This window comes from Centruroides vittatus, unplaced genomic scaffold (assembly GCF_030686945.1).
Source record: "Centruroides vittatus isolate TY-2023 unplaced genomic scaffold, ASM3068694v2 scaffold_576, whole genome shotgun sequence".
In the NCBI taxonomy this organism is placed as follows: domain Eukaryota; kingdom Metazoa; phylum Arthropoda; class Arachnida; order Scorpiones; family Buthidae; genus Centruroides; species Centruroides vittatus.
This window is the reverse complement of record NW_027122713.1, coordinates 528,332-650,227: the sequence shown is the minus strand read 5'-3', so window position 1 is coordinate 650,227 and position 121,896 is coordinate 528,332. Positions and strand designations below refer to the sequence as shown.

Genomic DNA, 121,896 nt, shown 5'->3' with positions numbered 1-121,896 from the left:
AGTTAAATGGAACACTCACTTCGATGAAGCGAAGTTTCTAGAATTTTAGAAGGAACCGAAAGAATAAAACTGCAAGAAATTACACGTAGTTATAAAAAGTTAATAATAAATTTTCATTTTTAACTATTAATAAATAAAAATTAATGCAAACTTTAGATAATGAAATTTATCTAGATAATGTCGATTTTAAAATCAAACGATCAAACCCCGACATCTAGCGTTCGTATTTATAACTAATTTTAAAAAATGAAAAAAGTTATTTTTACAGTTTTTTTAAATGTTTAAAACATACCGAAAGCTCAATATATTTTTTAATTATTTAAATATTATTTTGCTTAAAAATAATGCTTATGTGTAAATAATGCGTGCCTAAAATGTTTATTTTATGCACGCATTATTTTAAAAATAAAATAATGCGTGCATAAAATAAACATTTTTATTTAAAAACGCGGAAAAACGAATTATTAAGGATACACATTTTAAATTATTAACATCACGTTTCAAAAAAATTAAGACTGAAAGGAAGTTGTTTTATTTTAGGCGCCATTATTTCTGTATTTTTCTCGTATACCGTAATATCATCCTTTTTTTCTTATTAAATGTAATTATCAGATGACGTAAAAGTCGTCCTTGAGTTCTATCCGCAAGGGGGAGCATTCGTGATAGGTATGGCATATCGTCCGTTTTCTAGGCTTAGCTACTTTAATGGATATTTATACATAAATAAAACGAAAAATAAATATAATTCAGTTTTAAAGTTGTTTAGAAAAGTTTCTTCGTCTACGAATATGCCGAGTAATACGTCGACGTTTTTCTTTAGACAGGTAAAATCAAATTTAGACAACTCTGAGAGCTGTCGTATGTCAAGTTGCGTAGTTGTGTTAGCTGTAAAAGTCACATAAATTCTGTAAAATTAATTGCATTTTTTGCACTCTCATTACACTGCAATTTAAAAAAATAATAATCATTATTTGTTAAATATTTTCATGATTGACAGGGTGAAGTGGAGAAGCAAGTACTTTTTCTCTTCACCTATGTTGTATGGATCCAAGAACAATTTCTCCAATATACACCCTTTAATTAATCAAAGGTGCAATTACACCTGTAATTAGATGGTTGAAAACTTACCGGAGTTGTAAAGCAAAAATGACCCTTTGTTAGATATGGCTCCCAATATCAGTCTACTTCCAGGTTGCAGGTGGTTGGGAGTTGCATCACTCCACTGAGACTGTCACATTTAATTGTTTAGCCCATGCGACTCTTCATAGAGTACTTACGTTATATATAGTTTTAGGTGGTTTGGAACTCTTGCTGAGGTGTGCGACTACGTGTGGAGTGTTGGTTGAGGTGAGTAGTGTGGAGCGTGGAGGATAGGCAGTAGTACTGGTACGTGGTAAAAACCGCCCTTTCGAGGAGAATATCTTGCAAAGGGTCACATGTGTTGGTATGGTTCCTTTTGACTTTTTTGCTGGTACAGGGGGGGGGAACATCTGAGTTCACATCTTATCTTAATCAAGTTTTTGTTCTCTTCTCTATCTCCCATTTCTAGACTTGATAACCAATCATTCTGTGCAATATATCCATCCTTTGCATTGTGATCTGCATTATAGGTGCAAAACAAAAATCAAAAAAAGAAAATGAAAATGCTATCATGTATAATTTGATTTACAAGTAAAACATTTCCAAAGCTTTTTGTTCTGCTTCGCTTCTGATGTGGGGCTGTAAAAAGTTTGGTGTGGGACCTAGAAGTAGAACCAGTAGCATAGCCAAGGGAGTAATCCATTTTGGGCTGAAAAAATTGTAAAAATTGAGCTATAAATTTCCACTGTTGCTGTCTGTCCTTCCTTAATCTCGAGAACAGAGTTAGATAGACGTTAGTTTAGACCAGTTATGGTGAACTTGGGGGCAGGAGGCCCTATTTACATGAACTTCTGATGCAAACTGGAAGTCGTGGTTTCAATTCAAAAATATTTTCCCCAAAAGGTATTAGTTAGAAGATCGGCACAACTCTAAAGGAAAAGTCTGATATAGAGGGGCACTACTAATTTGAGATGGAGAGCATATATTTTAAATTAAATAAATTAAAAATATGATTAAAAATTGCAGCCCGGCATTGTGATGATGTCGCAATAAATAATTGCTTGTTTCTTTTGTGTTTTTGTTTATTTATAATAGACAAAGTATCTAAAACTTTGCTGATAATTTCATAATATATTTAAATATCCTTAGAAACTTTCTAAATTAAAATTTAGGCTAAATTTTTTTGGGAAGTGGACTAAAATAGGTTATCCCAGGGTACCTCTTGATTTTGACTATTAAATTTTTAGCACCAAAACTACATTCTATTGAATTTAATTTTTAAGCTAAGATTTTTTCATATTTAAACAATTCACTTATTTTAGTTGTTAAAACATTACTATTATCTGCTTGTTTTTTTAATCTTCTGTTTTCTTTTCATTTCTTTGATATTTTTTAACCAGCATATGCAATTAATTTAATTTGAAGTAGAATTATGACAAAAATGAAAGCTATGAAAAAGAAGTTGGATGTTGTATAGATTATTCCCCATGGAATTTCGGGACTTTGAGTATATATTTGAACTCGGGACCTAGATGAGTTCAACGGTACCCTACTTTTGGACCAGAGATGAAAAATAAGAAATTTATCATTTTTATGATTACTTGCCTTTCACAATGCATTCTACACGATTTTAGAGTTAGTCTTCCACTAGGTGGCATTCAACTGTTTGTGCTCTCAATGGATTCCTCCCAGAGGGGAGCCGCTGGTAGGCCGTCCAGTGTTTAACGTCACTAGTTATTGATTCACGGTAGTTCTTGAACAAAAGAAAAAAAAAGGAAACATACTGAACTACAAGCAGCGCCACCTAGTGGAAAACTCTAAAATGGCATAGAATGCATTGTGAAATGCAAGAAATTGTAAATATGATAACTTTCTTATTTTTTGTTTCCAGTCCAAAAGTAGGGTATTGTTGAACTCATCTCGGTCCCCTAAGTTTAGATATATACCCGAAACTCCATGGGGAGTAATCTATACAACATCCAAGAAGTCGACAGTATTTAATCATTGTCCTGTTGTTATCAAATTCTGCCCAAATTTTCATCAATGTGTTGCAAATGGTTTGACATGGGACTACATGAAAGAAGTGTCCAAAAGAAAAAAAGTGATTTGTTAAACATAAATGAATGTCTGCAGTTCAAATCTGCATCTCATTTGAAGGAAGTGCACAAGAAAAATACTCAAGTTTACATTGAGTGCTTGGCAAAATTCAAATTTACACACATGAAGCTCTGCCATTCATTACCAAAGATCTTGAATTTGGGAAGGTGAAGTTACTGGAAATAATTTCAAAAGTAAAGAATTCATTGACAAAAGATACAGAGAAATTCAAGTCAAAGGTTTATATAATGGCAAAACTGGAGAAATTATTGGGTTTCCTGCAAAGTTGAAATCTCTACCTCTTGATCTGCCATCAGTTATGACAAGCGCTAATCCACCACTGACATACTCAAACATTGTCATTGAGTACTGTGACGTCAAATTTGAAATTAAATTGACAAATGTTCGATTGGAAAATTTAAATTTAAATGAAAAGCGGTGTATGGGCAGACCTAGTTATGGTGTTCATTTAAATATGTTGATTTAAATACTGCCTGATTTTTAGCTAAGATTTAAAAAAAAATGCTTAATTGTATTTATATTTATGCTATCCTCAATCAAATGATGTGAAAATCTTTTATACATCTGTAAATACTGTATTTCATTTGATGTTAAACTGCTACAATAATTAATACTTTACCTGTTATATTCAAATTTATATACACTTGTATGTTTTAACCTTGAAGTGTTGGAAAAATTTTATGGAAATTAGTCAAAATCAGGTCTTAAATTTTATCATTTCAAAATTATAATTAATATTTTTTTTCATTGCTCTTAAACTATGAATAAACAGGTACACAGGTTTACATATATGTTAGGGATGGCAAACTTTTTGAATTTGCATGCCATGTAGTATACATAATTATATTTCAAATTATTTATTTGCGCTGAAGTTTTAGACATAGAACAACTATTTTTAAAGAAATGAAGTGATTATACTTTAATTAGCATAAATTTAAAAAAGCTGATTGAAAAAAGGATGATGATATATTGAGTTGAAAATAAAACCATAATAAAAAGCTTAAGACAATTTTTTAAATTTATCAGTAAAAAGTAAACAAAATCCTGTATGTTGTGTACCAGATATTTTTTCCTGACATGCCATTTTGAACACTCATGCCATCCCTGCTAAGTTTTATTTAGTGTATTGATACAATATAATATTTTGTTTATATTTTTCTAAGGTTTAAAATTATAGCTTTATTAATAAAAAAAGTTTACTGCTACTACTAATTCATGTATTTTGTGTGTAATGTTTTTCTTAAAGATAAATGACTTTTTGAAATTTTTTAAACAATAACAAAATAAAATAGTATTTTATACAATAGACCAGTGATTCTCAAAGTGGGGGTTGCTGAAAAATTGATGCCAGATCAATTTTTTTCAAATATTTTATAAATTTACTATGGATTCATGTTTAGAAATAATAGAAATAAAAAATATATAAAATAATTTTTACTTAAATAAATTGCACATACAAATAATAAAAATAATATAAATATTTAAATACGAGCCTAACCCCCTCCCTCTGGGATGTTTTTCGACACATACTCATTCTTCGGGGGTCCTTTGAAATTTTTACGTGCAGAAGGGGGGTCGCGGTCCAAAAAGTTTGAGAAACACTGCAATAGACTATTAAGTCTTTTTTCTGTTGCTTATCATTTCATTTTATTATATATTTTCCTTTTATTGTTTATAATAAATGAATTTTTTGGAGTTGTATGATTTTAATACATTTTTCTTTTGTTACAGTTATTTGATGGTACCAGTTACACCTATACATATTTATTAGCAGATAAAAACACAAAAGAAGCAATTTTAATAGATCCAGTGTTAGAACAAGCAAATCGAGATGTTAAGTTAGTGAAGGAATTAGGATTTGATCTAATTTATGCAGGTAAATATTACTTCTAATCATTTGTGTATTAAATTCATTAATTAAATACAGAAATAATAATTTCATTATAATCTTATACAAATTAATTTAAAAAATATATTTTTAGGTTACATCTTTATTGCTTTTTAGGAGTATCCTAATTACATATAAACTTCTTAAATATTTTCAGGCTGACAAGCTCATTATGTGGCTCCAAATGTATTTCATAAAATTTACAAAATTTAGAACCTGAATTTAGACCATATCTGATTTTCATGGTTTTAGAATTTAAAATGTTTGATTTGTTCTGATTTGATTGCAGAATATTTTCAGAACCCAAAATTTCTAGAGAACATAAATTTTATAAACAAAATTTCTCCAAAAATTGTTGCACCTAGCATGCAAAAAAAAATATTTTATGAACAAATTAATAATATTTACTGTGTAGTTTGAAATATTCTAATTAGATAGGCTTATTGTATAATTTGCTGTGCAACACTAAATTGATAAATGTTTAGTGTTCTTTTCATTAAAAAATTATTACATGTATTTATCATCATAGGATAGCATGCAGAATTATAAACTTGATATAATAGGCCTATGTTGATTAATAGAAGTAAAATTGAATTTGAATGCAGATGGATGACCTATTTTTAGCACGAGGTACTAATTGGCAGATTTTTAATGTCCAAACAGAAAATTTCTTTGACTACTATAATTTTCCCCAAATCCTGTTTATGCAATTGCCCAATCCTAAGACTATTGAAATCAGATATGGTCTATATTCTAAATTTTTAAGTTTTATGAAATATGTTTGTAGTCTCCAACGATGGGCTTATTGGTCCAAATGTTTGTGTGTAATTAGGATACTACTAAAAAGCAATAAAGTTGTAATTTATTAATTTATGAAGGAGTGATTTCTTATAATTCATGTAAATTAATTTTTAAAAATTTATAAGTAATGCATTCAGCAAAAATTTGAAAAGTCTGTTTTTTGTTTACATAAAAGCTAAAATACACAATAAATACAATTACTAATATTCAAAGATTTTTTTTGCATTTCAAACTCAATTTTTTAAAATTAAAATATTAATTTTCCTGTTTATATCTTTCTGATTCAGGGACAAATCAGATTAGACTGCATATCTTATACTTTAAATAATATTTCAGTGAAGGTAAATGAATTACTTTAGTTAATGTTATGAGAAAAGAGTTGGAACTGTAACACATGCCTTGATAGTTTTGTTTGCCAATATAATTGAAATTCTTATTGTTATTAACTTATATTTAAAGTTTTTTTTAATATAATGATAAAATATTCAATAGAGTAACAGTTGTTCATGTGCACAATGAACCTTTTAGGTCAAGGTGCATTTGGCCTGCTGGGCCCTCTCCAGTACAATATACAATAAATCACAATTCACAAAATGCAGGATAATTTGTAATAGTAATTATTATATTTAAATTTTCAGATGATGATAATTTGAGAATTAAGTAATAAAAAGATGTTTTGGCATAATAGGTTACAATTGATAAATTTTATTTATAATTTTATGTAAGCTAACATTAGTTTATAATGTAACATCATTTGCATATTTTGTATAAATTAAAATTGAGAGGGAATAAAGGTAGAATAATGTATATTTTAAAATTTTATACTATTCTTTTAAAAAATTACACTAATTTTACATTACTATAATTTAAGAATTTTATCTAAATATATTTTTCTTAAATTGTGTATATAAAAAATTTCATTGTTATGAGAATATTCCTTTGTAATTCTCGAAAGAAGTATTTAATGATTAAATCACTAGCTGCAAGAAAATAAAATTCTAATTTATGACTTAAGAATTGACATTTTTATTGAATTTACTAGTGCATATAATATTCATATATAAAAAGTTTCTGATTTTATAAATAAAGCAGAATTTAAAAAAAAAAAAAAAAAAAATACTTTTAGGTGTAAGTTTCCCGCTTCTGTATTTATAAAGGAGCAGGAAATCATTACAAAATAAAATAATGATGCTATCCAAATGATTCAAAATTATGAAGACTAGACAAGTTAGATAGTTTTGCAAGCTAAACTAGGGTATAACTTATGTAGATTTTAAAATATTTAATGATTTTACAATTAATAACACAAAAGAATTTAGTTACATAAAACTTTTTGGATTTTTTCCTATATTTACATTAAATCTAGAAATGTTCTTTTTTCCTCAATGGTGTGGGTTTGTGTTTGACCACTAGGTTGGCCATGTGAAGTTTTATTCATGTGTGTACAGTCCTTCCAACAATAATAGAACATAGTTTTTTCCTAGAAACTCTCTATTTTCATGTACTAGAAAATTTCATTAAAGTTACATTTTATAGTAAGATATCAACAATTATTGCACAAGTTTGGAGAAAAATGATTAATAAACAAACAAGCTAGATACTATTAGCAAAAATAGAATGTCCAACATTAATAGAACATTTTGACTTATTTAAATTAAAATTAGTAGCTGATTTTGCTACTATTTTTGAAAACAAGCTAAAAAAAATACAATTAGACATTGAATTAATCAAAGATTGCAGTCGTTCTTGTGGAATATTTTCCCATGCCTCAATGAGAGCAGCCTTTAATTCAATAAGGGTCTTGTATTGCTTTCCACTGCTATACATTTGGAAAACCAAGTCACCCAAAAGATTTTCAATTGGGTTTAAATCTGCACTGAGGGGTGGCCAGTTCAGAAGTTGGATGTTCTTGCTCTGAAAAAAGGATAATGTTGATTTTGATACATGGAAGCTTGCATTATGCTGTGTAAATTCAAAAGTCCTGTCCAACAATTTTCTGTTCATAAGTTTGGACTGCTTCCAGACAAGCTCCTGATAAGTTTGAGAGTTATTTCAGTTTTCAATAAATACCAGATCTGTCTTCCTATTCCATCTAATTCCTGCCCAAGCCATGAGTGTACCACCACCAGCTACTCTCTTTGAGTACTGCTTTTGATCTAGTCTTTTGTCTGCCCAATAATACTTAAAACCATCAGATCTGTTGAGATTCCACTTTTTCTCGTCCGAGAAAATTACTTTATGCCATTCTTTCCCTCTTTCAATGTTGTTTCTGGCAAACTGTAATCGAAGTTGTTTGTTTTTCTCCTTTAGCTGGTAGCCTGTCTTTATTTTGATGAAAGAAACATTGTCTGTTGATCTCAAAACATTGTGTACTGTTGATTTACTGCAGCTCGGTTTCAATTCATTCATTTTTGATTTTTTTGAACATATGTGTTTTCTTGCAGTACATGTCAAACAATTGCATGTCGTTCTCTAGGTGTTGTTGAAATCTTTGTGCCCACTGTTTCATTTTCCTGTTTGTTGCTCCTTATTATTGAGATACTTTGAGATTGTTGAATGAGGTCTTCCCAAATTTTTAGCAATCCAAGTTACTTTTCTTCCTTTGAAATACATCAATTTTGATCTCTCCTCTACAGTTAAGTCCTTCCCATGTCCCATTTTTAATAGTAAAGTACTATGCAATTTACTAAATGTTTCTTTCCACTTGTTGATTGTATTTTTATGCAAATTTTATGGATTCCAATCATTACTGTAAAGTACTTTTTTTTTAGTATCTTAGGAAACCGACTATAATTATGGTCGGTGAAACTTCCGTATCTTCATTTTTCATTACTAACAAGAGAGTGGTGGGGAACCTTCGTACTAAATAAACATAAACCCCAAACAAAAGATAATAAAACGGAAAAATAATAATAAAATAAAAATAACGTTCGGACTCAGTTCCTTACATTACTTTCTTTGTAATTAATTTTAATCATTACATGTTCTATTAATGCTGGATATGCATTTTGATTATAATATCTAACTTTTGTTTATTAATCATTTTTCTCCAAACTTGTGCTGTAATTGTTGATATCTTACTATAAAATGTACTAGAAAATTTCATTAAAGTTACATGAAAATAGTTTTTTCCTAGAAACTCTCTATTATGTTCTATTATTGTTGGAAGGATTGTAATACCTAAATAAGAGCCAGTCTTCCTGAGAGCTGTCCCCGTGCATCAACATTAATCCAATCCTTTTTGTTGAATGTAATACTACAATGGACAATAATACACTATATAACAATAACTTATAAGTTGCTCATATTCATGCTATTAGTGCCTTAGCTTCTTACAGTACCTAAACAATATCATCATATTGTATTACTGTATTTTGGTACACATGTGTAAGTAACATTGATTATAAAAGAACATACTTGTATTTGGGATTATATTGGTTTGTGTAGCATTGGGAATCTCATTCCTTTATTGCAATTATTTATTATGCTTGACTGTAACAGGGAGTTGACTGTCAGTTCTAACTTGAACTACTGATATTTGACATAAATGACTTTCTTATTCAACTTTGAGTCTTCAAAAAATAGTAATTTCTGAAGTAAGAGATGAGTATTGCTGTACTAAGCTCTAATAAATTGTCTTATGAAATATCTCCGAAATATACAAACATATCTTGTAATATTTTTTAAACATATTTGATAGATGAATTTATTTCTTAAATTTATAATTTAGAATATGTACTATATGTATGCAGTGAAGTCAAAAATCTGGACTACTGAACATACCACAAAAAACCTAAGTTGCATCTTAGGTTGTTTTTGTGGTGTGTTCAGTGTCACAGTTCAGTTGTGGAAGATAAAACCCTTTGTTTTAAATCTGGACTAATTGGGGCTAGACCTCATCCAGATTTTCAAAGATATGTGTGGATTAATATCCATTTTTTTAATGGCTGAATCCTAATTTTCAATACTTCACTATATCTCAAACATGCTTGATCTTTTTGACAAATTAAGTTGCGGAATTAATTAAATTTAAACTTCTTCAGAACTTAAGCTTAATGCTAAAAAAAACATTGAAAATATATTATCTAAATTTTATTTATCAATTTTATCTAAAAAGTAAACAAACAACAGATTGTCTAATTTGATAAATATTTGAAAATAATTTTAGCTAATACTCATGTTCATGCTGACCATGTAACTGGAACTGGAAAAATTAAAACATTATTACCAAAATGTAAAAGTGTCATTTCAAAGGCATCGGGAGCAAAAGCTGATAAACTTACAGTGCCTGGTGATGTTCTGAAAATTGGAAACTATGAACTTGAAATTCGCAGTACTCCTGGACATACTGATGGTATTTATTTATTTATTTATTTCCATTTTATATAAGAACATAATAATGCATAATATATAATGAAGTTAAAAATAGTCTTAAAATATTGCTTTTTTTCCCGTTAGGTTGTGTGACTTATGTTCTCCATGATCAGAAAGTAGCTTTCACTGGTGATGCATTATTAATCAGAGGCTGTGGAAGAACAGATTTTCAGCAAGGTAAAAGTATTAAATTTTTTAATCAAAGAAAAACACAACAAAATTCTTCTTAGTATCATTTTTCTGTAGGTGTATAATCAAATGAATTTAAAATAAATATGAATGACTCAAAATTTAAAAGTAACAGATGATTAAAAAATTTGAAGATTTCAATTTTCTAGAAATTTTAACAGATACACTGTATACACTATGTAGTAATATTGTACACCTGCATACAGTAGTGACTAAAAGTAGAGTTACCCTTGACATACGTTTTAAAAATGCAACCTCTATTTTGTTTACCACCTATTACGTAGTCGTATTTATATTTTATTGTATACTAGCTGACCCGGCCACGCGTTGTTGTGGCTCAAAATGTATATATTATAAATGTATAACATTTCCCCCGTGGGGTAAATTTCAAAAAATCCCTTCTTAGTGTACAGTACTGTACATTCTCTTGACATACCCTATTAAAACGCAATCAAAAACGTGTCTAAAATAGTATAATAAAAGCAGAGTTCTTCACAGTAAGCCTTAATCCCGTCCATCTCCCCCAGTAGGGGGAATTTCGACATGTATATTACATAAAAACATGTGCGTATTCGAATGCAACGTTGTGTCAAAATTTCAAAGGAATCGGTAGGAACAAACAAACGTTATATTTTATTTATATAGATAGATAGAAAATGATCTGCTTTAGTCCATTCTCACAGAAAAGCATAATGCCTCACAGAAAAGCAAACTTAAGTCGTCGGAAGTTAGCGCCATCTGTTGGACATGAAAGCCTTAATCCATATATAAATATATTTTTGAAAGGGAGGAAATGGTGGTCTTCACATATGCCACAAACCTTCGCGGGAGTGTATTAAACAACTTCCCGAAGTTTCATGGCAATCGGATAAATGGTGTGGTAATGCATGAAGGACAAACACACACACAAGCAGACATACATTCGTTTTTATATATATAGATTAAATATTAATTTTTTCACAAAGTAAAACTTTGCTTTTGTTCTTCCATCATTTTCACCATCAGCAGTCCATCAAAATTTACAAAGATACGGAGATGACCTTCCTTTTGAGGCTACTGCCTCTGCAATAAAATATTTTACCGAAATGTATTATGACAGTGGCAAGAGCACCAGAGGACGCTTTACCATATTTTGCATATTTTATTGCGGAGGCAATAGCCTCAAGAAAGATTGTGCTGATGGTGAAAAATGATGGAAGAAGAACAAAAGCAAAGGTTTACTTTGTAAAAATTTATATTTTATTATATAATAAATGTAAATAATTGTCAGCCATGTTTTTTTACTATTTTACGTAATTAATATTGTGATAGTTGACTCTTTTCTTGTGCTCTTTTTCAAAATACTCAATTAACTCAGATTTTACAAAAGTAAAAACAAAGTTTTTATATTTTACACTGTGACAAAAATAAAGCTACCAAAGGAAGTATGCAGATTTGTCCAGTATTTTTGGACAAAATATTAGTATTTTGTGGTATAACCAGAGCTTCTGATCACTGCATCACATCTATGTTCCATTGAATCAACTAAGTTGTCTGGAGGAATACAATTATCAAATGATATCAAACAAAGAATGGTAGATATGCATTTTCGGTAAAGGTCTTTTTTTCTTCAATTGGCAAAATCTTTAATGTGCATAAAACTGTTGTCGCAAAAGTGGTGAAGTGTTTTCAAATATATGGGACCATTGTTCCAAAAAGTCAGGTAGACCACAAAAGACAACCCCACAGTTGGATCATTTGATCAGGTGTATGAGTGCAGCCAACCCTTGTTTGACTGCTTCACATATTAAACATGAAGTGGGTAACCCAGATATAAGCTTAAGGACTGTACGAAGATGTTTGACTAATTTTGGATTACGTGGGAGATGACCAGCAAAGAAACCACTCATCTCTGCAAAAAACAAAAAGTTCAGATTAAAGTTTGCATATGAACAAATCACTTTGACCAAACAAAAATGGTCCAAGGTGTTTTGGAGTGATGAATCTAAATTCAATGTCTTCTCTAGTGATGGTATACGATATGTCAGATGACCAGTGAACATGAGATATGACCCAAAATACATAGTTCTTATAATAAAGCATGGTGGTGGCTGTATAATGGCATGGGGATGGTCCATTTCATAGAATTAATGGAATAATGGATCAAACCGTTTATCAGGACATATTGCAGAATCAAATGCTTCCTCATGCATGTTGTTCAATGCCAAAGAAATGGATCTTCCAACAGGACAATGACCCAAAACACACAGCAAATTTGGTAAAGCAATGGTTTTAACAGAAAAGGGTGAATCTTATGACATGGCCATCCCAATTGCCAGACCTAAACCTCCATAGAGAATTTTTGGAATGAAGTTAAGCACTGTATAACCAGTGTACATATTTGAATCTGGATGAATTGTGATCTACCATTCAAAAAGCATAGTATGAGACTCCCAAATCACTGCTTGACAACTTAGTTGATTCAATGGAATGTAATGTGATGCAGTGATCAGAAGCTCTGGTTATTCCACAAAATACTAATATTTTGTCCTAAAAATACTGGACAAATCTGAATAGAGTAGAGCATCAATTATCTGAACACTGATTGACTGAAAGCGTTCCAGTCGGACTGTGTCAGGATGTGTGTCGTGCTGAATCGAACATTTTTGATATTAAAAAAAATTATACTTGAAAAATATAAAAACAGATTAATTTCTAAATATATTTATTTTGTTTGTACAAAATAAAGAAATAATTTTTAACAATACAATAGCCACAATTATTATAAAAATTTTCATTAGGCTTAACATTGACAAAAATTCAACGTGAAATGACATGCAACGGAGAAAAATTTCAACATGGGATATACTAATATACTATATTAATAATGTATTTTTTCGTACATAATTGGTTATCCAAAAATCGATTTTACAAACAACCCCAGTCCCCAATTGATTTGGATAATTGATGCTCTACTGGACTTCCAATGGTAGTTCTACTTTTGTCACAGTGTAAAATATAAAAACAGATTTTATTTTAAATCTGATTTACAATAGTAAAAATGAAGAGTTATTTGAGTATTTTGACTCTAATATTGTGATAGTTTTTTTGTGCTCTTTTCAACTATGTACTAGGTGGTGAACAAAATAGAGGTTGCATTTTTAAAACGTATGTCAAGGGTAGCTTTGGCCACTACTGTATAAGCTTTTTTAATTTTCTATTTATATAAATGTTTTATGTTTAAAAAAGAAATCAAACAAAACATTAAAAGCAAGAATTACAGTGTCTATACTATTTTTTTTTAAATCAAGAGTCTGAAATTTGAACTTCAAGAAATCCACATGATCTGAGGATCTAGGCTTTTTAAAACTCCTGTGAATTTCATGCATATTTAAAAGAAGTTTCATATGTTCTTTGCTTGTGAGATTGTTTCTTAAATCTTGCAAGCAAAAAATCTGTAAAAATTCTAAGTGTTCCATCTACAAGATAATGCATCACAAAGCCATCAAAATGAAAGAATAATTTCTTTTAGTGTTGTTTTAGTAAAATGCTTCTTTAATGAATGATTTCCATAAATTTGTACTGTAATATACTGTAGTGATTTGTTTATTTTCTTTTTCTTCATTTCTCTTCAAACTTGAATATTAAAATTATCAGAGCATCTAGAAATTTTGGACTGCCCCAAATAAATTCTCACATTATGACTTGTTAATTATAATTCATTTTTTTTATTTAATGCGTAAGAGTTATATAAGATTAATACTAAATTATTAAATACAAATTTACAAAAAACATAGAACAACACATCAGACTTATTATATACTCATAGCAAATTTAATTCTTTCCAAATTAATATAATTAAATTTGCTGTTTGAATATAATAGTTAACTAGAACCAATGAATCAGGCCTATTTTTTGTAAATTGGTAATATAGCCAAGAAGCTTTTTTAATATATTAAAAACAAAAATTGTCAATTGATATAGATGAAGGTATTTTCTAATTAGTTTTTCAGGGCTATTTTGTATTGTAAATGAGTTATATTTACTTGTCTTAATTAAGTGTATTGGAAAACAAATAATTTATTTTTAAATAAAGATCTGATAGAATTACACATAATCTTAAGATATCTTTTCACATAGCTAACCAAATACTAATTAAACTCAGCCAAACAATTAGTGGCACTATATATTTATTTAATGCAGTTTTGTTTCTGAGTAATCTGCATTCTTACTTTCAAGTTTCTGAAACCAAAAGTAAAAACGTGTGCTTTTGATTTAAGTTTTATTAACTACATAATTATTTAGTCAAAATTTAATAATAGGGCCTGAAGAAAATTTTCAATGCTATCTTATCATTAGTATATTTATGACTTAAAAGGCATTAATTGAAATTCCATTCATAGGTTCTTCAGAGAAGTTATATAATTCAGTACATACACAAATTCTTTCATTGCCTGATGATTATACATTATTTCCTGCACATGATTATAATGGTGAGTTGTAAAATAATTGATTAACTTTCTATATAAATTGTTCTTAAATTCAAATTATTAATTCATTTTATTGTACGTATGATATTAGGTTTAACGTCAACTACAGTTAAAGAAGAAAAACAGTGGAATCCTCGAATGAACAAAAACAAAGAAGAATTTGTTGAATTAATGAAAAACTTGAATCTTGCATATCCAAAAATGATTGGTAAGATTATTTGCATTTATCAAAACAACAGATTTTTAACATGTTTAATTATCTCTACAATTGTTACTGAGTAAAGTCCATACCAGATCTTGACTTTAGAAATTAAGAAAATTTCAATGAACAATAAAAATGTTCACATCATGACGAAAAGTTCTACAATTGACAGTCTCTTCTCACAACAGATTCTTCCCTGTAGGCTACTGTTGGAGCCAGAGCTTTATCTTCTTCTTCAGAACGTATTCTTAATTTCTGTTGAAATTCAGATTATGAGCTCAGTAGAATATATTAACAATTCACCCATCAAGTTAATGTGATATTTATCTATAATTTTGCAACAATAATTTAATTCTTATACAGTTAATGAACACTCCCATATAGCTGTAAAAATGTCCATTAACTAATGGTGTCTGTACTACTAGTTAATGGACATTTTTCTATCCTCAGTCCCTTCAAATAGCATCTACTGTTCACAGGTAAATACAATAGATGTCCTATCATAACCAACCTTACAAAAATACAATGTACTGCGTTCAAAATATTTCAAACAAAAAATCAGTTCAAATACTCTTTCAGATGACGAATTTTGTCTGTAGGTGTTGAAAATAGGAGCAGGGGAGGACAGGTTGTAAAAAGCCAAACTGTTAAGAAGACTAATATGTATGATGATAAGTGGTAATCAGCAGCTTAACCAGATTCAAATTATTAAACTTCGGTGTTGTTGTTGGAATTATGCTTATTGAACCAAGAAGCCATAACCCTTTCCTTAGTTATCCATTCATCAAGAACTGTAGTACAATAGTAATGAAAAGAAACTTAAAATGGCTGGCAAATCATCCTTGTAATATGACCTTTAATTAATTAAACTTTCACCACATAAATGCTGTTGTCATAACCATTTTAAGGTGTGGAAGATGTTCTGTATTCTTGCATTTGTGACGGCTTAGATTTAATCTAAGCCATCATAAATGAGGCCATTTGACCAATTGCTACAAAACTTAGAAGTATGTGAAGGTAACTGCCAACTTAAATAATATCACCCACTTTTGCTGGCACAAGAAGTAGTCAATCTGATTACGATATTCTTCATTGGGAGAAGTCCATGTATACAATTGCTATCTTGGCAGTTTAAACCACATATTCATCACGGTGATCTGCTGTTCTTGGAAGAACTGAATCAGTCATTCACCTGACTTGTTTCGTTCTCAAAGACCAAATTTTCCTACAATGCATGATCCTTCCATTTCACCTACTTTTACACCGAAATCTCTAATGACATAGACAACATCTTTTCTTGGTGTCTGATGCAGTGTTTCTTGTAGTTCATTGTAGAAAGCCTCAGTTACTTCTTCTGAATCAGCAGTGGGTGCATAAACCTGCAGGATTGTAAAATTGCGAGGTTTCCCTTTGATACGGATTGCTATAATTCTGTCGTCAATTGTTTGAAAGCTTTCTATGGTGCGACTGATCTTGTGCAGAATGAAACCTACTCTTCTTTGCCAGATGGTATCATTTCCAGAGTAGTAGATGATGTAATCATTGGAATTAAAGAATCTGCTTTCAGTCCAGTGAACTTCACCAATGCCTAGATCTATCTTCAACCAATTCATTTCATTTTTGATGATGATCAACTTTCCTACGTGTAACCTGTTCATGTTCCAAGTTCCAATTTTAAGCACTTTAGTACAGCGCAGGGTTCTCTTTTCACTACGAGCTACATCACCAGTCAGGTGTCCATTAGGATTCAGCCTGATTGCATCATCAATGCTCCTGCTACTAATAACAACTCGTTGCTCGATTGGTACCTTCTGGCCAAAGGATTTCACAAGTCAGTATCATATTTGAAACTGTATTTGTAAATTGATCCATAGGGTATATTGGCAAAATACTGGAGTAGGTTGCCAAGTCTTTCTCTGGGTATCTAAATAATTTGCTACTTATGTTAAAACGGTTTTGAACTCGAACCTTCTGAAATCACTCTTGCAATACATAATACAAAATACACACACTATATCATTGTTGACACATATTGTGACAGGTAGCATATAGCATTTGCCAGTGTGGAATGAAAAGTATTTAATTTTCTACGTCTAACAACTTGGGTTTTTTTGTTTCTGAAAGGTACTTTCTTAATTCTAATAAGTGCCCTCCACTAGCCGAGTGGATAAAACCTTTGAACACTGATAGTTGTGGGTTTGGGCATTGCCAACAGGCTTCTTCATTAGTAACACCTAAATAGCGACTGGCTTCACATAAGTCTTTCTAGGATGTGTTGCCGTAACCAAATAAACCAAAGTAATTCTAATAATTTTTCTATAAATGCAATATTTATGAGAACATACATACTTCCCACATTAACACTTTATTATCAATCTGTTGCAAAAATATAATTTATACACACAATTAAATAAATAATTTTATAAGTCACTTAGGAACTTTGATCGCATGCTATCACAACTTATCCAACATGGATCACTTTTCAAATATTGACAGTAGACCAGTATAAATTAGTCATTGAGCATCTTTTCTTCTGGGAGGAGGTTAACAACAACTTTTTGTTGATTTACTTTGACCCATTCTGCAACAATCCCTTGTTTCTATCAGACCAGTGATATGGTGGCATTCAAATAGGAAAATTACATAATACAAGGTTATCCGTGAGCACAAAATAAGGTGGTTTTCGAGGGTACCAAGTTTAAATACTTGGTCCATTTTTTTGCAAAATTTGATTGGTTGGCAGATTACCATTCGACGTTTGGCTGTAAATGGTAGTTTCTTAGAGGTTACCTTAGGAATTGAAAATACAAAACATTAGGAAAAAAGTACCATATCTGAAAAAATTTGTCTACTTGACCATTGAAAGTGTGCCATTTTGTACCATGCGAGTATTGCAAATAAACACGACAATGATATTAAAATAAACCATAGAGTTTGGTTATTTTAGCTGTTTATTATATATTATATAGCCTTACATAAGATTGTAGTTATATAAATCAACTACTATAAGGGTTTGTCAAACTGAGTGATGAATAAAGAATTTAAATGTGTTAGTTTTATCACACAGAATGACCAATCTATAATTTAATAGAAGGATTAGAATAATGAAATAATTGATTTTTGTTGTTATTTTTGCCCAGGCAATGCTGGGCTTATCTGCTAGCTTTTAATAAATCATAATTTTTTAGACATTTTTCAGTAGATATTTAGTTGATAACTACAAAGCAGACAAATCACTATATTGACTTGTATTTTTGCATTTAATATGTAAGCAACTAATAAATTTCCCACGCCTTTGAACTCTTAACATGTACCACACAGTTTTGAAAATTGCAAGAGCCATGCTGAAAATATTCCCACATTCTCTCCACTTCGGCCTCAGAAGTCAGAGGTCCGCCAGACAAATTTACCCTTACAAAAACAGCCTGTTTGCCGGAATTGATTATACCACATTCAACTAGAATTCTTTGCCAGTACAAGGAACATTCAAAAAGTAAGTTGCAAATTTGGGGGAAAATGAAATATCGACCATGTATGGGCCACACGCAATGTTGTCAGGTGATTTCGTAAAGAACATTCAAAAAAGTAAGCTATAAAGCTTACTTTTTTGAATGTTCTTTACACATTGCACATTCAACACTGACCTATGAACTGAAACTGCTTTTTCCTCTCCACTGCCAGGTGGCAGGCAGACAATCCTGAAGTTTGACTACTGGTAATATTGTATTCCTGATGGAATGTTATTTTGAAATGTGCTGTATGATTGCATGATTTGTTCAGAAAATTTCAAACTTTGTTTAAGCACCATAATTCAGTTTTGAGTGTTGTAGGAAGATACACCCCTTTCCTACAATTCATTTTACTGTGGTTTTTGTAGATTGCACAGGTAATTTTCTCAAATTTAAGTTATAATCTAAGAAAAATTATATAAGGAAGTAAGGGAACATACCATAAATGCACTAGTAAAGCAGAGAAATTTGTGCAAATGTTAACCACAAGAGGAAGATGTCATGTTTTGCAATTAATTGCCTAGATTTCCATGAAACTATTTACTGATACATATAGGTGTACTGTAAATAAAAAACAGTCCACAATATTTATTTGACAAGTATGCTTTTTTTGAACTTGAATTGTTCCTTGGCATGACATTTGTCGTTTTAGATAAAATTCTGTAACCAAAGAACCATCATTTGTAACTTAGTTCTTCTGGTAGGAATTTTGAAATCAAATTTGTTACAGTAAAACCAAAAATTTTCTTTTTCAGACGTAGCAGTTCCGGCCAATATGATATGCGGAATACAAGAAGTGGGTGAAAAGAAATCATGAAAAGGATCCTCCTCAAGAGTTAGTCTTCCTATTTTCTAAATAATTAATTTGTGATAAACCATTTCTAAGATATTCATTCCAACTACAGTCTTTGCAGAAACACTAATGTTGAGTGTTTATTTTTTAAAAAAATCTTGTCAAATTCTGAGATCAAATCTTCAAATAAAAACATCACGCAATGATTTTTTTTACTCCAAAATATAGAAAAAGTGTCTGGTTCAGAGATGCAATACTCTAGTAAATTGAGTTTTGTTTTATACTCCATATACAGGGATCTTACCCATTTTGTAACCACTTTATAATTCCAATTGAAACATTTTTTTTGGTTTTATCAACAAAAGTAAATTTACTGTGAATATATTCTGTTTGAGTGAACTAACATGCTATTTATATTGATTTTTTAAAATAATCTTTAATATGTTGTCATTATAAAAATGGCATTTTTTACTTCACACCTCAACACATACTTTGAAGTGGCATTCTCCCTTAATGGAAATTGCACTGCCAAAGCTTGTTTGTCATTAGAGTCAAGCATTATTTGAGAAAATTCAAAGGAAATGGTAACATGGCAGGCAATCATAGTGGCACTAGTTATGTTTGATTTACTCTGTTGATCACTGTTTGTTTATTTAATAAATACAAGACTAAGGGAATATATAACAGTTCAACCTCGTCCAAATTTATCGTGCTTCCGTTTCTGTGGGCAGAAGAAATTTTCCTAATAACTCGCCACCAGAGAACCTCTGGCAGTGCCAGTGGAAAAATTTCTGGGCATAATAATGCATATTTGGGCACATGATTACTACTGTATTTCTTGTGAAGCCAGCTGACAATGCGGGCGCACCTCAAGAAAATGTGTCAAGGAGGTTTGTGGCTCACCGTGCCCGAAGTCCAGTAGGCGAAAGTTTCAAAATTAAATTCTTCCACGTGTCCTGAAAGATTCAGTCAAATAGGGGGAACTTTCCTTGCGATTACCACGATTATTATATATCCAATCAACAGAAAATCAAAATAAATCACTCACGACCCAAATGAATAATAATAATTCTAGTTCCTAAGTGGGCAATTATTTTGACTGTTTAACCAAGAATTTTTTAACCCCAGAAAAATCTTTAATTTTTTTACAAATTTTCCTGTACTAAAAAGCTATTGTAGGTTATCCACTCAAAATCCAAATAGTTAAAATTAGACCACTGATTAAAAATTAATTCTCAAATCTTAAATTTGATAAATCCAGCCCAAACAGCAAATGAAAACTGCTTTGCTTCCATTAGATCAAATCTATTAAGTTTGAAACACCAGAAGCTCAATTGCTTAATCAACCAATACAGTGAACTTGTGTTAATATAAAAAGCTAATGGTTCACGTTGTTTGCAAAAACACTGCGATAAAACAAATATTTCAAGGGTAAGTAAATTATCAGTTTTTGTGATTCAACAATCACAAATAGCAGAGTCCACTCAGAGTGCGCTCGTCTTCTGAATAAACAGTTGACATTACGCGCAATGCAAACGCATGAATTCTGGCTTTAATTTTAATGTCGCAAAGAAAATTTAGAAAGTAATTTGTAAAGAATATTAATCGCATAAAATTACTCACCTTTATAGTTTGTTTGTACGTTCTTACCAGTCTGAGTTTCAGAACGTTAAGATTTCCCATGTTAGAAACCCTGGCACGTAAGTTGACGACTACGCCATGGTTATTAAATTTGTGGGTGCGACACACGAGACATAAGTAAAATCAAAATCTACAAAATTAAACCAGCATACATTTATTCCAATATGTTTAATAGAAATGAGCATGTGAAGAACATTACTCACTATGTTCGCATCTCTTTAACATGAATATACGTTCCGAAAATTATGCCTCGTAAAATCCGTCGGAATAATTGGCAAAATATCTATATCGTAAATCTATGCTGAGATCACTCTTTCGGTAAGCGAGCCTATCTTGGCGATTCTGAAAAGGCAGCGTGTCCAAATATGAAAGTATGGTATTTTTTCACAACGAATCAACTCTCTTTTTTTTCTTTTTAGAGATCAAAAATATATATAGTGGATAAAGTGCTAATCTTATAAATTTATAAAAAATCTACATTTTGTCGAATATAGTCTGCGTAGTATACGGTTTGATTACGGCTTTGGGCTGACCGACCGCGACGTCGACCCCGTGCCTCTCGGAGTTTATCAACAACGTAACAAAACAATTCTAAGAAGAAAATAATGACGAACGGTCTCTCTCTCGCTATGTTAACGATAAAACACAAACCGACTCCCGTGCGTACTAGGATTTATGCGTTAGTCCCGTAGCTTTTTCCTCGAATTTCGAGGATCGATTAAAAGGTGCGACAACGTTTCAGTCTGCACTCCTCGATCGGAGGTGGTCCCAAGGAGAACTTGCATTTAAGTTTCTTTTAAAGATTCTTAACATTATAAATCGATCGTCTAGAAAGTTCAAATGCTCTATTAACTCTCGGAGATTTGAATATGTAAAAATTATTCTATAGAATAACAGGATGTAACAACCGAGTCTGTACATATGTACAACGTCAGAGACATCAGGAGTCCGATTTTCCGTCGATCGACTGGGAGGACGCTCCCAGAGCCGTGACTTCGACGGTCGAAAATGGCACTATGGTGTTTTGAATTTTCTCCAGCTTCTTCTGTTCGCTCTCCATCACCAGTCTGTTCAGTTCCGCTGCGTCGTATCCCAACAGACTCTTCAAGTCGCAAACAAATTTATATACAAATCTTTTCCCATGAACCTGTCAATGAATTTTTATTAATAATTGATATTCACGAAGTTAGGGTCAAGCAGAAAACGTTTCAAATTGTAAAGAAATTTGAGCGAGACACGCACCTTGGCAATCATGTCTCCGTCGTAATAATACCTCAACGCTCTGCTCAGCTTTTCATAGTTCATGGTAGGTTTATTCTTCCGTTGACCCCAGAGATGGGCCACCATTTCGGGATTGTTCAGTTTGAATTCGCCGTCATCTCCGACCCACTGAATGTACTCGCGCTGATCCTTGTCCGTCAACAACTCGAGCAGGAACTGCCAAAGTTGGATTTGACCATTGTTTCCTTTATTATAAAAAAAATTTATTAGTCACAAGTTTTAATTTTTTAAAAGAAAGTTTTAAATATGGGGGGGTGTTCAAAAAGTTCTCAGAAAATGAAAAATAATTGAATTTTGCAACCTGTTTTATTTAAACACTGGTATAAATCTACTCTGATTCTAGCCATTGCACTACAAAATGTTTCATTTGGCATTTGCTGGCAGTCAGTGTCTCTTTTCCCCATTCCCAAATTTTAAAGAAGACCTTCATCTGATAGAGCTACAGAGGACTACAGAGGGTGTGGTAAAATCTCCCATCAGTATTGGGACTATTATCTTGGTAGATTTTGCAGAATGCATTTCATATTTAACAGAATTCACGTTTGCAGATGCAAGGTAATTTCAGACTGATATAACATCACGTACGAGTATTGTACAGCACTGTTGCAAACATCTGATAAAACAAATCTCAACAAGTTTATGCTAGCATCAATTAATCATAAATATCCACATAGCATTCTGTTTATGAATAATAAATCACTTTCTGGGAACTCTTCAACACCCTTCATATACATCTTTTTAAAAAGTCAAAATCACTCAAGTCAACTTGCTTCATATAAAACTTCCTAATCAATAAAAAAAACCTTTTTGGATATATAATAGTGCACAGTCAAAATTTCTGATTGCATAATTTTTAGGAATTTATCAATGACTTATTTTATTTGATGATCATTTTTAAGTCATGGCAACTAATTTTTAAATCTCAAAAATTAAAAATCTACATTAGAAAATTTTTGATACAGGTTTGAAACTGATACACGCAATAGTAATAACACAATGATGTCATCCAGCAACATCTCACCAGAACTGCCAGGATTTGAGTCCGAGAATATTGTGCAGTTTGAAGCGGCAAAGCTAATTTAAAGTTGCCGTTAAAGGTGGGTTTTGTGCAAAATGGCGTTACGAGGAACTAGTATAAGGCAAAGGCAATAATGTTCTCCCGCATTAAATGGTTTAACGGTGGCAAAAGTACCTTTAAAGTGGAATATGTTGAACGGCAGGGTGGGTGGGCATTCATTGACAAAAAATAATTTCTGATTTGTAGTCACTGTGCCGTGCCTTGCCTAGAGTATGATAGTTATGGAGCCATGTTAATTTAACAGCAAAGACTAATCTTACTGTCTACTTTGAAAGAGTGTGGTGAACCAAAATCTCCCACGTATTTTTGGAGAAAAACTATTGTTGCCACAAGAAGATTGTCCCGGATATCAAACAAGCGATTGAAGGCCTAAGTTACATGAATAAGGAATTTTACTGACTGAAAATGGTGTTAAGATAACGAACAGTCTCCATCCGCAACCCACTCTACGTTTCTTCTGAGGCAATTAGGAAATAGAAAGTTTCAAACTTAAAACAGAAAACATACATCACAAATAAAAATAAAACTCACCCGTACGATTACCGGGACAACCTTCGTACGCCACTCTAGGAGCACCTATCTTAGGAGATCGAAGTCTGTTCTTCATGTTGATTCCCTTGGAGATCGCAAATCCCTGGTTAAAAGGCTGAACGAAGGTGGGCTGTTGAATCACGGCTAAAAGTAAAAGTAAGAAACTTTAATTCTCTAATTATTTCTCAAAATGCAGCACTTCATAAACTTATCATTCTGTAAAATTTAGAAATAAACAGACCTGGAAGTTAATATTTCTAAAAAATTCCTAAAATATTAATAAGAGTTATATGTTCTACTCTCATTATAAAAGCCTAGAATTACTTTGAATTTGTTAATACTATAATCAACTAATTAAATCTAATATTTTTTCCAGTACTAAACAGCCTAATTTCAATGTATGTATAATATTTTTGAACAAAACAAAAATTCAAACAGTATGTATGAAATAAAGTGACTGGCAAATAAATTTTGCAAGGCACAAGTATATGCATCATGCAATGAATCTAAGTTGTAAATGATTGCAAACATTTGCAGGTAAAAGATAAAAGTGATTGATCATAAAAATAATAATTGAGTGCCACTGTATACATATTATTAGCATTACTTTAAATGATGGACCTTCTTAATATTGTTGATTATACTGAACCTCTCCTTTACAAATCTTTGTAGTATTATAGAGAGAGTAGCATACTGTCAAGTTAAGTTAATGGTGTATTTATACAAGACCTTCAAAATAAGCACCCGCCGCTATACACGTCTACTGTCAGTCTTGTCCGTTTTGCAGTATCTCCTCAAATGCAATTGTTGCAAGTGTCTTTTTGCCCCGTTGTGGCATTCTTTGGTGCAAAAGGCCCAGTGCATTATGAGTCTGTTTTGTGGTAGACTGGTTAACGAGGTGTCCTATATTGGTACTCTCGATCTCCTCTGACAAAGTAAGACAAAAATGACTTAGTCTCCAGCAAGCAAAAAGTCACATTCTCTGTCACGACACCACGACTCTGTTTCGTAGCGAATATCTGGCAAAACACCAAATACCCATACTTCTGAGATCTCGGTACTCGCTGGATCTTCCTTTCACGTTTCTCAAAGTAAAAGTTCTGCATATTTGAATCTGCAACTCTGCAGTAGAAGCAAAGATACTATGATGACCAAACCAAAGAAGTAATCCAGAATGGGTGCATGCAGCAGGACTGTTAACAGGTGGTACAAATGTTGGCAGCAGATGTTTATTCTAAATATGGTCTTCTTTAAATACATGCACTAATTAATGCAATAAAAGCTTGGCAAGTCTTTTGCAGTTTGACTTGTATTTTGAAAAATTACAATACTGATGCTTCAACAAGCTATTATCTTCTACACAATCAAATTGGAACAAATATCTTGCTTTTTCAGAGAACACCAAATGAAGATCTTCTGATTGACAGAATTGTCAAAAGAGCAACATTAAGATGGGGAAATTAAATAAAAATTAAAGGTAATTTGTGTCTGAATCAAAGAAAGAAATTATGAAGAAAAATGCTTCCAAAATTCTTGAACATATGACGTATTATACAGAGGTTGCGATACACATTGTTATTAAATCCAAAGGGTCAAAGGGTCTTCACAGAACAACTTTTGGCTAAACTCTTGCATATGCTATCTGTATTAGCCATACTGGTGGAAATCCTTTCCTTCCTTTTTGAAGCTGAAATTGCTTCTAATTTAATTAATTTTGCAATTCAACATTAAGTGAAGTAGAAGACAACGAAAAACACGCAATTTTCCATTTTGTTTTTACTCGGGTGAGAACTCCCAGCCACATACGTAAATAATTGCCAATTTTTTCCTTTTGCTCATTTATGGTCATGGCAAATACCTGACCACAATAATTAATTATTTTGAAACACCAAGAACCTTCGATGCGACCATCACAAATTATTTCACAAAAAGAATGTGGCCATTTCCAATCACTCACTAAAGGAAACTAGCTATCCTTAAACAACCTCACAGCCTATCATAGAATAATTGTTTTGTTTTGTGTTTTAACCAATTAAAAATGCTCATGAACTACATCAAATTAAGTTTAAAACAAGATGACAATTATGGAGGTTACGGGGAATCAATCGTGCAAAAAAGCATTTGATGGATTTTAATTTATCTCGTGGCACGTTGCTCTCGGCGTGCCACAGTATACCGAATCAAGAACCACCAACCTAACTTAATAAAGGAGGCAAAGACAATCTGATCTTCGCTGTATTCAAAGATTCTAAAGTCCAAATAGCACAACTGACAACTTTTACTTATTGTGAAGGTCTTTTGGATTTGAGTCTCTCTCTTAAAATTTTATAAATTACTTAAGATTAAGTAATTTATTAATGTTGGCAAAAATAGTGGCTTAACCTTTGGTACAGATTACATAATTTAATCAGTTAAAAATTAGCCCGTTTTCTCAAGCTCTAATTAAACTAAGATTTCTTGTTTGCTTATACGGGGTGTTTGAAAAGTCTCGCAGTGGGGATTGTAGGTTTTAGGCCATACTTGTACATCAGGTGGCACTGTGTCGACTCCACTATTTCACAGCCATACATACGTGGTCTACTGTGTTTTTGCATGCACGATACCTCGGTTTGGCGTGTCTGCGTTAGTTGCACGGAAAGATGTGAACTGTCGACGAGTGTACATTTCTTGGCCGAGGACAACACAAACAACTTTTAACGTAATTATGTGAGTGAATTATTGATTTCCATTTAAGCGCATCCTAAAATACTCACCGTAGAGACATTTCAAATACTCTATAGATCATGGCAGATTGGTTTTTTAAACACATCTTTTGCATAGCCAAGAGATGATTATAATTGTGTTTTGGTTAGCTTACACAACAAGCAATTGTATAATCATTTCTATTTCATTCCTTATTACTTATTGCCAAATCAAGAGCAATAGAAAACAGAACAGGAAAATACACTTCCCCATAAAAGGAAACATCAAATCACAACTTCTCATTGATGTAAATTATTTGTAAATTTTATAAAGACAGACAGTTTTTAAATGATAGTTAATTTCCACTCATAATATTATAGATTGATGGCAGTTCTCACTAGTAAAAATGGACATTCACAAACATTAATTTCTATTAAAGACTATTTTGACAATCTATGTTAATATGAAATTTATTAGTTTATTATATAAAGCTTTTTACAAGATGAATTTATATCTGATATATATATATATATATATATATATATATAATTAGTGATATTTAGCTATGTAATTTTTAGGATGCCTGATAATTTTCTCAAAGCAACTGGCTAAACATTGTACTATAAATTTTAAACAATAAACTTATCCCTTAAAAAAATTACAGAAATAAACTTTGGAACTTATTTTCAACAGAGAAAAACTATTCAAGAAAGAAACGTAATGGGCTATGGTTTTAACTTATTTTTGTTAAATTAACAACTTTTGGCGCACACATTCTTATAGTAAGCTCGTTTGGCATTTATGTTTCTGCCAGTCTATACCATTTAGGACTGTCAGGTATGCCAGCAAAATTTTTCCCTTTTTTGATCCCCCATCACAACCATGCATTGGGAATCAAGGTACCACCCTCTCGCGTTGTTGTCATGCCAGAAATTAAAATCATTCGCAAATACATACAAATTATTTTCAGATAAGGGAGAAGAATAAACAACAGATACAATCTTATATCAAAGACCTTCCCTTCTCACCCCGTCGTCAGTGACCATCCAATAAAAATGTATTCCCTTAACAGCCGATATAATACTCTAATGGTTCCATATTGAAGTATTTTTTGTGATGTCTATAATGGCTTTTGTTGCTACAGCTTCCATTTTGCTACTTAGAAGTCGAAGATATGCAGATTCTTATAAGTTTATGGAAAGTCTGCAAGGGCAAAAATGAGAGTGAGGAGAGCGATAAAGCTCCATTATGCCTTTCTAGGCCGAAATTTGCCGACCAAAAATGACCGACAAAAGCAACGGCTACTAGAGCCATTAAAGACATCATAAAAAATGACTTCCAAGACTGCTTTGACAATTGTACATATGGACATTAGGAGTGTTTATTTTTAAGATGTCTGTGATAACTTTTACTATTAACTTGATGACTGTAATATTAAAAGTTCCTTTTATTTTTGACTCTACCACATACAATTAAGAGTCAATCTTTCATCTAATTCTTGGAATGGAATATCCAAAAATCGTAGATATAATAGTTTACCAAATTCAGACAAATTACTAGAAGACAATTTCAGAATACATTCTAATAGATGTTCTATTACTAATATAATTTTGAGGATCCAACAAAGCGCAAGATAAAGGATGAAACAAGCCAATTGGACACCCCCACAAATTTTTTCTGAAAAGTAATATTTTGTACTTTTTTTCTCCGTATCGTAAATATTATAAAAGATAATTTGAAGATAGCATTAAGCTTCTCTAAACATGTGGGAATAGAGTCCGACAACAAAATTATCTTCTGTTTTTTATTTAAAGCTACACTAAACAAACGAAAACGACCGAGCCGCATTTGAACTTATTGGAAAATTACTGGTTAGCTATGTCTAATGTGGAGGCAAATTCTATTGTCTAATAAAATTATTAATTGGATAATGAAGAACTAATTATTAACTTAGAAATAACTAAAAAATCTACACATACATGAATTTGACACTCAAAAAATATGAAAACATGCTACTATTTGTGCCAAGAAATTTGTACTTTGAACAGAATGATCCTATCTTACAGTCAACATAAATGTCTAAAAAAGAACCACTTACAATAATAAGAGCTTTTATAAACAATTAGAATACATTAAGAATTGAAAGTCATATCACATTAAAAGTGGATATGTAGAATAACTACTAAATTAAAGATTGTATTTAAAAATAATTTATTTTTCATTGAATATCGATAGCAATTTTGACTAAATTCTTGAATAAGTCAAAAATATATCGACAACTTAATTCTCCAGAAAATTCTTTTAATGACAGATGCTAGTGTTTTTGGATATTTTCAATGTCCATCTTTGTGAGATCTCAAATAAAATGAACGGTCCATTAGTTTAAATTTAAACATTCCAAAGCTTAAAAATAACATTATGAAAGTATTGAATAAATAAGATCAACAGAACAAGAATTGAAGGATATCAAATAAAAAATATCATTTCATTTCACTGATACATGATTAAATAAATAAACAAACAAACAAACAAAAGATATGGGCCAAGTATCTCAATGTTAAACTTACTGCAATCAAGTAAAATGTAATAATACTGAATCTTTTATACTACTTTTGAGATAAGATTGAAAGCTTTAATATAAATATATATATATATGAGGTGGACCCAAAAGATAGGAATTCTGGATGGCAGGGTCCTAGTACAAGTTTCCCATGCTAGGTGAGTGTTCAATGAACCCATCTGCATCAGTTTACCAGATGGTGGTGGGTGTGAGAGGAATCTTTTTTGAGACTTTTCAACACATCTTCCTATCTATTTCTTTGATGTGAGTGGAATTGTGCATTTGGAATTTGTTCCTCCGGGTCAAATGATTAATCATAAGGTCTTTTTTTCTAGATGTTTGGAGACGGTTTTATCGAGATTTGTGGAAGAAATGTCCAGAGTTATGACAAACCACAGCAATGCTCCTTATGTCACTCAGAGTGTTTGGCAATTTTTGGCCAAAAACAGTATGATCCCCCCCCATGTTTCATCCAATCTCACCCAGTATGACTTTTCTGTTTCTCCACACGAAAAAGATTTTTCAACATGAGAGGTGAAACGAAAAACAGATGATTCACCCGTGCTTGAAAAGGCATCAAAATTGACCAATTCAAAAACTTTCGAGCAGTGGAAAAAATGTTTCGATAAGTGCATTGCATCAGAGTACAGTAGAGTCGTTTATCCGAATCAATTGGGGACTGGGGTTGTTCGGATAACCGATTATGTATGAAAAAATATAATAACCTGTCCGATGTTGAAATTTTTCTCCGTTGCGTGTTGCTTTGTGTCGAATTTCTATCGATTTTGAGCCCAACGAAAATTTTTATAATAATAATCGAGGCTATTGTATCGTTAAAATATTATTTCTTTATTTTGTACAAACAAAATAAATATATTGAAAAATATAAAAACAAAAAAATTATACTTTAGATGTAAATCTAGTATCAAAAAAGCTCGATTCAGCATGACACAGTCCAACTGAAAATTGTTCGGATAACTGGTGTTCGGATAAACAACTCTCTACCGTACTTTGAAAGTGACTAAAATTCAAACAAAAATAAATATGATTCTTTTTATAAATAAATTCCGTTTTTTTTTTATTCTCTTGTATATCAACATCAGAAACTACCTTCATAGGCAAAATAATATATTTTTGAAAGATTACATTGTTAACTATTCCTTTGGATTTAATTATATACAGTCAAACCTGTTTTTATGCGGGGGATAGGGACCGCATTAGAAAAAAAATCTCACGAAACTTCACGAATGGCTGTAAATAATAGTTTTCGCAACACAATTAAAAAATATTTTTTTTTTTATGCGGTCAACAGGGACCGCATAAAAAAAGTCTCACATAGAAAATAACTCAAAACCGTACGAAATAGAATTTATTGACAACAGATGTCAGCACTTGACTGCATCGTCTGGTCTATCGTCTGTTTTACATATTTTTGTCCAGGTGGTGTTTTGTTGAGTTAAAAAGTAAATTATTTCATTTTTCGCATATTCATGCAATAATATTACTATAATAGTGCATTTATGCTATAATAAGTTTATTTAGCTATAATAAGTCAACGTAAGACATGACGAATCGCACGAGACTAGTCGCCAACTATACCGCACAAATTAAAAATTCGCATTAAAAAAATCGCACAAATAAAAATGCACATAAAAAGAGCGCATAAAAACAGGTTTGACTGTAATTATGATTCGGGAACAAATATTTATTGAATTCGTATCTTTGCAGTTAAAAGTACTGAATTAAATTCAACTTTGGCTAATTTTTCTACATTGACAATGGAACTTCATAATGAAAAACGAAAAGCACTTGTTCAATCTTAAATTTGCAAAAACTGAAGGCTTTAGTAATATGGCAATTTCTACCCACACTGTTATAATTTCATTTGTTGCTAGTAGTTATGCATTTTTATTTTAAATTACTTATATTTTAAATCAAAGAATATACTTTAACTAAATCTAGTTATAAATCCATATATATGCAATTGCACGATCCTGCTAACAAACACAAAATAAGAATAAGGGAACAGATTAATGAACAATGCATCAAATCATTTCTAATGAATTTCAGCTATTTACTTACGTAATATACCCAACTGGAGTGTTGAGTGTATTATGTAAGTTTACAAAAGCAGTACAATAGTAATATTTTAAAATATTCAGCTATTAACTCCTATCGTATTTAAAATCAGCTGTAGAAAATAATAGCTACAATTGAAATATAAAGTCTTTAAACAGATTTGACTTTTGAACAGAAAGAATTAAGGAACTGTAATATGCTGAGAGAAATGAAATCCTTTTGTAATATATATGGCACATTTGGAAACTTTACTGCTTGTTGGGATTGTTAAAGAGATTGAAAATCTAATTTTACCAAGCAGCAACAATGTATTTCCCTCTCTTACATCAATGTACTCCTGCCATTTATGACTGATGTGGTTAAGAAAAATGATACTTTTTGACTGCCACACTGTGTGTGCTACTTTGGTGATAGCATCATTGAAAATGTTTTATCCCTTTCAACTGGCTTTTCATAGAGGAAAATGAACGAAAATTTGTTGGTGCCAGATCAGCAATACGGAAAGTGTTCCGAAAGTTTGAAGCTGCACTCGAGAATTATTTGCAAAGACCAACATAGTGTATGGCACGAAAATGACTCCTCCTTTCCGAGGCATTTTACCTCTGGCATTTCACAATTGCCAGATTGAGTCACAGTAGCAATTAGAATTGACGGTCCTTCCTTTATTCAAATCATCATTCAACAGCATATACTGCAAATCCCAGAAAACAAAAACTGACCTTCCTGCATTCTGAACTTTTTTGGAAGAATAGTATCCTTGTGATTATACTGTTGATTAAAGCAAATGCAATTCTGCTAGATTTTTGTAACCAACTTGCTGATTCATTCCACATGCCCAGCAGTACACGAATGATTGAATGCACTTGTTCCGGTAATACAGGAAATTCTTGTTAGTTCCGAAATTCAAGGGATGAAATAATCGTGACTTTGAATTTTCTGAGATTTACATATTTCTGTACAATATGCCATGTAACTGATGTAATTTACTTAAGCAAACAGAATATGGTCATGAATACAGAATGCTATTTTCATTAATAATTATTAATAATAATAATATAAATAAACTGCAAGTAAACAGTATGTGTTCTGTGAGAACCTCACAGGTTGCCAGATAAGTTTTATAAAAAGTAAAGCAGAATTCCTCTAATGTAGTCCAAATAGTAGTAAAATTACACAAATTTAGTAGCCTAAAGCCCTGCAAATATCTCCATCCGCTACTTGTAGCCCTATCTTGCAATCCTGAAAATCATCATATTTTATGAGATAGGAGGAAAAAAAGGGGTAGTCCATGGGTAAGGTGACACCCGAAAATGTGTTACTGTAAAAGCAAAGTCATATTAACCAGATTATAAGAGAACAGTAGACCAAGAACAACTCTAGTGTAGAATCACTTCAATCTAAACCAGAAATGGGCAACCTGCAGCCTGTGTCACACAAAATATTAATAAATATATCAATTTCCTAACTTAAGAAAGTATTCAGCAAAAACTCCATTGTCATTCTCTACAAGCTAGTAAAAATTTAGTAAAAAGTAAAACAAGAAATCAGTTAACAGACACATCAAAACTAATTTAAAACTAGCAGTGATTCAACCAAATATTAGCTACAAACTAGCAGATATTCAACCAAATATTTCAGATATATTACGTTCACATCAGTGACAGAAGCTGAATTAAGTATACTTATGTTAATTTATAATCATATATGAATAAATAATTGCAATTTACTTGCATTTTTTTCTTTTTTAAATCTTGTGTGGCCTGCATCAGTTCAAAAGCTTTAAATGTGGCCCTTATGTAGAAAAAGGTTGTCCATCCCTGATCTAAACTGAACAAGTTAACATACGCATATCACAGTTCGGACAGAATTTTAACTTCAAATTTTGAACTAACTGAATTCCTTAACATGTAAATCTCTATATTTCCAGCCGGAACAAAAGTACAGTTATTACAAACTAATGGAAAATTCGAATTATCCAAGTTTGAATTAACAAGGATTTCCTGCATCCTCATGTTCCTTCAATGAATCTCACTGTTACTTAATGGTCCTAAAGGACAACAGAAATGCCCTTGGCTTTTTTATAAATGCTTATCATTCTTGGTTGTCAAGAACACAGTTCTTGGCATTTGAACTCCACTACCCACCACTCACTCCACCATTGTGTAACTTGGGATGCCATCTTCTGGTAATTATGTTTTATTGATGTGGATCTCCTTTGCCAATGATCTCTTCTGGAAGAAGTAATGAATGACAGCATGCTATGAAAGATGTTCCTCATAGGGTGCATTCTTTTATTCCTCTGCGTAACTCTGCACGAGCGGCATCTGTTTAAAAATTCCTGTGGAACGCATTCCTATATTCCAGCTGAAGTGTGTGCCGTTGGACAGCAAAAATGGCTGCTTGTAGTAGTAGTTTACGGTGGAAAGCAACACGGCGTCCTCCATGGCTCAAATAGTTTTGTTTAAGAATCCATTATGTGGTTTTATGAATGAAAATTTAGAAGTTGTGAAAGCGCAAGTTAGTGCACGTAATTATGTAAGTGTGTCCTCAAATTTTTTCAGTGGTAGTTGGCATTCTAATTTTATTCGTGGCTACTTTGAATGCTCTGTAGGCAAAATAATTCATTTTATGGTTAAATTTTACAATTGATACCCTTCTTTTGTCTCTAAAATATTTTAAAAATCATAAGATTCTTCTTTAACGATACTATTGATAGTATGGGTGCCACCATCTTTTCCTTTCACCATTGTTCCTAAATGTCTACAAACAACAGCGCACTCCTGTAGTAGTGGAGACGCAGAGTGACCGCTATTAACAAACACCCATATATGCACTTGACACCTTTAACAGATCAGGAAGTCTATTTCCCATTACTATCTGCCAGAGAACAGTAATGGAAGTACTGGGGTTGTATTCTGGTCATCATCTCTCATCTGTTGTCTCTCACAAGCTGATCACTGATTGGCTAATCATTTGTTTACATCTCGAGAGATAATCACGTCTCTCTAAATGCAATTCCGGACAACTTTTTCTCTTTTCGCTTCTCTCGTTTATCAGAGATGAGCGGATAGTTGTCTTTCGACCAGTCTATCGTCTTTTGCCTTGATTTTGTTATATCCAATATGGACGACTCGATGCTACTCGTGCTGTATGATCGCATTACAAAACGTTCCCTATCTTGGGAAAGAATATTTCGAGAGAGAAAATGTTTCTGATTTTTTTCCCGTGCCTACTTGGAAACACCACTGATTCCATTTTTTTTTTAATTATCTTACATCAATTACTGAACCATCGAATATGATGTTAACCTTACTTAGATAGTTAAGGAGAAATTAGATATTTTTTCGAAATAATACCATCTAAGTACACATTCTTTTCTAACTTAGGTTATTAAAATTTTTATTTGTTAAGAGACAAATTGACATTACAATCTGTAAAAAAGTTATAAAACAAAAAACATAACTTTGAAGAAATTACATGCTTTATTTGAACACGTGCTTTCCTTGCCACGTGATAAATGATTACGTACTCTGTATTTTTGAAAATTTTACAATTTCATTGGTTAAAATTCTATACAGTGTTGCACGCGCAGATAACCCGAACATGTATAATCAACCTAGTAGTATTGTGACGTCATTGATGAAGACGAGATTGTTAGAAATGGCCAGAATTGCCACTGTGTCTGAGAGATGAATTTCGTCTCTTGCTTTGACGTCATTGGTCGGTGAAAGAAGAGACGAGAGATAAGTGACCAGAATATGGCCCCTGTACATCTCCCAATGAAAATTAGCAGGAAGTACAGTGACAAAGAATACTATCAATTACTAAATTCTGTTGTCCTGGAATTTCACCTTCATATTTAGGCCAAAAACTTTTCAAAAATGCCTCAAATATCAAATTTCTATAAACTTTCTGGGAAGAGTTCATTATTCACAAGAAAGAGCAATGAAAGAATTGTGAAGACTGCCAAAGGTAAAAAAAACTCAAAGGAAAAATATGTTGGAAGATTCAAAAGCAGATGGACAAAGTTGAGAAATTGGTACTTCTAGAGAGAATAGGTAAATAGTCTGAAGTTGGTAATAGCAAGTACCAAGTTTAAGAAAATTTGTATACTGTACTGAATTTTTGTATTAGAAAATTTGTATACTGAAAAGAAAATACTGTAAAAATTTCAAAATAAACTACAGCAAGGACTTAACAAATCAGTTAAAAATTCAGAATCTGTTATCATTCATTAGGATTTAAAATAATAGCAATATCAATGAAGGAAAACAATTTAATATAGCAGGAACTGTCAACATCAAAGCAGAAATAATGATGTAACAACTGTTTCATTATCTGCTTCATATGACCTGTTTGCAGTTTGCATAACTACTTGTCATTTACAAAGTTAATAAAATAACAAACCAGTAATTGTTGATCTCATTCACTATGCATAATCTAAATACTTGACCATTATTACAAATGAGCCAACGATTAAGGAAGAAACGAAATTATTCTAATATTCTGTATTACTGTAAGTGTAACATATCTTCAAGTATATAAAATCTGTTAATCTTGAATTTCAGTATGTAAATATTCAAATTTATAAAATAAAGGTTGCAAACTGTTTATAAAGCTCAGATATATCAAAAGTTGATTATGAAATACATTTAAAACCATTTAGTTTATTCACTTACACACATGATTAAATGATTAGAATGTTTATATTTTTTTTGTTCATAAATAAGCTTTATATTTAAGTAATTAAATCGGGCATTTAATATGTATGCAAATTTATTTCTCCAAATTCCTCAAACTTGTACAGCTATATACTTTTTTGTAAACCAAAATGTAAAGACTTTTTGTTAAACCTTCTTAGTACTTCCAGGCTTTCCGGTCCATCCTCACAGGTATTGACAAAATAGCAACAGAAAATAACTCAAATTCAATATGAGGTGTTAGAATGTAAGACATGCTTTTTGTTGCTATTGTGTTGATAGCCAAGAGGATAGGCTGGAAAACCCAAAGTACTGAGGTTTAACAAAAATGTTTCCATCTTGATACAAAAAGAGGCAGATACTGTACAGGGTCGTCTAATACAAATGCTACCATTTTAAATTATTGTAATTATGTTAATTATTACCCAAGAACATTGTAACGCACATTAAAACATTGGAGAATTGTCCAACTTTCACAAGTTCTCAATGCGTGCACCTAGTGTCATGTAGCACATATCCAATCGATACTCAAATTCCTCCTAGGCTTGCTACGGTATATTCATTGAGACTCCTCCCATGGCAGCACATTTCTTCAGCTACTGCAGATTACTCTATGAGTGATTTGACTTTCTGGGATAGGTTTTTCACTTTCACAAAATGCCTTCTCTATTGCAGAGCACCATTTTCATCTACAGTACTTCCCACAGCTGGTAGATGACAAGATGTTTGAACGAAGATGAGAGATGAAACTCAGACAGTTAATTGGTGTACATTACACACTTCTTGGACAACAGTAAACATAATTACAGTAATTTAAAGTGGTAGCATTCTTACTGGACAACTGTATGTGTGAGATATTCAATATTAGATGAGAAAATTTGGTTTAATAGTCAAATTAACCAATCAATTGTCAGATTATTATTCATTGGTAATTAATTCTGTGAATTTGCAAATAATTTGAGCTTTCATTTATACTTGTTAAGTGTAATACTCTAACACTACAACTTAAGCTACGTCATCTTATTTGTTATATAATGGTGCAAATAATTTTAATTTAAAATAATTCCCATTTATTTTAAATTAAATTATAAAATAATTTTTCTTATAATGATGCATTGGTAGATTAAACACTCACCGACAAATTTACATTTGCGAAGTAATTCAAGATGGGTCCAAAAGAAATCACCTGGATCGTAAGGCACCTTTTTAACAAAATCAGCGTGACTTAATTCGGACAATTCTTTCCCGGTAATATTCCACGAGTCCATATTGACCCCTTGCAGGTTGAACTGTTGAACAGCCCACTTAATCCAATGCTGTACATGATCTTGCGTCCAATTCAACGGTTCTAAAATAACGATTTCGAAGAATTGTGATCTCTTTCTATAATCTATAATTAGCTTTCTTACACTCATGACCGAACATAAACAGCAAATACAATTTATTTGGCATGCTATCAAATGATTTCAATATTCAAATGAGTCAAAAATTTACAGTTTATTTGGAATTAAAATAAAGAAAAAAAAACTAAAATTGCCACATCAATTTATAATTAAGTAAACTAATATAACTAATAAAAAATTAATAAATTGTATGGTTATCTAATAATTAATTAAAATAAAATTTTCTTATTATTTTAAACATTCAATTATATTTTTAATTAAATACAGATTAATAGCACTTGAGACTAGACATAACTGCTGCAAATAGAATAATGCTCGAGTATACACTAAGTTGCATATTAAAAAATACTAGGATCATGCCAAAATTCCAAACTAACACCAGCTTTAAAGATTCACAAATCACAACTTGACACGCAACTTTGAGTTATATGTCCCTAGATTATGATTTGAGAGTCTAAGACAGGCTGATAAATAATCCTGGAATGCTCCCAATAATTCTTTAAAACAACAACTTAATATCAAACATATGATATTAAATGAACATTCAATAATTAATGAAATTTAAATATGCTGTTCACATTTTTTTATGGTCCCTTCATTGGTTATAGAATGTAAAAGGTGTTTTCTACATGTACTGTACTGTTTCATAGTAAATATTTTAACAAAGACAAAAAAATATATATTTATTTTTTAGATCTAGGGCCAGGTAATGGTAAAATAATGAATAAAAAGCATAAGTATAAACAAATATACAGAACAGTTATTAAATCAAATCAAAATAAAAACGACTTCCTACTGCAGTTCACAATAAATTTAGATATATTAATTTTTTGCTACCTTTTTTCTGTTTCAACTTATTTGAACTATTTTAAAGTAGATATATACCAAAATTATGTATTAAATTAGCCTTATTATAGCCCAATATTTCAACAGATTGTTTGGCAATACCAAAATTATATAAATTAAAAAGTTTTGAGTTACTAAAGCAAACTATCAATATAGGACAACTGTCTTTCTTTATGACAATGTGTAAAGTAGAAACCTAAGTAACATTTTTTAAAATTAACAAACAAATTGTCAGCTATATAATTACATTTAATTACTTAAGCCAACAACTAGAAAGCCTTAAAAAAATTACACACACACATTTGATAAAAGAGTGTCTATATTATTTTTTGTAGCTAATATTGATAATTTATTTATTATGTATTATATGTTTTTATTGTTATATTACTATATATATACAAATATTTGCAGTTCACTAGATAAAACAGAAATTTAGATTTCCAAATGTAATGAAAAGTGAAAATTGTACTGACTTATTGACACTGCATACATTAAGAACATTATCACATACAAACATTAACCTTACTACCAGCACACTTCAATTCACTCTTAAAAAATGTTTTCAAAGTGTGCTGGTGTTAAATTAAGATTAATGTTTGTATGTAAACAATTCATGCAGCTTTTATGAATAATAAGAACAATATCCTCAATCGAATTACAGTTTTTCTAGTAACGTAACTAAACCATAAAATGGCCACACTCAGAATAGCAGTCAATTTATAAAGACTCATTCTTGAAAATATATTCGAATGAAGACTGAAGCCAGACAATTTTACCAAATTCCTCACATATAGAGAGTTTTTTACTTTTATAATTAACACAATTAATAAATAAATTGTTAATTATATAGTTCTATTTAGTTATATAAGCTAAAAATTTTCAAATTTTTATTACAAAGCCTAAAATGATTATATATACATATATTTGCTAATATCTACCATATATCATATTATTATTATTTATATTAATCATAAAATCTGCAAAACCATATAATATATCTTTTGTATTCTTCTGTATATATATCTCCAAGAAAATAATTTTGATAATAACAAAAATTTGAAATCTTCAAGTCAAAATCAACAAAATTATCAACAAACACATCTCCAAACCAATTTGGTTTAGAGATGTGTCTAATAATGCAAAATAACAACACAAAGAAAGCTCTTTAACAAGGATAAAAAGAAAATTGTCAGAAAATAAATGTAAAATTTAAAAAATTCAATAGATCTTCAGATATATTTTATGCTTCCCACATTATGAACTATACATTACCAAACTGTTCTAAAAGGAACAAGAAAAGATTTATCATTACTGCCATCATACAAAAACTAAAATTTACTTGTCTATAATTTTGAAACAATCAATTTTATAACAAAAAATTAAATTAAAAAAAAAGTTTTTTTAAAAAGAATATATTTCATGAAAAAATTAGGAAGAAACTACAGATAGAATCTATGATCAAAGGTTTCAGCCAATGGTATTATAAACAATGAAATTCATATTGATAAAAAGCTTTATAAAAATAAACATTTTTCAATAATAAATAAGTTTTTATCTTTACATATTAATGGTTTTAATTTTTCTTTTTTATATGTGTATACTTTACTAAGTAGTTTGAGTTTTTTGGTTTGTCTGTAGAAATATAATACAGTGCAAACATAAATTCACTATGCAGAGGGTCATGCCTATGTGGCTCGGCAGAGTGTTGACATCATAACTTGTCAATGTCATTTCACCTTTGCAGAGAAGGTTAGTCAGATATGGTGCTATCACGATGTAGTGGAGAATAAACGTGGGAAATTTTTAAAGAATTTTCCCATGCGTTTGTCTCGTTTCTGTTTCAGAAAAATTTTTTAAAATAGTTACGTCTAGAAAAGAAAAAAAATCTTTGTCACACAATTCCTTTTTATGTGAATTTTTTTTCGAGTAAATTTTGGCTAAAATATTTTTGCGGATATAGATGCCGCTCTCCAGTGCCACGTGATCATCCTTGATGGGTATATCCGTCGATCACTGCAGAGTGGTTAACAGACAATCCAATGCCATGAACATTGATCTCTGCGTGATGCTGTGTAGTTTCTCATCATACTCACCATTGATTGAACAAAGTGTTTTTCTCAAGCAGAAGAGTCCTGTTGTGTTTTGAAAATGGAAGCTGTTTTTCAGGCACCTCATGCAATAAAATGAAAGATGAATTTCTCGTGTGTGATTTACTGTATGAGGGAAAACTGTTTCAGAGCGATATCCCAAAAGAGGGTGCTCATCAAATGGGAGTTTATTAAAATTATGGTTTGCATTTGATGTCGTTACTTTGTTCCTGGGAGCTCCTCCCATTTCCCTGCCCACTGCAAAGCAACTTTTGATCACACTGTATACACATCATGTAATTTATATATTAGAACATTAGTTTATGCAAATGATTTTATACAATTATTTTAATTTATAAATTTTAAAAAAAGTTTTAAAAACCAACCTGATGGAATTTTTAACCTTTCCTGTTCTTGACGATATTCGGTTGATAGAACCCAACGAGTAATTTGTTCACTTTCTTCCGTAACCGGTATAACAACTTTTTTAACGACTGGACCTTCTCCCACTTTATCACCTATGATATGTAAATATTTCATATTTAAAAAATTATTAATTTCAATAGAATCATGCATATTCGACCAGAAATATTAGAATGTATAATTTCTAAAAAAAACGAGTAAAGTATGTTGAAATTTGATGTCATATTTACAAATACACAAATCTAATTTATAAAGTTTTATTTGAATAATTAGTAAAATGCATTTTATATTTTTTCACTATGCTACTGAAGTAATATTTTCAAAACAGTAAACAGAAATTAAAATTTTACCTTGTGTCGTATCAGGGGTAACAACGATTTCTTCAGCAGGTTTTAGTACATCCACAATATTAATTTTTTTTGTATCTAAACATAAGTAAAAAAATTTTTTTTTCAATCAAGTTAATGATTTATAACAATAGTTTTCATGATTGTTTAGACACTAGTGAAATTTAATTTAATAATTTAAAAATATATCACAGACAAGCATACTGCTTTCTGATACATTCTTAGAAAAATAATTTGTGATGAAATTCATGCAATTTCATCAGTCTTATGATACACAGGTATGCTTAAGAACAGTAATTATGATATAACACATTAGCTTTTGTTATTCACTGTTACAAATATTGCAATCTTTTTCTTGTCAAATCATATTTTAAAATTTATTCAAATGAATTATTATTATTGTAAGCATTCACAATGTTACCTTTGTTTGTAATTTCAACATTTATCTGCACTAAACCTTCTCCTTGAACACATTGATTAACAAGATTTTTACTGGCATCCAGCTGTAAAATTGACATTAATTTATACATCCATTAGAGTTATTATCCTGGTTTTATTTACATAATATTTCTTAAAATATAAAAATTAGTAAAGAAAAATTCAGTAAATTGCTAAATAAAGCCAGTAGTAGTAGTAGTAATAAAAAATTCTAAAAGAAAAATTTAAGTTATATGTTCAATTTAAATCTCAAATCAAAATATTTATAGTTATACAGGTTAATGTATTAAACAAATTTATATTGCAAAATATTTTAAAATTTATATTAAAAAAATATATAAAATAAATTTCTGGAATCATAAACATTTTAGTCAAAAACAAGAATATAACAAATGCAAGTCTTTCTAAATATATTTTGTAAAAATACACAAAAGATGCTACAAATTATAGTAATATATATGTTATTTGTTTTAACAGAGTTTAATAAAAAAAAACATTTACCGATCGTTTCATGTATCTTGATCAGGTAATGCACGGTATTCAGTTGGAGTTCTGAAAGTTTAAGTTCAAGAGCTCCTTTTTTGGTAATGCACAGTGACCTCGTCACATATTCAACAATATGTTCCCTTCACTAATAGACCCTGTCCTTGCTACTGTACATTTTTACAACTATCGATATTCATGAAACAAGCTGTAAATCAAGTTCTAGTGCCTTCAGACTACATCCATCTCAGCATGTAAACAGAGGATTAAACTCCATTAAAATAAATACTTTTCTACTTTTTTTGAACTTTCCCATTATCTCAGAAAAAGATAGCTGGGAACTTCTGCATACTAAAATGGCACTTTCAACAGTTTTATTAATCAAATCTCCACTCAATCTTTATTTTTTAATTAATAACCTTTAAACAAGATGATGGCTCAATTATTTATGTTTATGTGAAATTATAATCTTTTTCTAATAGTGGCATTCCTACTTCATTATCAATGTACAATTATTGGGCTTTTTGCACTTTCAGTAATACACTTAAGTGTTATGGCACTACTCAACACCATTTTGTGGCATCCGTGAAGTGTTATTGCAGAAAATTATGGTGTTAAAGCACCCCAGTCAAAAATCATCAAATTAACTAAAATAGCCTTAATATAGTTTAAGCCTAATTTGGTGGTTTGACTTTATATTTAACAACAAAAAACACAAATTTCAATTCATTTAAAATTACCTCTTGTGTATCTTGTAAATAAAACTGATAATCTTCTAATGATGTGTTAATACGCTGCTCCAGTAAACAACGCAATGTCGTAAGAGGTTCGGTGATATCCATTTGTTGACAGAAAAAAACGTCTCCTGTCAACCTGAAAAAATTTATATCATCATCTTTTATTAAGCTTGTGTTTTGAATGTATTTTAATTACTAATAAATTTAGACAAATCTACAGCCATTACCAGAAACCAAATTACTGGATTAAGCTGCAATAAATTGCTTGCATTTGCTAAATAATTTGACTAGATCTAACTTCTTATTTTAATGAATGGAAATGAAATTTTCATTCATTTATTTTATGATAATTTAAAAGTTTTTCTCCATTACTTCAAGCAAACTTAAAACCCCCCCCTCAATCATCATGAAGGTAAAGAATAGATACGACTGGATTCTTCAATATATTTTCTACAAAATAAATACATCTTATATTGAATAATTGCCATAAAATTAAATTTTGGAACTTCTCTACTTAAATTCTCATTTTGGATATTATTTTTTTTTTTTTATGGAAGAGATACAAATATATATTTCTATCCAAGCCATAAATAATAGCTATGTTGGTTCTATTTCAAGTTATATCTGTAAAAAACTGTTAATATGAGAAAAGTTTTGAATACATTTAAAATTTCAAATTGCAAACATGATTTTTTTAAATCGATTGTGAACAATTTTATTTTAATTTCAAAGTAAAATGGTTGATGGTATATTTCACAATTTAAAATACGAAAGAAATTAAGTTGTTTTTGCTGGTGATTGGACAAGACGGAAGAGTGAAGACGACTTGGTCTCTTTCATATTTTAAATTTTATTCTAAATTTAGAAAAAACCATTTAAGATAATTAAAACCTAGTAAAAAGAGAACAAAATTTTACAATTAAAAAATATCAGGTAAACAACCTTTTGCATTAGCTGTCTATGGTTGTTCTTTGTGTTGAGAGAGAGAGAGAGAGAGTCTATAATGTTGAAAATGCTAAATTTTTATAGCACATAAAGTTGTTATATTCTGACTTATTGGAATGGTTGGAAAACTGTTTCATTTCATTTATATCCACTTAATAGAAAACATCTATAAAGAGTAGCTTATTAAAAAAATAAAATTTCCATCCTACTGTAAGTTACATCATAAGATTTCTCTTACATTTTACAGACACGTTTTGAAGTAAAAAAAAATTAAATTTAATGTACATCTCAAAAGAAGAATTTCAAAAGACTGTAATAAACATATTAGAATTTAAAAGTGAATTCAATTTAGTAATATTCTGGAAACATTTAAAATTATAATAGTTTATTTATAGTTTTTCACTGGAGTCTCGTGCAATTTTTGTTGCTGTAATCTTCTAAATGCGTAATGTTGCAGATATGTGCTTGCGTATAGTAGGCATCGAACCAGCAGGATATTCACATATTGTCGGAATAATCTTTATATTAAAATACAAATGAATTTAGCATTATCAAAAGCGAAATGTATTATACATAAAGTTTTCAAATATCCAATATATAGGATTTTGATTACTGAATAAATTTTAATAGTTCTTACTTCACCATCCATAGAAATTATGTTACATTATATATTTTCTCTTTTATTTCTGCTATTATTTCACTATATATTCTTCAAATATAAGTTCATTATTAATAAATTTTTCTTTATAAATCATTGGTCCTTTTAATTTAATTTATTATGTGAAGAATCGCAAAATTGTCTGCTTTTATTATTTTCACCCAGAATGCAAATATACTCTAAAGTATTTATTTAGCTAAAATGTACTAACATTAATGGTAATACTGCCATTACATTACATTGGGTATATTTACTCCCAAATGTGACAGTGACGATATAGGAATAATGTCCATTAGACGGTTCAAATTTAGATGATTTGAATTTCATGCACTCACTTGAAAGTGGATAGCAGAGTGATATTTCTCACCTAAACTATGCATGCACAGACAGCAGATAGACTTGTTTATTAGTATGATTGCAAGTGCTACCTTTTTTAAAATTATGAAATTTATAAAGCACTTATTTAGTCCAAAAAATGGTCAAATCTGCAAAATATGCAGTAAAAAATCATAAACATGTGTTAACAGATACTTTAATTTGATCTACTCGATCGTGTTTAAAAGTTTTGCAGAGTTCCATGGTTTGTTGTATGTTGGATTTTAACAAATATTTTAAAAATTCACATAAAATTTATGACCATCACGGTTTCAGCATCATAGCAGTTAAGAAAAAAAAAACATGCACTTGCATACAAATCCAGCCCTTAATTATAACTTTATACTTCACACACACATATAAAATTGGAAAAAAAACAAAAACAGTTTAAATTAAAAATTAACAATACAGGATTCTACAAAAAAATTGTTTTTAAAGTTAAAAATACTACAATGAACTTCATAATGTCATTTCATAAATCAGTTCTCAATTAGAAAAGCTACAGTTCATTCAGTAAATCAAAAATGTTCTCAGTGTTTGATGACCAATTCTTTTATTTGTAAACCTTTGTCAGTGTTATTAGAAATAAATACCAACAAAATCAAATGTAAAGTTTTAAAAGCATCAGTGTAATTAAGAATTATGAAATATATTTGAAATAAACTGGCTGAAAATTAAACAAAGTTCCAGTCATATTAATTTATTTCTACAAATTTTTTAGTATATTTATGTAAATGCAACATTTATCAATCATATTTACTTATTCAAAGAACAACAAGAACATTGCAACTTTTAAAAGTTCATTTTCATCTAAAATAAAAATAAAATGATTTACAAAGTTAAGTGACTTACAAAGTGACAAAAAGTATATCCAAAGCATGGAAATCAATGTACAAGGTTCCATAAGCATTAAGGATGACTTGGGTTATGATGTATCCGGTACAGTGTGTATATTCTTGTATTGTATTGTATGTTTACTGTCATTTTAACCCGTGTATTGTATTTATTATTTTGCTTTATTGAATTTGTTAATTTTGTAAGCCATTTTATTTTATTTTGATTGATATGTTTATTTTTAACTGCGGTAAACTTTAAAAATGTTCTATTTTAAAAATGCTACAACCTATATACATATATCAACATCCTGAAGTCTGACGTAGTGATACTAAGCCAAATGATCGCCGTAATTAATCAGGCTATTATTATGCTATTTCTAGTTTCTAATTATTAATTATAGCATAATAATAACCCGATTAATTATGGCTTAATGTTACAATGTTCGACATTTTTAAAATTTTTGTAGTATATTCTATGTAAAGTGGTTGGACATTTTGTAAATTTGATGCTGTATAGTAATCAAAAGCCATCTTTCAGCTAATATTTTTGACCTTGTTTAAATTTTTGCAGAGTTCCATAGTTTGTTGTATGTTGGATTTTAACAAATTTTTTAAAAATTCACATAAAATTTATGACCAGCAATTTTACAAAATCTTTGTAAAAGTCATTAATATGTAAATTTGCATATCTGACAAGGCAGCTATACACCCTTCTAGAAGCCTACAAGGAAAAGGTCAGAATGGTTTAGAGCTTCAATTGGTTGTCAATTGTGTAACATTGTTTATTCGGTTTGTTACTTCTTATGAAAATTTAGTTTTATTTTACTTCAGAATTCACTTAAAGCTTTACATTATCCATAAAAATAAAAACCTGGTGGAACAAGGTTGAAAAGTAAAAATCAGCAAAAACATCTAAATAAAGGAAACTTAAAACTTGTGGCATAAGAATACTGGAAGTAGATTTGACAGTAAGACTCAACACATAGTCTGTGTAATGTTTGCTTTATTCACAACTACAGGAAATTTTGGACGAAGCAAATGTTGCCATAATAATAAATCAGGAAAGCAAGCATCATTACAGGAAAAAAAACAGAGCTTTATTTTGTGTCTTAATTATTAGGGCACCTTTGAGAGCAATATTAGTGAAGGAGCTTAAGGCACAAAGTAAAGCTTGAAGCATTTGTTTGTGACAATGCTTACTTTTTCAATTTATTATCATGGTGTTATTGCTTCAACCAAAACTTCCTATAGTTGTAGTCCGTATGTAATGTTCACTTTATTCACATGTTAATCTTACTGTCAAATCTTTGGTATTCTTTTGCCACACCTTTCAAAAGTTCCCTTTATTTAGATGCTTTCATTGAGTTTTATTTTCAACCTGGTTCCACTAGTTTTTTTTTTGGGTGGATTTCAAGTATTTTTCACTCATCAATAATTTCATAGTAGAATAGTTTTCACTATAATTCTATATTCATGTGATAGCTTGCAGTAGTCATGTCATGTGATAACTGATTAACCAATAATATGCCAAAACTTAAAAAATGAGATATTATTTTATAAATACTCTACTCTTAAATCATTAGGCTTGTATTAATTAATAGATAAAAAGTAATTGCAAGACAAAGTCACATGATAATTATATTTTTATGATAGTCATGCAAAAGCCTGCATTACATTGTGTCACATAGTAGCTGATTAACCAATAATATGTTAAAATTTTTTTAAAATGGTTAAAAATATTGAATAATTAATTATAAACAAAACTTTCAAAAGGGCAAATAGGTGGTGGTCAACTCTTGAATGAGGTATTAAACATATGGAGGCTCCTTCTCGATTGTTTGGTGGCTTGGCGTCACTACTCTATCTCATAGAATTAGGCAACAAAATGCCAACTGCACAAGTCCAAAACGATCCAACAAATTCAAAATTTAAGATGTTCACAGTACTAATAATGGACACTAACTATTTTAAATTTTATTCAAATTGGTTCATTGTTTGTAGAGATATTAAGGCTCAAATTTGGCACTTCAACATTGTGTGTGTGGCAGAGCTGTACTAGTGCGCTACTGCATTCTATGATCCTAATATTCAATATGTATATGAAATTTCTTATACTAATTCAGCATTACATTACACAAACGTACATTTCTGTTCTGTTGACTGTAATTTTATTCATAAGAAAGCATGATTTTATATAAAATTAAAAAAATTAATTATCAAACTAATATATCATATAAACAGTTGCATATTTTAAATTTAAAACTAAAATTATTTTGTAGTCTTAATCACTTCTCGGAAAATTTCTCTATTTATAAAAAGTTCTTATCAGAAATAATGCTGACGAAAAATTATCCAGTTCTAATTTATAAATAAAATTCTCACAAACTCTTAAAACTTTTGCCAGAAAGTAATTTTTTCAGTATGTATTTTTATGATATTTTTAATGTACAAAAAATAAAAACATTCTAGTTATTTTTATTTGAATCCAGGGATAGAAGTTATTCAGGTTAAAGTTTTTAGATTAACTAAAAGATAAAGGGAGGTAAAAATACATTCATAATTTGAATATTTTCTAGTAATCACTCACAGTGCTAAAAGTTCCTTACCCGTCAGAATGATGTTCGTTCATTACCGCAGATGCAGACGAAGCATCCTGAAGCTGCATTATATCAGAATTTACCAAGGTGTCGTTTGGCATCACAGCCTCCATTCCCAATACCGGACTAACAACATGAGCACCTCCCGATGCAATGCCACTTCCCACCAATGCCTGAGGAATTACCGTCGAATGAGTTTGAATTCTTTTCTCGGGTGGAACACCACCATCGTCATCTCTCGCTAATTGACTGGATGATCGTTTCATTCCACACCCCCCAATGAGGGTTTTATTCTGGAAGAAGAAAAAAAAAATTATTAATTATAAATTTTCCAAATATATAAGCCAAATAGAGAAGTACAATTAATATAAAATCAAGAAATTCTAATCGTTTCTGGCCAAGATAAATTTATTAAAATGCAATATATTATGGCACACACTAAATAAAATCAACAAGAATAAAAAAAAAATCCTTTTAGTGTCAAAAACATATAAATAAAGACAATGAGTTTAAAAACAAATGCAATTACAAGTACTTTGATGATAATGTGTAACCATCATCATCAGTTAAATCTACTCAGTTTTTCCACTTTTATGTGATGATTATTAAGTATCATTAGAAGTACTTATAATTATATTTGTTTTTAAACTCATTATTGTTTCTTTTGTGTTAAAACAGATAAAAAATAAAGGCAATAGTTTTTTTATTCCAATTAATAAGTTTATTCATTTACAAATACAAAAAACTAACTGGTTTGTAACCTGAGGATGTCTTTAAAAATGACCAAAAACATTACTTATTAAAATTTTTTGCTACTGTAAAAAGGTCACAAGGGTTAATTTCTTTCAAAGCATTTAAAAAATATATAATTAAAGCTATCACATTGCACAATTGTTAACAAATATTTCTTTTGTAACTATATATACCTTGAAATGCAAACTACTTTTTAAAAAATTTTAATTAAATTCAGAGCCATGCAAACATTAAACTTACAAATATATAAAAGGCACATTTTCCCACTTATTTACAAGCAGAAAATTTGCACCGTTTGGGAAAGATAAGCTAATTTATAATAAAAATATAATAATATCTTTGCTTACAGAACCTTATAAATAAAAACATTTCTTAAAATTATAATTAAAAAAAACAATATCAAGATAAATCTGTATTTTCTATAAAATTGAAATATAAATTTACCATAAAAACCTAGACACCATTCACTTGTAACATATTCTACTTACTTCTTTTATATTTTGACTTTCAATTTTCTACCACTACATACTTGGCAGTTATTTGAAGTCAAGTAAAAATGTCAACCATACATTAGTAATGTCCTTGACAGTGAGTATTTAGTACAGTCACCCTACGGTCCATACTTCGTGGAATCTCTCTCTCTTTGTGGGAGTTAAATTGACCCAGAAGAATGAAGTTAATTAAGTTTACTTGACATACATACAGTATATTTTTAAATGAATGTATAATGTTACACAAATTATTGTAGTAAGTCAACTGGAGGCAATTAAAATTGTTTTTCAGAACAATTATCAAAAAATTTCATTAAAAAAATAAAAAACCGATAAAAGTTTTGGTATTTTTTTTGTAAAGAAAAGAAGGAAACTTTAAATAAATTTAAGAACACACATTAAAATCTTTTATATGAATTTACAAAATAAAATGACGTAATCGAAGGTTCGAGATCTTTAACTCCGCATTGATTATGTAATAAAATAAATCAGACTATTTTTAGAAATTACCTTGCATATATTTGATTGCAAATTTTCAAAATTTTTAAAAATTAAAATGTCGGCCTTACGAAATTTGTTTCAAGATTCTATTTAAATTACGATTCTGATAATTTAGGCTGTCTGAACATCAGTTGTGCTTCGATATCCAGTTTTTGTCACAGTTGCTTTATTAAATATTTGAACAACTTGTAAATCAATTTGCTTTTAGAATACTTAAATTAGAAAACAGCACTGTATTAAATACAATCAATACATCATCCCTCTCAAAGAACTGATCTACACTTTTGGAAATACTGTTTTCACAATAAGCATATACATAGAAAATTGAAGTATATTTTATTATGACATTATATGTGACGACAAACAAAACTGTGAACAGACATTTAAAATATACTCATTCTCTTTCAAGGGCAACATTGAACACGTTTTTCTGTTGTCCCTGAAAGAGAATGAAATGTCTGTTCACAGTTTTGTTTGTTGTCACGTATAATGTCATAATAAAATATACTTTGATTTTAATAAATATGCTTATTGTGAAAACTGTTCACAAAAATATGTCCTGCACTGTACTCCATTACGACGACACAGTTTATGATTTATTTTATGATTTTTGAAATGATATACACCTTAAAAATATTGTTCTCATATGCAATTTAACTTAGGCCAATTACTTTTGATAAATTATAAAATCAACTGTTCAAATTCAATATTATACCAATATCAACTAGAACACATCATTTTTAAAATGCAAATAATTCTTTTAAATTCAAAATCATCACAAATTCCTAGTTAAACTGATAAATATTAAATAGACACGTAGATTTGTGTGAAATCAAATGCCATACGTTTATGCACCTGTCAAATAATGAAAATAATAATAATACGCTTCTTCAGTGAATTTCTTTAATGTTTAATATATTGTCAATGCATTAAATCTTTGATCATTAAAATGCATACTCTTCTTGCCCAAAAAGTTTAATTCTAACTTATAAAAATTTCAAAATTTGGCAATATCATTTAGTTTGAGCTTTTAAAATTAGTTGTGCTTTTCCCTTGCAATTTTCCATCAAAAATTATAAAAAAAATTTGCAAGTACAACACATTTGTAATCATTTACAATTATTGTTACCGAATTTTCATTACTAACAGTAAAATTGATTGTACAAAGTGGGAAATAAAGGCTGGAGGTTGCAAAACGATTCAATTAAAGCAATATTAACAAAATTATATTTTGTTTATGTCATTTAGCCTGTGGTAAAATGATTTTGTTATATGTCCTTTTCACTTAATGTTGTAATTTCCAAGGACTTAACATTAACTGAGGAATTGCTATAAATTAGTGTTTCATAGTGTTGGTATAAATTTAAAAATAGTAGTAGTATTTAAAAGAATAAAAAAATAATTAAAATCAGGATTTTGTTTCATTCACAAGTAATGATGACTAGGTATATGATGTCAAGCCAATTGATAAATGTCACTGTAATTTCCGTAATTTTATTTAAAGAAAAATATATATATTTTAAATTTGAGGACTCTTTGATTAGTAATTCTAAAAACTTTGATTTAATGGTAGAACTTGGTCTTGAGAACATTATCTCATTGTTTTCCCCCATAGACTTTTTTTAAAGGACTGTTTTGGATTCAAAATTATTACAATGAGCTAATTATGACGACGATTATTCAGTTTTTCATTTGAAGTATCTTTATGGATAAATTCTTATAACAATTTTCTTTATAGACTATATATACATGACAATAAAATACATATAATAAATGTTCTGATGACAATAAGAAAAGAGACTTCCCATGTAACGAACACAAATTATATGTATATGATGTTTACATATACACATTTGAACCTTGTTACAGCACAACTTAAATAGTAACACCTTTGTAAAGCACCAATGTATGCTTGTAAATGGATCTTTCTCACATATTGAATATAGAATCTTCAGTATCTGAAAGTTACTAAATGTACATAACGACAATACATGCCAATATGATTTTACATTGCAGCTAACATTTTTACCATCAAATCAGTGATTTTCAAACCCTCAAACTTATAATGAGAGTGACAGACTATTATTGATTGAAGTGAGATACTAAACAATTACTATTATTATTTAAGTGTTTTACATTGTTTAATACTGATCAGAGGTAAACAAATGGCAACATTAAATCAAGTGTGCGTGTGTACACATGTGCTACTAGGAACAATACAAATTATATATAATGCCAGAATACGATTGAGAACAAGCATTATGCTTTCCATAGTTCACATAATCATGCAGGTGATTTGAATTATTCAAATGGCATAGTTGGTAGCATATTTATCCAGTTTGCAGGAATTATAGATTTGAGCCACGTTTCAGATAGAAACGCTTAAGAAATAAGAGTAAATTATTAAATAAAATTAATCTAAAATTATCTGATTATTAAAAAGTTATGAAAAAGCAGTTTTCCTCTACTTAACAGTAAATTTATTCAGTATGTAAATTTTATATAGTGTAAAAACAGCTTGGCAAAATCTGGCAGCTTGATTACTGTGAAATATCTAATAGATCAGAAAGCTGAAACAAAAGTATAGGAAGTACTGCTTAAATGTGGATAAGCAAAACAAAGATAATTTCAAAAAGATAAAAAATGGAGCTACTGAAGCATGCTGTAAGTAACTAAACAGAAGTTAAATGGAACAAAGCTAATACAACAGACTGGAACCAGATATTCAATCAGAATGGCAGAAGAGTTTGAATATCAGACAAAATATATCAAGGAAAAGATTGATTTAACATCAAGTGGAAAAGTAATAAGTTGGTCCAGTGAGCTTTAAAAGTCAGAAATAAATTACAAGCATAAAAAGATTTGATCAGAATTATACAGTACATGCCCATATTTCTACAAACATTCCAAAACACAAACTTATAAATTTTTAAACCAAATTTGCATATACTTTCTTAAAGAAATTTTAAATGATTAAGTTATAAATCATCCTTCACAATAAAAAAGTTTCAATGTAAGAGAGTGAAAAATTTCAAAATGTATGTTTAATGTGTTAAATTGATACCATGAATCAATACAATATACTTCACTGAGGAGCAGTCATAGCCTCAATCAATAAATGCAGATTTAGTTATGACCAGATCACATAGAAAAAGTAAAAATAAATGAGGGGGATCTTTATTACTACAACATAACTAAGTGCCAGATTTGTATGCACATAATTTTTTCGTAATATGCTGTGATGTCAAAGCTTACATATAAACACAATTTGAGTCCGTGCAATTGTATCAAATTAAGGTTGTATATAAAAAGTTTAAAAAGTGCATAAAATATACATTTATGATTTTAACTGCATAATTTGCAGATTTTTGGGACTAAATAAGTCTTTATAAACTTTATAGTTTGTTTGCATGATTGAAATTGCTATTTTTTCAAAATAATTTATAGACTTTTCTGCTATCCGTGCAGTGAATCATGTACCAGTCACATGAGAAATATCGCTGCTCTAACCAATTACAGAGGAACATGCAAAATTCAAATGTTTAAATTTAAATACTTTGACTTGCATTCTTTAAAAGTTCCACAAACAAACAGGTTTCATGTTGCTGTGGAAATATCTTACTTTTCAAATTGTCAAAATCACTTGAATTAATTGGTTAAAATTATTGTAAATATTTAAATTTAATATTCTTAAATTAATAAATATAACATTTCATAAAATTGTATAAATATAATGTTTAATTAAATATAAGAGAGATAATTTTTTGTGAGTTAACTAGGCAAACTTCCAAGTATTGAGTACAGTTCAACCAACAATATGGGTAAAATAGCAAGAACTAATACAGAATTTCTAAGAAAGTATGTACAAGTATGTAAGAAAGTAAGTTTGGATCCGCAACATTTAAAACAGGTGGAAAAATTCTTTATTGTAATGTACACCTCAAACCGTTTCTTGCTAAAAAAAAACCAGCTTCAAGAATCTCAGCATGTTGAAACATCAGCATGAAGCATTGTAAAGTACTTAATTTTAGTATCTTAGGAAACCAGCTATAATTACGGTCGGTGAAACTTCCGTTAACCTAACGGGTACTTTACGCAGATTCGAGATTAGTTTGCCAGGCCTGGGCTTTTAAGCGTGCACCGAAAGATTAGTAATAATAACGATAAATACCAAGTCAAATCAAAAGTTCAAATATATTTAATTAATAACTAGAACGTACTACGTACAAATGTCAATAATCCAAACAAAATTTATTAACGAAAATCAACAAGTCAACCCGACAATAAACTCAGCTACTTAGCTTAACTTAATATTAATTCCCCTTTGAAATTCGACAATCAAATACTTAGAAACTATGAACAATATCTCTTACTAATTAAACGTCTATCCGTCACCTCACTATACGAAGAAACTATTTCCTCAATCCTTTCGATATCGTCAAATCGTCAATCGAACTCCTCTTTAACACCTTGGATCGTCCAACTATCAATCTGGACTTCTATCAGAAAATACTTCGCTTTCGAATCTACCTCGCTCTCACAGTTGCCTCGATTTGGAATTCACCTCGGTTTGGAAATCACCTCTCCTTCTTCGGTTAACGTACGGGTTTTATACTGTGAGGTGACATCACACTTGAGCTGAGTTACTCCTCTTATTTACATACTTAGTTGCTAACATTAATTTTCTTTTCTGGCAGCTTTAAGTTTCCGACAAAGCTTATAAACCGTTTACAAAATATTTATCATAATTTTCTTGGATGTTTAAGACGGTTTATCAAGTATTTCTCTACTAGTGATTGTGGGGACACCCCCCTCCATTTTTTTTTCTGCGGACTGTTACTTCCGCCGGGCAGCGCAAGTGCGCAAGATGTTTCCTATGGCGCTTATTTCTCCGTGAGTTGTTTTATCTTCATTTTTCATTACTAACAAGAGGTGGGGAACCTTCGTCCTAAATAAACATAAGCCCCAAACAAAAGATAATAAAACGGAAATAATAATAAAATAAAAATAACATTCGGACTCAGTTCCTTACAGCATCAAAATGAGCCAAAACAGTAATTCATCACAAAGTCATGTTCATTACAAGTCCGAGTTGCACTGAAACTAACTTTAGTAGAGTTCATATCATCAGTTGGGAACAAAGCATTATCAACTTTAACACTAAATCTGTAATTTTAACTAATTACAGATTTAGTGTCAAAGTTGATAATGTTTTGAATAAAACCATTGCTCATTTTTCATCATTGTACAGTGCTATAAGCAAAACATATAACCAGTGATATAACTACAGGATGGGGGAAACTAGTTAACCATGCCATCCTCAAAACATTTTGTAAACATTGTGTACTGTATATAGAAGTAAATTTAACCATGATTAATTAGATAGTATAGAAAACTATAAAATTTTATTTGTAACTGACTTGACTGCACACCACCTACATAAAACATTCTCGTATGTGTTTTGTTATGTCATAATTTTCAAATCCTATACACTACTTATCCCTTCCCACTTAAAAAATGTAATGTAATAGATGTTAGTAAGATATGCTCGGAGACAGAAATAAAATAGGCATATATTTCAACTTTAAAATTTTAGCATATATATATATATATATTAGTGATGCTTTTAACTCTTAAGATCTAAAAATTTCTGCTTTTTATACACCTGAAGACAAAATGGTTTTTACCCCTCAGGATACAAGGGAATTTGTATAGTAAAACCAGTCAAACAACTTTCCCTTTGGCTGATTTCATCTCAAACAGATTAAGGCAATTTTGACCAAACCTCAGTTTCAATTTTTGAAAACATTTTATTTCAAAATTTAACTGCTAGGACAAAATTTGGCACAGCTGCTGTCCCCTTAATGTGCATGTTATGTACGTTTTCTAACAGATTTTGGGAGTTAAGAAACAAAGTGAAATAATCTTTTACAATTATATTTACAAAGATATTACAAAGATTATAGATTAGATTAATAAATATTCACAAAGATATGATTATGTTCCTTTTACCTCCACGCTCTAAAAACTACATTCACTGGCAAAATGCAACGATCTGCATGGAATTGTTACACACAATTCTTTTAAAACAACTAGATTGTGAACATTGCTTTGATAAATGAGGCTTTTTAGGTAATCCCATAACCAAAAGTCACAGGAGTTCAGATTGGTAACTTAGAAGTTTTGTTTAGCAATAACTTAATACTTTTAGATTATTTCTTCTTATATTCAATACAAAGTACTGTATAAAAACCAGTAATATTGTTCTAAAAATGTACTTTCTTAAATAACAATATAATCTAGCCAAAAATAAAAATAGTTAACAACAGACAAAAATAGTGATGCTTTTACATGTCGACAATGACTTTTGCCAGGAAAGTTTATGAGGTTGAATGTGTGTCAAAATAAAACAATCAGAGATTTACATCATCTGCACATTATGTAAAGTTGAAAGCGATTCAACTAAAAAATCTTTACCAGTTTTAAAGTATATACCAGATACCTTAATTACAATCTTGTACATATTTCTGAAATTATACAAATGCCAAATAATTTCATTGGAAATCAGTGTACATGAACTGGTTTATTAATTTATTTAATGATTCAAGAATATAGTTGTACCAGTAGCATCTGCAGACTAAAAAAGGGTATAAAATAAACAGCCTGTTTTAATCAAGGAATATGTCTATATTCCTTGATTAACACAGTTAATTAATCCCTCTATGCTACTACATATATCAAAACTGCATTAATTAAATACATTGGTACCTTGGTACTTGACTAAACAATGACAACTCGCAAGAACAAATTTTTGGTTAATAACAAATATTTATATTTTGTCATCAGTAGAAAAGTTCTCTGTGCTAAAAATGAGTAACTAATTTAAAACTAGAATGAAACCCTGGAGCTTACATCGGGATTAAGAAAAGGGCAACTCAATGATAAAGGGGGACGTATTCCCCAATATACAGATACAGACAGACATATGATTAATGCTAGTAATTAGTAAACTTAAATTTATACGAGCAATTGTTTTATTGTGACATCGTAACAATGCCCGGTTGCAATTTTTAATTATTTAATTTAAAATATATGCTTTCCATCTCAAATTAGTAGTGCCTTGCTGGTCATTAACTCCTTTCAGGGAAAAATTTTTGAATTGAAATAGCATGTATTCTGGTGCAAACAAAGTTTGTATATAGTTAATCAGGGCCTCCTGTCACTAAGCTTTCCATATTTGATCTCTAATTTCATCTATCTAACTCCGTTCTCAAGATTAAGGAAGGGCAGACAGATGGACAATAGTAGGAATTTATAAATGTATAATTTTTTCAAATTGTAACCCAATAATTTAAGAAAATTTTGGAAAAACAAAGAACTAGAATGCAAATGTAATAACTACAGATTCAATGCAAACTTACCACAAGATGTTACTCTAACCATCTAACTTTTGGCCAAATACAGTAGAGCATCGATTATCCGACCCCCGATTAACCGACCGCGTTCTAGTTGGCAAATTCAAATGTCCGCTAGTGATGTGGTGCTACAATATTTGGTTATGTCTTGGCTACTTTAATATTATTTTTGTTAAATTTTTGCATGTTTTAGCTGGCAGCACGGGCTCAACCATGAAAGGGAGGCTAGTATTTAAACCAGGCCTAATACACTATACTAATAATGTATTTTTTCATACTTTTCGGTTATCCGACCAACCCCAGTCCCCAATTGAGTCGGATAATCGATGCTCTACTGTAATATCATTTATTAATTACCTTCATTAAAGCCTGAATGTTAAAATAAAAACAACCCCTTAAATTACTCCAGCAAGTATTATTTAATAAACAAAAACATTTTTGACTCAGCTGATGGGCCTTCATCAGTTGTCAAATACACAATGGTCATTTGAACATACAAAGATTTAAATCATATAGAACATAATTTAAAACAAGAGTTTTGTATCACGATGTTCTTCCTCAGTTCTGCAACAGTGTGGGTAGCCATGTGCGGGCTACCCACACTGTCAACACTCTCCAAAAACTTTGTTTTGAAGATTTACGTCTGACGACAATGTTAAGACAGTGATGCACTGTGGTTCCGCATCTCAGCCAAAAACATTTTCTAATGAAGAAATAGGAAAACTTGTGGAAAGATGGACAAAGTGTATTGAAAAGCAGGGCGATTATGTCGAGAAATGATATATTTTTGCTGAAGGTTGATTACAATAAAATTCTACATCCAAAGTGTGAATAATTTTTGACTTATCCTCATACAAACACAAACATTTACTGTAATAGGACTTTTCCAATAGTGAAGAAATCATATAAATTAGTTGAAAGTAAAAAATGTTAATTGGTTCAAATTAAGTTAACTAAGTGCTGTCACAATCATATACTCTTTGTTCTGTTCTTCACTTGCTAGCAAACTAAATACATGTCACTTCCTGTTTAAAAATTATCCAATCATGTTTTTAAATGTTGCTTTAAAAATTCCTGCAACACCCCTTTTTTTGCATTTAAAAAAGTCTTTCAATCACTTTTCATGTTAAAAAATCCTTACATCAATGGATTAATCCCTCAGTGCTGAGAAACTGCTACACATTCTCAAAACTTATAAAACAGAACCAGCTTTACCCAGAGGTATGAGGGTACTTCATACTTTATCCAAGAATGCTCACTAGTGTATGTTTTAGCCAGCTAAGTCTAAGTTTATCCTCATTCCTGGCTCTACCCATAAGATATAAAATTCATTGTAGATGACAATAAAAAACAGAAAATATCCAAATGTTTGAGCTATGATACTCATATCTTCAAGAATATTTGTTACAAGAACATTGTTTATGGACACTGAATCAAATTAGAACAAAAAAGTATTTCCACAACAATAGATAAACAAAGTTTTTTTAAAATTCAAAACAGCTCTATAAAATCATTATCACAGTGGGAAATATTTTGTTCTAATTCAATTCAGTGTCCATAAACAATAAAAGTCTTATAATAAATGACCTTGGTGCTTAGAATCATAATTCAAAAAATGTTTAACAATAAAATATCCATTTCCATTGAATTGTATTTCTATTATAGCACCTTTTATATTATGCTATTCAAAACTGCTAAAATTGTAGCTTTGATAAGAAAATAACAGTGTGGATTCAGACTAAAATTTATTCTGTTATAGATTCACAGATTAAATGTTTGGATACAACTTAGATTTATTATTTACTAGATTATACATATTATATTTCAAAGCCTAACTAATAATACCAATCTTACTTGTAGCAGTTTGGATTCAGTACCATTTCAAACTGTTCTTTTCTGCTCCTTTCTAATTATTAATTACCAAAGTTTACAAAATAATTATAATAAAAAATTAATCATTTGATTACTAAGTATTTGCATATAACCATCAAATCAAATTTAATGAAATTGAATTAATGTATTCTCATTGTCAATAGAAAGCAGTATGATACATTAACTTGACAATGTGTCACATGATAAATATTGTCGTTTGTACAGTGACATTCATGTGCTGTACACGTTTTGCAAATCCTGTATTAAAATTATTTAATTTCATTTCATTTTCTTAATTTTTTATTTAACCTCTGGAAAACAAATTTACATTCACCACACTACCTTCTGTTAATCAGGTTTTTCTGTTAAATATTCATTTATTTTTAGACTATTTGAAAGATTATACAGTACTGGTAATAATAACATTTCTAAATATATGCATTAAAAAAAATATTGTATCAAGTTAGATCAAATAGACTTTTCTGTAGGTCTCAATAAAGATCTTAACTACAAATTCAGCGGACAATGTGGACGTGTGATCTGATATAATGTCATTTCTAGAAAGTCCAAATTTAATATGTGACAATTCACTGTGGAACTAACCAGGGATGGGAATTTCTCAAGACCTGAGGGCATCTACCAGAAATCACTATCGCAATAAATGTGGACAACCATGTCTAAGAACAGAGAAAAATTAAATCCATACAAAGAACAGAGAGCATGAAGATTATTTCTAACTAGGATGAATGGAAATTTGTGGCAAACACTATGCAATATGAAATATACTTCACTATACTAATACATATACTTTCATTCTCTTTCCTACTTCATTTTACTAGGTTCATTTTTTTACTATTAGTGAAAACATTCAATAATTTCAACAATACAATATTTTTTAATGTAAAACCAAATTAATTATTAAAAAAAAAAAAATAACTACCGTATATTTCCGCAGATAGACAAGGTATAAATTTTCGTCAAAGTCTTATAGTTTTAGCATATATCTGTCCTATAAGACGACCCCCAAACTATCAACAGCCTACAAATTTAGTTTAGATTAGCAATCACCATCTAGATAATAATACTGTATACCATAGACGGAATTATGGCCTATTTGTAATTTTTCGAATGAACAAATTTTTTCTGCCTTGCGATTGTTGCAAACATTTGCACTGATTCGGGCATTCAGGTAATGACCTTGACTATTCACAAAAACGTCCTATGTGCTACGACATACCCTACTCTCTACTAGTAAATAATTACGGTTGGTCCGTTTTTTTTATAATGGCTTTAATTTATATAAATTTCAATCTAATTTATTTTTGTATCTGTCCTATAAGACAACCTCGGATTTTGGGGGCCTTTTTTTACGATTTAACTATCGTATCATCTGCGGAAATATACGGTAATACGTTCCTAGAATTTAAAAATACAATTTTGACAAAATAAATAATCTGAATTATCTTAGAAAATTTACACAACTCTTAAAAACAAACCATTTAAATTACAATTAACACAGATTTTTTAAAAATCTACATAACTTTCCTGACAAATTTTTCATTTACAGAAGTTTTTTCATAAATAATTCGATAAAATTAAATAGATAAGTAGTTTTGTGTAATGAATAACTTAAATTAAAAAATACATATTATCAGATTACTTTTAGAAACTGATTTTTATTTAGAATTAATTGAAAATTAGATAACAAAGTTATCAAAAGTATGATTATTGCGTGCAAACAAGTTTTTTAAATTCTTGTACAGTTTAACAAGTTTACACAAATATTTTTAAGCAATCAGAAAACTGAATAAACATTTAAAAGGAAGTCATGTTTATTGATTTAAAAAAAATATCACAATCACTGTAAAGCAACAAAATATTTAGTAAAAACAAAGTTAACATGACTAATAAAAATTGAAGTCAGAAACATTTCGTAAACAGACTTCAATTGTTAGAAAATATTTTTGTATAAAAATAGAAATTTTAGGAACATTTCTGTATTTTCATGTACTTCTGCATACTTAAAAATAGTTTTTATTTCAGAAAGCATTGAATATTTTTTGTAATCAATATAAATTTAAAATTATCAATATACTTAAATATAAAGACCTGAAGATGAATACTGAACACATCTGAAAATGTTAGTCAATAATTTAATAAATTGTGCTGGGATTTAAAATGATGTGTATGTTGTAAAGATCCAATTTTGGATAGTTAAAGTTTCTAATGACTTGTTAAGTTAAAAAGTCAACATGGTGGATTACAATGTGTTCAATACCAAACCATTATATCAAATATGATGAAAATATAGGGCCTTAAAAACTTTTTACCATTCAGACAAAACAATTATGAACTTTTGGAGGGTTACTACTTCACTGTTCTTTTAATGACACATGAACTTTTTCTGTGTTTTAATAACTCTTTCTGCCCTGTGGGCCAAGGTGACACAACTGATTTTAACTCAAATGCAAGTTTCTCACCATTTTTCTTTTCTCTTTATTGTAACACCTTCAGGTTCATGTTTTCAATTATGCTTTTTAAGTTTTGAATCAGATCAATATAAACGCTCTTCTTTATAAATATAAACATTGAATAACCCAGTTCTTGATTAATGCCAAACGATATCAAACTTTAAATTATACAAATTATATTTGTACAATTTAAAATTTTTGCTCATTTCTATTTTTGTTTAGTCATGTTGCATGTCTTCAACTAGTACAAGTCTGATGACAGAGCTTTATAAAGATTTTAAGGAACCGATCACATCTTCGTATTGGAAGAAAGCTGTTAAAAAAACCTGTAAATTCCACTCTAGCCATCCATGTTAAGTATGACAAATCTAAAAATTTTAGCACTAGATACAACAACTTAACAAAACAAACATTCCATTTTTAGAGCTCTTAATACTAATATAATGAAAAAAGCTATAGAGTTTAAGGACCCTGCACAAACCTTATAAGAAATAGGTTCTGGTGTTCTAGTGGTCCTGATCAAGTCTCCATAGACACAAAGTCAAAAAATGGGCAGTTTTTGAGTTATTGAGCATACAAGATGCAAAAACATCATAATTTGCACAAATGTAAAGCCCTAAATCTTTGTCATTTCAAAACATAAAATAATATATTTTTGAACAATATTGATGTTCAGTAATAGACTGATTGCAGTTTATACATATTCTTGTCAGATTGTCAGATTTGTTATGACAAGAAGAAATCTAATGAAAGACCTCGCATTCTTGAACTGTGATGTAACTTATTTGCTAGCATTTTCATTTCCATCAAACAATTTCTGAAACCATAAAGCAATTTTAAAATTATGAAGTTAATAATTAATGTTAATAAGGAAGAATTACCAATATTTTTCTCATTTTTTCTACTCCAGATAGATGAGATATTAGACAACGTAAAACTATCTTAAGGGAAAGGAGACATTTGCCAACATGAATGAAACTTTGAGAAAACAATTATTTATTTATTCAATAATAAATCACCTCAAAAATTAATATCCCAACAGTTACTTTTCAGTCATTATTGAGTCTTTTCAGATTGCGTCTCTTGTCAGAAAAACACCCATACACAATATAGTGGAGCATACCATATCTACTGTTGTTCACACAGCAAATATATACATGAGTCAGACCAAGTCTTTTAGGCTCTTTTCCACTCTGGGAGTACTGAAGGAGACTGAGCTGGAATGGGTCTATCAGATTAAAGGAATGGAGGGAGATGTGGATCTGATCTCTTAATTGTTTCACTTTTACATTTTTAAAATGTTTTTGTACTATTTTTATCATAATTTTATTGTTTTATTTTTTTTTACACATTTTATTACTTACTCTTAATTCTAACATTAATCATATGTCTATATATCTGACATAAACCCTTCAGCTCAGGCTGACTCATGTTTATTCTTTTGCTGCAAGGACTATAACATGATATGAACTCAAACAGTGCAAGAATCAAACTTGTGTGTATTGTATAATAAATGCTTTCACCACAAGATTATCCAGAGAGGCATATGACAGGCATCAATAATGTTTGAAGGAATGTGATTTCAAAATATAAAATGTTAGCATACAACTTTTTGTGTCTTAAATGCTTGATTTAAAAAAAGAAAAAAAAAAAGACAATTTTTGAGTTTAGTTTGTGCCGATGGAGACTTTCAGTCATGATCACTAGAACTACAAAACTTCAAAGCTTCGGCCAAAACCACCAGAACCCATTTCTCTACAATAAAAGTTAAAAGGTCCTTTAGAATTTTTTGTTTAATTAAAAGAGCCAGAAAATGCTACAGTATACAGCATAACAACAGAATTATTCACCATAAAATGAAATTTTTACTTTGTATTATTTGTGATAATACTGAAAATTCCATATTATCAAGAATATTAAGAATTGAAAAATTACTACAAGTTGATCAAGATAAAATCATCTTTATGGTCTTTGTAGGTGGGTAGTTGGATGCAACTATGCAAATGCAAGCGAGTGAATTTTCTGAGTGAGTGAGAAATATGTAGTGAGAAGAGGTGATGCCGTTTCACTCTCTCTGATTCTCGCTCTTGTCTGTGTGGTCGTAATAAATAAGAGCAAGAAACAGCACGAAACTCCATCGCCACATATTCTCACTCGCTTGCATTGCATAGTCGCACCCTAATGGTACAACATGTTCGTTTGAAGTACTTACCTACTTCCAGAAACACTCATGCTCTTGGAATATTTCAAGAACATGGGGTGCATCTGAGTAGCAAGCAGCTAAGCAACCAAACCAACGACAGAATTCAATTTATATGAAATGGAGTATGTCATTGGCTTGCTTATGTAGCTGATGGTCATCTAGACATAACTTACTCCATGTTCTTAAAATTAATTCAGGATGTAATGTATCAATATGTCATCTTGATTTGCTTACTATATATGCTGAAATAAGTCAACCTCAGGGTTTTCAACTCAAAATTTTGCTTTAGACCTATATTCACCATATAAATCTACCTCAAAGACATAGTAGTCTACCAAAATTCTAAAACTAAAGTGAAGACTCAGTATATGGTAGCCTTTGGCCTTTTTATTGAGAAACTAACTTCAAACCTTTCAAAATTATGCTATATGAAACATACAAAAGAAAGGGAGCAACAGAATCTATATAGACTAACATGAAAATCTCAACACCATCCTTGCAATTCCCGCAAACACATTAAGAACATAAATGTTTTGACATATTTCATAAGTCTGCATCAGGTTTCCAATTTAGTTTCAATTTGATAACATTCAAAATTGGAATGTTGCTTGATAAGTGACACTATTTAATTTTAAGATATAGAACATCCTATATTTCTTGTGCATTTGTAATTTTGTAATTAAAAACTATATTACATTTTCACGATCAATCAATAATCAATACACAATCAACATCAATCAACAAACAAAAACTATATATAGTTTTTATCAACCAACAACCAACATGACCAATCAACAATCAATAAAAATTATATATATAGTTTTTATTGATTGTTGATTGGTCGTGATAAGTGAGTAAATACGGTGTATGTATATATATATATATATATATATACACACACACACACCGTATTTACTCACTTATAAGACAATCTCACATATAGGAACTTTAAAGATCAAAATAAAGAAAATTAGATTTATTAATACAATTCTAATTTTATTTTGTTTAAATCACAAATAAAATATCAAATGCACGTAAATGCACACATTGACCCGCAGAAATTACTGGCATTTTAAACTTTAAGGAAAAATCTTGTAAAATCAACAACATAATTTCTTCATATAAAGCTTGGCAATTGGAAACCTTTTATGCCAATTATTAACAGTCAAATCCACTCTCCATCAATTACACTTATGAGTTTCTCCAAATTCTGATTTCTGAATAATCATCTGCTTTCATGTGAGAATGGATTAAAACTTATATTGGGCTTCCGTATGATTTTTGAGTTCAATTCAAAGGCTTTGCTATTCCTATTGCTATTCATCTTTACTCCTGACAATACACAAGAAGGATTCAAATGACCCAGATAAAATACTTTTGTTTTTAAACACCAGAGGGTGAGCATCCGGTAAAAAATGCAAATACACGGTTCACAAAAATTATTGCAAAAATGCAAAGAATCCTTTCCATGCACATATAGGACAACCTAGTCTTATATACGAGTAAATATGGTATATAAGTATAACATTAAACGATTATAAAAACAAATAAAGATATATAATTTTTTTTACATGTTGTCGTTGACTTACCTGTCTTGCAATAAAACATTCCTATGTAGATTGCCATGCAGTAGATCAGGGATGGGCAACCTTTTTCTATGTAAGGGCCGCACTTCAAAACTTTTGAACTGACGCGGGCCGCACACAAGAGAAAAGAGGGGAAAAATGTCGATAAATCACAATTTTTTATTCATATATAATTAGAAATTAGCATAGGTATACTTAATATAGCTTCTGGCACTGACCTAAACGTAATATATCGGAAATATTTGGTTAAATATTAGTCACTGCTAGTTTTAAATTAGTTTCGATGTGTCTGTTAGCCGGTTTCTTGTTTTAATTTTTTACTAAATTCATTGCAAAAAAACTATTCACAAATACAAGTCGTAGAAAATAACGTTTGAATTTTTGTCGAATATCTCATTAAGTTGGGAAATTGATATATTTATTCATATTTTATGCCATGCGGGCCGCAAAAATTATTACTGCGGGCCACGGGTTACCCATCCCTGCAGTAGATAGAGGTTTGCAGTCTTTATGATTTATGCATCCTTCTTGTAATCAGCCTTAAATATTTCTAATGTTCTTAGTTCGTGTTCATTGTACACATGCTCTATCATCTTGGCCTCATTAAGATTTGCAGATATTCCAGGCTGCAGCACATACTGTACTAAAGTAGTTACCAGATTATTGCTATCAATATTATGTTTATATTCTGTCTTCTTGTTAAAGATCTATCTATAGAACCAATATACAACAACTGTCAATTAAATTTTTCATCTATCACAGGGATGGAGTATGCTCTAGATGCTCTTTACTTTATCTTTGTCATTCCTTAATAATTTGTAAACAGTAGGATTTCTGTGATAGCATACACAGTTATTTGAATATTTGGCTATTTGTTTGTAAATTGAATTTAGTCTAGGATCATAATAGACTATTCTAGGCTTAGGTGTTGGAAGTAGGGTTGAGATTTCCATGTTAATCATAGTTCCAACTTTGTTCATCACTTCTATATAGACTACCAAATAACATCAAAATCTTCATTAATTCATTCTCTTAATAAAAACACCCTTGCATATCAGGTCTACCAGGAACACATTCAAGCTAAAGTCAACACCTCCAATAAAATATTAATAATTTATACAAAATAGTACCATGATATTGTGATATGCCTTTGCTGATGCTCTCTCATCTGCATCAGTGATATACAGTTGGTGCCTCAGATGTCGGAAACACTGTATGATGTAATGTCCATCATACTAAATTTTTATTATCATATTAATTTGTTAATTATTTAAGTTTACCAAGTAAGTCTTAGTTGAAATCTGGTGAAACTTGCTGGAGTTATAACACAGTGATTGTTAGGAGTGGTGTTCCACTTAGTTATAACACTGACATATTAGCACTGTATACTTACCATATAAATTGACTGACTACTTAGCTAAAATAACTAATATATAAAATCTCATTAAACATACTAAAGATATACTCATTCTTCCTAATGCAACGAATAAATTCAAATTGTTAATTAATGTGTTGTATTTCTGCAAATGAAGTCAATGATTAATAATTAATAAAAATTTTTTACTACAGTTTACTTTAATAAAATATCTTGTGTATGTGGCATGTAAATGAATTTATTCTTCCAGATACCAAAAGAAATGTACTTCATTCTGAAATTTCTTTTAAATTGCTTCAGGAGTCATGACAAACTTAAATATACAGAGAGAAGATTTTTATTCTGTCTTTAGTCTTTCATGAAAAACAAAAAAATGATTTTTCAAAATACTATTGAGACAATCAATCAATAAGGTTTTGAAATATGATTTAAATGTGTCGTTTTTTCAGATTTTAACTAACTTATAACTTAATAATTGTGAATAAACTACTTGAAGTTAGTTTTTGTTCTGTAGAACAACACTTCTAGTCTCTGACAGATTTAAATTTTGTCACGTGTTCATTGCAGATGCTGTGTTGAACATATGGATATGTTTGTATTTATCAAAGTACAATAATGATTAGTTAAATTAGAAAAAATTACTTCAATCTATAAAGTTTTAAATATTAATTTTTCTCTGTTTGAAAAGAATACTTAGAAAAGTCATTAAAAAAATTTAATTGAAATGTAAAAAACGTGTTTTTATAATATATATTTTAAATGAAATCAAATCAGAAGATATTTCTTATAAGTCTTCATATTATTCACAAAATTGCTTTATGTATTTTTTTACAAAAGTAATTTTAAATGGACTAATTAAGTTATTAAATCAATATCTTTTGAAACATTTAGTGATAAACAATTTAGATTTACTTCATTAGTTTAGAAAAAATGTGAAAAAGCAATGCACAAAAGTAGATTTTAAATGTGAAAAAACTCTTACCAAATTGATATGCACAGTGCAATTAAGCAGTAATTTTACTACTTAAACAGTAATTTTTTCGGCAATTAAGACAATGATGTCATTATGAAAATTTGGCATCTATAGTGCCAGATTTTCTGAACATAATCATAACTTTTCTAAATTTTGATCCAGTAATTTCCAAAAAATTATTAAATAGCAACAGCCAGATCATAATTATTAACAATATTCTCCCACATTTCAATCACTATCACTGTTCATCAATATTCTTCATTTGTACTGACATATGCAAAAGTGTTTCAATTTTTTTTTTCTTGTAAATTTTTCGTCCGACAGAGAATTTTTTTTTATTTTGTAAAGTTAAAAACAAAGTCTGCCCAAAAGAGACCACCATTTATTTTTCTTGCATTCAATGCAAGAAAAATAAATGGTGGTCTATTCTCATATCTAAATGGTAAAAAAAAACTGCCCAAAAGGGCAGTTTTTTTTTACCATTTAGATATGAGAATTGAGATAGTTTCATGCTTGTTAATGTTAATAAAGCTAATAAAAATATATATTATTAATATATAAATATATATTTCATAATTAAACAAAAACAAATATTGGTATATTATTACTATTCATCAAAAGAAAGAAAATCTTTAAATAAAAAGTGAGATATATCAAATTACTATCAGACAAGACAGATAACTGTAGATATTATAAGAGATAGACATCAGTTGAACATTCGTCCTTGCACCAGTTATCATATTGCAAAGAATCATATTGTCTACATCCCTTTTCGCTGATGCCAAATACTTCAATGAAATACTAGAATCTTATACAAAGGCTAATATACAAGTAAATTTGCTCTTACACTGAAAAATTAATCTATTTATAAATGTAAAAAATGTTACTGATTTTGATACTATAAATTCCAAATATAATATTTAAAAAATATTCAGAAAATTCTGATTATTTTTGGGTCAATTAACAGATTAATTATTGCTGCATTGTAACATGATATAACTAATATAGGTCTGGAAATGAAGACCAGATAATGATCTGGATAATGTAAACAATAATGATCTACATAGTAAGAAGTAATTGTGGATTCACATCCCGTTTTATCCTTTATGTTAGAAATTTTCTAAATTATTTAATTAAAATTTAAAAATAATTTCTAATTATTAATTATATCATTTAACCGCAACTGAACTGCTAAATTTTAGACCAAATTTTATAATTTAATTAATTAAAACTTCTAAAATAATTTTCTGATGTTATATAACAATAAATTATTTTTACATAACGGCACATTTTAAGTTGAATTCTAAAAAAAAATTCTAAATGTAACATTTTTATTAACTACTGAAACTATCTTCTTTTATAAAGATTATAAAAGTTTATCTTGTTTTTTAGTTGTTAATGCTTAATAATATGTAAAAATTAAAAATCTTAAAATACTCATCAGCATTTGTTTTTGAACATACTTATGCTTCCTGCATTTAGGATAATTTCTTATAGGTATTAGAATATTAGCAAGATAGTCACTAAATATATACTTAAAATATAAAATCAACAATGAAAAATTAAAGAACAAAATTGCATATAATATGCTGTATTCCAGCAGTCACACTGGAACTGGTGTTGGGCAATGTGTATGCCACAGAAACCAAAACAACATGTCCAAGCAGTAAAATACAATTATACTATAGCCTTCAAAATTCAAAAATAACTGGTTTTCTGATAATTCCAGATTTCCGGAAGCCTGATATTTGGTCTGTTAGGGTGTGACTATGCAAATGCGAGCAAGCAAATTTTCCGAGGGGCGAAAATATGTGGCGAGAAGAGGCGAAGATGTTTCACTCTCTCATCTGGGTGGTCGTAATAAACGAGCATGAGAAACAGAGCGTGAAACGTCACCACGTCTTCTTGCCACATATTCTTGCTTGCTTGCATCTGCATAGTCATACCATAACTGTAATATATTTTAATATAGAAAAGGATTCTATCAAAATATTTGTAATATGTATACTATACACTTAAATAGTAAATTTATTGATCCAAGTCAATTCAAATATAGATGTCCCTTGATAATCCAACAGGTATGGGACCAAAGGGGTGTCGGATTACCAAAAGTGATTACATATTTGGCATTGTTTTGCTAGCAGTAGCCTACAATATTCTTACATTTTATGAGTAAAATGCTGCCTAGGTTAATATGGAAATGAAACACCCATTTCGGTTAACTAAAACATGTTTATTAAAAGAAATATGGAAGCCAATAAATGTACATACAGTATGTATAGGCATGAATAATACAGTACGTACAAAACTGCTCACGGAAAACACAAGAAATGTGTCATCGTGTAATAATTGGGTAGGGAGATTCATGTTGCGACATGCTTCTGTGCAAGCAGACACGTAATGGGGACGGGGACTACGGTGACCTTAACGGGCGGTGTGTCGGACTACTGAGCATGTCGGATTACAAAATGTCAGACTTATCAAAGGACAACTGTAATTTCAATTTAAAAGACTGTAAAGGTAAGATATTTAAACACTGTATTCAGGTACTCATAACTTTAAATTACATTGACTATCATTTTACTTTTTTATAATTTCATATAATTTACATTTACATATTGTGTTTTATGGTTTATTTATTATATCTATACAATACAGTATAAATTGTAACAAAATTATTGTGCAGAAAAACCAAATCATAATAATAATAGAAAACTTTTACAAAAGCTAGCAGCTAGCTTTACTTAGAACTTAGGGGTTGTCCATAGATGACATTCACACTGGAAGAGAAGGGTTGAGTGTCAGTGAATATTCATTTATTTCATTAAATATCACACAGTTTTTGCATGTTATTGTATTTATTTCAAAATTTCCTGTATGTTTCATTTCTAGTTATGTTATCTATCATTCATAAAGCAATAAGGATTTTAAGGGGATTGAGTTTTGTTGATGTCCAAACAGGGAAGGGAATCACAGAAACTTGAACAAACTGGGACAAGAGGGGAGAGAAAGTAAAAATTTCAAGAAAAATGCAGATGTAATTTATGGATGGCTCCTTACCAATATTTACTTGTATAAATCTAAATTTCTATAAATTATATGTAATTACATAGCTGTCATTAAAAGCAGTGCCATAACTAGGCAGGTGCAACAGGTGTACCTGCACAGGCAAAATGCATGTATTTGTTTTATTATTTTCCCAAAACTAATTAATTAAGGGACCTAAATGCAAATTCTTGTACAGGGGCACAGGAATGGCTAGTTATGGCACTGATTAAAAGTACAAAAAAACTGATTATTACCAGTAATCTGTTGCTTCCACACTTTTTATTTTCCTTTAATGATTTGCAGAAAACTAATACAAAATATAATTCACCTATACACACCGGGTTAATACTATTCAAATCTCCTGTAAACCTTGTAACCGGTGCAGTCAAAGTTCGTACGCGAATGTTTTCGGCCCCTCACTAGGTCCTTCTTCAAGCGAAATTTTCTTTTTCAACCATTAAATCGAATAATATCCTCTTAACAGATAAAAATTCGAATCGTCAAAATTTCCGAATCTAACGAAACCGCGTGCTATCCAATATTCCAAAGTTTTCGTAGGATGTTCGCGTGCTTATCTTTGTGATGTAATCATCCAAACACAATCCGATCGTAACTTTTTCGATGCGACTTCCCCATAAGGGTTTTTTTTATTCATTTGGCCCCCATTGTTTCGAATCGCTGTCTTGAATTTGTGCCTGCCATGCTAAAGACAGCTTCATCTCGTCCTTCGAATTGATTGGTTGGGTGTACTTGAAGGCTTTACAAAGCCTTCAAGTACACCCAACCAATGTATAAAATGGGATTAATTAATTAAGGGACCTAAATGCAAATTCTTGTACAGGGGCACAGGAATGGCTAGTTATGGCACTGATTAAATGTACAAAAAATTTCAGATCACCTTAGATGGTTGGAGCAAATGGAGATTTGTAAATCTCCATTTGCTCCAACCATCTAAGGTGGTCCGTGTGGTGAGTGGTGATGAGGAGTTTTGCATTCGTGAAGTCCGCTGTTATTTCCGGATCTGAGGCGTAAATCGCAAGTGCGGTGCTGTTTCTGTTAGCCCTAATGTCTTGCTGATGTTCCTTCCATCTAATTTCCACCGATCGTTTCGTGGTGCCGATTTTTGACGATTCGAATTTTTATCCGTTAAGAGGATATTATTCGATTTAACGGTCGAAAAAGAAAATTTTACTTGAAGAAGGACCTAGTGAGGGGCCGAAAACGTTCGCGTACGAACTTTGACTGCACTGGTTACAAGGTTTACAGGAGATTTGAATACTAATACAAAATTTATATAAATCAGAAAAAAAAATTTACTGGAAATCCTCATTTATAAAAAAATTGAAGGATAACTTCTTATATACATTAATATATTATTTACGCGATATGTAAGTTTTTATTGTTTTAAAATTTTATCTAAACTCGCGTGTCATTTCTGCAAATGAAAGCAAACTAGATTTTACAACATTAACAATACTAAAAGCCTCTTAATGTCTCTTAAGTAGCTATTTTATAGTAAGATAAGGAAAAAAAAAGTTGTTTTGAGCAATAGATAGTAAATACTACAGCCGTAATCAGGTGTAACAGGTAACACTCCAATAAAAGAAAATACTAGTTTTATAAAAAATAATATCTTATTTGATCTAATCAGTCTGTAAACAAAAATACCAAACTTATATATTACACGCATACATTTCGCCGTGTGAGATTTTCATATACATTATATAAATGTATTGTTTACATTATATAAACGTTGAGAAGAATTGAAAGATTAGAACAATTCAAAAAAAGAAATTTAACAAATGATTAAGAACGCAGTTACACAAGGAAAACTTGAATTAAAACAATGTACATAATTCTATATTTACTAATTGCGTTGTTTTCCACTAGAATTACTGAAAAATAAATTTTAAATTTAAAATAAACACACAATTTCTTTAAAAAAGAGAATTAAAAACTGGAAAACAAAGTTAAGAATTTCTGTGAAATTTTTAAATAAATGTAATTGATTAATAACCATACATACCGACTTTATCCGCCAATTTTATAAGCATTTTATACATTTTATAGTGTTTTAAATGCGTAAGTAAGAGATTTAATTTCATTATAGAAACGATTGGCAAAAAAATGATCCTGTAAACGACGTGCGAAGAGCAAACTGCAACGTGGGTTAAGAAATGTTAAAATCTTACAATATTTTTAATAAAAATAACCTTTGTATAAGGTAAAATATTCAACGGGAAGCATTTGGAGCGTATTTTGTCAAGTAAAACGTCATAAAAATAAAATAAGCGAGTGGAGAGGAACAGGAACAAAGAGTGACTTTCTGGCCATTTCCGGTTGTGAGGCGCACCACCACCCCACTACGTTAACGAATTTTTATTTTAATATTAACGTATAGTAAACATAATGACAACTTTACCTTTTCAACCAATAAACCTTTGATAGTAATTTCGAACCTCGATGAAATAAAATTTTTGTGTCTTTAATGGTCTAAACAGGAAATTGCAGACAAAAGGGAAATGCCACGTGACCGGATCTTATAATCTCGAGCCGTGACGTCCGCGTCTCGCGAGAGTTAACTTGACTTTTGCGCTTGCGTGAAGAAATTTTTGCGGATAGATAGCAGCATCGTCGCTGTTCATCAATTCGTAATGATTTGACGATGATCTATTATTATTTATTTTAATTTTAAAACTTTAAATCAAAAAGTTTCAAATAAAATTTTTGATTTAAAGAATGAAATTTTTTTTAAAAGGTATTAATTCATTTTAAGGAAAAGTTTTGTTTAATTTCTCAAAATTGTTTATAAGAAGTGGATTTCGGAATTTAGCATTTTATTAAATAAAATAAATAATAAAATTATTTATTTTCTGCTGACACAAATATATTTATACAGAAAAAACTATATTTTAAAAATTTTCTTTATAATACGTTCGAAATTATTTTTTCGAATATTTTACGTAAGATAGAAAGAATGTGTGTTGCCTATAATTTTATATAAAATAGTCTGCCCTTTTTTAATATACTAGGACATCGCGTGATTTTATCATATCGCGGAGATGGAAAGAAAAAAGCGATTCTTGCCATACAGAAAAGGCGATCCTTGTACTTGAAAGTCGCGGACAGGCGAAGTTTGCACTTGCCGCCACAAAAGAGGCTATCTTTGCAGTCACGGAAGAGGCGATCCAAGAACAAAGCAATCAATTCCAATGTCCACCAGTGGCTAAGTGGATAAAACCAATGAATATTGGTTGGTTGTAAGTTCGCGCTTGGCTACGTGGAGTTTTCCACGTTTTCTTCACGTTAGTATCACCAAAATAAGAACCAATTCCCCTAAAAGACCTCCCGAAAGGCATTCCCCTCGGCAGATCGCTCATGTGTCGCGTTGCCGTGTACGAATAAAACCAAAAGCAATCGATGCCAATGGCTTTGTTCGTGTGTTCTGTTCGTTTTTTGCATCTATTTTTTGTTAGGTGCACGCAATGCTGCTTTTTTATTTGCCCCTAAATTCCTCAAGGAGCACGGACATTGTATCCCACTTTATATCGAAAACGAATCATGGACCTCTATTTTCTACATTTCTCGATTCTTTATCGCAATCAATATAAAATGGGGAAGTTTTATCAAAATTGGCCCATCAAATTTTGAGAACTAACTCAATTATATATGCCATATAGACGACGTGCTAGCGGTCCTGGGAAATCGCGCGATATCGCTTTGTTGCACACGCTATTGCTATTTGCTATGCACACGCCCCATTTTTTATTTCATTTTTGGATTCTTCATAGTATTCAATGGAAAATGGCAAAGTTTTATCAAAATCGATCGAACAGATTTCGAGAACGAACGCAATTCTATAGGTCACATAGAAGCTTCGCTAACGAATAATTAAGAATTTTTACAAAGTAAAATGTTCAAAAATTTTACTATAATTTAATATTTCATTACAAAATAAATTGAAAATATTTCTTCAATTCTTTCAATCAATTCAATTAATATGTACTGATATACATATATAGTTCCTTTGTGTATATATTAGATTTTCTCAGTGTGATGCAAGTCTTCGAAATGCCGCCCCTTAAATGTTTTTCTTTAAAATAACCTTCGATTGTGATTTAAAAAACTGCACAAATTGTACGAATGCTATTTTTATTTTAAAAACTTAAACTACTTTAAAATAATGATATCAAGTGTCAACTACAACAATCTACCACAGTTTTACCCTTAATTAGGGATCTAGAGTGTTAGTCAATGTAGATTCAATGGAAATTAAGGGGATACTATAGATTACCACCTATGGAATTTCGGAACTTTGAGTATATATCTGAACTCAGGAAACCGAGACGAGTACAACGATACCCTCCTTTAGGACCGGAGACGAAAAATAAAAAAGTTAACATACTTTTTTCGGCGATCGCGCGATGATCGGGAATCGCGTCGCTCTCTCCGCTAAGCCTATAGCGTGTTTAACAGGCAGTCCGGCAAGTCGGTCATATATACCTTCAACAGAGGCAGATGTCGATCAACGAGCACACTGATCGTCTGCAGTTCGAGTTAAGTCATTTTCGCATACCCTCGCTCTTGACGGCCGGATGGCCGAGCGGTAAAAGTGGCAGCCTACCGCTCTGGGGGACCCGGGATCGAATCCGAACGGGTCGAATAATCCCCAGGAATTTTTCGGGGGGTGGTCCGTTCGGATATGTCGGGCCCCGTCCCTCACCACCCGGTCGCCCCATTGTGGGCCTGGCCGAACCCATAATGGGCCTACTAAAAGAGGCCCTCTTAGTGCCCACAGGGCGGAAAGAGTTAAAAAAAAAAAAAAAAAAAAAAAAAACCCTCGCTCTTGACGGCCGGATGGCCGAGCGGTCAAGGTACAAAGCCTACCGCTCTGGCGGACCCGAGATCGAATCCGAACGGGTCGAATAATCCCCAGGAATTTTTCGGGGGGTGGTCCGTTCGGATATGTCGCCAGGGTTTTGTTATGGGGGCCTAGTAGAGGCCAGCCTGACACAAAATTGAATTTTTCCAAATTATTGTTCATTAAAATGGAATTTCCATAGCAGTGGCGTAGCGTGGGTGTCAGCCGCCCGGGGCGGAAAAAAATTTCGCCACCCCCTTATTTAGGTAAAGTAATGAAAAATTCCGTGCTCATTTCAATCGGTCCGAATAGTAGGTGTGACAAAAATATGAAATGAAATGGTTCAAATTTTTACAAGATATTATTATTTATTGTGAAATTTTGCCGCTTCCTAAAAGTGCCGCCCCCACTTCGCTACGCCACTGGGTAAGAGTGGCACACTCTGACCAGATCTCATGAAAATTCCCGAAAAGCTAATCCGGGTTCGAACTCGAATCCCTGGCAGATTCCATCGTAATCCTGTTCAACCTTTTATAATGAATGATTTAACTCTTACGCATTGTTTCTCGTCTTTCACCTCATACTGCCTAAAATTGAGCCTTTCCGTATAATCCACGATGCGTTACTTTCTATCGACAAAATAACCATTCCCTTTATAAATTATTTAAAATGAATGCAAATAATTTTTACGTTAATAAGTGGTAAATCGGAAAATATTCGTTCGTAATTAAAAAATGATAATTGTATTTCGAATTTTGTTTAACTAATTTATTTAAAACCGATATTCATTTACGATATTAATACGATATTAATTTTTCTTTCGACTACAAAGGCTATTCCGAAGATTCGTCTGTAGATAAGTGGACGAATTTATCTTTCGGGGGGACAGAATTATCGATTGCTTCTAGTGTAATCTCTGTATTTTCTCTTCTCAATTGTTGATATTCTTTGGATTGAATATTTCTCGGGATCGGATCTTTGCTCTTACTTCGTGAATCCGTTTTTTTCTTGGCGAAATTTTTCTCTTTTTTAACTAATTTTTTATTGGCTATATCCAGAATACTGCAAAGTTCGACTCGAGATTTTTCGACTTCTTCTCCATTCGATTCGCCCAAGGAGAGGACATTCGCTTGGCGATTTTCTGTGACATTTAGATTACGATCCACGGATAATTTCTTATACTCGTTGCTATCTCCCAAATGCGTAACCTGTTTCGATATCTTTTTTTGTACTAATGAAGTCGATGGTACGTTGGCATGCTCGATCCTGCGAACTGCATACAGATCGTAAGATTGATTGGATATGGATAACTTGCTAATTGGACGCTTCTCTGGCTTATCTTCTTTATTACAGTTCTTTATTTTCTCTGTTTTTGCTTGATTTAAAGCAGTTTTATCCGTGTTTATCTTCGACAACGTCCCTGGAATGTTCGCCTCTTTAGATGGAGTTCCAGAAGATCTTAAAAAATCTAAAGTAAATTTTTCATCTTCGTTTTTATTTAAGTCGATCAGATTTTGATTACGAGGAAATTTGACAGTTTTTTCGGGTTTTTCCTTCTTTTGAGACAAACGACTTGTATATGATTCCATGCTATATTTTGTTTCCTCATTGTCTGAACCTTCCTCATTTGTGGATGTTTTTGTGACCTTAATCATCTTAATAGTTTCGGTTTCAGTCGAGGAAGACGAATCGTACCGATCCTGCTCGGGTTTTGATTCCAGTATAAGTAACGGGGTTGTTTCTTCTATGTCATTTTCTCTTGGTTTATCTTGTAATAATGAAATTGATTTCTTGAGATTCAGTTCTTCTTTCGAATTAACGTGAATATTTGATTCAAATTTCGGTTCTTCACCCGCGCCATGCATAGGCGAATTCGGGACGGCGATAAAAACAGACTTCGGCGGTTGTGGCTTTTTATCTGTTTTTTGCTTACGTATTCTTTTGCGATATAATTTAGTGCAAAAATATAGCAGAGTAGTAGCGATGAGACTCATTAATGATACTATGGTGAAAATCATCACTGCTACCGAAACGGCACGACCAAATCTTTTCATTAGGTTCTTGCTTTTTGGTTTAAACTTTCTGTTCTGTTTCAAACGAGTTTTATTATAATGATCTTTCTGTCTAATTGGTCCGATTAACATTCTGTTTGGACGATTTAGGTCTATTGTCCCATCCTTCCCTGCAAATGTAACATCTCCGTGTAATTTTTTCGTTTTGTCTGCATTTTTATACATTCTTCCTTTTTGCTCCGTGTCTTCGTTTGCATTTTTTTGTTTAAAATATGAATCTTTGTACTTTCGGTAATTTTCGATAAAAGAGGACGTTTTCTTTTCTACCGGAATTGTTCTCGAATATTTTAAAGTTCTCTGTTTACTGTCATCCCGTTCTTGTATATACTTATCGACATCTTCGTCCATTTGAACTTGTAACTTGTTCTTAGTTGGTCTTGTAAGCCAATTCAAATTCGAATTTTTAGTTTTTCTTTCTAAAATTTTTCCAAGACCTACGATACCATTGTCCTTTCGGAGCTGAAGTCGCAACGACATGTCCTTCGAATTTTCATTATATGTAATATCCTTGTCGGTAGGAGAACTGAGAGATAGCAAACTTGGTTCACTCATGAGTTTTCTTTTCAGACGTATTCTAAAACCTTGTCCCATAAGAGCATTCATTAAAACGAATAATAAAAAAGCTGATACCGCCATACTATAGATATTCATCGTCTATATCTGGTAATTCGGGATTTAAATCAAAAATTAGTAGACCAAATCTTTACAAATCCCACTGAAACTATTGAATATTTTTATAATTATTATTTTAATTTTTAGAAAATGTTAATTATTGTACTCTTTATTGAAATCTCAACAATAAAATTGACAACTTGATGTCTTCTATTGTATTTTCCTTCCAATATTGATATTATATAATTCCGTTACAGTTATGAATTGTAAAATACTGTTTATTTATTTAATAACTATAATTTGTGTATATAATAGAGTGCTGTAACGAGGCTTCCACCTGTCTCTGGATAGTGGATAAAGATGTCGAAATCAGTGGCGTAGCGTGGGTGTCAGCCGCCCGGGGCGGAGGAAAATTTCGCCGCCCCCTTATTTAGGTATCTCAATTCAAAAGACTAAAATATACAGTAATTCTAAAGAACTTTTCGGCAAAGAACAATCATCATTATTGTGTATTTATTGTGAAATTCTGCCGCTCCCTAAACGTGCCTTCCGGGACGGGCCGCCCCTGCCGCCCCCACTACGCTACGCTACTGTTCCATAGGAATCGACAATAACTTAACACACATATAATATGAAACTTCCTTTAATCATACGTTCTTGTAACATTAATATCAAACTCTAGCAATGCCTTAAACAAAAATTAACCAATCAATTATTTTTCTTTACCATTTGTTAATATAGTTCATCGTCGTTAATCTAGATCAGGGCTTCTTAAACTTTTTTTATTCACGACCCCATTTATGATTGTGATTATTTTCGCGGACCCCCCCAAATATATATATATATAAAATAAAGATATATAAATATTTTGTGATGATTTATTGATTAGGTAACAATATATATACACATGAAAAAATATAGTTTTAGAATTTGTTTAAAAACATACAAAAATATAAAATTAAAAATTGCACAAAAAGTTGTAAAATTGTATTTATTATAGTTACAAAAATTATATACCCTATTTTTCATCAAAACTGCATTTTTTGCAATAACATAAATAAAAGAGAATATTGGGCAAAATATATCGTCGCTGGTATATATTCGAGCCCGGGCATTTTGGCTGTCTTAGTTCATTTGAATATATTTGAGCGCAGCCACTATGGTTAAGTATGCACAAATGGTTAAGTATGCAAAAATTAAAGGAAAATTGTTTTTTAATGAAACAGATGTGCTTGCTTTTTACTGCATAACAAACTAAATCTTCGTGCAATGTTTGACACAAAGCGCAACTCACGAAACCTATGACACAAAGTACGCCATTTTCACTCTCACAAATTATTTTCAATATTTTGCATTAAAATCTCGCGACCCCAAGATTTCGCTAAGCGACCCCAAATGGGGTCGCGACCCATAGTTTAAGATGCCCTGATCTAGATCTAGACTTTCAGTGGGTACACTATACCCAATTAAATTAGCTTCAGTTCCTATTTCTTTTTGGAAATCGGCTCAACACTTTTTCGGCAGTAATTTTCTAGGGAGGGCACTAGGTTAACTGGGGGGCGCACCCATGCCCCTCAGCCGCCGACACTCTCGTTATCACTCGCGGTCGGCTAGTACTACGCGCCGCTATCGCGGCTTGTCCAACAAACCTAACCTATCCCTCCGGGAGATGATCATAGTCCAACGTCATGGTTTGCAGACTTTACCGCAAGATGGCGGTACTAGCAACTACGGTGCCGTCTGCATCATAACATTAAAAAGTATAACTTAAACAATTGCAATATTAACGCATTAATAAAAAGTAGGATGACTTTCTTATTTTTTGTCTCCGGTCCAAAAGTAGGAAACCGTTGAACTCGTCTCGGTCCCGAGTTCAAATATATACTTTAGTCCCGAAATTCCATAGGTGGTAATCGATAGTACAGCCGAAATAAATGATAGATTTCTAACTTTTGTTTGGCTTATTGAACTTCTTAAGTAGTGTTTTATTAATCTTAATTTGAAAAAACTTCTTTCCCACTAGCTACAGAGACGGGGAGTGTTAATAAAAAAATTCTGAGCTACAACAGTATTCGGATACAAAGTAATTAAGTTATTTTGGCACAAATTATTTATAACATCCAAAGGTTTTATAGAATATGGTAAGCATTCAAGATATATCACGTGATTCTTCTTGAAGCTCATTCGTATTTATATCTGATTCATTTTCGACCGAAAGTATTGACTGGAGACTCATACAATAATTTTCTAGCGTTTTGTCATCTAAATCCTCGAGTTTTAAAATGTCATAAAAACTGAAAATTTTTGCTATGGGTTTCTAGAAGAGTGAATCGTTCATTTAGAGAATTAATTAAGGGCAATGTCCAGAATATAATTGAAAAAGTTTATTTTAAATTTACTCTTTTCTCTTATGGGTTCATCGACAGCTTCTTCGTAGTCAAATTGATGCGTTTTCCTTCTGGCTCTAACTTCAGTTTCGGCAGGAAATTCTGTACTGCATTCAAGATTATCTTTAATCTGATTAGCAGCAATTTTCATTCGGTCATATCCAAATTATCTATAACTTCTCACTTTTTGTATGGTTTCTGGTAACATCCTTACACAATCTGACAAATTTATAGTTACAGATTGCAATAGCTTCGAGACTGAATTTATTTCAAATAAAATATCATGCCAGAGAATTACACCGCATATAAACTTGCAATTTTTTATATTTTTTTGCTAACTCTCTTGCTTTAACTTTAGTTTCTGCATCTCTGTTGACGTCTTCTATCATTTGAAACAATGCATCATAGATTTCGCAAAGTTGAAATCGTAAAGGTTTTAACGCATCTATTCTGCTTGACCACCTAGTAGCACTCAATGGTTTTAGAGTTAATTGTGAAACATGTTTTTTAGCACTTCCCAACCCTTTGTAGAACCCGAAAAAAGTGTAAAGTTCTTGTACAATAAAAAAAAAAGTTAGATAGAGTTAAATATCCTAAATAAATAAGATTTAACAATTTGGAGGGCTTATCACACCAAGGCCGACAGAAAGAAAGACCAGATCTTTTACAAAAAAGTCAGCTTTTAATAATCACATTCAAATTTAGGTAAGGATGCATTTCGAGTACAAGGACCTCTCATCAGCTTACAAACACATGGCACCAACATAATAATTAAACACTAATAGTTAGCCAATACAAAGGGATATCTAATATATACAGTGCACTGTATTTACAATTTTTAATGTAACCCATATACTACAGAACTAAAACTATCGAGCATAAAATTTTTGAATACAATGACAATCTGATATATTATTTGGGACCAGTAAATGTCTTATTTTCTCCCACATTTTCCAAATTCTGGTAGACGGTTCCACTATTAATAATAAATATTGTTAAGTATATTAAAAACCAAAAAGGGAGGGAAACTAAGAATGTATTTACTATTATTAAAATAATTGGTTTCCAGACTTTAAACAAATACAAATACACCTGATCCATAAGACTGTGTGAAGTCAACTATCTTGTTACAATTCATTTTACAAAGTAATGTGACTATACTCCCACATCTGTTCAGCATCTGTTTCAAAGTTCTGTAAAACAGATGTCAATCTACCCCTCATGTAGCTTCAGGTCCACGTTGTTATTAATTCTAATGTCTTCCTGTATTTTCAGAATTTCTAGGTGTTCCTCGCTCAACCGGCGATGAATTTCAATCGGTATCACACCATTCAAATGGAGAAAACGAATGATTACACGTTGTTCTTGTAACGAAAATGTCGTCATTTTAAGTATCAAAAACAGTCCGCACTCTCGCCGCTACCGCTAGAGTTCTGTGTGCTGTACAGTTTTGCCAACTCTGTCACGCATTCACAACGAGTGCACGCGTATTTTAAAACAAACCGCATGTTTATATGTGTTTCCAGTCCCGAGAAAAAAAACGGAGGTGTTATAACTTGAATGCACCTCGTATTTAGCGATTTTGGGGATAGATACTATAGATTACTATCTATAGAATTTCGAGACTTTGAGTATATATCTGAACTGAGGGGACCGAGACGAGTTCAACGATACCCTACTTTTGGACCGGAGATGAAAAATAAAAAGTTATCATACTTTTTTCGGCGATCGCGCGATGATAGGGAGTCGCGTCGCTCTCCGCTAAGTCGGCCTCGCTATCGCGATCGGGAGTCCCGTCGCTTGCCGTTAAAATTGCCTTTAGTAGACGTTTTCCCCCTTTTTTTACTTTGTTCAAGAACTACCGTGAATCGATCACTAGTTTAGCACATGGCGGCGTGTGGTGGCGCCCATACGAGAGGTCAGTCGGGCCGCCATGTTCGCTGCCATAAGTAACATTAACCCAAGGACTATATACTACAAGGATAGCCAGATCCCTATTCTACAATGTTAGCCAGGAATGCGAAGTTAGTGACGTCAGCACGAGACCTGACCTCTTTCTTTACGTATATCAGCGTGTGCACGTGTTTAGTTTTCGCTTTAATATTCGTCCAATTTTGTTATTAACGAAGTGATTTATTTTAATATTTCTGTAATTGTTTATTTGACTAAGTTGTTTATAAGGTAAGATGATTTAAATATAAATCATTAAATATTTAAAGCTATATTTTTATGTTTAGGTGAAGGACAAAATGCCGGGTACTAGGTGTGCTGTATATGGTTGCAATAATAACCTTCTTGCAATAAAAGCTAAAAGAGAAAATGTAACGTTTCACGTGTTTCCTAGACAAAAAGACTTAATTTCTAAAAGCATTAGGTCTGAATGGATTAATCGTTGCAAAAGGGGTGATAAATTTAATCCAGATACAAGTAGAATATGTTCTGTTCATTTTGTTCAAAGTGATTATGAAAGAGATTTACAAAATGAATTGTTAGGTAAGTCATAAGTACAGTTCATTCATATAAATTACTTGTTTTTGTGCGTGAATGTTTAATTTGCTTGTTTTAGTATAAAACTGCAGAATATTTTCTATATCAGGTTTACCAGTTAGAAAGATTCTGAAGAAAACAGCTATCCCTACATTAAATCTTTCCGATAGAATGAACCCAACAGTTACGGAACGAGAAAGACGAAGTTCAAAAAGAAAACAAAAAGAAGAAGTTAATGATCTTTTAACAAATAATGGTAACAATAGTAACAATCTTCAAGATGAATATCATTACGAAATTAAATATAAGAAGCTGTTAGAAGAATATAATGTTTTAAAATCAGAATATGAAAAATTGAAAGAAGATTATAAGAAAAGAATAAAAGTATCAAACGATTTATTACGATATTACAAAAGAAGAAATATCTATCGTCCAAATCTACGAAAATCTAGCCAGATAACTACAGATTTGTTGACACAGGTTTTCACAAAAAGTCAAATTTCATTACTATCAAAAAAGAAAAAACGAGTTAACTGGAACACAGAAGATATGTCGATAGCCTTAACATTAAGGTATTACAGCAAAAAATGCTACTTATATTTAAAAAATAAACTGCATTATCCTTTGCCATGTGTATCGTCTTTAAAGAAATGGGCATCTCGAGTAAATTTACGACAAGGAATATTAAAAGATGTCTTATTAATGTTGAAATTGGCTGGAGAAAATTGTACACCTTTTGAAAAAAACAGTGGTGCTTTCATTTGATGAAGTGAAAATTAAGGCAGTTGAAGAGTATGACGTCTCTGCAGATGAAGTTCTAGGACCTTACAATCAAATGCAAGTCGTCATGATAAGAGGTCTTTTTTCAAACTGGAAGCAACCTGTTTATATCGGGTTTGATCAAAAAATGACAAGAGAGATACTTTTAAAAATAATAGCAGAACTTTATTTACTATCGTATAATGTAGTAGCTTGCGTCAGTGACTGTAGTTGCAGTAATATAAGTTTATGGAAAGAATTAAATGTGAATATCAATAAAACGTTTTTCCTTCATCCAAATACAAAAAATCATGTATATATATTTGCAGATGCTCCTCATTTACTGAAATTATTGCGAAACTGGCTCATTGATGTAGGTTTTAAGTTTGAAGACGGTTCTGTAATAAATAAAACTCCATTGCAAGCCCTAATTTCTATTACCGATACCGAAGTGAATTCGTGTTGGAAAATTAATGAAAAACATTTAAACTGTCAAAAAAGCCAGCGCCAAAATGTTAAATTGGCAGCTCAGATTTTATCAAATACCGTGGCTACAGCTCTTCTACACTACCTTCCCGGTACGGACAAGAAAATGGCAGAGAGATTGGGTAATTTTATTAGACATGTAAATATGTGGTTCGATATTTTTAATAGCTATGCACCAAAAGGTTCTGTTCCAAGCAAAAATGGATATGGTGTAGACTTGGAATTACAAGAAGAACATTTAAATAAAATGATAAAAATAATTTCAACAATGAGAGCAAATGGAAAAAATGCCCTCCAAATTTTTCAGAAAGGAATGATAATCTCAATGAAATCGCTAATTGATCTTTTCCAAGATATGAAATCGACTTTTGATATAAAATACATCTGCACTCACAAGTTAAATCAAGATTGTCTCAAAAACTTTTTTTTTCAAATTAGAAGCAGGGGTCCTAATGAACATCCAAGCCCACTGAATGCTATATATAGGATTAGATTGATTATTTTAGGTAAAAATCCTGGTATTTTAGAGTCAAAAGTAAATACCACAGATCAAATACAAGAGGAATATATTATATCCAAAGTTTTAGAGAAAGCACATGTAGAAGTATCAAGTGAAAATACAGACCAATATACTGAATGTAAAACTACTTTTTATTCAAATATATCTTCAGGAAACTCTACATGCAATCCAGACTTTAACACAATCTCTGAAGAAACTTCTCACGATGCTCTCGAGTATATAGCAGGATATCTTGCCTATAAATATAAAGAAAAACTCCCAAACTTGGGTAATTCCACTAGCAAAATTAAAAATTATCACAACTATTGCATTCCATCGTGGGTGCAGCATTTATCTTATGGAGAGCTTATCAAACCTACTGATGAATGGCTAGCAAAAATTATAGAATGGAATAAATATTTCGAAATATATCACGGTGAATCGTATAAAAAAGGCCCCGGAGTTGTACAGAATTTGTCAGAGGAAATATCAAAACAAGAAAAAGTTTTACCTTTTTCTTTAATAAAAGATTTTTGTAAATTAAGAACTATAATAAGAATTAATTATAGAAATCTTAAACAAGAAAAATGTAAAATATTGAAAAGATTGCCTTCTGAAAATGGTGATTGTCAAAAAAAAATTAAAAAGTTAAGTAAGATAACCACATAATAAAAAAATATAGCTCATTAATTTATTAAATACGTATTAGACAAAAGACTTGTAAATTTATTTACATACACTTATTAAACTCGAAAATTGTGTAGTAGTTAACAGTTAGTAGTAATTTAGAAATTAATTAAGAAATGATTTAGTACTTTATCGTATTTTGTTATTTAAAAGCATCTGTCATGTTGAAGTAGAGGGCTTGCTGTGACGTCACATAGATCCAAGGTCACGCTAACAAATATACAGGATCTGGCTATCCTTGTAGTATATGGTCCTTGACATTAACCGAAATGGCGATCGCGCGATGATCGAAAGTCGCGTCGCTCTTTCCGCTCTCGTATCGCGTGTTTAACCCTCCGGGAGATGATCGTAGTCCGACGTCATGGTTTGCAGACTTTACCGAAAGATGGCAGTACTAGCAACTATGGTGCCGTCTTCATGAGAGCATTAAAAAAGTATGGTAAGTGAAAAAGTATGATAACTTTTTTATTTTTCGTCTCCGGTCAAAAAATGGGGTACCGTTGAACTTGTCTCGGTCCCCTGAGTTCCAATATATAATCAAAGTCCTGAAATTCCATAGATAGTAATCTATAGTACCCGCGATTTTTGTTATTTCGACAATTTTGCTTAAAATTACACTTTCCATCAAATTTATCAATTCATCTAGTATATTATTGCTTAGATAAATCACAGACCATTTATCAGACTCGCGTTGAACTCTCCTGATATGTTCTTCCATAAGTGGATCAAACTCAGAAGGCAATTCTACCAACTTTAGGAAGTTTCCGTTATTAGGCTGAAACAAATGTTCAGTTGTTCCACGAAAAGCTAAGCATTGTGAGGCCAATAGTCTAATTATTGACACAATTCTTTTTAGAATTCCTTTCCAATGCTGAATTTCTATATCCATAATTCGTTGATACTCAGCGTCAATAGATTTTTCTGTTTTAATCGAATGTTCAATTCTTTCCATGCTCTAAAAGAATTTCTGTGATTTACAGACTTTTCATGCATTATGAAAGCTCTTGGAAGATTTTCCCAGTCAGAATAGCCTTTTTTGGACCAATCACTAATAGCAGACGAATTATCAAATAAAATACAACAATAGCATCATTTGTAACAGAATAAATCAACCAACTTCGCTCAACGACTTCAACATTGCTCAACACTTTCAAATAATGCGAGGGTGAAAATCTACGCCTTCCTTTATCATTAGGAAACTCGAATTCATTAATTTGATGTGGACCCTTCTCCACCAGTATTTGACAAGTTTCAGATGACATGCAGAAAGCATTACATAATGCAGGATCAGAAGAAATTTCGTTTCAGATATTAAACGAAATTCCTTCTGCTACTCGACTCTTGATGAACCTCTGATGGTGGTTTTTTTTTTTTACTCTCTTCAACTTCTTCTGGAAATGATTGGGGCGGCACTGAATTTTCATTTGCCAAATCCAAAGCGGACGGTGTTGATGTGGATATGGACGGCTCATCTAAACAGGACTTTGTACTAAGAATTTCTTCATAACATAGCTTAGCTTCCCTTTTCTTTAAGCATTTCTTTTTATATTGACTTCCAGACAATTTTTTCCTTTTCTGTTTCATACCGTAATAAAAATATGAAATAAAAATTCACAATCCTTCTCAAAGACCGGAGGAGGTCATTGAAAATGATTAAATATGATGATGCTTATCATGCTATTAAAATAGGGCAGATAAAATAACGATAGAAACGAATTGCAAAGCTAGTAAGATTTGTAGGTAACAGAACGTAATCTTATAATCGAGATGGGTTAATAATAATAATAATAATAAGTGCAGAGCCCAAAAGATTAGAAGTTGAAAGTTGAAATGTGGTACACAGTTAGGGTGTCATGAAAACGTACACTAAGAAGGGATTTTTTGTAAACTCCCGCGGGGGAGAGGGAGAGGCTTAACCTGAAGAACGGCTTCTACTGTACTATTTTAGATACTTTTTTTGCTTTTAACTGCGTTTTAGTGGGGTACGTCATGAGAATGCACACTAAAAAAAGATTTTTGAAAATTCCAACCCCCCTCGAGAGAAGAAGAGGAGAAAGTCAGTTTTAGTCAGTATAAAGTGTAAATAATAAAGAAGGAAAGTAAATAGTGATATACATTTTGACAATTAATAAATATTTTAATCAATTCCACCTTTCGGGTAACGCAAAAACAATAAATCCAAAATAAACGAATTCGAATGAGTATTTGAATTCGTTCCAAATTCGAAAAATTCGAAATATTGAATTGGAAATATAATGTTCCAAACAAGTTTTTTACATTTTAGAATTTATTCTGTTAAAATTCAATAATAATTTTAATCTACCACCAACCAAAGCCGAAATTATCGGGCTGGAAACGGCTATATTAATTATAAATTACAAGATAATTTGCTATTAGAGTGTGGCGTTAGGCGCCATCTCTTGCTAAATTTAATAATTATAATTTAATTAGGTGCCGTCCATAAATTACGTAAGGTATTTTGGGGTGGGTGGGGGTCACAGATTTCTTACGATTTCTTACTCAGGGGTAGGGGGTAATAGATCGCGTCTTACGTAATATATTGTTTTTATTTTTTGATCTCGTTGAGTGGTGAAGTTTTGAATTTGGCTTTAATTTGGCGGTTTCTATTAAGAACGCTCGTTGTACTGACGCCATCAGATGTGACGTGATAGAATAATAACGTAGCAGACGTTCTCTACACATTTTTTATCATGGGAGAAAGGCCGTGTAGGGGTTTCTCACTTTTTTTTTATTTGAATAAGTGCACCACTCTTATGGGTATATAACACTAAGAATACATAAATCAAAATGCATGATACAAAGTAAACATAAAATTAGTATTCGATTTTTAGTGAAAACTAAAATGTAAAACTAGAAATTAGAAATTATAATCTTATCTTCCATATTTTTGAACATAATTGTAAAAAGTATCAAACAGTGGCTTCTGAACAAGCTTGTCGAGTGGATATGGCCACCTGAAACCAAGCGTAAAGATTTCTAATTTCAGAATAAGTCTATCTTGATCGTAAATTGGACAATGATAGATCATATAGTCGACGGTATCTAGGTTTTCTGTAGAGCAAAAGCAAGAGGCAGTTTCTGTTCGGTTATACATGCTCAGTAAGTCGTTGAGCAGTAGCAAACGTTAAATCTCTAAATGGTGATCAGAACCTGCATTCAACACTAGGAAAATAAAGTCTTGTTATTCTATCAGTGGAATCAACAATGGCTGAGCAGTAAAGCTCAGCCATTGTTGATTCCACTTTTGCATAGCGTTGTCATAAATATAATTTTTAAGGCTGCTGCGTCAGAGAGGGATGTGAGTGTAGTCCAAGTGAGTGTCCTTTGCAGCTGACTTAACCTCAAAGTCGGCTTTTTCATTTCCTAGTATGCCAGTATGGCCACGAACAAACATAAAAGTTATCTTATTTACAAGATTTTTAATATGCTGCTGGATATATGTGATTTTATTGCTATTGAAATTGGTATTTATTAGAAATTTTAGAACGGACTAAGAAACGCTGTAAATGTTGATAAACAGAGTTTTGTTTGGTAGTGAAGTAAGTGGCCCATTGAACAGCTTGGTAGACAGCATCTTCTTCAGCTTGATATGTGGGGGTATCTTCTAACATGTTTTGGGCAAAATATGTCAGTTTGGAGGAAGATACTTGAGCGGACATGAAGGGGGCTTTTGGACCCATCTGTGTAGATATTAATATCTGCATGGTTATCAATGGAGGAAGCAGATGATACCAAATGTACCCTGGGGATAACCTTGTTTACAAGGTGATGATCAAAGATAGGGTAATTGCAATATGGTAGCATTTGAACAGCCGTAGATAGGAGTAGAGACTGTTGTTGAGCTTTGATGTTTGTAGTTCTGATGTAGTAGTTCAGAACCTTTTCTACAATACATAGTGGCAAAGGCAGGAGCTCTGCTAGAATCAGAGAAGCATTAGTAGAAACAGTTCTGCATCACTTTGAAATTCTGATGGCAAACTGTCTTTGAAGAGAGAGTAATTTACTTGCTACTGAATTTTTACTAGTTACATGATCCAAGTTAGAGGCCGCGTAAAGTAGCATTGGTTGTATTGCCCCATTATATAGAGTTTTATAAGCTTTATGATTTAGTCCCCCGGTGTACCTAGCACATTTTATCAGCATGTAGTTTATTTTCTTGGCCTTAGCCAAGATATAACCAATATGGCAAGAGAATGTGGTTTCTATTTTCTCTTGTTTTATTTTGTATGAAGTTTCAGTTTACATGTGCACATGTGCACTGGTCGATCTGTCGAAGTTTATTGCGTCCTTTTGTGAAAATTAAAATTAATATAAAAATGAATATTATGATGCTGATTAATGATAAAAATAAAAAATTTGTTAATAATTAAAAAATAAAGTTCTTAAAATAAATTGTTCATTCGAATTCATTAAATTTTTATATTTTTAAATTTGTTAACATAGTCTTTTATAAATAATAGTACGTGTTAATTAACTAATTAACAATTGTATATTTTGGACCTAAAGTTTTTAGGGTTTCATTAAAAAAATTTATTTTCGTTAAAATCTTTCTATAAAATTATGCCTAAATATTACGTAAGATAGGGAAGGGGAGGGGGATCTTACGGTTTCTTACACAGGAGTGGGTGGGGGTCTAGAATGGCCAAAATCGCCCTTACGTAATTTATGGACGGCCCCTTAAATAATTTAGACCGAACTGGAAGAATAGAATCTGTCCGAAGCGAGACTCGAACCCGCAACTCCTGCTTACCGTGCAGCAAGGGCGTCGCCAGCCAATGGGCCAGGGGGGGCAAGATGATATAAATTGATAGAGGATATAAATTGTATGTAGGCAAAATAAAAACGATTCATAAATTTTAAGAAGCTTAAGAAGATTATTTTAATTAAAACATAATCTTCTTGGGTTTTTCGCGCGGGAATTATAAATCGGGCAATAAATGACTTAGCATTTAAATAATATTTTTCGCATGTCTAGGGAGGGGCAACTGCCCTTCTGCCCCCCCTCTGGCGACGCCCTTGCCGTGCAGACACGTTACCAGTTACGATACCCGGACCTTCGATCCGGCTATTAGAGATGGCGCCTAACGCCACAATCTAATAGCAAATTATCTTTAATTTATATTAACGGCTAAATTAATTATAAATCTGTAATTTATAATTAATATAGCCGTTTCCAGCCCGATAATTTCGGCTTTGGTTGGTGGTAGCTTTATATGTTACGGGTTGGCTGCTGTTGTTTATTTGTATAATTTTAATCATTTTTTTTGCGTTTTTGACTGCGTTTTAGTAGGATACGTCTTGAGAATGCACACTAAGGGATTTTTGGGGAAAGGGTTAAGGATTATCTTAAAGAACTCGGCTTTACTGTACTATTTTAGATGCGGTATTTTGCGTTTTTGCAGAAAATCGAACATATTTTCAGACTATGTAAAAATTCTCTAATTAATCTCGGAAGAGGGAGACCTAATTCTTGCACCTGGTGAAAACGGGTAAGATCGGCTATAATCTAAAAATCTTAATCTTCGCTATCGTTACTTTTTGCCCGAGCAACGCCGGGCTCATCTGCTAGTAAATAGATAACGGATATCTGTCAAATTGACAGCTAGCAGCCGTTTTGACATACGGCTTTCCTTAACTTGTCATTGTATTGTCTCCACTTCAACGTATACGAATTTAGTAAAAATAGAGCAAAAAGCAACGAACGCGAAAGTAAGCAAACTATCTATCACACACAGGCACACGTTTCGCACCTGATATAGGCCTACCCAGTCCATGCAAATGTTACTTTTTAATTCGAGTCCCTATTGTCACAACATAATCCTTTTCAATAATAATAAGTAACAACAACTGCTGTAAAAAACAATAATTCTCCAGTGGCGTGCCGTGACATTTGATGATAGGGAAGCTGTGTTTCTGTAAGAAGCCGACTTTCAGGGGCAATCAATTAATTGCGCGTCAGGGCCCGTTCGTATTCGTTTGTTCGATAAGCCAGTAAAAACCGTATACTTCTTTAAATGTATTTTTAATAGATTATCCGACGTACTTAATAAATAAAAAAGTTCAATATAATTACCTCCGTTATTAGATTCAATAAATTCCCTATGCCCTCTAAATGCCAATTCTTGCTTTGAGAAAAGTCATATAACATCTATTAATTTAGATATATCTATTAATCGTAATTATCTTGTTATAATTTTCAATATTTATTTTATATTGTCTACCAATGTTAAATTCTATTCCTCTTTGATTTCCAAATTGCTTCAATTTTACGAAAGAATCGTCATTCGTCATAAATTTTATCGTCGAAATGTCGAAATTTTTTGTTGACGTATTTATATTTAATTTAGGCATTGGTCTTTGTCTTTTAATAATGTTTTCTTTTTCATTATACGGTCTTGAGCCAAAACTATTTTAAAATAAATTTTTGAATCACTAGCCACGATATAAGGGCTAAAATTAAAATTATCAGAAAAACTTACTTGGTAAAACAAAATGTGTGACGAACCTAGTACAAAAAATTCTTCAATTGTATGAATATACTTTTAATGAAACTTATAATTAAATATAACTTTATGAAGAAACGTACATAAAAGTAACAAAATATTCTTTACTTTTTAAATCTTAAAACAATCCACTTAGTGAAATACTGTAGCTCTCTACGAGTGGCTAATGAATGGAATCAGAGACGGTCTAGGTAGGTGTGTCCGTGCCAAATCCCGAGGGTGCCGATACCGGTCAATGTCAAATGCCTCTTTTGTCGCGTCACTAGTATATATCAAAGGACGCGACGGGGACGGGTTGTTGTAGATTTTAAACGTTTCTCACCATAGCTGTAAAAATCTAAATATGTTAAACTTAACAGATTGTCCGTCGTTCGTTTTCTAACTAATTCGTTTTAGGATCGAGTGTTCACGGAAATTTCCAAAATTTACAACTTTTCGGTCACTCTCATTGAACTGGAGAAATTTTTGTCTTTATTACATCTAATATTACGAAGAGATCAGACCCCACTGTACTCGGCAAGAGATTGGTTCGGTTAAGCTTCTGTTTAAGTAAAATTTCGGCTCTTTCATCGGGGTTTTATTTATGTTTCTAATTCCCTAATCGCTTAATTATTTAACTACTTCTTAAATAGAAATAAGTCGAAACCGGTTACTTTGTTCTCGAATATCTGTAGTCTTGGGAAAGAAGTGAAAAGAAATTTTTATGACAACCAATTCATAAATCGTAAATTTAAGGAAAATAAATTCTAGAGCTTTTTTTGTACCATTGTACGTCTCATTCATTAAATTTGGTTGTAAATGATGCAACCAAAGTAACGGTTAATTTTTTTATCACTGTACTAGAATTGTACACGTTTTTTCTGCATCCCCTTACAGATGGACATACTAAATCGTAATATCACCGGTTTAACATTGAAATCCGTAAGTAATATAAGACGGGAGAGCGGAATAAACGCGGAATAAACGTATCAAATATTTTAATGGATTTTTTTAAAACTCCTGTCAACTATACAGAACTATCATAAAAACATGCCAGTAAATTCCTATCGGTTGGGTTAAGTTATAAATCTAGTCTAGGATGGGCAACCTTTTTTATAACATGGGCCAGAATAAATTTTACGTTTTTTCTGCGGGCCGTAGTAGTTAATTGACGCTTTCTTGTGACTCGTAATTTTTTAGTCTGCAAATATGAAATAAATAAATAAAAAGTTAATTACTACATTTATTTCTCTTATCGTTTTCGAAAATTACAAAGAATTGGAAAAATAACTATTAATTAGTTATTTTTCCAATTTAATAATCTATTAAAGATCTCGCGGGCCGGATAGAAACTTTTCGCCAGCCGTAGCTGGCCCGCGGGCCGGGGGTTGTCCGCCGTTGATCTAGTCTACTCGTGATTCACATAATCCGGCGAGGGTGGCCGAATATCTAGCAGGCGCTATATCCGGGAGCGGTTGTGGGCTGTTAAAGTCGGACTCTTTACCCGTGTGTCGCTTCTACCAGCTAAACAGTGACGTTGGTGCTCTGTAAAGCGCATGCGCCAATGCCTATAATCTGGCTGTTTGGAAGTTGACAGGCAGGTGGCTAACAGCCCACAACCGCTCCGGAATATAAAGTAGGACTCTTTATGCGTGTGTCGCTTCTACCAGCTAAACCGGGTGAGGTTGGTGCTCTGTAAACCGCATGTGACAATGCCTATATAATCTGGCTGATTGGAAACTGACCCGGTTTCGACACTCCTTCCGCCACCGAATTATTCGAATATACAATAACAATCTTATCGTTTTATTCACATGTTGTATAGAAATTTGTAAAAGATACATAATGCAGTTATAATAAAATATTAATTTTAATTAATGCAAAGTACGTTAAAATATGAAAATTTATATTTTATAAAATACAAGGGAAGGTCATTGGAAGGTGGAATCGGCGCTTCCATCGCTTCCAATGACGGCACGCCACTGTAATTCTCTTATCTGATCTACTTTTTAAACAAAAAAAACTGAACTAGTATAAATGCAAAAATATTATACTGATGCAGATATATATCTGATTTACTGATTTAAACAGAGCACAGCCACTTGCTACTTCTCGAGACAAACTAACGTTAAAATCAAATAGTGTCAATAATTTAAGCTCAACACAAGTATCAACACGTTGCACATGCATTGCCGCCTTAGCTTTTAGGAGCAGTCGCCCGGTATATTACAAACAAAAACAATAGCTTTGGGCTGTCACGTCAAAAGCCTTTTGGCGAGCGCTCGCCAGGTGTATTACCTGGACCATAAACCGAAATCAAAGGGTACCGAAAGCAATTAGGCAGAGGCGTGTGATAAATCTTATACATCAATATCGGAACAACATAGACCAATATAAAAAAGCGTTGAGTAAAAATTTTTAATTATTGAATGGTTCAAATATTTTGATTTCGCTGTTTATCCCGACCCCTTACGGTGCCGCCTCTCTGCATCATAGCACGTGCCGGCACGGCCCTGCTCCAAGATTTATTATAACGAGAAACATCAAGATTATGAATTATACGCGCGACTATTTTCGATTTTATTAAATCTCTAGAATCGAAAGTTCAAGCACGTTCTAATTTTATCTAGAACGTGCTAAATTGTAGAAACCCCTACTTCAGAGTGACGATTGAACTCGAATGGTTAAAGCTTTTGTATTATCGCAAAGTTGATTATCTAGTAAGCCATCCATTATTTTCTCAAAGTTTTTCCTCACAAAAGATATTAAACCAGACTTAACGATGGAAAATTTGTATTATCACATGTTAAAATGATGATAAAAGTTCACATATTTGTCCGAACATTTGAAATTTAGTCGCAGCACTTTAATCAATTGCCATTCCTCTGCAGACTACAAATGGCACAGATCAATACAGAAAGACTGCAGTGCCAAAGGATACCATTTCTATTTTTTAAAACATTTATTTACTCAAAAAACAAATAAATACATCACTACAAAATATCAAGAGTTCATATGTATAACTCTCTTAAGCTTCAAGGATATAAGAAAAGGAATGTTTTAAACGACGAAGAGAGAGAGAGATTTTACCACCGATTACATTAATTCTTGAGTATTACCATCCTTCTCGTCGCAGGTTATCTTCTCTCCAGCCTCCTCCCTTTCTACCACGATCTGTATGGATTTCTCTTTGTCTAAAGGAGATGCACGAATCCTCAGGAGTCCATCTCTAGATAATTCTGAAGTAACAGTTTCGGGATCGGCATCCCTGGGGAGCTGAAAAGTGCGTCTGAATTCTCTGAAGACATAATTGCTACCGTCTGCATCCTTCTCTTCGTGTTTACCCGTAACGTCGACTTGTCGACCTTTAACCTTAACTTTTAATTCGTCGGGAGCGTAGTGTTTAGTCTCTTCTAACTCTATAAATAATCCTTCATCCTTATCGTTTACTCTTCTGAGACGTTTCCTGCTTACAGATTCGTCGGAGAAGAATGAAGGAAGACTTCGCAATTCGGAGACAAGTTCGTCTTGAAGATCGGCTAACAAGTCACTAAACGGGTAACGACGACGTCTGGTGCAGTTATGACGCCTATTTTCATTTAGATCTTCCCATAGAGAAAGAAGAGCCATTAGTTAAACACTCGAGATCTACGGACTCGTAGAGAAGCGATCGAAGCGGCACAAAGATAGCGTATCGAGTGGATGCAGTGTGCAGCACCATCTGTCGATAGGAGAATCCTGATTGGTTGCATTTTAAATAGAGTAAAAACAATAATAAGTGAGACTTTTATTATAAATTTATTTTATTATCGAATAAATTTAAATTTAATAAAATAGTTTCTTATTGGATGTAGGAAAATTTAAAAATATTTAAAAATTTTAAATTTGCATATTGTTAATGGCCGATGTTTATCGCTATGGGATTTTTAAACTGAATGCACAATTTTATTTTATTTTTTTTTAAATAAATACTTAACTACCGCAGCGCCATTATTCGATATTAATTTTTAAATATGTAGAATTCAAATTTACAAAAATATATAGAATTCTTTTAAAATAATCTTTTAAAAATATATAAATGCTATTTAATTATTTTTACTTTTTAAATAACATATAATTTGTATAATTATTCATTTTCGATCATTCAAAATAAAAAAAAATAAATAAAAAAAAATCAAAGAAAACAAAATGGCGGCTTCCATCAAGTTTATGTTGTCGCATGTATGTACGCATTTAAGGTTAGTAAAGTGTGAATTTTAATTCATATTTGCTTGCTTTATATATTTGAAAATCTAGAGAATGAGTGGAATTTAAAAATGTTTATATTTACAATGCAAACATTCAAATAAGACAAAGAACACTGCTAGGCTGCATAATATATACTGTAATGTATATGGTTAATGTATGTATATGATGTATACTGTATATTAAATCAAGTGCTATAGGTTTGAAAGTGACCCTTGGAGAGATAGTCTGGCCAAAGCTTACCCTACATCTCAGGTTAGGTCAGACAACCTTACAGAAAAAAGTTTTTATTTTTTTGTAAACATCGTTTTCAACTGCTTACTGGAGGTATGATAATCTATATGTGCTCAGTAAATGTAGTTTTGCTACAGTGTACATAAGGTGCAAACCATGTGTCCTGGGTATGACAACAAATAACTACGTCAGTAATCTTACTGAGGGATGTCTATAAGATGCTGATGGCATCTGACAGAGATAAAAGGGCACATTTGCTTGTTAAGCAGCAACATAAGCAAACCAATGACACAGATCGTTATTTATGAAATGATCTATGTCGTTGGTTTGCTTACTTAGCAGCTTAACCAGGAACATGCCCAAAGTCTTGCCATTTTAAATACTTAAACTGTTTAATGGTTAGAAGAATGTTAAAGTTATTAATTAATAGGTGATAATGGAGTGTTTTTAATATTTGGCAGTTTGCAATGAGGATGTGTTTTGAGAAATTTTGTTGAATGATATCGACAGAAATTAAAGGATAAAAAAATAATTTTGTAATCGATGCAATAAATAAATATTTAAATAATACTAGTAAAAGATTCTTACTTTTGCTTATTTTTTGATATCTTTAATTACTGATTTCTGTTGTGAACTATAGCAATGTAATCGTCTAACAATTTATACATACGACACTATCATGTGCAGACTTGCCACACACAACTTTGGGTTTACATTATTGGCAATCTGAAATAAATGAAAAAATACGTAAAATAAATGTTCTTAGTTGTGTGCTAAATCTGCACCATTTTTAAGGTCTGTGAAGTCTTGCAGCATCTTTCTCAGTCATGCTCATCTCATTCTGGAAAAGTTTTTACTGTACTTCATTTCTGTTTTTCATTAAATATTATGACTTGCCTTGATCTTTGTCCAGAGATATTGCTTGTAATCATGGGCATCCACAGTTGCCTCCTTTGCAGGCCTGGTATTGAGTAAAAATTTCACAAATTATGATCATAAAAGTTATTGAGATATGTAACTTTACATCCTGAATCATGGGATGCTTTACATGTCTTTTTGTATTGATGCAATACTGTATTCTGTATAATCTACTTATAGAAAAAAAACCCCAAAACATTAAATAAAAATTTATTGATGTAATTATTTGTTTCCAAGCTTTGCCCCCTCTGGAAAATTTTCTGCAGATGCCCATGCTTGTAACACAATTGTGTCCTTGTGATATCAGTTTTTCTCTTTGTTTCATTTATGCCAATTACTCTGCAAACATGACTCCAAAATGTAAGGATAGTGATACTGTAGCTCTAATATGTCAAAGAAAGGCCATAAAGTTGTATTTTAAAGGAAAAAATTAAAATCTTAGATTTAGTGAGAAAAGAGAATGTCTGCCTCTGAAAATTTTTAAAGTTTTTTTATGATTTAAGGTATCATGCTATTTATTATTATTGATATACTGTTTGTCTTATTTATACATATAAAAAAATGTGATAGGTATGTTAGTGTAGGAAGTAATTAATAATGGGGTTTGCTACTTTATGCGAATTTCTGCTTTCGTGAGGGTCTTGAAATATATTGGTCGCACAAGGCTAGGTTTTACTGTATATTTAAACTCAGCAAAGTATACTGAATAGTTGAAAGAGGTGAATGAAATGTAGAGTATAAAATTAAGATTATTTACTTTAATAATGTAAATTGATATATTGAAAATAAAGTTAAACAAAAGTTTGCTACTAATCTTAAATTTGATTGACTATATTGAATATCTAATATTAAAGTTGATACACTAATGTTCTAACTATGGAATTTCTGGATTAGCTCTATTTACAGTGAAACTTTGATCAATTTTTCCTAGACATATCATTTTCCTGGAAAAATCTTTCAATTTCTAATGTCCCTGAACAAATCCTTCTTAGATTTAGGAAATTAAATCCACATCAATCATTCCTTGACTAATTTTGAGGAGCTTTAATCCAGCACTTATAATTTTTAAGAGCAACACCATGTGCACAAATGTGTATGTGCATTGGTAGAATCAACAGCAGGTGATGATTTTGGAATATGGTACAGCAAGTAATAGTTTGGATGTGCAATCTTGCAAGTGTTTTATCTGCCAGACAACTAACTGGAGGAGAAAGGGTAGTGGCAGTGATAAAGACAAAACAGAGTCCAACCAGTGTCAAGTTTACTGAAGAACTTTCATATGTTTGAATTGTTATTAGGTTTCTAGTATATTCATGACATCACTGAAAGAGACCAAGCATTCATTGTGGATATTGAAATTTTATTGTTCAATTTGAAAAGGTAAAGTGTTACTAAAGAAATGAAGATTAATGACTATTAAAAAGACAATGCAGATTGGACTTACATGATAGTTGGGGAAAAGTCATTGGTGTATGTTTTTGGTTGAGTAAATATGTATGGGCAAATGTAATTTTTGTTTTATTTTTTACATTGTATAATCACCTCAATCTATCATTTTCTGTATATATTGTTTTTTTCAGGTTATTTGACAAAAATGAATTGAGGTTACTCTGCATTAAGATTTATCATCAATGAAATAATGGTTTCATTTCTACTAATATTTAACTTTTTTACATATTGAAGTTATACTGTACACTTTTGGTAAAATTCTCCCTGAACTTCTTGGACAGAATATTTTTCTTCTAAGGAAGCAACCTGTTCTATTTCTCCTTACATTTGTTTTTATCTTATTTGATTAGAAAGATGAAACCTAGTATAACTATCTCAGATAGTTGTAAACTAAGGTGTGCCTCAAATAATTATTGACATGTATTGTTTTAAAATTTTTAAAAAACTATCAGTTATATTAGCTAGATAAAAAACAAAGTCGTTTTTAACCATGTTTATTAAACAAATGAAATCTACAAAGTTGCATTTTCCATATTGTTTTTTTTTTTTTTTTTTAAATTAGCAGAAAGAAATTTTACTGTCCCAAAAAATTATCAACTGTTTGTTAAAAATATTTTGGTTAGTTTTGGTTAATGGGATGCCAGAAGACTATTGTGAAAGACTATCGTATTTAACAATTTAGCTCACGTGACTGTGCCAATTTTGAGTAGCCCACTTGACTGTTAGCAGAGTACTTGGATGTTATATAGTTTTAGGTAGGGTGGGGACTTGCCCCCAATTGGGTGCTGAGGTGCGAGCACCAAGGCATACATCTACTTGCAAAGCATGTAGAATAGGTGATAGATTGATACGTGTTAAAAACTGACCTTTGGAGATGAATATCATGCAAAGGGTCAACAATTCCGGAGGTAGTGTGAAACTCCTTATTCAGAGCTTGAATCTTACCTGTGCTGTACATATTGGCATCCTGTTAACCAATATTTTCAGGTACCAATATTTTCTAGGAAAATATATACACATTTGTTTGCATTTTCATGTTTATATCATTCCTGTGTAAGTGTATGAAAATATTTGACACATTTGAAGCATTGGAAAGTTGTTTGTTACTATGGATAAAAAATATGATTTAAGTTATTATGAAAATACAAAATGCCTAGACAGTTGAAAGCATTTCCTAAAGTGAAATAGCTCAAAGACTAAATAGAGCTGAGTCAACAATAAACAAATTTTTGCAGCAGAAAGGAGGTTCAACAGGAAAATCAAATTGTTGATGAAAAACAAAAGTGACTACTTGACAACAAAGGCATATACAGGTAATCCCCATATAACACAGCACTTCTATAGCACGGATTCACTCTGACAAGGTTCGAGAATTGGGTAAAATCCTCGTACAACATGAAATGTAATAAAAACTATTAAAAGCGAACTTTATCTAATTTGAAAATAGGAAATCCCTGTTCAATAAACATGATAAAGCTTTTAAGTGCAAAAGATACCTCATTTGACATTTTTTGTACTATCAGATTTTCATACATAATTTTCGTGAACTATTAGTACTTAAGTACAGTATGTAAATTTTCTTTTCCTTCTGTTGATGCATGTGGTTCTTCTTGAAACTTGTTTCATGTTGCCAGATCTTGACACTTCTGCTTTTAGTGTTGCCAGATGTTTTTCCCTTAATCCATACTTGCTTTATTGCATCAGCGGTTTTTAGGCATTGGACCGCACTTCTGACTGTTGGGACAATCCACACCTTTACAAGTATACTTTAAAACTTTAATTGTGTCTCATTTTCGGCTACATAGATAAACAATTTTCAGTTAATAGTGCTTAGTGATGATAAAGAAAACATTGTTTAATTTATATTAATATGTATCATTTATTAAGAAAATTTTAATAAAGATATTTATCTTATTTATGAAAATATAGTAGCATGTTTTTTAATTTTTGGAACCTAACCCCCCCCTTTTCATACTAGTTCTTTGTTTCATATAATACGGATTCGCATAACATGGCAATTTTTTGGAACATAACTCCCGTGTTATATGGGGGTTACCTGTATTTCAATTGGCAACAAAAAACTAATGTTCTGTAAGGCAAATAACAGAACAGGTTGTTTCAAAATCAACTGTTGATCACACTTTGTTGAAATCTGGACAAGCTAAATTCAAAAGAGTGAAGAGAAAATCTTATCTTAAATCACACCAGAAAGAGATTAGGCTCACCTGGGCCAAAAATCATATGACCTGGGATAAGGAATGGACCAAAGTTATTTTCAGTGGGGAAAAGAAGTTTAATTTAGACAAACCAGATGGTTTTAAATTTTACTGGCAGGATCTACAGAAGGAAGAACACTGCTGCAGGAAAAGGATGCAAAGTGTAAGATCAGTAATGGTTTGGGGAGACTTTGGATTATAGGGTAGTTTATATTAACTAGAAATAAATTTAGTTTTTACTGGTATTTTAGATGATTTGTTTATTATAATAATTACTGTAATTCTCAGCACATATTATATGAGAGCTTCAAATGATCTGCTTGAAAAAGTAAATTTATTTCAGATTATTGTGACTGTTTTTGTAAAAGATAAAATTAAATTCATTATTAATCTTATGTTAAATTTCTTTTTTATAAATATAATTTTAATAATTTGGGATAAACAATATTTTTGCTTTGTCCAGAATATTGTAACAGTATTCAGATTTCTAAAGTGATAAATTTTGCAATGTTCTTTCCAAACTGATTGTAATTGAATGATCAGCTAAATATTTTCTCAATCAGTTAAGAATATTTTAAAAATAAATTTAATTTGATAAAGATATCCAGGCTACAGGTTACCAATCTGGGATAACAACTATGAGGATTGAAATTCATATATATGTATGTGAGAACAAAAATAAAATTGTAAAATTATAGATTTATTCAGAATAATTCTGAATTATTTGCTACATAAAATAACTTTCCTTACATTCCCTACAAAAAAATAAACATTCAGAAGAAATGGCTAAACAAATCAATATTTGTAGGGAGAAGATTTAACACTATCATCTCATCAAATACAATGATTAGGAGAAAGAAACTAAAGATATAAGCTGAAAGATAGGGAAGCAAAAATTATAAATTTCAGATGAATTAAAAGGCCAAACTGTTAAGTATGAGAAACGAAAATTGTTCCTTATTAAGTAATGTTTTTGACCATTCTATAGCCATTATAAGCATGCAGCAGATATTAATAATATAGAACAAAATTAAAATTGACTCATTAACGAAAAGCTGTAAAAGAAACTATTTTTTCCTCTCAGGAGTTTAACTAGACAGACTTTGTCATTATCAAGAAATGTTTTTTATTTAGAAATGATAATTGAATAACAGTAAAATGTCTCCTAACGTATAAATTAAAACTTTAGGAAGTATGGGAAGGTTTTAGAAATATCTGCAAATAAAGTTGTGCTGTAAAAATCAAAAATCTATTAATGGGGGTTTATTGGCTCTGGCTTTATTAGTAGTAGACACTTTAAAAAATGTCTTATCAATCTGACAATAAGTTTTTTTGAAAATGTACTCAGAGAAAAAACTGTGACAAGCTTTTCTTGTTAGGATGCAGTTTGATAAAATTGTAAACCTATGTTGTCCATCTGCCTGTCCTTCCTTAATCTTGAGAATGATGTTAGATAGATGAAAGTCAAGACCAGGTATGGAAAGCTTGGGCAGGAGGTCTCAATTAACTAAATACAAATTTCCACTTTGAGCTGGAAGTTGTATTATTTCAATTCAAAAATTTTCTCCTGAACAGAATTACATACGTGACTGGCACGTTCTCTATTGCTAACAGGAAAAGTATGATATACAGGGGCAAGACACTACTAAATTTAAGTGCATTTTGACAAAAAATTGTAGCCTGGCATTGTGACAATGCCACAATAAATAATTGCTTGTTAACTTTGAATTTAATGGTTGTTTAATAACATTAAGAAGAATTGATGACCAGAATGTATTTTAACAGTCAATTCAGTGAATTACACTATCTACCCCATGTTTGGTAGCTGATCAATTTTCCATGAATACCTAGTAAGGTTTTTGTTCAATAGGAGATGATAGTTTTTGTTGATGGTTTTTTCTAGTTTGTTTACTAGTTCTAGGGCAAATTAAATTTTTAAATAATTTATTTCAGGTCAGAAAACAAGAATTATTTTTCAATAGATATTGTGAGATCAAAAAAAAAATTTATTCTAGGGGTTACAAAAGAAAATAAGTTCTAATATTCACATATAGAAAAAAAAATGTTTTCTCCCTCTCAACTAAAATTAGCAGGAAGTTATTCTATTTCCCAAGGACTTGCTTCCTTGTCCAGCGATGACATGTCTTTTGAACATGTTACTTTTGACTATATATTGGGAACTTTGACTGTTTTTGTATACCATGATATTATAAATTATAGGTATTGGTATATACATATATATATATATTTTTTTTCCAGAAATGTTGCCATTACTGAAAGAACTCTTGTTAAACATATTAGTACACAAAGTTTTCCTCTTCAATTTAAGATAACTCAGGCATTAGGGTGAGTACTTGTTAATATATTTGTCCTTTTTAAATACAAAATACAGTGGAACCTCGCTTAACGAGCATAATTCATTTCAGAGTCTTACTCATAATGAGAAACACTCGTTAAGCGAAACAATTTTTCCCATAGAAAGTAATGTAAAATACAATAATGCGTTCCACGCCAAAAAAATGCTCAAATGTTTTATGTATAACGTTTATTCAAAAAAATTGTACAATATACACTGTTAAGGAGCGTGAATCATCATCATTTTTTCTTCTAGCATGGAATGAACTATCCTGGAATGAGAATTCGATTTGCAGAAACAAAAAAAAATTACAGCTAATATGTTTGATAAACACTCCAAACGATATGCCAAATTCTTGGGTTATGTAAAGGCTATAATTAAATATTAGAAATTAATTAATTTCACTAGAGGTAGGCAGTTATGTTTCCATCTCGTATTAAATTTAATAATTATAAATAGTTCATTTTTAATTCAGACATTTTAAAAATTTAATTTGGAATCGGTCATTAAATTTAGTGACCCAAGAATTTGGCATATCGTTTGGCGTGTTTATTATATAACGGGCTATGGTTGTTGATGTTTATAAGTAATATGTGTGAACACAAGTTTGGAAAAATATGTGATCACAAGCGACACTAAGATGCTAGCGGAAGGAGTGCTAAACAGACTGATGGAGCATGCTGCATGTGCACAATTCGGACTTCCCCTCTCCTCATCACTCGTTATGCAAAACATTGCTCGTTATGCGAAATACTCATTGTGCGAGGTGCTTGTTAAGTGAGGTTCCACTGTAATCATAAAAAGTTTTAAAAAATTTCTATATAAATTTCTTTTTTTGAGAGGTATTTTTTTTAGCTTTTTAAGTTTGAGATCCACTGTTCTGTCAAGTCTCATTAATAAATAAATAAATAATTTTAAACTGCTTTCTATCTTTAAGTCTTGAGCTATACCAAAGAATTATGATGAAGTTATACAGTATTAATCAATGCAAATTATTGTATTGATAAAACAGTGTTTTAATATAAAGTAATTTTACTTAGCAAAATGTTTAAAAATTTATCAAATAAAATAAATAAATAATTATTTAAACAGTGGAGAACCATTAAAGAAGAAAAAAAGAGTAGATCCAGCTATAGTTAGAAGAAGAGAAGAACGTAAGAGGAAGAAAATAGAAAAAGGCATTAGAAGATTAGAGAAAACTGCTAAAAAGTTAAAACCATTAGATGAATGTGAAATTCCAAAAAATATATTAATGGAATTAGAGTAAGTAATTTTTATTTAATCATTTGTAATTAAAAAAAATGGCTGTAATTAGGACAAAAGATTGTCCTACAAAATATTAATCAGCAGTATTCCATACTTTTGTTTAATGTTTTTCATGATTCCATACTTTTGTTTAATGTTTTCATGATTCCATATTTTAGTTCAACTCTACTTTGTTTAAAATACTGTAAATTTGCAATTTATGCAAATATCTTTACAACATTTGGTGTGCAAATACTTTAATTTGTCTGTCATATTTGATAATTGTTAAAAGTTCAATAATATTTTTGTGAATTTGATTATTTCAGGATCAAAATAACTTTTTTACAACAATTACAAAATCTTCCATACTTTTGTTCAGAGGTCATACTTGCATTTCTTATGTATGAGAACATGCTCTTATATGCACAGGAATATAGATGATATACAGTATATTTACTCATTTATTTTTCTTTTAATTTTAGTTATGTATGTTGAACATGTCATAATGTAAGGACAATCTATATTTAGTCATTTGTATATTTGTTTTCAGGCAAATTAACATGATTTATTTGATCTTGTATATCAGTTTGATGACAAACTGTTTATAAAGTGAAAAATATGAAAAATATTTATTAATAAAATATTTAAAAAACCAATGGAGTCAGATAATCAGTCTTTACCCAATTCTACTATTAACTAGCACATGGAAAAATAATTCTCCTATCCTTTCTGACTTCTGGAGGCTAATCCATTTACTCAAAATGGAATGTGGACTGGTATAAAAAAGCAAAAGAACAAACAGGTTAACATTGAGAGAAAAATAGTTTTTTTATTATTTTACACCATACCTAACCCTAAATGCATTTTGCCTTTATTGGCCTCCTCAGTAGGATTTCTTACAAAATGAATGTAATACAGGTTATCCAGCAGCAGTAGATGCATCATTAACACAAGTACCATCGCGTTTACAACTATTATGTATGATCAGTTCTTCCCAGCATTCCGCGAGTATCATGCTGTTGTTTAAATTCGTAACATTATTTTACATAACAATCGCAAAATGTTCTTTTTACTACATTTTTTTCCCTATTTAAGATCTTTATATTATTAATATCAACATGGCAATTATTCGCGTGACAATGTAAAAACACTGGAGATGTATTAACTTTAAGCCGCACTGCAGCCAGATGTTCCAACATCCTCACTTTCAGTTTCCTCTTCATTTCTCCAAAATAATAATTCAGTATTCCACATGTACACTGGAGTCTATAGATCACTCCTTCTTCTTCCAATAGCTCTTTATCCTTGTAAGGTTCTGTCCTTATCAGTCCAAATAACCTATTTTTTGGAATGGAGCCAATTTAATTGTATTTTCATAAAAAGTTTTTGATATTTTTCAAAAATACCCTTAATGTATGGAAAAGAGACATATGTATTGATTTCTTGCTTTTTCTTTACATGATATCTGTTCTCTAAATATTTATCATACCTGTTCTTTAACAATCTTTCTGGGTAACCGTTTAACAAGTACTTCTTGTTCACCTTTTTACCTGTTTGTTTTTTTGATTTTTTATACCAGTCCACGTTCCGTTTTGAGTAAATGGATTAGTGACTTGGAATTTTTTAGCCTCCAGAAGTCAGAAAGGATAGGTGAATTATTTTTCCGTGTGCTAGTTAATAGTACAATTGGGTAAAGAATGAAAAATATTACATATGCAGATTGCATTTATTGAGAAGAATGTGTTCAGGGCTGCATTAACACACGAGCATATCTAGCCATGGCTGGAGGCTTTGCCTTCTTAGGACTTCAACTCACTGCTTATTACTATCTTTGTTCTATAATCTAATGATAGAGCTGGATTAACTATTGACTAAAATTTGATTATAGTAATATTGTGTATTATCTATATAATTACTCTGTAGATATCCAAGTTGTAGCCATACAGTTAATTTGATTCTATCATTAGAATATTAGTATAATTCAAGTTTGGTTTCCTAGATATTTTCATTCTGTGTCTGTATAATACCTCTAAAAATTCGAGCTGAGGATCTCAAAAGATTTTAAAACAGCTCTGCCAATTAAATTCATGTAAGTCAGCCAGTTACTACTTGTAGCATGTTTCTTTTGATGGCTGAGGTGGTTAAGGCATCAGTGTACTGTTCTGTGGAACCTGGGATTGAATCTGGTTGAAAAACCCCAGAAAATTTTCATAGGTCTGTCTCAAATATGTTAGACTCTTTCCATCACCACCCACTCACTCCCTTGTGGACCTGTCTGAACTCATAATTGGTATGAAAAAAGTGCTCTGTTGGTAGAAAGAATTTAAAAAAAGGCATGTTTCCTTAAAAGTTAGATTTTATAAAACTTATAAATTATAGAACTTGGTAATTTTGAATTAGATGAAGAAAATTTAAAAATTAAAATGCTTATATTTTGATGGATTTAATACTTGCTTACTTTGTTTTATTTTGATGATAAAACAAGTTTTTGAAATAATAATAAAATTTTTTAGTAAAAGGACAAGAAAAGTTGAAAAGTTAACAGAAAAAGAGGAACAAGAAAGAGCAAACATTATGAAAGAATGGCAAAAATATAAAAAGGAACAATTTGAAAATGAGTTAAATATGCTAGATCGCATTATGATGGCCCAAGAAAATGCTTTATTGGAATTAAAGAAAGAATCCGAAGACTTGTATCAAGCAGCATTGCAGGTACATTTATTCATTTTATTAATAATTATTAATGAAATTTTCATTTCATTAATATATTAAAAATAATATACATTAATGAAATAAATTTTCTGTACTACATATGTTATCATCATAAATCAGAATTATAGGTTCAATATGCTACTTTGCACATCTATTGAATGCCTCTTGGTATATATTATAGGTGATGCAATTTCCAAGGCTGCTATTGCATGTTAAATCTATATTTTGAAAATAGAAAGGGATACTCTTTCTATTATCAGAAAGAGAATGCTGAAAATCACAATTTTAGAACATGCTGAATTTTACAATTTTTCACTATTCAGTTTTTTCTAAAATGGCTTTGCAAGGCATATCAGAAAATGATATCCAAATAAAATGCCTTTCCAAATGAAGATTTTTATCAGAGCTTAAGAAGTCTGGAGTCAACATTTCTTGGGGTTCTGTTACTTGGATAATCAAATTCAAAGGCAAGAAATGTCAAGCTCAAAGAAACAGCAATAAGTTTACTTCCAGACCAATCCTCTGACAACTCTTACCAATCAATCATTACAAAGATGAAGAAACTAATGGAGGGACCTTATGATAATTGTTATTAAATTGTTTGACAATGAGGGAAAAAATATTCAGATGGAGTAGTGGATTTCTTTGCAATAGGCAAGAAGCTAAAATAATGGATATTTTTCGTATGTCTTGGTTGTTTTTTATGTTGTGAATAGCAAATCCTGCACATAGAAATATTAGGGCTTTGAATAAAGTTTTTTGCAAGTTTTTAATTAAATTAGAAGCAAATTTTGCAGGATGACATCAGCTATGTTAATTGTATTGGAATGTTAAAGAATAAAGAAAGAACAGATTAAGTAGCTGAGATGAGAATGCTTAACTAGATTGATAAAGTAACAGTGAAAGATAAGAGTAAAGAATTGTTTCATTAGCGTATATGGCTTAGATCATGTTGTGAAGAAAGATGAGACAGAGCTGAGAATTAGGAATAACTTTATTATTTATTTTTCTGAAATAGAAAATAGAAACAACACATGACCTGATGCAACAACTTTATTAAGATTTTACAATAATGCTATGCATTTTGAGTGTATGTAGCTTATTATTGTAAAATCTTAATTCATTGCATCATGTCACGTACAGTACATTGGTTCTGTCTTTTATTTCTGAAGAATAAATTAAGAAAGGAATTAGTAACAGTGCAGTTTTCCCAAATTGAGTTAGGAATAAGTGAAAGAAATCTTGTAAGTTGTTAGGATATATGCATAGTGAAACCTCCATTAACATAAAGTGACCAGATGTTCCGGTTTTTGGCTCTTTGTCCCTCCCAGCTTGGAAAAATGTCCCAGTTTTGAATAAAATATACCAGATTATCCCATTTACATTTATAAGTAAATATTATTCATCGACATAGACAATAACATTATTAAGTAATGAAATCATTCAATTATAACAACCTCACACTCTATATTTCCTACCTCAACTTTTAGAGCACCCTACATTGAAATTCATAAAATCCGGTCACTTTATATTAACGGACACTCCTGAATAGCAGGTATCTTTACTTAACAGACGTTTTTACAATCCCAAAACCCTTTAAATAATATATCTATTATATTTACCTCTATATAGTGGACACTGTTGTCCACAACCAACCTTACAAAAACACAATGTACCACCTTCAATATTCTGAAACAGTCACATATGAAATATTTTAAAACAAAAACAAAGAGTTGGTTCAAATACTCTTTCGGACAACAAATTTTGATTGTAAGTGTCAAATAAAGACTGGCTGAAATAGGAATAGGGGAAGAGGGCAAAAAACTGAACAATATTCTTTATCTGTTAAAGAAGTCCAATCTGGTTACATTGTCAATTACTCCTCATCATCATACATATTAATTGATGTGAGAAAGAACAAGTGAAGACCCTGTTTTGGATATTCTACATTAGTGATTTTAACATAATCTATCCATGGTTGACTAAAACTTATTTTAACATATTACATGCATTATTAAAGTGTCTATAATCATGGAATCAAATAAAGAAGTTTAATTTATTTTAGTCAAACTTTGCATTAATGTATGCTAAATAATTAAAAAATTTATTTTGATTCATTTTTTTTTATTGATTTTTTTTGTATATCTTTGACAGCTTGATACACAATTTATTCCTTTTATGGTGAAAGGACCCACAGCTACTCCTCCAAATGCAGATTACGAGCCTCCTAATGGTGTTTATGTTGATACCACCAAACGATACGACAAAAGGATTTTGCCTCCTCTTAAATTAAGATCTGTTAAACGTAAATAATTAATACTTTATAAACAATTTCAATATTAATTGGAAATTTCATTGTTTTATGGTAAATAATATAGATAAAAAGAAAATCTGTAATCTTGTGTCCTTAATTTAAAATTAAAAGATTTTTAAATATATTGGATAGTTTTTATTTTATTATAAACCAACTTGTGTTATTCCAAAATTGATTTTAGTAACTCACAAATGTTACATTTTAATGAGTATTTGTGCATCAAGTATGCTTTATTTAACTTTGAATAGTTTATGCACTGTTTTCAATACAGAAAAACAGAAATTAGACTATAATACTTAAAATAAAATATTTTTTTTAGCATCTCACCAAGACTAGGATAGTTAAGAGTAATCTAATAATGGAAATTAAATGATTGTGTGAAACTTGGCACTGTATTGAAACATCAAAAAATTAATTGCTTAGTTAAGGTAACCAAATTATTCTTTTCTTTAGTAAATAAATAAATTGCCTTAATGAAAATTCTCTTAGCAGTTAAAATTTCCATTAATTCTTCATAACTACTGAAAATGGAAATCTTTCTACACCCTCATTTCTATAAAATTCAAACATACATATTTATTGTTATATGAATGTAGTTGAGTCCACTTAACAGAGCACTAGGTAAGGGAGCAGTGATCTGGAGATACAATCTATTTTTCCTAGATTTGATGAAAATTGTGACTTATTAAAATTAATGTTATCAGTTGCAGAAGGAAAGTTGAGTGCCAAAATGGTGGAGCTTACTAACAAATCTACAGTTTGTGTAGTTGTTGCAAGTAAGGGTTGTCCAGGTGATTATAAAACAGGAGAAATAATTAGAGGATTGGATAAAATTAAAACAGCACTCTTCCATGTTCTCAATTTTTTCCCCCCTATGTTTTACATTACATGACTTCTGTTAACAGAGCAATGGGTAATAAAGCAGAATGTCAATGGCATTTTTAGAGAAGCAATCTGAATAAGGGAGCACTATTCAAAGGAAGATTTATAAAGATCTATCTTTAATCTTATAGTAGATCATCACACCACTGTTTACAATATGGTATATGTAATATGGAAATTTAGTGAAACCTTTCATTGGTCAATTTTCTAATACAGATAGTCAAAAGATTTCTTACAGAATCATCATGAAAGGGCTTTATTGGACACACATGAGAGCAATTACATACTGAAAAGGTATTATATACATGAACAAACTGCAGATCATGTGTACAATACAATACAATACAATACATCCTCATCTCAAGTAGACAAGGCAAGGCTATACTGTACTTATTTGTTTTTATACCATGTGTCCCATTCAGAGATTTTGGAGCAAAGATGTTTGTGTCTTTTCAGCTAAGCCACTACTGTATTTCTGGGAAGAAGTGAAAGTAATATACAGGTATACCTCGCTTTACGTTGGTAATTGGTTCCAGGAGAGGCAACACAAGTCGAAAAATGACGTAAGTCGAATTTACTTGTGTAGTTATGACGTAAGTCGAAATTATGGTGGAAAACGCCAATAGTGAGCACTTAAAGACCACTAAATAAGACGACAACACAGAAACACAGATGTTTTCATGTTTCGTTCTCTAGGATTTATGATGATTATATTAACATTTACTGTAAATGTACATATTTTAATATGATTTTATGTGCTTTTAACGCTTTTCTAGTGATATTACGACTTCAATATTTGTGGCGGATGGATGTAAAGTCGAATAAAATGACTTAAACTTGATTTTTATTTTTCCATATACTTTTTTGACAAATGACATATAATCGAGAACAACGTAACTCGAAACGACATAACTCAAGGTATATCTGTAATTGGTAAATGTACTGTATTTACTGATTATTTGGTAGAACAATAAAATTGATGATACACAGGGACAAATCCAAAGGGTTACAGGGACTTAAGCCCTCTTCATTGATACAAAAAATATTTGTTTGAACAGTGTTTTTAAATACATTTATGTTGGCAAATATGCTTTATCAGGCCATCTGCAATACAATTGTTGTGCATATGTTAACGAAAAATCATTATTTGTTCGAATTTTTGAGCTAGCCCCATCTTTGGGTTTTTCTAGATCTGCTAATGAAGATATAAGAATAAAAACTAATATGTAATTACAGTAAAATTATGTGATAATAAATTTTAACATTTTCAAGAATGTTACAGTCACATAAAGCTTCTAAGACATGAAAAAGTGAAGAGAATCAAATTCCTTTAACAACCTTCTGGATGAATTTGTTACTTTGGATAAGTGAGCAGAATTCACAATCCTGAGGATGCTCTCTTAAGCAGACTTGGGTATATATAAATACTTTTATAGTTAGTATTTTTAATATTTAACTTACATTAATATTTATTTGTATAAAAAATTAATTTTTAACAAATATTTAATAAGAGAAGAAAGGGGTGATAAAATTCTACATCTATATATATTTGACAGCATTTGCACTTCAATTTCACTCTTCCAGAAGAGTTAGTCAAACTAAAAAGTGTGCGATCTAGCTAGCTACTTCAGCCCCTTGTTTAGAAAAGAAAAATGTATACTCTGATCAATTAGTCTGGCTTGTTCAGAAAAATAGAGTACTTATTTAGAGCAGGAATAATAAAGGAATGATTCAAAAATATTCAAATTCAATTGGGTCAAAATAATTTAACTACCAAACACAAATACTACAAAGAATACTACATATTTAATAAATTGAATTGATGCATTTTGTATTTAAAATAAATGAATTATAACAAAATACAAAAAGATTTTAAAAAATTAATAAGTGTATAATAAATTTTCTTTCATTTAAATAAAAAAACTAAAGTGAATTTAAAATGTGGGAGTTGGAGTCAGAGTTGACACATTTTTTCTGACTCCGACTCCTCTGGCCAGAAATTCCTCCCGACTCCAACTTCAACTCCACAGCCCTGCAGGAATCGGTAAAAAATGTAAACCTTTTAAATTTATTTTAAAATATTTTTCACCAATGGTTTCTCCACATTGGGAAACATTTAGTGAAACACAGACTATATGTTTCTCTAAATGTAGTCTGTGTTTCGAACTATGGCAATGCTAGGTAATACGTAGAGGAACATTTAGAAAAATGAACTTTTAAGATACGACAAAACCTTCTTATGATAACGTATGAGTTACGAGTTCTATTGACTCAAATCATTTGTTTCACCAGATTACTAATAATTGTAAAGGCTGTACGCAAAGCTGTCAGAAGCTTGGAATGGGACCTGAGCAGGTACCTTTTGTTTGTTTTCTTTTGAACAAATAAAATACTATTTGAATGTTTCTTTATTAATAAATAGCAATTTTACCTTTATTTTTTGTTAGTAAAAATAACATTAATTTAAAAGGATAAGAACCACTACTAGTCCCTAAGTTTTCTCTATGGAAAAAATCCCCATCTCTCTCCTTTTGATGGCCCTGGCTGTAAGTGGGTCTGTATTAAACTTTCCATGAAGAATTTTGCTACTTCATACTTTTTTTAATGAAGATAATAACTATTATATGCATGCACATAAGTAGTTCTAAAATTACAGAACGAAAAAAAAATTGCATCTTTAATATTTTTGTTTTTACTTGCCCATTCCTGAACATATGTTTTATAATATCGATTAACATGACTAATTACAGTATTTAATATTTATACAGAAATTGCATTTCTTATACAGTACATGTGTAGGGATGCTCTGATACCACAAAAGTATTGATACCAGTATCATGAGTGGTTTTAAAGTATTGATACTGATTAGTGGTTTTAAAGTATTGATACTGATTAGTATCAGCATAGGGTATTTAAACTGGAAATCTTGCTGGCTGTTGCTGTTCTGTCTTTTGTGTCTCCTTCCAGTTGTTTTTAACTGCTGAGAAGACATTGTACTCATTACAATGAAGGCCAAGTAGGACCCACAGCAGCAATTAATATTTTATTGTTTACTCCTAGGAAATTGAATTCTGGCTATCTGGTTCAATCAGTACTTAAGTTTACACTTGTATGGTGTCTTATGTACACAAAAGAAGCCTAGATCCACAGTCCTGCTAATGGGCTCTGTGGATGCTGCTATACATGGGATAGGGGTAATAAGAAATTGTTGTAAAACAGTTTCTTATTCACCAAAAAGTGTTTTTAAATTGAAAGTTCTTTATTGTGTTCAAATTTCACAAATGTCAGTGCAAACAAATATATAGAAATTGTAGTTTATTTTAAAAATTACTGCCAGTCAAAGTTGATTAACAAACAAAAGTACTGCATAATGTTTAATTAAATATTTCTTTATGAATAATAATCAGAACTCTAAACGTATATAGATTCTGGAAATGAAATTTAACAATACATTTATTGATTTTTTGGTCATTAATATTTTTTTATATAAGTTTAACTTAACTGAAAATAGTGTACAATTCCATTTCAGTTTTTTATAATTAGGCTGCAAAATTTGGGTTTGGTTGGACCTTACCTGTCTGCGAAAAATGTAACAATATCATATATAATACCTGAAAATACTGGTATCTGTATCGGACCAAAAATATCAAGTACAAAAAGTACTCAGTATTGAAGGAAAGTATCAATGTGGTGTTAATATCGGCAATATTGGGACGTCTCTATACGTGTTTGCATAAGTGAAGAACTCATAGAAAAATATTAGAAGTCAGAGGATGTAGTTTTCAATCTGTATAAATGTCAAAATAGCAATGTTTGACTTATTTTTGACAGATAAATTAAAATCACTTTAAATCAACATGAATAATTTATGCAAAATTTTTCTTATAAATTTTATGCTATGTTCTACAAGAAAAAATTTTCTTTAAAAAATTTAAAAGTAATACCTGCACAGTAATAAAACATAGGTTATGTGTAAATAATGCAGCCATTTTGGTTCTGCATGGATTTCTTGAATTATAAAAAAAAATGCTTACAAAATTTTCTATATGATAATAATTTACTGTATTATCAAGAAGACATATATAAGAGCTTGTCTGAATGAATGTTGATGAATGAATCTTAAATACTGTGCAGTAGAGATAACAGATAACTTATCACATTGCTATTGACACATGATACTTCTATCACCAGAATGCATCTTTATTACTGGTATGCATTTTGGTACAAAAGACCTTCATTAGCCATACAAGAATATTTAGTTATCTGTTGTAGATCTATACCAAAGGTAATGCTCAGCAATTAGAAATTTTATTATAAACAGACCATGGCTCCAATATTTCATAATAAATTAGCTAAAGGCATCAGTAGCAGTGTGATAAGTCTCTGTTATCTCTACTACATAGTATTTGAGATTCATTTATCAAAAGACATTCTAAAGTTATGCTATTTGTATATTGTATGTGTATTGTATATTCACAAGTTTTTAATGTCTGTGCCAATTTCACAAAAACGGAATCTTTGTCTCAATTTTCCACCTGCAATCTTTTGTGGCTTTTATGACTCTGCCAAAGAAATTCCTTTGCAGTTCTTTGTTGAGAGATTTCTAACTTCTTACGAGATTTCCTGTGAGGTTATATAATGGTCCTTTTAAGTTGAGATGCATAAGACTTTGCTTAAGATAATATCTGCTTTATTTTGCTTAAGTAAAAACTGGATTTATCATAAATATAAAATCACATTTGGTAAATTATGAAATTATTAATTTATCTATTTAATATTTATCCAAAATTTCGTAAAAATTCATTTAAAAAGCAATGTTGAAAATATGAAAATCTCACATTATTGACTTTCCAGGTCGTTATGTATACATAACAAGGGAAAGTATTGGAATTGTGTCAAATTTGAACCTCTGACTTTTTTGCAAATCTCCACGTTTGAGACCTCCTGAATCCAAGAAAGTAAATAATAATAATAAAAAAAAACAAAGACAAAAAAATTCCGTGGATATGTGTTTATTTTGCTATATATCTAAGGATGGGTAAAGATTAAGAAGGCTTTGGTGAAGATTAAGAGGCTTATATGTGAGGGGCATTGATGCTATTAAATTTTGGTGGTTATAAGTCGAGGGAGCGGGGAGATAGATAGGAGTCGTGGGTCATCTCGAGAGGGGTAGAAGTTATTTTATTCTTATTAACACTTGCAGAGGTTTTTTTTTTTTTTTTTTTTTTTTTATAAAACTCATCTTTATCCTCGAAATTAAGATTTTTGTCATCATATAGTAATTAAAATTATAAAAATTTTTAAAACAAAATTTCACGAAAGATGGTGCTACACATAATTTTACTTATTTTGCTTAATAATATGTCAATAGCGAGGTTGAGACCGAAGTTTTCAACGTGAAAACGTGTACTTCGGACGTTCAGCGCCGCCTTCCTGTAAGCCTAGAAGTTTGGCAATAGCGTTTGGAGAGTCAGTGGAATCATTCTCGACATTCCAAATGCCATTACCAAACTTCTAGGCTTACAGGATAGCGGTGCCGAACGTCCGACGTACACGTTTTCACGTTGCAAACTTCGGCCTCAACTTCGCTATTTTTTTAAAAATAAAAACTTATAACAGCCGAGAAAGTTATGCAACTCGTTGCTAGATTTTTAAAAAATATAATGACATTAAATTTGAAGAAGAATGAATATATACTTACGTTTATTTACTAGAATCTAATATTTTATATTATTTAATAATATATTAAGAAAGTCAAACAAGACTGTAAAAAAAACGTTTATAAAGAAGTGTGATTTTGTTAATGAAGTAAAATTATTTAAGCTAACATGCTCCTTGGGGCATGTAAAAATTTGAAATGTATGTTAAGAGTAATATCGTAGTCCCTCGCTTTACAACCGATAGAAGTTTATTATAATTTGAAAAGGCTCTTTTTTGTTTCCTATATCTGTATAGTATTATAGAGTTCAGATCCGTTTCCAGGATCCCAACTCATGAAACAGCTTATGGAAAACTGGATGTCTCGTTTAACGATGCTTGTGCAGGATCCAATTAGGTCGATCTACTGTACAGTACATCTTTTGCACGAATCGATCGATATATATGCTGAAATTGCACGTAGTTGTGAATATAGTTACGAAGATAAGTGTAGATCTTTAAGGAAAGTTTTAAACATATGGAGACTTTTTAAACTGTAGTTTCAAGAATTAATCTGGAAAAGGAGTTCGAAAAGGTTTTTTTTTATTCAGGTTTACTTGATGTTTGCAGTAGAAGTTCGTTAATCCAGTATCCTCAGAAAAGAAGCCAATAATCTGGCATTCTAGTATTGGAAAGTAAATATTACATGCACATGAAACATTATGAATATTAATTTTGTGCAATATCTTGCTCATTAACGTTCTTGCAGGTTTTTTAATCAATATTAACGCAGTATAGCCATGCACTATCATCATCAGACTGGTTAGAGCGTGGGTAAATAAATCGGAAGCATACAGAAGCATGCCTGGCATAAAATGTACAGCGATGTTAAACGATAAGATCACGTATACCTTATCGAATTTTGCGAAAATATAAAAAGTCATGAAATCTGGCGCCACTTTACTCACGTAACTGCCGGATTAACGAACTTTCCTATATTGATATTTACTGTTACATGGGAACTCTACAACTGAAGAGTGCGTGACACTCGAAAAGCATTTTGTAAGAATTTGTGATATCGATGAGATTTTTAAAGGTTAAGGATAATTGCCATAAAATAAATTCCTGCACTGATTGTTAAATTTTAATGAAAACAAACAAGTTCGCAAGATTAAATTGTTTGGATTACGAGTTGAAATTAATTAAAATTTAAGATTCGATCTAGTTTCAAATTTTAGAAACATAAGTGGACTATTTTAAAAGTCACAGTCTCGTTTATGGCTTATTGTTTCAGTTTATATACGTCCGTCAGAGTGTATGCACACCATTTTCTAAGTTATTAAAACCTAGGTCCTATGGTCCGAACCGACGAGTAAATCGATCAGTAAATTTACATATAAATAATTCAAAAGCGTGTAGTGTACAATATGAGCATAGTCTCTTTCGCGATTTCACCAAGAATATCCATAAGTAAATATAAACTTATTGGATGTTTTGGAAGGTCCGTCCGAATCGTCATTTTATCGGGGAAGGGCCTGAAATTTCCTTAATCTGGTGTTAAGACAATACTTTTAATTACTCATTTCTGACATTTACGTTGAAATTCATTTAATGTTTTAATTCATACATTCGATTTATTGACGTATTAGTTACATGCCACATTCACATAAATTTCGCTGAGTGGCGACCGCTGTTATCGATTTTTTTCGTCATCAGTTTCAACTCGTAATACATTTGTAAGTCGCATGTCGAATTTATTTATAGGCTAGCGTGGCTGCAGCCTAAGGCCTCGGGATTTTAGTGCCTATTGATTATTAGGTTTCATGACTTTGGTGCTTCTTAATTCCTTAGTTTGTGGTTTAGGATATCAGATAAAATTCGGTAAAATCCAGAAAAATAAATTCTGTTCTAATTTACTACGTAATCGAGCAAACTGTTTGTTGTTTTTTGATTACAATTATTAAACTTTATAAATAATTATAAATTTATAAAGCTTTATAAATTATTCTATAAATATAAAAAACAACGGACCCCTGTAAAAGCCCTCCATGGTCGAGTGGATAAAACCGCTAAACACCGGTAGTTGGTCGCGGGTTCGCGCCTTACCAAAGGGTTGCCCACCAATAGTGGAGTTTTCTGGGTTTTCATCTGTCTTACACAGGGTCGTGCCGAGCAGTTTTGACGTCCAAGCCAAACCTCATACCTGGCGTCCCTGATTCAACGTTAATTACAAAACAATTCTACGAGTCTTTGGTGAAATTATAAGGGCTTTTACAAACTCCTCAACACTGAAGGACAGGAATTGAGAAATTAATTAATCTTTATTATTTGGTGTAACGGGTGTTATTACAAAGGAGGTTAAATGTCGTTATTTTAAGTTTGATACATGAACAAAGGATTTATATAATGTTAATATGGCGAAGCTGTCACCGAATAAAATTTGATAACAAAAATCAGATGGTAGTGTAGAAACTCGGATATCCAAACGAATATTACAAGAATCAAGGTGGTGTTTTCTCATATCCATCACTGTCATTCCACAAAAAGAACATTTGGCGTCACTCGAGACATTAATTATTTTACTGTTTAAGTTTATCGAAAACCTATTTAATCTAAATTGTGTAGCAAATAACATTATTTTATAACTCAAAGTAGACGATAAATAACGTGCTGGAGTCCACATTCCATTAAGAAAAATTTGACTGTCTCAGTTTCTTTCACTAAAATAATGCACATCTTTTAACCAATATGTCTCTTAGTCGTTGATCACAGTCCAGAAGGAAAGAACTTTCACTTAAAAAAAATACATATAACCAGAGGACAATCCAATATTATTTAATAATTTTTTTAACTATAACAGGCCATGGCTTCAAAAAAAAATCATCATTTATCCGTGAAAGTCTTGTAATTATCAATTTTCGATAATCATCTTCCGGTAGGTCAATAAATTTCCTCCAAAACCGAGCAAATTTATCGATAAATTAATAGCGAGGGGAGGTCTTCCCAATTCCATTCTCAGTGCAGGTCCTAGACTGATTTTTTAACCGGGATTTCAGTTTTTCATATTTAGGTGCGAGTTTTATATCGACTTTCCGCAACTCTTTATTAATCTCTTCATATAAGCCTTTCACAAAATCATCTAAGGCTCCCGGTCTTGATAACATAAGGAATGAAATGATAAAATACCTTTCTACAGAAATACTACTAGATATATTTGATATGTTTAATTCCTTTTGGTCTAGTTGCTCTTTTCCTTTATCTTGGAAACAAATTGCTTTAAGGATGATTTATAAGAGGGGAAGTAGGCAGACGTCAACTAATTATAGACCAATTGCTTTAATTGGCATATTTAGAAAGGTTTTTCAACTATTATGGTAAATCGTCTCCGGAATTGGATGAATGAGTTTAATATTGTTACACCTCTCCAAGGTGCATTTATTAAAAATAGAGGCGTCGAATACAATTTATTTATTTTGGTTGATCTTATTCAAATATCACTTTCGAGGAAACGAGAGAAATTATAGCCTATACTGCATTTATTGATCTCAAGAAAGCTTTCAATACGGTCGATCGTGATTTGTTATGGAATAAGCTCAGGAGCATTGGTCTTTCTGCGTTGTTTGTCAATTTACTTAAGAGTCTTTTTTTCTAATACTAGATATCTTATAGAGGCTTTTCCATTTTGTACTGATTATGTTGACTTCAATAGAGGGCTACCTCAAGGAGAACCATTGAGTCCTATTCTTTTCATTTTGTTTTTGAATGATCTTCCTGGTCTGAGAGGTCAAAGTTCTATGATAGCATTATCTTCTCATGTTAAAATTAACTGTCTTCTTTATGCTGATGATATCCTTCTCTTGGCTAATTCAGCTTCTTCGCTTAGGGAAAGACTCAATCTTACTTGGAAATATTGTGAAGATAATCGATTGACAATTAATTCGTTAAAGACAAAGCTTGTGATTTTTCGTACAGGTGAAAACTTAAAAAAAAAAAAAAAAACAGACAATTTCAATTTAGAAAATCGTATTATGTACGACAATTCCGAAATTACAATTAACCAGATAGGAGTCCTTATAAATAATTTAAATAAACGAATTCAGTTTAAAATAGAAGAAGAGGATAGTATTAATAATAGCATTAACTTTTTGGACGTTAAAATCACAAGGAATGCAAACAGTGTTGAATTCGAACCTTTTAAAAAGCCTTGTACTATTAGCACGACTATTAAATACAACTCCAATATACCCTCACATATTAAACAAAACGTTTTTACAATGGAATATGATAAAATCATAAATAGAACCAGCAAGTCGAGTAACATGTCCAAACATATACAGGAATTAAAAAATAAATTTATATTAAATGGATACCCAAATTACATAATTACAAAATGAGAAAAGAAAATAAATGATAAAATAAATAGTAATGATGACGAACTACAAAAAGAAAAACAAGGCTCAAGTATAAGACATATTAGTTTCCCATATGTGAAAGGCTTATATGAAGAGATTAATAAAAAGTTGCGGAAAGTCGAATAAAACTCGCACCTAAATATGAAAAACTGAAATCCCGGTTAAAAAATAAAAAAGTATACAGCAGAATAAAAAAGAGGAAAAAGAAACAAAGAATGTTGTTTCTTTTTCAACAAACAAAAAGAACATTATGACCAAAACTTAAATCAACATAAATTACTTATTTGGTCCAGCTAAATACTCTTGTAAATAATTCAACCAATCCGAGGGGGTATAGCATTTTCACATGATTTCTTAGTTCGAAATTAATTAACTAATGACCAAAAATCTCTAGTATTTTTAGTCTTCAATAGTAGTGAGTTTATTTGAGCAAAAATAACTTTTTCTTCGCATTACATAGCTTTTTGTTTTTAATTTGCAGTATTCATCCAATAGCATTTTTCGAAGTTTCAGAGTCAATATGCTATCTGTCGTAAATCCAAACGATATTGAAATTGGAATACGATCAGAATTGAAAATATCAAGAACGCTAAAATCTAATAATCTATCTAATAAACTCACATTTACTGTTATTAAATCTATAACAGATAGACCAACTGTCGAAAGAAAAGTAAATTTAGCCGGGTCAAGTCCAACGTTCCTTGATAATTCCAGGACAATATTCTCATTACTAAAGTTGTATCCCTCTCTTTAGCATTTGTTCCAATTAATCCTTTTGGCTGGATTTGTCTAAAAAGTATTAATCTTCTGTAGTTCATTCGTTTCTAAATTAAAAGTGAATTTGTCACCATCAACCGTCAAGCAATTGGCTTTCAAAATTCTTTTTTGTTCAAAGATTTAGCTTCCGCAAAAAAGGCAACAATTTTCTACGCCTACATCTTGATCTATATGACAAATTGTCAAAGACTGTAATACGCGAATAGGACGGCGACATCTGAATTTTCTTTAAATTTTTAAAAATAAGTCTTATCAGCTTGAGTGTAGCTCAAACAATACAAGCCGAATTCCCAATATTCGATATCTGT

General features: G+C 31.0%; 5 protein-coding genes across 10 annotated transcripts; 2 read left to right on the top strand and 3 right to left on the bottom strand.

Annotated features, from left to right (window-relative positions):
- The first annotated feature begins 640 nt into the window (after positions 1–640).
- LOC136989519 (persulfide dioxygenase ETHE1, mitochondrial) lies at positions 641–30,261 on the top strand. Of its 2 annotated transcripts, XM_067287717.1 has the most exons (8): positions 641–824; positions 4,930–5,074; positions 10,056–10,241; positions 10,346–10,438; positions 14,833–14,922; positions 15,011–15,127; positions 19,386–19,465; positions 29,532–30,261. In XM_067287717.1, the coding sequence occupies exons 1-7, from the start codon at positions 669–671 to the stop codon at positions 19,445–19,447; spliced, it is 849 nt and encodes a 282-aa protein (XP_067143818.1). In that variant the 5' UTR covers positions 641–668; the 3' UTR covers positions 19,448–19,465; positions 29,532–30,261. The 2 variants fall into 2 exon arrangements, with proteins under 2 accessions (XP_067143818.1, XP_067143817.1); XM_067287716.1 differs by lacking the exon at positions 29,532–30,261 and having other exon boundaries at positions 19,386–19,646.
- Ets97D (DNA-binding protein Ets97D) lies at positions 21,203–73,426 on the bottom strand. Of its 5 annotated transcripts, none has more exons than XM_067287709.1 (10): positions 73,261–73,425; positions 48,160–48,443; positions 42,743–42,875; positions 41,503–41,584; positions 41,085–41,159; positions 40,698–40,829; positions 37,111–37,323; positions 23,955–24,098; positions 22,307–22,530; positions 21,203–22,211 (listed from the first exon to the last, which is right to left on the bottom strand). In XM_067287709.1, exons 2-10 carry the CDS (start codon positions 48,414–48,416, stop codon positions 22,005–22,007), a joined length of 1,467 nt encoding a protein of 488 aa, XP_067143810.1. In that variant the 5' UTR covers positions 48,417–48,443; positions 73,261–73,425; the 3' UTR covers positions 21,203–22,004. The 5 variants fall into 5 exon arrangements, with proteins under 5 accessions (XP_067143810.1, XP_067143812.1, XP_067143811.1 ...); XM_067287711.1 differs by lacking the exon at positions 73,261–73,425 and adding an exon at positions 73,031–73,177; XM_067287710.1 differs by lacking the exon at positions 73,261–73,425 and adding an exon at positions 72,865–73,020.
- A 3,106-nt stretch (positions 73,427–76,532) lies between these two features.
- On the bottom strand, positions 76,533–78,407 carry LOC136989449 (uncharacterized). Its single transcript, XM_067287603.1, has one exon. The coding sequence runs from the start codon at positions 78,405–78,407 to the stop codon at positions 76,533–76,535; it is 1,875 nt and encodes a 624-aa protein (XP_067143704.1).
- Positions 78,408–95,134: 16,727 nt separating this feature from the next.
- LOC136989509 (heat shock protein 30-like) lies at positions 95,135–95,920 on the bottom strand. The gene has a single exon (XM_067287690.1). It carries the CDS (start codon positions 95,819–95,821, stop codon positions 95,288–95,290), a length of 534 nt encoding a protein of 177 aa, XP_067143791.1. The 5' UTR covers positions 95,822–95,920; the 3' UTR covers positions 95,135–95,287.
- Positions 95,921–96,207: 287 nt separating this feature from the next.
- Positions 96,208–110,004, top strand: mRpL40 (mitochondrial ribosomal protein L40). Its single transcript, XM_067287718.1, has 5 exons — positions 96,208–96,429; positions 103,513–103,599; positions 104,702–104,872; positions 107,368–107,566; positions 109,721–110,004. The coding sequence occupies exons 1-5, from the start codon at positions 96,380–96,382 to the stop codon at positions 109,877–109,879; spliced, it is 666 nt and encodes a 221-aa protein (XP_067143819.1). The 5' UTR covers positions 96,208–96,379; the 3' UTR covers positions 109,880–110,004.
- The last annotated feature ends 11,892 nt before the right edge of the window (positions 110,005–121,896 follow it).

Excerpts from the sequence above, each read along its gene's own strand:
- mRpL40 (XM_067287718.1), top strand. The coding sequence starts at position 96,380 with ATGGCGGCTTCCATCAAGTTTATGTTGTCGCATGTATGTACGCATTTA. Across the intron at positions 96,430-103,512 it reads CATGTATGTACGCATTTAAG|AAATGTTGCCATTACTGAAA; the intron begins GTTAGTAAAGTG and ends TTTTTTTTCCAG. Across the intron at positions 107,567-109,720 it reads TGTATCAAGCAGCATTGCAG|CTTGATACACAATTTATTCC; the intron begins GTACATTTATTC and ends TATCTTTGACAG.
- LOC136989519 (XM_067287717.1), top strand. The coding sequence starts at position 669 with ATGGCATATCGTCCGTTTTCTAGGCTTAGCTACTTTAATGGATATTTA. Across the intron at positions 14,923-15,010 it reads TCCTGCACATGATTATAATG|GTTTAACGTCAACTACAGTT; the intron begins GTGAGTTGTAAA and ends GTATGATATTAG. Across the intron at positions 15,128-19,385 it reads TGCATATCCAAAAATGATTG|ACGTAGCAGTTCCGGCCAAT; the intron begins GTAAGATTATTT and ends TTTCTTTTTCAG.
- LOC136989449 (XM_067287603.1), bottom strand. The coding sequence starts at position 78,407 with ATGGCGGTATCAGCTTTTTTATTATTCGTTTTAATGAATGCTCTTATG.
- LOC136989509 (XM_067287690.1), bottom strand. The coding sequence starts at position 95,821 with ATGGCTCTTCTTTCTCTATGGGAAGATCTAAATGAAAATAGGCGTCAT.
- Ets97D (XM_067287709.1), bottom strand. The coding sequence starts at position 48,416 with ATGAAACGATCATCCAGTCAATTAGCGAGAGATGACGATGGTGGTGTT. Across the intron at positions 37,324-40,697 it reads AAGGTTAAAAATTCCATCAG|AACCGTTGAATTGGACGCAA; the intron begins GTTGGTTTTTAA and ends TCGTTATTTTAG. Across the intron at positions 24,099-37,110 it reads TCGCAAATGTAAATTTGTCG|CCGTGATTCAACAGCCCACC; the intron begins GTGAGTGTTTAA and ends TTTTACTTTTAG.